General features: G+C 56.1%; 4 protein-coding genes and 1 long non-coding RNA gene across 23 annotated transcripts; 3 read left to right on the top strand and 2 right to left on the bottom strand.

Moving 5' to 3' along the window:
• The first annotated feature begins 22,038 nt into the window (after positions 1-22,038).
• Positions 22,039-32,511, top strand: GBGT1 (globoside alpha-1,3-N-acetylgalactosaminyltransferase 1 (FORS blood group)). Of its 6 annotated transcripts, none has more exons than XM_027556700.1 (8): positions 22,073-22,161; positions 22,679-23,251; positions 23,341-23,440; positions 24,024-24,089; positions 29,262-29,309; positions 29,393-29,428; positions 30,146-30,280; positions 31,222-32,511. In XM_027556700.1, exons 2-8 carry the CDS (start codon positions 23,185-23,187, stop codon positions 31,904-31,906), a joined length of 1,137 nt encoding a protein of 378 aa, XP_027412501.1. In that variant the 5' UTR covers positions 22,073-22,161; positions 22,679-23,184; the 3' UTR covers positions 31,907-32,511. The 6 variants fall into 6 exon arrangements, with proteins under 6 accessions (XP_027412504.1, XP_027412505.1, XP_027412502.1 ...); XM_027556699.1 differs by having other exon boundaries at positions 31,219-32,511; XM_027556703.1 differs by lacking the exon at positions 22,679-23,251 and having other exon boundaries at positions 22,039-22,161; positions 23,252-23,440.
• A 4,767-nt stretch (positions 32,512-37,278) lies between these two features.
• On the top strand, positions 37,279-87,110 carry RALGDS (ral guanine nucleotide dissociation stimulator). Of its 10 annotated transcripts, none has more exons than XM_027556696.1 (18): positions 37,279-37,487; positions 72,830-72,940; positions 74,182-74,375; positions 75,170-75,229; positions 75,915-76,108; positions 76,394-76,680; positions 77,675-77,890; positions 78,103-78,206; positions 78,654-78,738; positions 79,935-80,003; positions 80,412-80,498; positions 80,958-80,990; positions 81,322-81,443; positions 81,632-81,727; positions 81,993-82,194; positions 82,336-82,578; positions 84,013-84,127; positions 86,078-87,110. In XM_027556696.1, the coding sequence occupies exons 1-18, from the start codon at positions 37,470-37,472 to the stop codon at positions 86,251-86,253; spliced, it is 2,412 nt and encodes an 803-aa protein (XP_027412497.1). In that variant the 5' UTR covers positions 37,279-37,469; the 3' UTR covers positions 86,254-87,110. The 10 variants fall into 10 exon arrangements, with proteins under 10 accessions (XP_027412497.1, XP_027412496.1, XP_027412499.1 ...); XM_027556695.1 differs by having other exon boundaries at positions 37,286-37,487; positions 75,131-75,229; positions 76,382-76,680; XM_027556698.1 differs by lacking the exon at positions 37,279-37,487 and adding an exon at positions 44,381-44,559 and having other exon boundaries at positions 75,131-75,229; positions 76,382-76,680.
• Positions 54,523-57,592, top strand: LOC113901789. Its single transcript, XR_003513534.1, has 2 exons — positions 54,523-56,131; positions 57,353-57,592. It is a non-coding gene; the product is annotated as an uncharacterized LOC113901789 (long non-coding RNA).
• Positions 87,111-102,173: 15,063 nt separating the features above from the next.
• Positions 102,174-111,119, bottom strand: CEL (carboxyl ester lipase). Its single transcript, XM_027556687.1, has 11 exons — positions 110,967-111,119; positions 108,697-108,847; positions 108,497-108,619; positions 108,099-108,296; positions 107,395-107,525; positions 107,132-107,239; positions 106,914-107,031; positions 104,974-105,160; positions 104,272-104,475; positions 102,869-103,066; positions 102,174-102,574 (listed from the first exon to the last, which is right to left on the bottom strand). The coding sequence occupies exons 1-11, from the start codon at positions 111,030-111,032 to the stop codon at positions 102,259-102,261; spliced, it is 1,800 nt and encodes a 599-aa protein (XP_027412488.1). The 5' UTR covers positions 111,033-111,119; the 3' UTR covers positions 102,174-102,258.
• Positions 111,120-113,656: 2,537 nt separating this feature from the next.
• On the bottom strand, positions 113,657-132,456 carry GTF3C5 (general transcription factor IIIC subunit 5). Of its 5 annotated transcripts, none has more exons than XM_027556683.1 (12): positions 132,049-132,454; positions 125,648-125,867; positions 124,270-124,468; positions 120,165-120,360; positions 119,259-119,363; positions 117,929-118,043; positions 117,660-117,719; positions 117,407-117,487; positions 117,117-117,238; positions 116,024-116,106; positions 115,063-115,205; positions 113,657-114,259 (listed from the first exon to the last, which is right to left on the bottom strand). In XM_027556683.1, the coding sequence occupies exons 1-12, from the start codon at positions 132,199-132,201 to the stop codon at positions 114,099-114,101; spliced, it is 1,638 nt and encodes a 545-aa protein (XP_027412484.1). In that variant the 5' UTR covers positions 132,202-132,454; the 3' UTR covers positions 113,657-114,098. The 5 variants fall into 5 exon arrangements, with proteins under 5 accessions (XP_027412484.1, XP_027412485.1, XP_027412482.1 ...); XM_027556684.1 differs by having other exon boundaries at positions 117,117-117,214; XM_027556681.1 differs by having other exon boundaries at positions 117,117-117,487; positions 132,049-132,456.
• Positions 132,457-137,883: the final 5,427 nt, after the last annotated feature.

Below are 137,883 nucleotides of genomic sequence, written 5' to 3'. Positions count from 1 at the left end.
TTTGTGCAGTTGGCTCAGATCAGGGCCCCTTGGGCAGGACAGGGGGCAGGGGCTTGGCTGGTGGGAAGGGCGTGGAGGCACAGCAGGCCCAGAGGACGACGGGGCTAGCTATGGGCTGCCATCCCCTGATACCTGTCCAGCTGTCTGTCTGGTTCCCCAGGAGGCCAGCAGGGGTAGCAGTGCCCCCCAGTAGAATCGGGGGACTGTTACCGGGTGGGCAGAACCTCTGGGAGAGAGAGGAAAGCACCCTGAAATTGACTGCTTGGCCAGGTCATCAGGTGCGGGAGAGATGGGAGGGGCTTGGGGAGGAGGAGAGGGTGAGGGGCTGATGGATGAGCGGATAGTGAGAAAGAGGCGCAGCTAACTCCGGAGACACTCGGGGCTTCTGGCAGCCACCTGTGCTCCCTGTTACCAGATACACAAGGGAAGGGAAACTTGGATTTGAAAGAACCTGGCTGGGGTGACTAGGGCCAGTGGAGTAAGGAATCCAAATTTATTGAAAAGCAGACAGTGATTTTACTAACAAAGTGGGTTTCATCAGGAAAGGCAAGAGGATTGCTATCAGGACACGCATACCACAGCAAAGACTATAGGCAAGTCCGCGAAACAGGAGAACAGAGTTACTCTGCAGAGAATAGTAGGCAGCTGGGAAACTGAGCTTTGGAGGAAAATCCATTGGAGGAAAGTGCGAGTTCAGGGCTGGTGAGGGCTTCCCATTGGCTGAGCTGCTTGCTTTCCCACTGGCTAAGAAAAAGTTACCCAAAAAGGCAAAATGGTTGTCCAAGGAGGCCTTATAAATAGCTAAGAAGCAAAAGGCAAAGGAGAAAGGGACAGATACCCAACTGAATGCAGAGTTCAAGAGAATAGGAAGGAGAGATAAGCCTTCTTAAGTGAACAATGCAAAGAAATAGAGGAAAACTATAGAATGAGAAAGACTAGAGATCTCTTCAAGAAAATTAAAGATACCAAGGGAATACTTCAGGCAAAGATGGGCACGATGAAAGACAACCTGTACGGACCTAACAGAAGCAGAAGAGATTAAAAAGAGGTGACAAGAATACACAGATCAGATCAGTCGCTCAGTCGTGTCCGACTCTTTGCGACCCCATGAATCACAGCACACCAGGCCTCCCTGTCCATCACCAACTCCGGGAGTTCACTGAGACTCACGTCCATCAAGTCAGTGATGCCATCCAGCCATCTCATCCTCTGTCATCCCCTTCTCCTCTTGCCCCCAATCCCTCCCAGCATCAGAGTCTTTTCCAATGAGTCAACTCTTCGCATGAGGTGGCCAAAGTACTGGAGTTTCAGCTTTAGCATCATTCCCTCCAAAGAAATCCCAGGGCTGATCTCCTTCAGAATGGACTGGTTGGATCTCCTTGCAGTCCAAGGGACTCTCAAGAGTCTTCTCCAACACCACAGTTCAAAAGCATCAATTCTTCGGCGCTCAGCTTTCTTCACAGTCCAACTCTCACATCCATGCATGACCACTGGAAAAACCATAGCCTTGACTAGAACGAACCTTTGTTGGCAAAGTAATGTCTCTGCTTTTGAATATGCTATCTAGGTTGGTCATAACTTTCCTTCCAAGGAGTAAGCATCTTTTAATTTCATGGCTGCAGTCACCATCTGCAGTGATTTTGGAGCCCCCAGAAATAAAGTCTGACACTGTTTCCACTGTTTCCCCATCTATTTCCCATGAAGTGATGGGACCAGATGCCATGATCTTCGTTTTCTGAATGTTGAGCTTTAAGCCAACTTTTTCACTCTCCACTTTCACTTTCATCAAGAGGCTTTTGAGTTCCTCTTCACTTTCTGCCATAAGGGTGGTGTCATCTGCATATCTGAGGTTATTGATATTTCTCCCGGCAATCTTGATTCCAGCTTGTGTTTCTTCCAGTCCAGCATTTCTCATGATGTACTCTGCATATAAGTTAAATAAACAGGGTGACAATATACAGCCTTAACATACTCCTTTTCCTATTTGGAACCAGTCTGTTGTTCCATGTCCAGTTCTTAACTGTTGCTTCCTGACCTGCATATAGGTTTCTCAAGAGGCAGGTCAGGTGGTCTGGTATTCCCATCTCTTTCAGAATTTTCCACAGTTTATTGTGATCCACACAGTCAAAGGCTTTGGCATAGTCAATAAAGCAGAAATAGAGGTTTTTCTGGAACTCTCTTGCTTTTTCCATGATCCAGCGGATGTTGGCAATTTGATCTCTGGTACAAGAATACACAGAACTATACAAAAAAAGTCTTAATGACCTGGATAACCACGATGGTGTGGTCACTTATCTAGAGCCAGACATCCTGGGGTGTGAAGTCAAATGGGCCTTAGGAAGCATTGCTACAAACAAAGCTAGTGGAGGAGATGTAATTCCAGCTGAGCTATTTCAAATCCTAAAAGATGATGCTGTGAAGGTGCTACACTCAATATGCCAGCAAATTTGGAAAACTCAGCAGTGGCCACAGGACTGGAAGAGGTTCGTTTTCATTCCGATCCCAAAAAAGGGCAATTGGAGCTGTTTCCTGGGGGGTGAGGCTGGTGTGTGTTCTGGAGAGGGTCAGGCTGCTTCCTTGGAGATGATCTGAATGACCAGGGGAATCTGGTATTCACACTGTAGACTGTGGTATTCCCTGGGCTAAGACAGGAGAGTCAGGCTTTATAAAATAAACAGTAAAGGGAATTCCATGGAAGGCCAGTGCTTAGGACTCTTGTGTTTTCACTGTAGGGGGCATGGGTTTGATCCCCGGTCAGGGAACCAAGTCCCACAAGCGGCATGGTGAGGCCAAAATGTAAAATAAAAATAAAATATATAACATATATAAACTAAGTGAATAATAAAACAAAACGACAGTGAAGACCTTTGTCTCTGCCCCCAGGCTGCCCCTCTGGTCCCAGGGTCTGCTCACACACTCGGACGCTCCCATGTTCCTGGCTCTGGAGGCATCTATCTGCTGTCTGTCTCACTTGGGACTGGCAAATTTTATTCCATCGTGATCCCATTATTCCCACAGAACTCCCACTGCAGCATGGAATCTGCCAGCCTCTCCTCCTCACCAGCTGCTTCATGAGCTCTGGGGGCAGAGAAGGGCTGGGGTCCTGCTGAACAAACCCAGCTCAGTTCATTTCAGTCGCTCAGTTGTGTCCGACTCTTCGCGACCCCATGGACCGCAGCATGCCAGGCCTCCCTGTCCATCACCAACTCCCGGAGTTTACTCAAATTCATCTCCATTGAGTCGGTGATGCCATCCAACCATCTCATCCTCCATCGTCCCCTTCTCCTCCCACCTTCAGTCTTTCCCAGCATCAGGGTCTTTTCAAAGAGTCAGCTCTTTGAATCAGGTGGCCAAAGTATTGGAGTTTCAGCTTCAACGTCAGTCCTTCCAATGAACACTCAGGACTGATCTCCTTTAAGATGGACTGGTTGGGTCTCCTTGCAGTCCAAGGGACTCTCAAGATTTGTTTTCTCTAACACCACAGTTCAAATGCATCAAATCTTTAGCGCTCAGGTGTCTTTATAGTCCAACTCTCACATCCATGCATGACCACTGGAAAAACCATAGCCTTGATGAGATGGACCTTTGTTGGCAAAGTAATGTCTCTGCTTTTTAATATGCTGTCTAGGTTGGTCATAACTTTCCTTCCAAGGAGCAAGCGTCTTTCAATTTCATGGCTGCAGTCACCATCTGCAGTGATTTTGGAGCCCCCAAAAATAAAGTCAGCCACTGTTTCCCCATCTATTTGCCATGAAGTGATCGGACCAGATGCCATAATCTTAGTTTTCTGAATGTTGAGCTTTAAGCCAACTTTTTCACTCTCCTCTTTCACTTTCATCAAGAGGCTCTTTAGTTCTTCACTTTCTGCCATAAGGGAGGTATCATCTGCATATCTGAGGTTATTGATAATTCTCCCAGCAATCTTGATTCCAGCTTGTGCTTCATCCAGCCCAGCGTTTCTCATGATGTACTCTGCATATAAGTTAAATAAACAGGGTATCGATATACAGCCTTGACATACTCCTTTCCTGATTTGGAACCAGTCTGTTGTTCCAGGACCAGTTCTAACTATTTCTTCCTGACCTGCATACAGGTTTCTCAAGAGGCAGGTCAGGTGGTCTGGTATTCCCATCTCTTTCAGAATTTTCCAGTTTATTGTGATCACACGGTCTAGGCTTTGGCATAGTCAATAATGCAGAAATAGATGTTTTTCTGGAACTCTCTTGCTTTTTCCATGATCCACCAAATGGTGGCAATTTGATCTCTGGTTCCTCTGCCTTTTCTAAATCCAGCTTGAACATATGGAAGTTCACAGTTCATGTTCTGTTGAAGCCTGGCTTAGTGAATTTGGAGCATTACTTTACTAGAGTGTGAGATGAGTGCAACTGTGCGGTAGTTGAGCATTCTTTGGCACTGCCTTCCTTTGGAATCGGAATGAAAACTGACCTTTTCCAGTCCTGTGGCCACTGTTGAGTTTTCCAAATTTGCTGGCATATTGAGTGCAGCACTTTCACAGCACCATTTTTAGGATTTGAAATAGCTCAACTGGAATTCCATCACCTCCACTAGCTTGTTCATAGTGATGCTTCCTAAGGCCCACTTGACTTCACATTCTAGGATGTAAACCCAGCTGCTCCAAAAAGCCACGCCATGGAAAATGCCCCAGGCTTTAGCCCCCAGGCCAGAAGAGCAGCATGCAGGGCAACGAGGCAAAGAGAGCCCCACAACCGCATGAGAACACTGGTGTGCACACAGGGAGCACGTCCTCTGTGGCAGCAATTCAGACGGTCACCGGGGCAGAGACGGGAGCAAAGAAGGAAAAGACCAAGATTCCACAACCAGATATGTGCTACGGTATTTTATAGAGTCTGTGTTAATTGGGGAAGAAGAAACAATACATGAGGGCAAAGCACATAAATTTGAAAAGAGGAAATAATCAGCTGGAACTAACAATTGTTACCACATGTCAAAGCGGCTCACATCCTCTTATGTAAAAAGTCCCGAGGGATCTCCCTGGTGGCCCGGGGTTAGGACTCAGGCTTTAACTGCTAAGGGCACAGGTTCAACCCTTTGTCAGGGAACTAAGACCCTGCAAGTGGCGCAGCTGAACCTGCTTGCGGACTCCGTGCCTGGCCCTCGCCCCGGCCTGCGGCCCCCTCCAGAGCTCGGCTGACCCTCCCGTGCCCCGCCTCACCAGAGATGAAGACCTCGGACACCACCAATGTGTTCAGTGCCGCTGGCTCCACCGCCCACCATGACTTTGTCCTGAAGATGCTGACCTTCACCAGAGGGGTGAGGCCAGGGATGGAGCCAGCTTAACCCTCCCCCACATGAAGCTGGAGGGGCTCAAGGTTGCCAACAGCACCTTCTCATCACCCCCCGAGCTGGCCAGTCACAGGGTGCCCTGCCGGGGTCTACACTCAGCTGGGAAGCCAAGCACTTACAGACTCAAGAGACCAAGACCAACTGGGCACTTTGTTTCCAAAAAGACAGTCCAGACCACCCGAGCACACTTCACCTTGAACTTCTGCTGCCAAGATGACACTTGCTGCTCAACAGGCCGACCTGACCTCCGGTGGCCCACTCACAGCCTTCTCACCTTTGGGCCAGCTCCAGCGTCAGAGCGCGCTCTGGCTTCCCCTCCAGACCTAAGCCACGCCCATCTCCACTGGCTCAGGCATCACTTTGGGCACAGCTGCCAGAGGCAGAGCCGGCCCAGCCCTGGAGCCCGTCCACCAGGCTAGCTCCGGCTGAATTTCCGAGGGGCGCTGCCCACCAGCATGGTGCCCTGTCCCCCACCCAGGCCCTGTCCTCTGTGCACCTGCCCCACACCTTCCCGGATGCAGGTCACACGGTCCCTGGGTGTGCCCATGGACACCCCAGAGCACCACTCACCCAGTGGGTGCGACCCCTGCGGAGCTGGCCCCTCCATCAGTCACCTGGTCCCCCCTACAGACTCCAGGGCCAGGGACAGCTCCCACTCCATGGCCATGAGCAGCTCAGGCAGGGCACCGACCTCGGCCATGGGGACGCTGCCCTGCGCTGCGTGAGCACGTGCCCAGCTCCACTCTGCAGCGTGTCACGACAATGTGGGCTGTGACCCCGAGTCCCCTGATGCCCAGGAAAACAAGGTGATTATGCCACCCCCCTCCCCGAACAGCTTTTCCCAGTTCTTCCTTCCGGTGACCAGTCTCTCCCTCCACACCACAGAAGTGGCCAAGAGGCCCCCAGTGCTGGATGCTGGCATGGGGCGCCCCGCACAGTCCAGGGCCTCTGCTGCTCTCGCCATCCATGGGTTCTGGGAGTCGACACCGTCTTCATCCTCCGGGACCTCGGGCCCCCGCGGGGCCTCCAGCCTCACCTGGCTGCCCACATGTCCGTGGAGCCCCGGGCACACGAACGCTGGGTCTCGGGGATTGCAGCCCAGCCCCTCACTGTCACTCTCCATCCGGCAGGTGGACGACGCTGCATCATCCGTGTCAGCCTGGACATGAGAACACAACACGGACAAGAGCTTCACGCTGACTAGGAGGGCGACACCTCGGTCCCCTCACTCACACGTCCCTGGGTACAGACCTCTGCACGCTGACCGGGAGGGCGACGCCTCGGTCCCCTCACTCACACGTCCCTGGGCACAGACCTCTGCTGAATGGCCGCCTCGACAAGAGGCCATCTGTGGACCCTCCGGGCAGCGGGCCCCACCCTGAGATGAGGCAGACGACCACCACAGCCCCTACTGTGCGCAGGGGAAACTGAGGCGGCCTCCTCCTCCTGGTAGGTCACTGGAGACCCATGCTTGGGGGCGGGCAGTTAATGTGCCCTCCATGCTCCCTCCAAATCTAGCATGCTGCGGATCTTATAGGACAGCCCCCTCATGTCCTGTCCCCACACACAACCCGCGGTGACCTCTGACCCCCGGCCCCACACTCAGAGCCCTGTGTGGTCTGGTCCAGCCTCCCTACCCCTTGAGCACCCCCCGCCCCCACCCCAGCCTTCCTACCGCCTTCCTCCCCCCAGAACCCTTCCAAGCCCTCCCCCTCAGAGCCCCCTGCCTGCAGCACCCCCTCCCCACAGCCCCCCCCCCCAAATGACAGACTCTCCACCAACCTGGTTCAGAGCTATCTCCAAGGCTCCTGTGCTAGAACCGATATGGGGGTCAGAATGACCTGGGTTCAAACCTATAGCAAGGCCACATCCCGGCCCCGTGACAGGCCAGCTCCTGCGGCGACTCTCAGAGCCTCAGTCTCCTCCACTGAAGATGGAGTCAGCGACTCTGACCTGGGGAGAGAGGGTTGGGATTTAAAGCAAGAAGAGGAAGGCGCTCAAAGTGCTGGACTTGTGTCCAGTGTCCTGCCATCAGACAAGGGGCAGGGTGCAGAGGAGGAGGGGCAGGGGACCTCCCCCCCACCCCGCCATGCCCAGACTCAGTGTCTCCAGCTCCATTCCCTGGGACCCGGCCAGGCCCTGGGCGGGACAGTGGGGTGGAATCCGGGTACCAGGACGGGGGACACCTTCCGTGTCTCTCTGGTCCCCAGGCCTTCCCAGCAAACAGCCAGGGCCTGTGGCCCTGCCTGGCTCGGGTGGGGGTGGCCCCAGGCCTAACTGGATGAGGGGGCTCAGAGCCAGGGGCAGAGATGCGGACCCTGGGCGCACCACTTGGACGGCCGTTACTGGCGGGCGTCCCCGCGGGGAGGTGGGGTCTGCGCGTGCGCCGTCCACCGGCCTGCGTGCGTCTCGCGCGGGGTCCACCTGCTTCGAGCCGTTGGTGGGAGGCCCGCGCATGCCCAGAGTGCTTCCTCACCAAACCCACCCCGGAGCCAGGAGCTGGGCTAACAACATCTCCTCCAAATACTTCTAATGGGGCAATTGGTAAACTGAGGCCAGAGAGGCAGGAACTGGCCTGAGGCCACGACGTGGGCCGAGTCCAGAGGAGCTAGGAAGATTCCACCTCCTAGGTCAGGGATCAACCGTCCGGGGGAGGGGTTTACTTTGGGAATGAGAACCTCTAAGATCCTGGAGCTGCCAGCCCCTTCCCATCTGGGGTCGTTTCCTCTGGGTATTGCCATGCAAACGCAGATGCTGGAGCACGCACGCACGCACACACGCACACGCACACACACACTCTCTCTCACTACACTCACACACACACTCACCACACTCACACTCTCTCTCACTGCCCTGTTAGGGATCAGAGGGGAGTGAACACTAGGGAGGGGACAAGAGAAAAAGAAGACAGCAATTGTGGTTTTGAGACAGCTCTGCCACGGGGGCAGGGGCTTCCAGTCTCTTGACAACAGGCCTGGGCTTATAGCGTGATGAAGGGAGAGATGCCAGAATGATGGCAGGGGGTCCTGGAGGTGCCCAGAGGTTTTTCTTGCATCCTAGAGACTGCACCCCGCCCAGCCCACTTGTCTACAGATGCTGGAGGCAGCAACACGTTCTGCTGCGTACCAGGGTCTGAGGCTCTGGCCTCAGCAAAGCCTGTCCTGAAAGCCTTTTTCAAAGCTGTAGACCTTGGCTCCGTCTGCACCCCGGATGCCTCAGGGTGTTGGCCCGGAGGCACCCAGAGGTGACACAGGGAGGACCAGGGCAGGCCACCACTCTGATCCCTCCTGGGCAGTCCTGTGTCCCCTGCCCCCACCATGTGCATGCGTGGAAGGGAAGGGGAGAAGGGGCTTATGTCAGAGCAGGAGCAGGCTGATGAAGAGTCAGAAGGCTGGTGGGCTGGTCATATTCACTTCCCAAGTCAATGCTGGTGTGATGTCTGGGGAGACTTCCTGTTCAGAAGCCACCCAGGAATCTACCCAGGGTTCCACCAAGGGCTTTGCCTCTTGAGTGGCCATCGTCCCAACCCAAGGAGTCCGGGCACCTCCCTTCCTCCCCTCCCACCATCCGGCCCCTGGCTTGGCCAGGCGCCGAGTCAGTTTTCACGTCTTTGTAAGATTCTTCAAGCCAATTCCTTTATTGGAAATGAATTTCAGGACAGAAATGTGAGTGTTTTTGCACTGCTTGTTTTTTCGAACTGTCCCTCTATGTCTGAAGATTAGCCCCGTGTGAAAAATGGATCCACCCTGAACCTGGATGAGCCCTCAGGGAGAGGGTGGTCACAGCAGACCCCTTGGAGAAGCCGCTGAAGCGCCTGGTGCCCGCTTTCCAGGCCAGCGACCTCTCCTATGTCACCAGCTTCCTGTGCGCCTACCGAGCCTTCACCCCCGCCCAGCAGGTCCTGGAGCTGCTGTTCAAGAGGTGAGCGCCCCACCCCTCCCTGGCACAGCGGCTCCCTGCCCACCTACCTGCTGTGTGTCTCGGGAATGTCACTTTACTTCTCTGAGCCTGAGTCTGTTCACATGAAAGCTGGGCTACCAAGAGGCCCGACCTCATACGGTTGTCAGGACCATCAGATAAGTGTGGATCATGCAGCCCCGTGCCCGGCCTTGTGAAAAGGGCTGCTGAGGGATGGAATGGTTTACACTAAGATTTTCTTCCCTGCTCCCCACCCCCCATGAAGAAGCTCTCTGCTTCCAGCCCTAGGGCAGAGACATTTTCCAATTTGTAAAGGAAGCTCAAGATCCTATCTTGGGGTCCCCTCCTGGGATTAGCCAGAGCAGGGATCACTGGGGGCTGGAAGAGAGCCCCAGGCCACTCAGGTGTCTGTAAGGTGCTGGTTGGGGTTCATTCATTCAGCAAATCCGTATGCAGCACCGGCTGTGTGCAGCGCAGCCAGGCCGGAGCAATGAACAGAGCAGCCGCGGCCCTGCCTGCCCTCCTGCAGTTCCCTTTGGTTGGGGGGGAGGTCAGAGTGGGGGTGGGGGGGCCAAGAGTGGGGTGGGGGGCCCAGAGTGGGGCTGGGGGGTGGACAGGAGTGAGTCAGTCTCCCCAAGAAGGGAGAGGTGGTCACCGTGGACAGAGGGCTTGCTCCAGCTGAGACTGCCCGCCCCTCACTGCTGACCAGGCCTTGGCGTCCAGATGGGCAGGGGGAGCCCAGAAGCCTGGCCCCCAGGGGGTGCTAGGGAAGGGCCGAGAGGAAGGAAAGGCCAGGCCCTGACTCTGCTGCCCGCCCGCCCACCCCCAGTGCTGTCTCCTCCATCCTGGGCACCTGGCTGAACCAGTACTCAGAGGACTTCTGTCAGCCCCCCGACTTCCCCTGCCTCAGGCAGCTGGTGGCCTACGTACAGCTCAACATGCCCGGCTCCTGGCCCAGCTAGAGCACGCGGACCTCGACGAGGCAGAGCCGGAGGGTGAGGAGGGTGGGGTGGGCGCTGGACTCAAGCGGGTGCCCCCACGGCAGAGCCAGAGGGTGAGGAGGTCAGGGTGGGCGCTGGACTCAGGGGGGCGCCCCCACGGCAGCTGTCGGACGGGGAGCAGAGACTGGCCTCAGACCACCTGTGTGGGGACTGCCGTCGGGGACAACGTCGTGTTGTGGGTTTGGGGGCTGAGGCTTCTCCAGAAACCTCTGGGATGTGGTCCTGTCTTTAGAAAGGCAGGCGTGTGGGTGGTCTCTGCTCCTCTGCAGCTCCAGCGTCAGCTCCATCCGGAATCAGAGGTGACAGGAGCCAGGTGCAGGGGCAGAAAGGTCAAGGCAGCCCCAGAGCCTGCGTCCGCCTTCAGCTCGAGCGCTCCCCCTACTGGCGGCTCCAGAGCGGCGCCGACACCAGCACAGGTTCCATTAGCAGCTCCGGAATGAGACGAGGAGGCCGCTCAGGTCCTCCCCGGGACCCGCCCCCGGGGCCAGCTCCCAGCCCACACCTTCCACCTGCTTCCCAAACAGGACTTTTCTTCCCCGCTCCCCCGTGATGGGGCTTTTTGTCTTCAGTTCAGTTCAGTGGCTCAGTCGTGTCCGACTCTTTGCGACCCCGTGGACTGCAGCAGGCCAGGCCTCCCTGTCCATCACCAACTCCCGGAGTTTACCCAAACTCTTGTTCACTGAGTCGGTGATGCCATCCAAGCATCTCATCCTCTGTCGTCCTCTTCTCCTCCCGCCTTCAATCTTTCCCAGCATCAGGGTCTTTTCCAGTGAGTCAGCTCTTCGCATCTTTTTGTCTTGGGGCTTCTTTTTTTTCCTCTCTACACTCTTATATTAGATGATTTAGAATATTCAAATATAATAGTATTTCAGCCGTCATCATTTTGAGTCGTACAGTTCATGAGCATTAAGTACCTTCACAATGCTGTATGGCCGCCACTGCTCTCTCGGTGGAGAACATCTCACCCCCCGAAAGGGAACCCTGTGCCCAAAGCGCTCACTCTCCTTTCCTCCTTCCTCCAGCCCCTGGCCACACCTAATCTGTTTCTTTACCTATTCTAGATATTTCCTATCAATGGAATCATATAGTAAATGTCTTTTTGTGTCTTCCTGCATCTTTGAAGAAAGACTAATTTTTGGTTTATGTCGTTATTTGAAAAAAAAAAAAAGCACATTTGATTTGCAAGGGAAATCCCAGATGGATTAAAGCACTGTTAGTAAATTTGTGCATAACTTCAGGGTAGAGATCCCTGTACTGAGTGTGACACCAGAGTTAGAAGTCATAAGGAAAACGGCTGACTGTTCCTGTGGCAAAAACAAACCAAAAAAAAAAAAAAAAAAATGCAGAAAGTGGAAAGATAAATCACAAACTGGAACGGCATTCCTCATATCTGTGCTATCTGCTTAGTCGCTCAGGCATGTCCAACTCTTTGTGACCTTGTGGACTGTAGCTCACCAGGCTCCTCTGTCCACGGGATTCTCCAGGCAAGAAGAGTGGAGTGAGTTGCCATGCCCTCCTCCAGGGGCATCTTCCCAGCCCAGGGATCCAACCCAGGGCTCCCGCATTTCGGGTGGATTCTTTACCATCTGAGCCACCAGGGAAGCCCCCCACGTCCCAGGGAAATGCTTAACACCTCTGTGGTCCTGAAAACTCTGCCAAGTCAATGTTTTTAAAGGAGATAACAAACACATGGGACTCCAACAAGAGGCGACACACACGGTCAGTATGCGTCAGAGATGAGCAGCCTCCCCAGTAAGGACACGAGAGCGTAAACGTGGAGACGGCGGCGTCACCATCACACTGGGTGACAACCCGCCCTGGGGACAGTGTGAGGCCCAGCAGACCCCCTGGAGGGCGGTGTGGAAGGACACTCCTCTCTGGGAGAACCGTGTGTGGGACCCCAAAGCTCCAGAGGCGCATCCCTTTACCTGCAGAGCGACTCCTAGGACCTCACCCACAGGGACCCTCGCGTGGTGTGTGTGCCCACATGCACACGTGTGCCTGTGCACTTGGGGGTGTCAGGTGGGGAGGATCCCAAGGGCGTGTACCTGAAGAGCGACTCCTAGGACCTCACCCACAGGAACCCTTGCTTAGTTTTTCACGGATGCGTTGTCGAGAGTCTCCATCAATGCGCTGGTTGAAATAGCAGGGGACCAGAAACACTCGTGTCTGCGGAGACGGGATGGGATCCACCAGGCGTGGTCCGCATGGACCAGTGAATGCCCTGTAGCTGCTAAAGTGGGTGCTGGCAGGGACACCCCAGGGTGGTCTTACCTGAGACTCACGTGGCCCAACCCTCTGCATCCAGGATCCCGGCTATAAGACCACACGGATGTGATGTCAACAGGAGACACAAACAGAGGTGAATGAATCTGTATGTGAGAGGCAGAGCTAGCAGGAGAGAGGCAGCTGAGAGGTGTGCGTCACACCGCTCACCAGGGTCACCACTGAGCGTGATCACTGTCTTCTCCTTGACGTTTCTGTGTTTTATAATGTGTATATTTAATGATTCTAAAAAGATTAAAAACCATTCTAAAGTTATTCCTCTCTCACTCCTCTGTGGAATAACATTATTCAGTGCTTTTTCCGTTTGTTTTTGGAGAGCATAATACAGTTGGGATCACAGTGGGACCGAGATTCACGACTAAGGAATTCTAGTGTCATGGTCTTCTGTGGTGTTGGTTGCCAATTCTCTGTCATTTCTGATTTTATTGATTCGAGCCCCCTCTCTTTTTCTTGGGTGTAGCTAATGTTCATTTTGTTTAACTTTTGTTAAACGAATTTAAAGAACCAGATCTTCGTTTCGCTGATCTTTTCTGTTGGGTTTTTATTTTCATTTCGTTTATTTTTCACTCTGGTCTTTGTTTTCTTCCTTCTGCAGACTTCGGGCTTCGTTCGTTCTTCCCTTTCTCATTCCTTGACATGCAGTGTTTATTTGAGGCTTCTCCTGTCTCCTGATGCGGGCCTTTATCACAGGAGCTTCCCTCTTAGGAACTGCTTTTGCTGCAGCCCTACTTTTTATTTCTAAAGCTGTTTTATTAAGAGGACAATAAATGTTTATTACAGTGAAATAGAGAATTATAAAGAGATTAAGAATCAAGGAAACCAAGTCCTTCTGCCTTGGGTATCTGGTTCAAGCCCTTTCTGTTTGTGTGGGTGGTGGGGGTCCCCTGAGAGTGTCACCCATAGCAGGAATTCTGGGGCGTGTGCTCTTCCAGAATCTGACTCCCCCAGGGCTGGACACTGGTCCATCAATCCTCTCGCCTTTCTGTCCCCCGTGGCCCAGATCAGAATTTCTGGGGAGCCCCCTGCTTTGGGACCTGACGCCATTCCAATTTTTCACTTCCATTGTCCTGTGGAAAGGAACATCCTCACCCATAAATTTTTATTTACCCCGGATCTGCAGAAGCGGAGTCTCTTTTTCCTAATGTAAAGGGATTTCAGGTGTCGGCTGCAGTTTTCCATGTCGGCGGTGTCAACTTTGATCCCTGTCTAGGAAACCGGGGGTACAGACTCTCAGGGGTGCAGACTCTCGGGGCTGAGACCTTAGGGAGGCAGGAGGGGGAGGAGCTAGGAATGGAGACGGAGGAGGGCACCAACCACACCTGCCCCAGCCTGTTCTAGGCTCCACCCTGCCCTTCTCTCATTCTCTGCTCCCTGCCCTGACCCCCTTCCAGTCCCAGCACCTCCCCAGGCCCCCAAGCAAGCCTCGCCCCCAACACACCCCTGCCCCACCCCCAGGCTCCGGCCCCATCCGTCTGTGAACTCCTTGGATCTACACCGCCAGAAAGACTCTGACCACCCAGTGCCCTTGGAAAGGGAAATGCTGCCTACCAAGTGCACAGAGAGACGGGTGGGTGGGGCACACTCCAGGGAGCTTGGGGCAGCAGGTTTGGTGGTTTGGAAAGGAAAGGAGGAAGGGAGGCTCACCATCCCTCCCTGCCTCCCACCTCTGGCCCCCAACACAGGTAGGGTAGAATTGTGCCATAAGCTGATGGAGAAACTGAAGTTGAAAGAGACTCGCCCCCTCTGTGCCCTACGGAGTGGCAGAGCCAGGATTTGAACCCAGTGCCTGTCAGACCCCGCAGGGCCCACCTGACATTAATGCTGCATCCAGATGCTACAGGAGGGACCCCTGGGCTCTGACATTCCCTGAGCCATTGGTCCCGGTGCCAAGAGAGGAACCTCGTCCTCTGGTGGGGATAGGCTGGTCCAGGTACTGGGAGAGCCCACAGTGCCCAGGGCTGGTGGCCATTCCCCAGCCGTCATTCCCAGCCCCAGACAAAGAGATTAGCTTTGCCTCACACCCCTCTAGTTCAGAAAGGGCTGAGGCTGGGAGGGTGCGGCCCCCAGGGAAGCCAGGACTCCAGAGCTCCAAGAGGCCACAGCCTGGGACAGTGGCTAGTGAAGAGCACAGGGTCCAAAGCCAGGGAGGCAGGGATCCTAGATCCAGCTCAGCCTCGTTCTAGCTGGTGACCTCAGACAAAACTCTGAGACTCAGTTTTCCCATCTGTGAAATGGCCTGCCTGATGGGTTATTGGGAGAATTACTCGAAAAATGACATGTGGATCTCTTGCCCAAAGCCTAGAATGTGTTCAGAGACCCTGCCAGGCTCAGAGTGGTCCTGCAGGGCCCAGGGTCCATGATGTCCCTCCTCAGGGGCACCTCCTGCAGTCCTGCCCCCAGGAATAGGCAGCATTATGTGAAGAAGGTCCAGGAGGTCAGCACAGCACAGGTGAAGGAGTTTCAGTGCTGGAAGGACAGCTGGAAAGTCTCCATTCTCCTGACTCCCAGAACCAGCAAAGAATAAATCTAGAATTAACTGCATATTTGTGACACATTTTTTCTAACCAATAAGAGCATTTCAACAAACATCTTTCAGGTCCCCCTAATTTTCCAAAGGGCCCTTTGATCCTCTGATTCTGAAATCTTTCTGTTTGGGAACCTCCATTCCATCTTTGTTCCTGTCTCTTCCACTTCTCAGGGCCTACCCATCACCCAAATTCCTTCCTTGGCCTTGTGTTTCTTTGGCCGGGTTTGGTTTCCACTCTGTGGCCACCTGGCACGGTTCTCTGCCTCGGTTTGCATTTTCACGGCCTGCGTCCCCTCGGGGGCCTCGGTGATGCGGGCCTTTTGTCCCTTTCTTATAGGTGAGGAAGCCCACCTGTCCACTGCTCAAAGTGTGGAGCTGCGGCAGAGCAACTGGGACTTGGGGGCAAGTCGTTTGCTTGCAAGTGAACCCAGGAAGCCTGGGGGTGGACTGGGGTAGGGGGCCTGGAGGAGGGAGCCCTGTGGTGGGCATCAGTTCAGTCTAGTTGAGCAATCAGGTCCCAAAGGGACTGGCTCTGTCCCCCACAGATGGAGGGTTATCCCCAGGATATTAACACTCCTCACTGCAGGCTGGCACTGATTTGCAGGACGCTCCCCGAGGCTGAGAGGAAGGACACAGGTGTTCCAGGCAGACGCTGTCGGCCTCTCGGGGACCGGTTCCCCAGCTACAGGTGCGTTCAGGTGGACTGCGTGAGCACAACAGCAGCATCTCCACCCCAGGTTTCCCAAATCCAAGCCCTCTAGCCTGTGCAGCAGGTCGCCGCACCCTCCTCTGTTCTCAACCTGTTAAGTCCCGTTGTTGGGCCTGCTGCGGCCTGCCGCCTGCTCGGCTTGCTGATCTCATTCTGTCCAGCCTGGGAGCGGGCACCACCCCCGTGTGTAAACAAGGCTGCAAGGAGACCAAAGCTCAGGGAGGCAAGGGACAGCTCCAAAGTCACTCTGGGAGCGTGAGGATGGACGCCGCCCTGGTCCAGCCCCGCTCCCACCGCCCCTGCCATGCAGACACACCAGGCACTTTGACAGCTGGGAACCCCAGCACAGTGTCTGCCTCCCCTCTGTCACACGGGGTCCTCCAGACACCTCCCCGCTCCTGCCAGGCCCTGAAGATCACATACAGGAGGCCAGGGCTGAAGATCTGATCAGCCCAGTAGGACCCCAGCCTCCACAGGGGAAGAGGGCTTGCCCAAGAGCTGCTGGGGCCAGGCTGTGAAGTGATCCTAGAGCCTGCCTGGCTCCGAGAAGCTGGCTGGGTGAGATCACTGCCTGACGAGGCCCCGGGACAAAGGTTCATTGATCCTCTAGCTGCATTCACGTGGGCCCGGAGCTTGAGGGCAGACCTCCATCATCTGTACAAGAGCCTCTGAGCTGGGCACCACGGTGCCCCTTTGTTCTAAGTGGACAATGAGATGCTAAATCCCTCCCTGGCCTGTGAGTAGGAGCCCTGGGGTTAAAGCAGCCCTTGGGGCTTCCAGGGGGCACTAGTGGTAAAGAACTTACCTGTCAATGCAAGAGACATAAGAGACGCAGGTTCAGTGTGGTTCGGGACGATCCCCTGGAGAAGAGCATGGCAACCCGCTCCAGTATTCCTGCCTGGAGAATCCCAGGGACTGCCTGCCTGGCGGGCTACAGTCCATGGAGTCACCCAGAGTCACCCACAAATGAGGTGACTTGGCGTGCAGAGCAGGCGTGCATCCTCTGCTCCAAAGACACAAGCTTGCCCTCCCGTGCGTCTCCTTCCCCCTGGCCGGCTTGGCCTCCACCTGGGGGACACCCGAGCAGGGCTGTCAGAACCCCAGGACCTGGAATACCTCAGTGGCCTGCTCCCTAGCCCAGCCCCACCTGGGGCACACTTCACATCTGAAACAGTACACACACACACACACACACACGTGTGTGCATGCACACACACGGTCCACGAAACACTGGCTCTTCCTCGAAGAGCTGCCCTCTGATGCTTTCTTAAGATTTTTTTTTTAATATGGACCGGTTTTAAAGTCTTTATTGAATTTTTTACAATATTGCTTTTGTTTTATGTTTTGACTTTTTGGCCACAAAGCACAAGGAATCTTTTTTAAAATATTTTATTTATTTGGCTGCACGGGGTCTCAGTTCCAGCATGTGGGATCTCAGCCCCTTGACCAAGGCTCAAAGCCATGTGTCTGCACTGAGCGGCAAAGTCTTAACCACTGGACCACCAGGGAAGTCCCTCTAACGGTTTCTATTTTACATGAAAGTCCCAGCTCTTCCAATTCGGCCACAGCCCCCGGAGCAGCGGTGAGGACTGTGGGTGCCTCTGAATGTTCCCACTGCCGTGATACCAGACCATCCTGCCCACCCCTGCGGTTCCCCTACAGAGATGAACAGTGATGTATATGAGCAATTTATATGTCTCGAGCCATTTCCTCTGGTTTCTAGAAGTAGATAAACCCAGTTGAAGGGGGGATGGGTCAGTTCAGTTTAGTCGCTCAGTCGTGTCCGACTCTTTGTGACACCATGAACTGCAGTATGCCAGGCTTTCCTGTCCATCACCAACTCCCGGAGCTTGCTCAAACTCATGTCTGTCGAGTCAGTGATATCATCCAACCTTCTCATCCTCTGTTGCCCCCTTCTCCTCCTGCCTTCAATCTTTCCCAGCATCAGTGTCTTTTCCAGTGAGTCAGTTCTTCGCATCAGGTGGCCAAAGCATTGGAGTTTCAGCTTCAGCATCAGTCCTTCCCATGAATATTCATTCACTCACTGGAAGGGTGAATATGAACATTGGAAGTGGGGAGAGGTGTCGGAGTCCTATTGCAGAGTCACCCACCAGAAGGAGAGTCCAGGACCTTTTATCTTCCCTCACCCTTTCACCCAGCTTCTTCCAGGCCAGCCCTGAGGCTGTCTTTGGGCTGGATTTATAGCAGCAGGGGGAAGGGGGAACAGGGAAAACAAAGAATGCTGGTTTGGCTGTTGATGGAATGCTGGCCTGCGTGCCAGGGCCCCAGGGCTGCATCTGCGCATCTGGCTCACCTCAATGACCAGGCAGAGACCAATGCCTGGAAGGCACACCGGAGAACTTTGAAAACCTCTGAGTGAGACAACCCAGTCGACTGGTCCCAGATCAGGTCCCAGCGAACCAGTTGTTTGCAGCTAAAAATGGAAGCACAATCTTTAAGTCAGTAGTCACCAGCTCCCTGGCCTGTGCCAGGCCCCTGCAGACTCTGGGGAAACAAGCCTGCCCTACAGGAACCTGTGACCCTCAAGGGAAAGCCCAGGGACCCAGGCAAAGGCACCCACAAAGGATGTTGTGCCCGGTGCCACACGGATCTGCATTTGCAACCTCAAACTGCATCATCGTGACCCTGACAAACCTATAGTTGCAGGGAAGAGAGTGGGGGCGAGAGAGGATGGTCACACACCAGGTCACATCTCAGTACCTGGGAGAGCCAAGTGGCAGTTCTTGGCTTCTTGAAGGAAAGAATTCAACAGCGAGCCATGGTAAAGTGAAACAAGGTTTATTCAAGGAAGAAACACACTTCATAGACCGAATGCGCATCATCTGGAGAGGCACGAGAGGAAGCAGGATGCAGAGTCATCAGTTTTTATAGGGGTGGGTGATTACACAGGCTAATGAGTGGGACATGAGTTTGAGCAAGCTCTGGGAGCTTGTGGCGGACAGGGAGACATGGCGTGCTGCAGTCCATGGGGAAGCAGTCTGACACTCCTGAGCGACTGAACTGAACTGAATGAGTGGGAGAAGTATTATAGCTGTTTTACGGAAGTGGTGGAGATTTTCAGAAATTGGGTCACCACCCACTTTTTGACATTTATGGTCACGCCTCCTCAGTTCAGCTCAGTCCAGTCATTCTGTCGTGTCTGACTCTTTGCAACCCCATGGACTGCAGCATGCCAGGCCTCCCTGTCCATCACCAACTCCCAGAGCTTACTCAAACTCATGTCCACTGGGTTGGTGATGCCATCCAACCATCTCATCCTCTGTCATCCCCTTCTCCTCCCGCCTTCAATCTTTCCCAGGATCAGGGTCATATTCAAGCCACTTGGGATATTATAATGAGCTGTATACTGAGACTCAAGATCAAGTGCGAGTTGAGTCTACCATCATGGACCTAATTGATTCTAACCAATTTAGGTCATGTCCTCAAACTATGTCATCCTTTTAAAGGTTGTGCCCTGTTCCCTTCCTGTCTCACTATAACCTCTCTGAGCCACAGTTGTTATTTGTCTCTGATGCTATTTCTCTGCATAGATATCCCATAACTTATGTTAGTTGCTCAGTCGTGTCTGACTCTTTGCAACCCCATGGACTGCAGCACACCAGGCTTCCCTGTCCATCACCAACTCCCAAAGCTTGTTCAAATTCATCTCCATTGAGTCGGTGATGCCATCCAACCATCTCATCCTCTGTCGTCCCCTTTTCCTTCCACCTTCAATCTTTCCCAGCATCAGGGTCTTTTCCAATGAGTCAGTTCCTAGAATCAGGTAGCCAAAGTTTTGGAGCTTCAGCTTCAGCATCAGTCCTCCTAATGAATATTCAAGACTGATTTCCTTTACGATTGACTGGTTTGATCTCCTTGCTGTCCAAGGGACTCTCAAGAGTCTTCTCCAGCACCCAGTTCAAAAGCAACAACTCTTCAGTGCTCAGCCTTCTTTATGGTCCAACTCTGACATCCATACATGACCACTGGAAAAACCATAGCTTTGACTATATGGACCTTTTTGGCAAAGTGATGTCTCTGCTTTTTAATACACTGTCTAGATTTGTCATAGCTTTTCTTCCAAGGAGCGTCTTTTAATTTCATGGCTGCAGTCACCATCCGCAGTCATTTTGGAGCCCAAGAAAATAAAGTCTGTCACTGTTTCAATTTTTTCCCATCTATTTGCCATGAAGTGATAGCACTGGATGCCATGATCTTCATTTTTTGAATACTGAATTTTAAGCCAGCTTTTTCACTCTCCTCTTTCATCCTTCTCAAGAGGCTCTTTAGTTCCTCTTCACTGTTTGCCATTAGAGTAGTATCATCTGCATATCTTGAGGCTGTTATTTCCCCCCCCAAATCTTGATTCCAGCTCATGCTTCATCCAGCCCAGTATTTCTCATGATGTACTCTGCATATAAGTTAAATAAGCAGGGTGAATACACAGCCTAGACGTACTCCTTTCTCAGTTTTGAACCAGTCTGTTGTTCCATGTTCTAACTGTTGCTTCTTGACCTGCATACAGGTTTCTCAGGAGATAGATAAGGTAGTCTGGTATTCCCATCTCTTCAAGAATTTTCCACAGTCTGTTGTGATCCACACAGTCAAAGGCTTTAGCATAGTCAATGAAGCAGAAGTAGATGTTTTTCTGGAATTCCCTTGCTTTCTCTCTGATCCAGTGGATATTGGCAATTTGATCTCTGGTTCCTCTGCCTTTTCTAAATCCAGCTTGTACATCTGGAAATTCTCAGTTCACTTACTGCTAAAGCCTTCCTTGCAGGATTTTGAACATTACCTTGTTAGCTTGTGAAATGAGCGCAGTTGTATGGTAGTTTGAACATTTTTGGGGATTGGAATGAAAACTGTCCTTTTCTAGTCCCGTGGCCACTGCTGAGTTTTCCAAATTTGCTGGCATACTGAATGCAGCAGTTTAACAGCAGCATCTTTTAGGATCTGAACTAGCTCAATTGGAATTCCACATCACCTCCGCTAGCTCTGTCTGTCATAATGTTTCCAAAGGCAAACTTGACTTCACACTCCAGGATGTCTGGCTCTAAGTGAGTGACCACCATCATGGTTATCCAGGTCATTAAAACTTTTTTTGTATAGTTCTTCTGTGTATTCTTGCCACCTCTTTTTAATCCCTTCTGCTTCTGGTAGGTCCCTACAGTTTCTGTCATTCACCATGCCCATCCTTGCCTGAAATGTTCCTTTGGTATCTCCAATTTTCTTGAAGAGAGCTCTAGTCTTTCCCATTCTATTGTTTTCCTCTATTTCTTTGCACTGTTTACTTAAGAAGGCTTTCGTATCTCTCCTTGCTATTCTCTTGAACTCTACATTCAGTTGGGTGTATCTCTCCGTTTCTCCCTTGCCTTTCGCTAGAAAAGACATACCCAACTGAATATAGAGGGGTACATTTCCTCCTTTTCTTCTTCTCTAAGTTATTTGTAAAGCCGCCTCAGACAAACCCCTTTGTCTTCTTGCATTTCTTTTTCTTTGCGATGGTTTTGGTCACCACCTCCTGCACAGTGTTAGAAACCTCTGTCCACAGTTGTTCAGGCACTCTGTCTACCAGATCTAATCCCTTGACTCTGTTCGTCACTGGCCCTTGTTAGGGCTCCCTTCTTTACAAACAGGGTGCCTTCCTTTCTGTCTCTCTGAATGCTCCCTCCCTGACCACCCCTCTGCCTTTGAGGTCCACTATCTCTTCCCTTGGCCTACCCTTGTAGATATCTAAGACAGTTCTCCTGGGGCTCCTGGACTCCCTAGGATGAACCAGGGTCAGTACAACCTCTGGAGGAAAGTACGGCTAATTCCGTTCAGAGAGGAGGCAGAGGCTCCGAGGGATTCCGAGAGCTGCTCACGGTCTCCAGGCCGGCGTGCCAGGCTCAGGGCTCCTAAGCAAGAGTGATGATCCCAAGCCAGAAAGTAAGGACGACGTCCTTCTGGTTTTCCCTTCCAGTGATTGTTTCAACGCTCTCCTAAAAACAATAAAGTTTTCTCCCCAAATCGGATCCCTGACTTCTCAAGCGCGCATCGCGCCCCCATCCCGGAGCTCCCTGACCCACGCTCCTCTCACCTAAGATGGGTCTTCCGCCTTGGAGGCGTGGCCCGCGTGGCCCACGTGGCCCGCAGAGTGTAGAGCCCCAGGGGGACCTCTAGGGGGCGGGGGCTGCAGCTGGTGGGCGGGTCGAGGCCGTGTGGGATGAGCATCAGCCGGTGGGCGGGGCGAGAGGCTCCTTTCCCCGCCCCCCTCGAGCCCGCCCGGGCCCGCCCACCGGCTGCGTCCGGCCCCGCCCACCGCACTGCCTGAGGCGCCCCGGCCAGCCGCGTACCTGATTTCCGGGCCCAGCTGCGCCCCTCCGTTCGTCCCCACCTCGGTCCGGCCTCAAGAGGTGAGTCTGCAGGCGGCAGGGACAGTCGCGCTCCGTCCGCCGCGCCACGGATCTGGCTGCGGCCCGCAGTGGCAGGCGGAAGTGGAGGCGCTCGCGTGCGGGCCCCGGGCTCCGGGGTGCAGGTCACCGGCTGGGGCGGCCGGAGTGCGGGCCGGGCTCTGCGTCGGCGGCGCGCCCCACGATCTAGCGGAGCCGACGCGTCAGGTGGAGCCTTTGGAGGAACTGGCTCCCCAAGCCCGGGTGGGGAAGCCGAGGTCCGCAGAGGGAGCGAGAGCTCCAGCGGGCTTGCCAGAGGCCACGGAGTGAGCGGGACCAAAGCCCCGAAGCTCCTGCCTGGGGACCTCGCTCTGACCTCGGGCGGACGCAGGGGTGTCCCGCGCTCCCTGTGGCCCGGACTGGGCCTAGCGCTTTCACAGCCCTCCCCTCGTGTCCGGAGCGGCGCGTACTGCGTCTTGTCCCCCGCACCAACCCCTACTATAGCTGAGGAGGACCACCCCACCCCCGCCCCCACCACCAGGCTGTGATGGACCGCGGAGAAGAGTGCCTTGCCCAAGGTTGGCGCCGAGCCGGTGAGAGGTGAAACGTGCTCCCGGGAGAGCTCTGCCTCCCGGAGGAACGGAGGAACAGTCGGCTGCCACCCCTGGCCCCCACCCCCTGCCAGGGAGATCGCCGCCACCCATCTCTGCCCAGCAACCCCCTTCCCCAGGCCGCGTGTGCCCCCGCGGTGCCGGCTGCGGCTCCGGGCTGGATTTCCGGCGACCCGGCTGTTTCCCCCAGAATCCTTAAGGCTCCATGTCCTCTGGCCCTAGTCGCTAGGAAGGCCGGCTCATCATGGAAGGTTTCAGGAGGGAGACATGCGAGCCAAGGCAGTGGGGGCGGCTAGTCGCCTTTCCGGCCCAGTGCCTCTCCCAAGGCACAGCAGCAGGCTTTGGCTGAATCCTGAGCCTCTGTCCCCTGGAACTGCCAAATCTGGGCCTGGGGTCCAGCTGGACAGGACGACGCCTGGACTCCACATTCCCCTTGATGGTGGTGCCCAGGGGAGGGCAGAGCAGCGGTCAGTGTCCTGTGGATAAGGAGCATCCCTTTGCAGGTATTCCCCGACCCCGGAGACCTGGACTCTGAGCCTGACACCCCTGAGAGAGGTGGGCCGATTCACCAAGACCCACTCGGTCTCTGCAGGTGCCCAGGCTCAGAGGCTGCCCCCAGCGATGCACTGCCTGAGACTGGCCCTGGGCCTGGGATTCTGCCTGCTGCTGGGCATCACCCTCTGCTCTCTGTGGTGAGCATGCCCCTTGCAGCCCTCTGTCCCCACCCCAGACTCCTCCCTCTCTCAGCATCTCAACCCCCAAACCTGGACCCCTTCCCAGGATTTCCAGGTCCCACCCTCTTCTCTAGGCACACCTGTCCCTCCCCACCAGCCCCAGTACGACTGACCCAGCCTGGCTTACGGGTTTTCCTTTGCACTGACCTCCCGGCCTCTACACCTAACTCTTGCCTCTGCCTGGACTATTCTTTTAGCTGTGTTAATGAGGAACTCCTGTCTATGCTCCAGAATTCACCCCGTGTGTCCTTTCCGCAAAGCTCTGGGGGTTCCCCCACACCACCAGTCCCTTGTGGGACTGGTGTCAAGAATATTCCTCCCCCAGGAATGAATGGCTGCATAGCTGTATAATGACTCACTGCAGAAGGCCAGGAGGCTTTGTCCTCTGAGGTCAGCCAGACCCAAGGACTAATAGGTGGAGGGTGGGGGAGGGGGGGACCCCAGGTGCGCCACTGGGGACCTGCATTTCCACTAACATGCACCAACGTGACTTCTCAGCCTCAGCTTAAAAATCAAGTCAACACATATATTTCCTTCCTAGGATGTATGTCGAGAACTGGCTGCTGGTCTCCTACATCCCCTATTATCTCCCCTGCCCAGAGATCTTGTAAGTATGGGGCAGGCAGACTTAGGGGCCCCCAGAATACGGAAGATGGGAAGGCTTTTCAGGTCACTTTGTAGGTTCTTAGGTCCTAAACTCATGATTCTGAGCCACGAATGTGGAAGTTCCCTGTTTCCGTCTTCAGGTATCCTTGCAGTGCCCTCTCCACGGTGTGACTTTGAGCGTGTTGCATAGCTCAGAGCCTCACTTGCTGTATCTGTAAAATGGGAGGATAGGGTTTGGGGTGTGATGATGCCTGTAAATATCCTGGTGCTGCACCTGGTATATAGAAGGTGCTCAGGAAAGAATGATTTCAGGACTTGACCTTTTTGCTCAATGTTGTGCTCTCTGTGAATTCGAAGGACAAATGCACACGTGGCCAGTCTCCCTCAGATAACAGATCTGACATTTGGACAGTTCAGAGTGATAAAGATGATTTGGGACAGTCTCAATGTGGCATTTGGCCCCGTGGTCTTCTGGTTTTCATGACACCGAAAGGAAAGTTTAAAATCTGGATCATAGACGACTAATTAACAGTAAGGTGTGTTTCACTATTATAAACAGAATGTAGTAAATTAGGCAGGACAACAGAAAAGACAAAAGAAAACAAAAACCCTCTTGTGTCCAGGGGCATGAATCGCACTCTGATTCCATGGTCGGCTTGTTGATTGCTGCACTTTCTATTCAGATTGTTCTGAAAGCAGAAAGTACGCTTGCTGTTGGAAATAGCTGTGACCAGAATGTTTTTGCAGTTCTTATCGTATTTCCCCAGAATTGGCTACATTTTTCGGCATCTGGTCACCGTCATTTTACTCCACCCAGGGGCTGGGCCCTAATTCTTAAACCATCTCCTTTTTCCACCAACAGCTGTGGGGCATTTAGGTTGTTTCTGGTTTACCAGCTTCTAAGTTAGTTTGTAATGAGCAACTCTGGATATAAAGCGTTCTTCATCTTTTTTTAAAAATTAATTTATTTGCCTATGCTGGGTCTTAGTTGCAGCACGCAGGACCTCTCATCTTCCTCTCAGCATGCAGGATCTTTAGTTGTGGGTGGCACATGGGATCTAGTTCCCTGACCAGAGATTGAATCCCAGGTCTCTGCTTTGGGAGCATGGAGTATAAGCCACTGGGCCACCTGGGAAGTCCCAGCTTTTTCCATCTTAGAAATCCTTTTATTTGGTATGTTCCTGGGCCAAAGGATATGGCCAGGGTCTTCATCCATCTCATCAGGCTGCTCTCCAGGCTGCCTGCTTAGTCGCTTCAGCCGTGTCCAACTCTTCATGACCCCATGGACTGCAGCCCGCCAGGCTCCTCTGCCCATGGGATTTCCCAGGCAAGAATACTGGAGTGGGTTGCCATTTCCTCTTCCAGGGGATCTTCCTGACCCTGAGTCAGAGTGATTCAGGCCAATAGGACATGAGGGGTTTTGTTTGGACCCAGGGATCCAACCTGCATCCTTCGCGTCTCCTGCATTGGCAGGCGGGTTCTTTACCAAAACATGACCTGAAGCCCCTGGAAGCTCTCCAGGGGGACGCAGCAAACACAGATACACCTCCCCACCCTGCCCCACGGGGGACCGCGGCAAACACAGATACACCTCCCCACCCTCCCCCACCCCAGCAGCTGCACTGCGCCTGGGCTGGGGCTGCAGGTATTCAGATCAGATCAGTTGCTCAGTCGTGTCCGACTCTTTGCGACCCCATGAATCCCAGCACGCCAGGCCTCCCTGTCCATCACCAACTCCCGGAGTTCACTCAGATTCACATCCATCGAGTCAGTGATGCCATCCAGCCATCTCATCCTCTGTCGTCCCCTTCTCCTCCTGCCCCCAATCCCTCCCAGCATCAGAGTCTTTTCCAATGGGTCAACTCTTTGCATGAGGTGGCCAAACTACTGGAGTTTCAGCTTTAGCATCATTCCTTCCAAAGAAATCCCAGGGCTGATCTCCTTCAGAATGGACTGGTTGGATCTCCTTGCAGTCCAAGGGACTCTCAAGAGTCTTCAACACCACAGTTCAAAAGCATCAATTCTTTGGCACTCAGCCTTCTTCACAGTCCAACTCTCACATCCATACATGACCACAGGGAAAACCATAGCCTTGACTAGACAAACCTTTGTTGGCAAAGTAATGTCTCTGCTTTTGAATATGCTATCTAGGTTGGTCATAACTTTTCTTCCAAGGAGTAGGCGTCTTTTAATTTCATGGCTGCAGTCACCATCTGCAGTGATTTTGGAGCCCAGAAAAATAAAGTCTGACACTGTTTCCACTGTTTCCCCATCTATTTCCCATGACGTGATGGGACCAGATGCCATGATCTTCGTTTTCTGAATGTGGAGCTTTAAGCCAACTTTTTCACTCATCTCCTTCAAAGGGCTCTTTAATTCTTCTTCACTTTCTGCCGTAAGGGTGGTGTCATCTGCATATCTGAGGTTATTGATATTTCTCCCGGCAATCTTGATTCCAGCTTGTGTTTCTTCCAGTCCAGCGTTTCTCATGATGTAATCTGCATATAAGTTAAATAAACAGGGTGACAGTATACAGCCTTGACGAACTCCTTTTCCTATTTGGAACCAGTCTGTTGTTCCATGTCCAGTTCTAACTGTTGCTTCCTGACCTGCATACAAATTTCTCAAGAGGCAGGTCAGGTGGTCTGGTATTCCCATCTCTTTCAGAATTTTCCACAGTTTATTGTGATCCACACAGTCAAAGGCTTTGGCATAGTCAATAAAGCAGAAATAGATGCTTTTCTGGAACTCTCTTGCTTTTTCCATGATCCAGCGGATGTTGGCAATTTGATCTCTGGTTCCTCTGCCTTTTCTAAAACCAGCTTGAACATCAGGAAGTTCACGGATCACATATTGCTGAAGCCTGGCTTGGAGAATTTTGAGCATTACTTTACTAGCGTGTGAGATGAGTGCAATTGTGTGGTATTTTGAGCATTCTTTGGCATTGCCTTTCTTTGGGATTGGAATGAAAACTGACCTTTTCCAGTCCTGTGGCCACTGCTGAGTTTTCCAAATTTGTTGGCATATTGAGTGCAGTGCTTTCACAGCATCATCTTTCAGGATTTGGAATAGCTCAACTGGAATTCCATCACCTCCACTAGCTTTGTTCGTAGTGATGCTTTCTAAGGCCCACTTGACTTCACATTCCAGGATGTCTGGCTCTAGGTCAGTGATCACACCATCGTGATTATCTGGGTCGTGAAGATCTTTTTTGTACAGTTCTTCTGTGTATTCTTGCCATCTCTTCTTAATATCTTCTGCTTCTGTTAGGTCCATACCATTTCTGTCCTTTATCGAGCCCATCTTTGCATGAAATGTTGCTTTGGTATCTGCAAGTATTAGGTGTCATGAAAAACAAAAACTAAAACCTTGCTGATTTGAGAGACGGGAAATGCACTGTGGTTTGAATTTCACTCCTTTGACCACGGCCCTCATCGCCCCACGCCTCCCCATTTACTGAATTTCCTCTCTGGTGACCTGCCTGCTCCACCACCTCCCCGCTTGGCCTGTTGGTGGGTCCTGTATCACCACCTTTGGCTGAAAGTACTCGGTGCTTTTTTTTTTCTAATTATTTGCAGTTTTTTAAAAATTATTTGCAGTCTGAGTTTTTTAAACAGATTACAGTTGGAGGTTTTTTGTTAGTTTTAAATGGTCACACCTTCCTCTCTGTTCATTTGGATTTCTTCTTTCAATGTTATTGCCTTCAGAGGTCTGGAAACATGAAGTTCCTGTTTTTATTTTGGCTCTGGCTCATCTGTGCTTTGGTGTTCTTATGTCTGACTCTTTAATGTGGCCAGAGCAGAGCGTGTCGGGGCTGGTGAGGTGAAGGGAGACACCGATGGCCGGGAGTGTGGGACGAGGGCCCCTTTCCTCTTCTCACTTCTGACCAACTTCTCAGAGTCCCGTCACTTTCTGAGCAGGACCTGAAATGTGCTTGTTTGTATGAAACTGAGGCAGAGGGCCAAGTTGATGGATCAAGTTTAAAAAATATATCTTCCAGAGTATAGGCTAATCACTATAGGACAAATACTGTAGGGTTTCATTTATAAGAGATCTCTAGTATAGAGAAATGGGACTTCCTGGTGGTTCAATGGTTGAGACTTCATACTCCCAATGCAGGGAGAATCTCTCCATCCTGCACCCAGGCCCTAATCAACACCTGCATGCCAATGCAGGGGGCACAGGTTCGATTCCAAGTCGGGGAACTAAGATCCTGCATGCCACATGGCGTGGCCAAAATGAATAGAGATCTTATTGAAAAAAAAAAAAAAAAACAACCAGAAGATTTTTTTTACAGAGATGGAAGTAAGCATAATAGTTACCAAGGGTTGGGAGAAGGGATGGAGAGGCAGTATCTCAGGGAGAGAGTTTCAATTTGGGGACGATGAACAAGCTCTAGAGATGGGTGGAGGTGATGTTTGCACAGCACCGTGAGTGTACCTAATGCCCCGGAACTCTATGCTTTCAAATGGTTAAGGTGGTAAATCTTCGTCTTGTATATCTTACCACACACACAAAGCGTAGCCGGAGGCACCAGCACAGCTCCGGGAAGCTGAAGCCAGCCCACCGTGGGTGATAGAATGGAGAGACGCGGGTGAGCGGCAGGCACCCTCCTCAGGTGGTCCGAGCCTCACAGGCAGCCTCAGGCCTCTGCTGGAAGTGGCTCTGACTGGCTCCCTGGGTCAGAGGAGCAGGCCTTTCCCGTCTCCAGGCCTCACTTCCACCCTGCGGAGTGACTCTGTCATTGTCCCCACTTTAAGGGAGAGGGGACAAAACCCCAAAGAGTGCGATGTCCAGCCCTGGGTCTCTCCAGCCGGAGGCGCCTCACCTGCAGCCTCGTCTGTCTGAGCTCCTGGGCTAGAAAGAGGCAGAACTGGGCTCACTTTGCAGCTTCTCAAAGCTTCTCCACGGTGCCCAGGCTCTTCCAGAGCCGAAAAAGACTGTAGAGACAAATGGCACCAGGTTGAATCACCGCCCTGCCACACGGGACCCTGGATGGATGGCCTCTGTAGGAGCCCAGCCCCCAGAGAGCGGGCAGAGCCATGGAGGAGGGGCCAGGGAGCCTGGGGGAGGGGGCGCCTGGCCCATGGGGGTGTTTCGTCCCCGCTTCATCCATCCCTGCTGAGCATCTCTACTAACGACACTGATGGCCCTGTCTCGCCTCTCCCACCAGCAACATGAAGCTTCAGTACGAGGAGGAGCCATCCCAGCCCGTGGCACAGTAAGCAGCCTGTCCTTTCGCCCTCTGTGGCCCCAGGGCAGGGGGCTGCCATCCCTTTAACCATTTGCCCTTCTTGGTTGCAGGTCACAGTACCCTCAGCCCAAGCTGCTGGAGCAAAAGTAGGTGTTGATTAGGGCCTGGGTGCAGGATGGAGAGATTCGAGGGGGTGGGGGTCGGGGGCAAAGCTCTGATTTAGAAGCTGGGGTGCTGCAGGTGTCAGCTGACCTCGGGGTCCGGACACTCTGGGAGCTGGGCTCCAGTCCAGCTTGGTCACCAGCTGTGTAATCTTGGGTAGGTGACCCGACTCCTCTGAGCTGCTTCTATACAGGTGGATGGTTAGTGATACCCACTCGACAGGGCAGAGGACCAGATGAAATGAGGTTGGCAAAATGCAGAGCAGTGATTCCTGGGAGCCCCAGTGGCTAGGACTCTGTGCTTTCACTGCCAAGGACCCTGACTCGCTCCCTGGTCAGGGAACTAAGATCCTGCAAGCCAGGCGACGCAGCCAAAAACAAACAAACAAACCAAAAAAACTGCAGAGCACCGTGCCTTCAGTGCTTGATCCATTATTAATTATGAGAATGATAACCCCCATCTCCGAGGCCCTTAGCAGACCCCAGAAATGCCAGGCTCCTCTAGACACTGGACGTGCAGTAACTCCTGGTCCTCTTGCCCTCGCTGGGAAGGAGCTATTATCATCCCCACTTGAGGATACGGTGGCCCAGAGACAGGGATGAAGCTGCCCAGGGTCACACAGCGTGGGAGGCAGGACCAAGATGAGACGGAGGCTTTCCCCAGGGGAGGGTCTCAGCCCCCTCGGCCTCCTCTGCTGCCAGGCCCACAGAGCTACTGACACTCACACCCTGGCTGGCGCCCATCGTCTCCGAGGGAACCTTTAACGCCGAGCTTCTGCATCACATCTACCAGCCACTGAACCTGACCATCGGGCTTACGGCGTTTGCTGTGGGAAAGTGAGTAGGCGGCTGGGGGTGGGGGTGGGGTCTGGGGAGAGACAGGACCCTGCCCGGGCACCAGGGAGGCTGTGCCAGGTGGGAAGCGACAGAGCAGAGTGTGATGGTGGGAGAGGGCTTCCTGGAGGAAAGAGGCGGTCTGGGCCTGGCATGCAAGCGGGGAGGGGAGGCAGCCCAGTGAGGGAGCACCAGGAGCCTTTGTCAGGAGACACCTTGCCGCCTCATCCCGTCTGCTTCCCCTGAACCATCCAGGCAGGTGTAAAGGAATGGCAAGCCCCCAGAAATGGAGGGTCCATGCTCAGGCCACAGGCAGGTCAAGAGAGAGCTGGCCCTGCCCTGGGGACCCTCTCTCCTCCACCCCCGGGCCTGCCTGCTCTCTGGACGCCCCCTGTTTTCCCTCCTCCTCCCTTACCCCACCTGGCCTTTCCTTTCTGGGACTCCTGAGAGAAGGACCCCAATGAGGGGGGGGTCGATGACTAAAGGTAATGAATGGCCCACCTGGAGTCAGGGGGCTCCCTCTCCCCCAGCCCAGTCAGCACCCAGCACCACTCACTTCCCCTTGATGTGCAGCCACTTACCCAATTCTCAACTCCTTTTTTCTCTCTGAGCCTCAGTGTCCTTGTCTGTAAAGCGGGGAGTTTGTGAGGCCAGGAGGTAATCCCTTAGAACATTGCCTGGCACTTGTAAGTGCTCAGGAAAAGTCAGGGCATGCAGCCTGTGAATATCATCAAGATATCGTTCTTAGGACGGTCCCTAGAGGTTGGTACTGTGATCAGGGGAACTTGACAGACGAGGGGCAGACCAGAGTGACTTCTTGAGACAGGAAGCTGGGAGGGGGACCCCAGCCTAGCCCTGGGCCCCGCGGGGTGTGCCCACCCGGAGCGGGGACCAGGCAGTGGCCCTGCAGAGGCCGTGGTGCATGACGGGCTCCTCTCCAGCAGGTATACCCGGTTCGTCCAGCACTTCCTGGAGTCGGCCGAGCGGTTCTTCATGCAGGGGTACCGCGTGCACTACTACATCTTCACTCATGACCCCCAGGCCATTCCTCAGGTCCCACTGGGCCCTGGCCGCCGCCTCAGTGTCATCCCAGTCCCCGGGCCCTCCCAGTGGGAGGAGGCCTCCATGCGCCGGATGGAGGCCATCAGTGTGCACATCGCCAAGAGGGCGCACCGGGAGGTGGACTACCTCTTCTGCCTGGACGTGGACATGGCATTCCGGAACCCATGGGGCCCCGAGACCTTGGGGGACCTCGTGGCTGCCATCCACCCGGACTACTTCACCGTCCCCCGCCACCAGTTCCCCTATGAGCGCCGGCCTGTCTCCACCGCCTTCGTGGCGGATGGCGAGGGGGACTTCTACTATGGCAGGGCGGTCTTCGGGGGGCGGGTGGCCAGGGTGTATGAGTTCACCAGGGGCTGCCACATGGGCATCCTGGCAGACAAGGCCAACGGCATCATGGCAGCCTGCCAGGAGGAGAGCCACCTGAACCGCCGCTTCCTCTCGCACAAGCCCTCCAAGGTGCTGTCCCCCGAGTACCTCTGGGACGACAGGAAGCCCCAGCCCCCCAGCCTGAAGCTGATCCGCTTCTCTACCCTGAACAAGGACACTGCCCGGCTGCGGAGCTGACGGCAGAGGTGGGGCCGCCGTGGACGGGGGAACCCCAGCGAGCTCCCGGCTCACCAGAGCCTCTGGGCTCCAGGGCCTCACTCCTCAAGCCTTAGGTGGGACCAGCCCTGTGCCATCTAACCTCCGCCTCTGCTGGTGGAATCCAGTGGGAAGACGGGCCTGGAAGGCCTCTGTCCACTGTGAAGAGCAGTGTCTGTGTGGAGGAGAACGCAAAGATCACACTCTCCGAGGCCCAAGGAGGGGAGGCCAGAGGTGGAAGAAGACGGGGCCTCCACCAGCTCACGAGCCTTCGGGGCAGCCCCACCCAGCGCCCCAAATCTCCTTTCTGCCACCCGCCCATTCGTTGCCTGCTGCCCTTGAAGTTGCACTCTCTAACACTCGTAGGAAAGGCATCCCCACCCCCCTTTTCTCTGGCTGCAGGGGTCCCCACTGTGTCCCCGCCAGCCTCCGGAGCCAGTTTTTCACTCAGGACCCAGAGGAGCCTTCTAGGCCCTCTGGTTTCAAGTCCCTGCCTCACTTGAGGTGGATGGTCCCCAGCACCAAGCACCTCTTCTGTAAGAGGGTTTGGGCAGCGTTTAATAAAAGTAGCGTGTGCTAGGCCCTAACCAGGCTTTCTTCACCTGCATTTCTGAGCATCCGGGCTGCCAGGCCCCTAGGGATACAGGCAGCCTGGATTGTAAGTACAGTCAGCTTGGGTGGGAGGGGGGGGTACAGTTTTCTAGAAAGCCTGGGCTGCTGCTGGCCGCTGCAACAGGCAGGATTTCATCGCAGTTCTCCTGGGAGATGGGTGAAGTGAAAACATCACGGGCTATGCAGCCCTCCTGAGTCAGGGGAAGCAGAGCCCCTGTCCCCCAGCTGGACGTCCTGTGGGCTCTTGGTCCCTAAGTGCGGAGCACGTGTGTCTGATGCATCTGCTATCAACCTCAGCCTGGGGGACTCCTGGCAGGCGCGGGGCACCAAGGCCAAGGCAGGCCTAGGATTAGAGGGGCTCAGAGCCCTGCAGCGGTCGCACCTGCCTGGTGGGACAGAAGCAGTGGGCGGGGGGTGGGGGGCCCAGTATGCACTCCCCTGGGGGCAGCAGCATCCTTGCCACATAAGGTAGAGGGCAGGGGGTATGGTCTTTGGCCAAGTCAGGAGGAGCAGGAACCTACCCACCTGGGCACCTTGGGCAAAGCTGGGGCCAGCCTGAAGCCTACTCTTCCTGCAGCCTGTGCTTGGATGGCAAGCCAGCTCAGTCTGCAAGAGCATGTGGGGAGATAGCCTGAGCCGGAGAGGATGAGTCAGAGAGGCCCTGGGGTGCTCCCCAGGCCGAGGGACAAGAGTGGATCCATGGCCCATGTGTCCCCACCTTCCCAGGGTGCCCAGCCCTGCCCTGGGGAGTGTATGAAGCTGGCGGTGTTGAACGGGCAGGCCCTGCCTTCACCGAGCTTCCGTGCTAGAGCAGGGAGAAGGCCCTTGACGTGGAGACCAGAGGAGGAGGAGTGGCCCTGTGCCTGGGCAGCGTCATAGGAGAGAAAGGAAACCTTGCTCACTCCAGCCCAGCTCTGGGTCCAGCTGATGGGCCTGTCTCAGCCTCAGCTCAAGCCCCCAGGCACTGTGGCTATCCCAGACCACATCCCAGGCATGGCCCTCAGACACAGTTGAGTGAATGACTACCCAACTCCTAGACCTAAAACAGGGTCCAGGCTACTTTCCCAGAGAGCTGAGGGCTTGGGGCCAGAGCTGCTCTGTGGGTGGGAAGAAGTATGGGGCCTGGCAGGAGTGGGAGGGGTGGCAAGAGACAGGCCTGACCCAGCAGAGAGAGGGGGAGTACCAGAAATAGAAATCAATAGAATCACAAATGCAAAATGTCTGCAGTGTCCCCTGCAATGGAGACCCCTGAAACGTAAGCTTCCTGTCCTCTCATGACCAACTAGCTCCTCCCCACGCCTTACAGTCCAACATCACTGCTCTGCCACAGGGCCAGCACCAGCATACCTTTGCTCACGCTGCCTACTGGTCAGGCCTCCCTGTCCAATCACCTGGCCCAATTCCAGGAACATAGTCATGACACCTCCTCTAGGAAGCCTGCCTTGATTTGTTCCCCCTTCCTTCCAGAGTGGGTGCCTTTTGGTGTTCCCATAAATACTCATCCCTATGTCTTCAGTTACAATGTTCTGCCCATCTCCACCCCTTTCCCAGTTCATAAACCCCAAGAGGATACAGGTGCTGGTCAACCAGGTTTACCCCGGTACCTGAAACCCAGGAGGCATTCTTTGAATGTTGAATGGCTGCATGAATGTGAGGCAGCTGAGAGAACACGGGTTTTAGTCTGTCCTAGCACACATGGGGTGCTGGGCAGGCCACTCCACCACCCTGAGGCCCTGGAGTGACGATCAAATGGGACTATGGCTGGGAGCCCTCTGGGCACTGCCTTCTGGGCAGGCACTTGGAGAAGCTGGGCAATATGCCCAGCCCTGAGAAGAGGCAGACACCCACCACAGTCCCCTCTGTGCACAGGAGGAGCAGGCCCCATCCCTGGTGGCATCGCAGGGGTGCACGCTTGAGTGGTGGGGTGAATAACACTCTCGCTAAGCTCCTCCTGGCTGAGGTGCTGCGGCTCTGACAAAATCACCTGGAGACCGTGCCTTGCAGCCCCGGCCTGCGATGACCCCCGCCAACCTGCGGTGACTGACCCCCGACTTCTTACCCTGCACTCAGAGCCCTGTGCGGGCTGGTCCAGACACCCTCCCCACGGAGCACCCCTCACCTCCCGCACCCAGCCTCCCTACAGCCTTGCTCCCTCAGGGACCACCCCCGTGCTCTCCCCCTCAGAGCCCCCTGCCTGAAGCGCCCCTCCCCACAGCCCCACATCCAGCATGGACTCGCCTCCAAGGCCAGGCTGAGAGGCCACCTCTGCAGGCTCCTGTGAAAGCACAGCCATTGGGTCAGAACGACCTGGGCTCGAACCCACAGTGGGGCCACTCACGGCCCTGTGACAGGCCAGCTCGAGAGGTGACTCTCAGGCCTCAGTCTCCTCCACTAAAAATGGGCTCAGTAACTCTGCCCTCGGGAGGGAGGGCTGGGGATTAAAGCAGGGAGAGGAAGACACCCAGAGGATTTGGGCCCAGGACACGGCCTGGCTGGGAGAGCCAAACCCAGGACAAGGCCTCTGATGGTCAGCGCCGTGGGCTGGGCAAAGGTGAGCGGCAATGATTCTGAGTCCTCTGTTCACAGCTGGCCTTGCTCACTTACATCTGAGCGACCTTGAGAACTGAGGTCACTGTACATAAATTAAAAGGGGCAAAATCCCTGAGCACCCAGGGGTATCCTTAGTCACACTAACGCCCCCTGACAGGCATTCAGCCCAGGTGGGCCACCCCCTCCTCCCTGGGCTCCTCCAGCCCCTCATTCACCAACCAGGGCTACAGCTGGAGAAAGGCTGGACCTCGTATCTGGAAGTCAAGAAAGACAAGGGAGTGGGGGTGGGGGAGGGCGTGATCTCCTTTTCCTACTCTGCCTCCAGGACTGCTGTCCCAGCCGTGCATCGAGCTGGCCCGGACACGAGGTGCAGGACAGAAGGATGCGGGTGCACAATCCGTGACTCCCACATCTCCAGGCCTACACGACCACGCGGCCCAGCACCCCCGCCCGGTGGGGTTTGGGGTGGCCCGAGGCGCTAGGGAATGCCAAAGAATGCTCAAACTACCGCACAATTGCATTCATCTCACATGCTAGTAAAGTAATGCTCAAAATTCTCCAAGCCAGGCCTCAGCAATATGTGAACCGTGAACTTCCTGATGTTCAAGCTGGTTTTAGAAAAGGCAGAGGAACCAGAGATCAAATTGCCAACATCTGCTGGATCATGGAAAAAGCAAGAGAGTTCCAGAAAAACATCTATTTCTGCTTTATTGACTATGCCAAAGCCTTTGACTGTGTGGATCACAATAAACTGTGGAAAATTCTGAAAGAGATGGGAATACCAGACCACCTGACCTGCCTCTTGAGAAATTTGTATGCACGTCAGGAAGCAACAGTTAGAACTGGACATGGAACAACAGACTGGTTCCAAATAGGAAAAGGAGTTCATCAAAGCTGTATATTGTCACCCTGTTTATTTAACGTCTATGCAGAGTACATCATGAGAAACGCTGGACTGGAAGAAACACAAGCTGGAATCAAGATTGCCGGGAGAAATATCAATAACCTCAGATATGCAGATGACACCACCCTTATGGCAGAAAGTGGAGAAGAATTAAAGAGCCCCTTGAAGAAGATGAGTGAAAAAGTTGGCTTAAAGCTCAACATTCAGAAAACGAAGATCATGGCATCTGGTCCCATCACGTCATGGGAAATAGATGGGGAAACAGTGGAAACAGTGTCAGACTTTATTTTTCTGGGCTCCAAAATCACTGCAGATGGTGACTGCAGCCATGAAATTAAAAGACGCCTACTCCTTGGAAGAAAAGTTATGACCAACCTAGATAGCATATTCAAAAGCAGAGACATTACTTTGCCAACAAAGGTTTGTCTAGTCAAGGCTGTGGTTTTTCCTGTGGTCATGTATGAATGTGAGAGTTGGACTGTGAAGAAGGCTGAGGGCCGAAGAATTGATGCCTTTGAACTGCGGTGTTGGAGAAGACTCTTGAGAGTCCCTTGGACTGCAAGGAGATCCAACCAGTCCATTCTGAAGGAGATCAGCCCTGGGATTTCTTTGGAAGGAATGATGCTAAAGCTGAAACTCCAGTACTTTGGCCACCTCATGCGAAGAGTTGACTCATTGGAAAAGACTCTGATGCTGGGAGGGATTGGGGGCAGGAGGAGAAGGGGATGACACAGGATGAGATGGCTGGATGGCATCACTGACTCGATGGACTTGAGTCTGGGTGAACTCCGGGAGTTGGTGATGGACAGGGAGGCCTGGCGTGCTGCGATTCATGGGGTCGCAAAGAGTCGGACACGACTGAGCGACTGATCTGATCTGATCTGATCTGAGGCGCTAGGGGGCACAGGAGGAATGCAGCAAGCGGTGGTGGGTGGGGGACGCGCTGGGTCCACAGCGCGCGGTCAGCCCTCGGGGCGCGGCGCGCGAGCCCGCGGCAAGGCGGGGCTCCGGTGCACGCGCCGCCCGCGGGCCCGCGCAGGCCCTGGATATGCGCGCGCGCGCGCGCGGCCGCAGGCTCGCGACCCGCCTGCCCCCGCCGGCGTCCGCCCCCGCCGGCGTCCACCCCCACGGTCCTCCCGGGAGGCCGCTGCGCGCGGCGGGGCCCGCCCCTCACACCTGCGGCGGGCGGGGGGCGGGACGAGCGGAGGCGGGGCCGCGGCGGGGCCCGCCCACCCGGCCGGAGCCCGGGAGCCCGGGCGCAACCGAGCGGCGCGGCCCGAGCGGCCGGTGGCGCGGCGCGGGCGCAGACAATGGAAGCGGCGCGGGCGCCGGCGGAGCCCTGGGCCCGGCGGGGACGGGAGGCCGCGCCATGAGCCCCGCAGCCGGGCGCCCCCCTGCGCCGCGCGCGGGCCGAGGCGAGCGGCCTCTGCTAGCCCGGAGCCCCGCCCTGGGGCCGGCGATGTGCTGCCGGGGCTGAGAATGATGGTAGATTGCCAGGTGAGTGCCCCGCCCGGCCGCGATCGCCCTCCCCGTCGTCGCGGGTGGAGGGAGGACCGAATGCCCCCCTACCCCGACTACCCCGCCCACACCGGACTCAGCCGGGAGGGAGAGTCCACGCAGAGCGCGCGCTTACGCAGTTCCGTGTCCAGCCCTTCCTGGTACGATTGGGAAACTGAGGCCAGGAGAGGTACAGGGGCTGGCCCGGCGCCCACGGCGTGGCGGGGGCGCGGGGGGGAGGAGGGCAAACTCCAGAAGAGAAGGAAAGGTTCCAGCCTCCTAGTTCAGGGCTCAGCCACTCCCATGGAGTTTCCTTGGGGAAGGAGAGCCCCTGACGTCCTGGGGGAACCCTTGTCCATCCCCTCCCCCTCCCACGAGGGGCCCTGTCCTCTCGGCCTCCCGACGTGCCCACAGACACACACAGTGACCTCACAGGTGGAGACCATGGCATACATTCAGGGGAGCGGTGGACACGGAGATGGCAAGGGGCAAAGAAGAAAGCTGTAGGAAGCAGCTCCACCATGGGTCAGGACCATCCCGTCTCTTGGCAACAGGCTCAGGGCCCTAGGCTGAGGGACAGAGATGCCAGGGGCAGGTGGGCAGGTTCCCGGGAGTCGACCTGGGCAGGGAGCATCCCCAGAGCAGCCTGGAGAGGACACTTTCTGGGGTCCTGCATCTGGGCACCTGGAGCCACAGTGAGGCTTGCCCCTAGTGGAGAGGGAGCTACAGGAGAGAAGTCCTCGGTTTACTCCGCTGTAATATAGGGTGCATGGCTGGGGTGATCTCGAGGGTTCTACAGCTTGTAGAAGAGTCTGTTGGCCTTGGTTCTCCATCCCTGACCCACTGTGCTCCGAGTCCTTGGAAAATACTATCTGTTCCCTCCAGGTCCTTCTGAACATGTGGCAGCCTGGAGGGCTGAGGACCTGGGTGGTGCAGAAGGAGGCAAAGCCCTGGACCACTTGTCCAGGGGCAAAGTGCCATCTCTGTTGGCACCTGGGTTTCCTCATTTGGAAGGGGGTGGAGTTAGTTACCCCCCGGTTGGGATGAGGAGGCCTCCGGAGGGACCTGGGGACCGGGACAGTGGAGGGAAACAGGGAGACGAGGACAGCTTCTGAGGTCCTGCACAACGCCCCTGGAGCCAGCCGGTCGGGCTCCTTTGCCCCTGTGAGGGAGAGAGAGCCGCTGCCGTGACTACACCCAAACAAAGGTGTGGGTTTTGTTTTCTGGTTTTTCCCTGTCTGGGGCTGCAGTGCTCGGGCTGATCATGAGGGGGCGGGCTGTGCCCACAGTGCTCAGTGGTGGCGACTGGCGCAGGGAAGGGACCCCAGGGAGTCCGGCTGCCTCTCACCCAACAGGCAGCTTTTATTACTAGCCTCCACATCCGCAATATGAGCGGCCCAGAGGCAGGAGAGGGCTCTGAGATCCTCTGTCGATTCAGCGACTGTGCCCCGGGCATTCACCCAGGAGCTTACGGCTCAGAGGGCAGATGGACAGAAAGCAGGAAAGTGAGTCCATGAGTGAGAGAATAGCACGTGCTCCTGGGAAATGAGTCAGGGTCCCAGAAGGAGGGTCAAGAACCCCTGGGATGGGGTGTCTAAAAGGCCTCCATGGTGACACTGATGCTGTGACCAGAAGGACAAGAGGCGCCAGCCTTGCACGCTGTGAGGAGTCTGGAAGAAGGTCAAAGATGCAGAGACTTGGAGACAGAAGAGATGCTGGCGGGAGAGGAAGTGAGACAGGAGCGAGGGTGGCCGTGAAAGCTGTGGGCAGAGGGCAGAGAGGAGGGCAGGGCGAGACCTGGAAGGGTGTGCTGGGGTCTGCGCCATGTGACAGAATCCCCCTCCCTGGGCGCTTACAGGGCACACATCGACCGTCTCACAGTGTCTGGGACCAGGAGCTGGGCTGGGGTCTCAGCCAGGGTGGGTCTGTCTGTGAAACCATTCATGGGTTATTGGTGGGATTCACCGAGGCAGTGGATGTGCAGAGAGGTATTCATCCTGAAAGGAGATGCCCTGTGTTCGGGGATGATTTGAGGCGGGGAATGTAATGCTGAATGTGAGGGTGGCGCCTGGGCCTGACATCTGTTGAGTGCCCTTGGCTGCACTTGGCCGGGGTAGCGGAGAGATGGCTTGGCCCCAGGAGCCCGGTGTGTTAGTTTCTTGTGGCTGCGGTAACGGTACCATAAACCGTGGGGCTCAAAACAACAGAGATTTACAGTCTCTTGGTCCGGAAGCCAGAAGTCCAAAATCAAGGTGTCGGAAGCCCCAGGCCCTCTGAAGCCTCTAGAAGGGGGATCCGCCTCGCCTCTGCCAGCCTCTGGTGGTTGTCGGCAATCCTTAGTGTTCCTCACCTTGTAAGCTCGCCCCTCCACAGTCTGCTTCTGTCCTCACTTGGCCTCCTCGGTGTGTCTGTGTCCAGTCTTCCGTCTTGTCTTCTTATAAGGACACTGGTCATTTGATTAGGACTAGGCAATGGCAACTTGCTCCAGTACTCTTGCCTGAGAAATCCCATGGACAGAGGGGCCTGGTAGGCTACAGTCCATGGGGTCTGTGAAGAGTCGGACATGACTGAGCGACTTCACTTTCACTTTTCACTTTCCTGCACTGGAGAAGGAAATGGCAACCCACTCCAGTATGCTTGCCTGGAGAATCCCAGGGACGGGAGCCTGGCGGGCCGCTGTCTACAGGGTCACACAGAGTCGGACACGACTGACGTGACTTAGCAGCAGTAGCAGCAGCAGCCTACTCCTGAATGACCTCATTTTGATCACATCTGCAAAGGCCCTATTTCCAGAGAAAGACAAATATCATATATCACTTATATGTGAAATCTTAAAAAAAATGGTACAAATGAACTTATTTACAAAACAGAATCACCGATGTAGAAAACAAACTTACGGTTACCGAGGGTGGAGGCGGGGGGAGGGATACATTGGGAGACCAGGACTGACACATACACACAACTATATGTAAGATAGGTAATTAATAAGGACCCACTGCATAGCACAGGGACCTCTACTCAGTACTCTGGAGTGGCCTACACAGGAAACGAATCTAAAAAAGAGTGAATATATGTATATGTATGCTGAGTCCCTTCAGTCATGTCTGATGCTTTGTGACCCCATGGACTATATAGCCCGCCAGGCTCCTCTGTCCATGGGGCTCTCCAGGCAAGAAAACTGGAGTGGGTTGCCATGCCCTCCCCCAGGGCATCTTCCTGACCCAGGGACCAAACCGCAGTCTCCTGCATTGCGGGTGGATTCTGTACCACTGAGCCACTGGGGAAGCCTGAATATGTGTATATGTATCAATATAAACAGTCACTTTGCCGTACAGTAAGTAGAAACTAACACAACATTGTAAATCAACCATCAGTTCAGTTCAGTTCAGTTCAGTCGCTCAGTCGTGTCCGACTCTTTGCGACCCCATGAATCGCAGCACGCCAGGCCTCCCTGTCCATCACCATCTCCCGGAGTTCACTGAGACTCACGTCCATCGAGTCAGTGACGCCATCCAGCCATATCATCCTCTGTCGTCCCCTTCTCCTCCTGCCCCCAATCCCTCCCAAATCAACTATACTCCAACAAATTTTTTTTTTAAGTGCTGCTAAAAAATCCTATTTCCACATCAGATTTTATTCACAGGTGCATGAGGTTAGGACACCAACTTATATGTTGTGGGAACACAGTTCAGTCCAGGACAAGGGCACTGGAGTGATCCTACCCCCAAAGGCCAGGTTCCCACGTGTCCACAGGGATGGGGGAGTGTTTGGGTCTGATCAGATGTCTAGGATGTGGCCCCCGGCACAGGGCTGTGGGGTGTGAGTGGAGCCTGGGGGTGCCCCCCAGCTTAGGGGCGTCCTGGCACAGCACCAGCAGGTGGCGCTGTGCCCTGCTTGTGGCCACCCTCAGCGGCCACACCACAGAGACAAAGGTCTCACCTTCCAGTTGCGAGGAGACCACACGCTCCAAATTGTAAACAGACCAGGCCCATAGTCATTTCAGGGATGACGCACGGTCGAGAAGCCAAACAGGGCGGGGCCGCAGGGGAGCGACTGGGTGGCGACCTGGATGGGCAGCCCGTCAGCCCGGCCCGGGTCAGACCCACGTGGGCTGTCAGTTCTGCGTTTTTCCTGCTTCACCTGCAAGCCGAGCCGGCTGTTCTCAGCTGCTTGCAGGGGCCCCTGCGGCTATGATTACCCTGGCGGTTTCCAGACAGTTCTCCCGTTACTGCAGGGCCGGGGACCATGTGTCCCAGATGTGGGGGGTCGGGGGGAGAGGGACCCTGAAGGCAGCCACGGAGATGGATGGGCATGCAGGTGGTGGCTGGAGAAGCCCCTTCCCCAGAGGCCCTGCCCAAAGAAAAGGCGATGCTGCGTTGATTTTCCCACTGCTCACCTGGGGGAGGTTCTGCCCTGTTGTACAAAGCTGGGCGTGCCCTCTGGAGCTGAGAAGCAGGGGCCCTGGGCTCCCTGAGGGACAGTGGGAGTCGCCAGGCATCAGTGAGATGCAGCAAAGTGCCCCGCCTGGCCCTGGCCTGGGAAACGGAAGCCATCTCTTACCGCGGCTCTGGGGCACTTCTGAATCTCATGAGGCCGAGGCCAACAGCCCTTGGCGGTGGGTCACTGACGGGTTCACACAGCAGACGCTCATCCACGGAGACTCAGAGCTGAGCACCTGGCCTGCATGGAGCACCTTGGCTCCCATCCAAGGGGATAAGACCCCGTAGAGGAAGAATGCAGGGACAGGGTACAGAGCAAGTGATAAATCCATGGGGAAGGCGCTGGGCCGGGAGCCTGGGGACCTGGCTCTGCTGGCCACTCTGCCATCAGGGGCACACTAGCCATGGGGCCACCCTCTGTGGAGTGACCCCACACCTCCATCTATCGCAGGGCAGGTGCCTGCTAACAACAGCCAGCCCGTGGCACTTTCCCTGTGCCCACGCTTTGGCCACAGTGTCTCGTTCTATCTGCAGGATGGCTCCTCTGCCATAGCCACTGATGGTTGGGGAAACTGAGGCCCTGGAAGTCCAAGGGGGCTCCCACAGCCAGGTGGTGGCAGGGCTGGTAGGGGCACGTCTCTGTGTGCAGACAAGCCTGGGAGGGGCTGGGCGTGGGTGCTGGGGCCAAATTCCTTCCAATTACAGTGGGCTCCCAACGGTCAGGGCAGGGCCAGCCCCAAGGTGGTGGTTAACAGCCGGAGCAGAGACGTAAACAGAGCTAATGAACCCCTTTCGCCCTCTCCCCACTATAATGAAGGCCTTGGACTCTGTTCTCTGCATTTTCTCAGGGTTCTGGGTTTTTGAACCTCAAAGAGTCTTCTCTTAGGGTCACGGCTAGGAGGTCTCCCTGGGGGGTGAGGGAATGAGGTTTGGGGACCTTGATGAATTCTCCCGGGGCAGCCAAGCCAGGGAGAGGGAGGTGGAGATAAGAGGGCTTCCCCCTAAAAATGATAAGCCCTGGGAGAAAGAGTTCCCATGGCAACCTGGAGCAGTCGCTTGGCAACTGAAGGTCCCCAAAATACTTGCCTGCAGGAAGGCTCAGGGCCGGGGCTTTCCCATGGCTTGTGTGTATGCCTTAACTACCCTTGGTGGCTGACCCACAGCACCCTCTACTTCCACCCAGCAGCTCCACCCTCTGAGCCTTCCTGAGGGAAACCCTAGCCTGCTCCCCCGCTCCCCATCACCCCAGCCTGCCAGCCAGCCACCTGGCATCAGGCCTGGCCCCTAGCAACGTCCCTTTCCTGGAGACCTGAGTGATAGCTGATGGTAGCAGAATGTCATAAAATGCAGGGTCAGAGTGCACAGTGGGCAGAGCCAGGCACCAGCCAGAGTTGGGGAGAGCACCTTGTGCTTTGTACCCCCTACAACCTGAAGCCATGAGCAACCTAGCCTGGAGCAGGATGGCCAGGCAGGGTGTGGATGGAGGGGGGCAGTAGGTGGAGCCCCTGAAATAGGGGATTTTGGTTCTGGGCCAGTTTTGAGACTGGCTGTGTGACCCTGGCATGCCCCTTCTTGCTAGCCTCAGTTTCCCCATCTATAGCCCCATCTACCCTTGTATCTCTGTGTTAACCATTCAGTGCGTCAATTATGCCACTTATGGGGCCCTGGGGTGGGAGGGTGAGGGGCCAGGACCAAGCCAGCCACCGTTTCTTCTTCCTCTGCCCACCTGCATCCATCTCTATGCTCAAGGGGAGGCAGGCGGCCTCGTGGGGTAGGCCACTGGCTTTGGAGACGGGCACCTGTGTCTGTACCCCAGCTCAGGGCTTAGCCTCGAGTGTCCTGGAACTGGCACCAGCCCTGGGAGCCTCGCTGCTCCCTGGTGTGAGGACATGGGGGTGCCGTGGGGAGGGAAGACAGTCCGGCCCTGTGGGCCTCTCATGGGACACTTTTACTTTGAGGGAGCTGATCCTGTGTCCAGCAGAGCCAAGCCCATGGATGAGGGCCGTGTCTGGCCAGGATGGAGCCCCTGACCCCAGGACAGAAGGGTGTGTTGGAATGGAGGGAGCCTGGTTGGGGCCAGGCCACCCAGGGGTTGGATTTGGGAGCTGGGCAGGGTGTGAGCCCCTCAGACGTTCTCTGGGGAGGGCAGTGAGGGATGGACTGTTGGTGACCGCCCCCCCCCACCCCCATACACACAGGGGTTTCTGGGTGCCCTCAGGGAGCCAGCATCCTAGTCTGACCGGGTCCATGCACTCTCTAAGTGACCTCAAGCCATCACCCTCTGTGCCTCCCTGGCCGCATCCGTCAAAGGCGGAGGGGGTGTGCCCACCTCCGGAGTTGGGGGAGGCTCCGGTGGTACCCGGTAATGTGCTGGGCGTGCGGGCTGTGCGCGGGGTGGGGGGTCCTGACTATCCTGGCCTTGACTGCCCAGCCCCACCCCCGGCCCCCGTGGAGCGCCGCGGGAGGAGGGGGCGGGGCGAGGGCGGCGCAGACAATGGCCCGGGTCCGGGTCGCTGGCGGCTGTGCCCGGAACGGGCGCGGGGGCGCGGCCGGGCCTGGTGGCGAGAGCGGGCGGCGCGCCTCTGCCCGCGTTCATGCTGGTGGTCCCGCCGCCGGGCGCGCGGGCGGACGAGGTGAGCCACGGCCCAGCGGGCGGCCCGGGAGGAGGGGCAGGAGGGAACCACAGGGCGGGGGCGCTGCCCACCTCCTGGGTTTTGCCCCCGGGCGGGAGCGCAGTTTACCGAATTGAAGCCGCTGGGCTCTTCTCACCCCGCCTCACTACCCGCGCAGGGTAAGAGGCGGAGGGTCCCACCCCGGGGCCTGGGGGCACCCCAGATCCTCCCCCACTTTCTGGCTTGGGGATCCAGAACCGGTTGGCTTGGGGAAGGCACAGGGCCTCTTCTGGTACCACCGGACCGTCCAGATGTGCCCACCTGACTGGAGCTGGGGTGGGGAGGGGCTGACCTTGGACAGTGGAGACAAAGTCCTCTGGCCAGTGAGTAGCCCTGAGCCCAAGAACTCCCCCTCCCCCACCCCCACCACCCACCTCCTCCCCTCTTGGGAGCCTCCCCTGATCACCGGTCTTGTCCCAGGAGGCCATTTCCCAGTCCTGTCCAGCTCAGAACTGGGAGAGTGAGAATGTGGTGGGGGGGAGGGGCAGAGGACGCCCTTTAAGCCCTGGGGCTGCCAGCGCCTGACTCCATTCCAGGGAGATTCTTGCCCGGGTCCACTCCCATCTGTCTGGGCTGTGGCAAAGGGTGGGGGAGCCCAGCCCCAACCATCCCCATCGCCATCTATCAGGGAGGCCCTGGCTCCCCCGGGCATTGGGAGGTAAGGCTGTCTAGAGGTCAGAAGGGAGAGAGAAGTCTGGGTTGGGGAGACTCAGGCCCTGGAAGGCTGCCTTTCCCGAGCGACGTCCCCAGGTAGGCGGGCTTCTGGGAACCTCGAGGCCCCTATTTCCCGGAAAACCTGGCTGACCCGCTGCTCCAACTCCCCTGACCGGCCCTGCCTCCCGTCTCCGCTCCCAGCTGCGTTCTCTGGAAAGCATTTTAGGGACAGGTTGGCAGACGGGGCCTTGCCCTTCTGCTTTTACCATCCCTCATGCGCCTCTCCTGCCTTGCTGCGTCCTCCAGGAGGAGGCAAGAACCAGGGAGCCTGGCTAGGGTTTGCAGCATCCAGACAGGTGGGTCCCTCCACTCTTAGGTGTCTTGGCAGCCTCACCTGTGGACTCCTGGAGGTCAGGGTGTGTGAAGCCCCTGGCCCGGGCACAGGCAAGCCCTCTACAGGTGCCGTGCATGCGCGTGTTCAGTCGCTTCCGTCGTGTTCGACTCTTTGCGAACTTGGGGACTGTAGCCCGCCAACTCCTCTGTCCATGGGATTCCCCAGGCAAGAATACTGGAGTGGGTTGCCATTTCCTCGTCCAGGAGATCTTCCCCACCCAGGGATTGAACCTGCATCTCTTATGTCTCCTGCGTTGGCAGGTGGGTTCTTTACCACTAGCGCCACCTGGGAAGCCTGCCCGTGGCAGGAGATGTCTTTTCCCCTCCAGGAAGGCAGGTGGCCAGGTGGCCCATCGGCTGTGTGAACAAGCCGTGACTGCCCCCGAGGAGCTAGAGGCAGGGCCCCCGACTTGAATCCACTCATATTTCCAGGTGGGGAAACAGGGGCCCCGAGAAGTTGAGACAGTTGCCCAGACCATACGGTGAGATGGCCTTCCTCCCTGAGGCTGGTGCTCCAGGCCCCTGACCTCCAGCACTCCACCATCCCACCCTATCACAAGGTGTGCTGACCAGGAGGTTGCCCTTTGACCTTCTGGTTACTGGGAGTTGAAGTTCAAGGGCGAGGCAGTCCACCTGGCCTGAGGCCCTGTCTGGCTCCGGATCTGGCAGGTGGGCACTGCCAGGTGTGGAAGGGCTGGACTGGCAGCAGATGATGGCAGTTCTCCAGGATTTCAAGAGCAGTTTCCTCCACAGCCCCTTGGGTCCAGGAAATCCCTGCACAGGGTCAGGCCTCCTTCCCCTCTCACTCACCCTGCCAGGAGCGGGCTTGGAGCGTCCCCGAGGAAGTGTGCTTTCCAGGCCTGGGGACACGGGGTGGTGGCGTCCGCCAGTAGGGCACCCAGCAGGGCGAGGGTCCTGGGCCTAGGTGTGCCGTCCTGCACACGTGTATCTTGGGAGCCTCCCCAGCCTCTGAGTGAATATGTGACCATGTGTCAACCTGGTGGTGGCTGAGCGAGCACGTGTGTGAAAGGACGTGTGCAGACACACGACAGGTGCCTGGGGAAGGGAGAGCGTGCATTGTGAAAGCGCGTGCACACGTGTGCAGGCATCTTGTTTGTTCAAAGCTCCAGGCCCGAGCCTTGACCGTGAGGAGGCCTGAGTGTTCATGCCCGGACCCCCCAGCCTCTCATCTTTAAACGGGTAGGCGAGCTTACCAGCTCACGGGGCTCTAAGGTGCTTGGTGCACACCCGGCTCACACTGGTGTGCTCTCGCCTGACAGTTGCACGGAGACCTGTCCAGCTTGTGGAGAGTCCCCCGGCAGGGGAGGCTACCTGGTGCCTTGGCGCCCTCTCGCCAGTCCCAGGTATGAGCAGGCGGAGGCCGAGAGGGGAGGCCCTGGCGTCTTGCCTTCTGTGGGAGACACCAAGGAAGGAGCAAAGTCCAGGGCTGGGCAGAGGGACTGTGGGTGGCAGGAGGGTGGGACAGAGGATGTGCAGCTCAGCCCCAGAACCTGGAAACCCAAGGCATCTTCACCCCGCCACCCCCACGGCCGGCAGGAACTCCGTTGCTGGAGAAGAAGTGTGGGAAGGAGGACAGCAGGCACCCCCCACCACCTCCTGGCAGCCATCTGGAGCTCCAGGTCCTTTCCAGAGGCCAGGACAGCTCAGGAGATCCCCTCTGAAAGGGCAGCCCTGGCCCCCCGCAGGCGGGTGGCGGGGTGGGTGGTGGCACCGGGCACGCAGTGTCCCTGGCACGGCAGGCAGCCTTCTCACCACAAGAGCCCATTTGTCCTGCCTCCCCTGGCCCTGAAGCTCCCAAGTGACCAGGCTGCACTGGGCACAGGGGCCTGACTGTGGGCTCAGCTCCCTGCCCCGCAGGCCTGGCTTCCCTTCGGGAAGGGGCTTCTTAGTGGTCAGACCACTGCAAAGCAAACTCTGTGTAGCGGGTGAGCAGAGTTCCATTCCCCAAGAATCATTACTGAGCAGGGAATTCAGGAAGGAGGAAAAAATCCCCGGATTGAACCAGAGCCGAACTGACTGCCCACCTCCCCCGACCGACATCCCCAGGCAGGCGGGCTTCTGGGAACCTCTAGGCCCCTGTTTCCTGGAAAACCTGGCTAACCTGCTGTTCTGACTCCCCTGACCGGCCCTGCCTCTCATCTCTGCCCCCAGCTGCGTTCTCTGGAAAGCATTTTAGTGATAGGTTGGCAGACAGGGACTTGCCCTTTTGCTTTACCGTCCATCATGTGCCTCTCCTGCCTTGCTGCCTCTTCCAGGAAGCTTTCCTGGTCATCTTCCCAGAACAAAGTAGGTGGCCCCGAGCTATTGAATATTTGTAAGTCCTGGAACTTGGAAGCTGGAGGAGGAGCCACCTGGACCAGGGAGTGTTTCTTGAGAGCCCACAGTGTGCCAGGGGACCGTTCTAGGCGTCGATACGTCAGGGGATCAGAGTCCCTGCTCTCAAGGAGCTCACCCCTGTTCCAATTTTTTAAAAAAGAGAAGAACTAAAAAATGCTCATAACACCAGTATCTTTTGTGCTCCTGTGATGGTGTGTGCGTGCGTGTGTGAGTGACATAGTCATCCATCTACCGATCGACTGGGGCGGGCATCATTCCAGCCACTTGGGCATGAGGGGCGAACAGGGCAGATTGAGCTAGAGCCCCACTGAGTTGGGGGACACAAACCAATCCCACAGTGGATGGTTCTTTTGTTGACATTTTATTAATGTTACTTTCTTAGCTCATCCTTATTCAGAGTTGCAGCTCTACAGTCCCATTGTTGTTCGGTCACTAGGTCGTGTCCGACTCTGCAACCCCATGGACGTTAACCTTCAGGCTCCTCTGCCATGGGATTCTCCAGGCAAAAATACTGGAGTGCATTGCCATTCCCGTCTCCAGGGGATCTTCCCAAGCCCGGGATCAAACCCCAGTCTCCTGCATTGTCAGGCGGGTTCTTTACTGTCTGAGCCACTAGGGAAGAGCCCCGGCTAGATCCTGCTGGGCACAAAGCCAGTGGGAGCGGCTGGGGCAAGGCCCGGATTCTCAGATTCTTGGCTTCTTGGCAACTTGTGTGACTCAGTGGGCTGGTTAAAGGAGCCAGCAGATGGGCAGCCGGAGCAGGGGAGCCCTGCGGTGGGTGAATCAGTAATCAGAGTAGCTGACCTTGGGGTTACTGTCTTGCCTGGGGCGGGGCCAAGCCTCAGCTGCCAAAATAAGCACCGCCCCCTCTGCGGTCCTGGTGGCTCAGCTGGTAAAGAATTTGCCTGCAATAAGGGAGGCCCCGGTTCAGTTCCTGGGTCAGGAAGGTCCGCTGAAGGGATAGGCTTCTCACACCAGTCTTCTGGCCTGGAGAATCCCATGGACTGTGTAGCTCACGGGGTCCCAGGGTCGGACTGGACGACTTTGACTTTCCCCTGCCTTTCTTGCTAGGGCTCTGCCGCTCTGACCGGCCCCTACTTCTCCCCAGCCTGGGAGAGGGGGCGGAGCTTCCCCATTAAGGCATGTGACCTTTCGTACAAGTCACTCTGAGGCTCTGGCCCCTGATGGTCGTCCTCTAAAGAGGAACCCCTGCCCGTGGAAATAAGAGCAGAATCGTCCTCAGCTCTTAGAAGAAGCTGGGAGCAGTTTGGGAACACCAGCCTCAAAAGCCAGCCTGCTGTGTGGCTTTGGGTGAGTCTGGTGCTGTCTCTGAGCTTCTGGCCCCAAGCTGCTCACCTGCAAACCTGCCTCCTACATTGTTACTGTTAAACGATGCCCACACTGGCACATCAGTGAACAGCAGAGATAAGGGGGAGGGGGGTGGACCCCTGACTCCGGCTTAGGCTCTGAGTTGGGTGTTGGGGAGGCAGACAGGGACATGAAGCTGGACATCATACAAGGGACCAACCACCTTCATACATCATACAAGGACTATCATACAAGGTCCCTGCTGACAGGGACCCAGCAGCGCCAAGCTGGACTTGTGCTGCCAGGAACAAATCCACTTTAACCCAGAACTGAGCAGAGGAAAGCAGGCTGCCCTGGGACCTGACAGGCCCAGGCATAGCCCTGGGCATGGCACTGACCCGCTGTGTAGCCGCAGGCAACTTGTTTGCCCTCTCTGGGCCTCAACTGTCTCAGTTTTACAACAGAGTATAATTACAGCGGCTTCATCTGTTTCACAAATGCTGAGTGCAGAGGTGCTTTGTCCCACCGAGGAGCACCAGGGACAGGGCAAAGCTGGGTTCTGGGGTTGCGGCTGGGACTGGGGGGACGTCAGTAGCTGCTTCTGCCTGCAAGGCTTCTCAATGTGGGCGTTTGCCTGGAGGGAACCCCCGCCCCAGACTACAGCCCCTTTCCCGGTTTGGGGGGCTGGGTCAGTGGCGTGCATGGCCACAGCGTCACCCCTACCTTGCAGAGCCAGGCCGGTGGTGACCGTGTGTTGAGTGACTTGATGATGGGCCTCGGGTTCCCTGAAACGAGAGGGAGGAGAACTGGGGCTGTCTCCCACCCCCAGCAGGACCCTGAGTCAGGTCAGGAGCCTGCAGGAAAGAGGAGTGAAAACCTGGCCCCGGGCCTCTTCTGTCTGCTTCCTGGACAGGATGTTGTGCTGAGCAAACAGCCTGAAGAGGAGTCACCACTCTGGCTCTGAGTCACAGCGCCTAGCGACAGCCCAGCAGTGTTTATAAACAGTGCGCTTCACACCGAGGCCTGCACCCTGCCCCCACCCCCGCCCTGAGCCTGGAGGGGATGCCCAGATGCTGGAGGCAGCAGGACCCCCGCCCCAGAACCCTGGAATCCCTGCCCCCGCCAAGAGCGGAATTCAGGGCGCATGTCTGTGCGTACACGTGTGTCCACCAGTGGGGTTTTGTCGGTCTGAGCTCCGTGTGTGGCTGGCCAGGTGCCTTATTCTGGGGCCACCTGCATCGTGGGCAGAGCGCTAACGGCAGGTCACGTGCCCACGGTATCCTGGGACAAGTGTGGGAGGCAGGTTAGCATCTCAGGGCTGCTGTAAATGTCCCCCCGAAGCCGCACCCACCCGGAGCTCCATGCACGGTAGGAGCACGGGGATGGAGGTGGAGAAAAGTGTTGGGCGGGCCGCCGGTGTTGCAAGTGGAGCGTCCCTAACCGTCCCAGCCCCAGAGCCCTGGCCATCCATGTCCCGTCTCCGTTCCAGGCCGTGACAGTGATGGGGTGGGCCATGTGGTGACACAAGGCCGGCAGGGAACAAAGGCGCTTCTGCCGTCCCCCGACGCGGGTGGGAGGTGGGGTGGGCGGGTCTGGGAGGTGGGGTGGGCGGGGTCCGCCCCAGGCCCCGCCCCGCCCAGGCCCCGCCTCCTCGGGGCTCTGGCCTTTCTTGCCTGCAGCTGGTCCTGTCCTGCCCCCAGCCTGTGACTCAGGCCCTCGGCCTTCCCAGCGGCTCGGGGCCCACTGCTCTGCAGCAGCCCTGCCTGGGCCTGGTCTAGCTAGCAGAGGAATGGCCTAAATGGCTCCGAAGCCAGGTTGACCTGTGCAGAAGGTTGGGGTCGTTGGAGAAGAGCGCTCAGGAGCCATGGGTGGTAGACGTGCCAGTTGGCACGGAGCTTGGTACCAGGGAAAACGCTCAATAAATGCCTGTCGAATCTAAGGCATGAACACACAGGCACACCTCACTGGGCAGCCTGGTTCCCTGTTGGTTCCTGTAACCCCACCCCCACTTCCTCAAGGGCCTCTGGAAGCTCTCCCCCTCACCCCCAAATGTGTCCACACAATTGGAAAGGCTTGTTGGTCCCCACACTGCCCACTGATCCCTGCCACAGGCACTGAGCCCGGGTCTCCTTTTTCATCCACTGTCCCAAAGGCTGGGGAGAGCTCACTGGTCCACGTCCAGGGCAGTCAAACCACAAGGGATGCCCGAGATCATACAACCAGTCAACTGGCAACATGGCAAAGAGAGGCCAAGGGTGGGGTCCTCCTAGGGCCCCCCCCCAAGCCCAGGGCTGTCCCCCACCTCACCCAGGTCCTGCTGGGGCCTGCCCAGGGCTTCTCCCCAACAAGATTGAGCACTCAGGGGAGCCCTGCTATGCCAGCCTGTCCTCAGGAAGGTAGATCAGACCATATCTGCCAGCCCTCTTGGCCTCACCTTTGCGGGACCAGGGCTGCCTTGCGGTGGCCAGTGCATGCTTGCTGCTTTTAGATGACAAACATTTCCAAGTTATCCCCTGGGACCCGGTTGTAGGGCTGCATGCCGAGCACCCAACAGGCCTCAGAGTGTCCTTTGGAGCTTGCTCTTGGAGGAAGAGCCAGGCCACGCCATCCCCAGTGCAGGGCTAATCTCCGCCAACATCCACTGAGTGTGTGTCAAGTGCCAGGCCCTGGGGCAGGCACATGACCATGGGAGACGATCAGAGTGCCGCCCAGAAACCAGGCCTGTGCTGAGTTCTTGTCGAATCCGGCAGTGTCCTTGTGCTCATTTGACAGATGAGGAATCCAAGGCCACTAAGTCGCTGGCGCAGAGTTCCAGAGCTGCTAACAGAGAGCCCAGTCACCTCTGCTGTTTCTCAAAGGTCCAGATTAAGTGTCTCTGTGTGCAGTAGGGCCAAGGCAGCTGGGGAGAAGGAGCAGGGGGCCGGAGGGGAGGTGAGCTTGGGGCGGTGGTCAGGGCTGACTCAGAGGAGCCTGGAGGCAGGGACAGCAAGGACTCTGAATTCTTTTGTGGGTTGGACAGAAGCCTTTGGAGGAGTTTTAGTGCGGGAGACACATACTGGGTGCAGGCATGAGGGAGGGTGTGTGGGGGGCAGGAAGGCTGCTGCCTCAGGGTCCACCTGGAACCCCCTGCCCCTCAGCCCACCCACCTCCAGATGCCCACCCACATTCCCTAGAGCAGAGGTCCCCAGCCTCCGGGCTGTGGACCAGTACCTCCCATCAGATCAGCGGCGGCATCGGGTTAGAAATAAAGTGCACAGTAAATGTACCACCGTTGAATCATCCCCAAACCATCCCCCTCACCCCCAGTCCATGGACAAACTGTCTTCCACGAAATCAGTCCCTCATACCAAAAAGTTGGGGGCCTCTGCCCTAGAGAAGCCCCGCTGCAGAGGCTGCCCCATCCAGGGCATCCTTCCTGCCATGAAAGAAATTCTCCTGCCCCAGCAGTGTGGGGGCAGTGGTTGGGTTATGTGAAACTATAATTTGAAAACCTCTGTATACCACACCCCCTCCCATAACGGATCAGAAACAGTGAGGCTCAGAGAGAAGAGGAACGTGCCTGTCCCAGAGGAAGGCAGTGTCAGGCGGGGGCAGGAACTAGGTCTCGGTTCCCCGGCTCTGAGCGGCCTCCTCTGCTGGGTCCCCTGCGCCCCCAAAGCCACCGGAAGAGGATGTGAAATGCTAGCTAGCTTGGAGAAGCAGGGCTTTGCGCCAGGCCGTCAGGCTCGGCCCCTGCCTCTCCTCCAGGAACCGGGGGCCTGATGTGCCTGCGGGCTGGCTCCGGAGCCCCGGTCCACCCTCCTCTCCTCTCGGTCCCCACGATCCTGTGTGCCCAGCCGGCCGCCTGCCAGGGCCCAAGAAGGGTAAGGAGGCAGCCCAGCCTTTGGGTCACCCTGGCATCTTTAGGTGTGGGGATCTGAGCTCTGAACGCTGAGGCAGGGAGGCTACGTATGTGGGCTCTGCAGAGGTGCGCACAGACACAGGACCCGGACTCTCCCTGTGACATCTTGGGCAAGTCCCTGCTCCCTGCGGCCTCAGTTTTTCCATTTGTCAAATGGGTATGTTGGACTCAACTCGGGTTTCAGTGTCTGGTCTGCGGTGAAATGAGAGAAATGGAGACAAGGTCATGCGTTTGCCTTAAAGTCAAATATATTCATTTAGTGACCGTCAGTTTTTTTTGATCGTATGCCCTCTTAGTTACTTTTGGGGGATCTTTTCTGAAATGATGATAATGATGATGGTGACAGTTTTTTTTTTTTTTAAACTGCCCTACTTGGCAAAATAAACAGTTGCTAACCCTAGGTTGGTCCCGGCCGTTTAAAATTAAATCCCATGTCTAGGTGGCAGACGTGGAGGAGTTCTGAGGGCTGAGTGATGGGGAAGGCTTCCAAAATGAGACAGTGGCTTAAGAGGAAACGGAGGGGGTCAGGCGGGTCTCCTGTGCCCCACAGCACCTGGCTGGACTCACTCCTGGCTGGTGGCTCCACTGGCTGAGCTGTTTTGATCTCTGTGACTTGTCCCTGGGTGGTGATTTTTTCTCCCAGGCAGGGGAGTGAGGACAGGGCCTCAGGGTGTTGGGGACACAGCTGGGCCCTCCCCCCAAGACAGCAGATCTGAGCTGGAACTACTGGCCGGGCTTGGGACAGTCCACCCACCCTTGGCTGGACCTCAGCCTGGTAGGAGCAGGAATTCCTGGCCCTGCTTGTCACAGGAGCAGGTATGACAGCCACGCGGGTGACATCAGGCCTAGGCACTCGGGAGCCTGACTCCACTGGGGCCAGCGGACAGGCAGGCAGACTGGCAGAGGGCCTCCCCGGGAGCCCATCCCAGGCCCACCTGCCTCCCCGTGATGGCCCGGCAAACCAGGCCCGCCGAGCCCAGGGGCAGGAAGGGCTGGGTGTTCCTCGCCTGTGTCTCTGTGGTGACTGCCAGGAGGTGGGCCGTCGCCCGCCACGCTGCCCTCCAGAGCCCCACATCTTGGCCGAAGACGCCTCTGCCGGCACCCGCCACTGAGGTGAGTTTCCAGGGCAACAGGTGCTTCTAGGCCATGGCCGGGCCCTCGACTTCCTCCCCTCCCATCAGAACTGGTTGAAGGAGTTTGGCTGGAAATTGCCTGGAGAGGCTCCATCTCCCATTGTGGATGTGAGCGAGGCGGCTGGGTGGGGGGCGGGGTGGGGGCGAGGCTTGGTCGCCACTGGTACCCGTGTGTACCCACCAGGCTGGCTGCCTGTCTACCTGCTCCCGCCTGGGCGGGGTGGCGTGGCTGGGGATTGTCTTAGCGGCTCCTGTTCGAGTGATTCTTCTCCGATCACAAAGCCTCTGTGCACTGTTTTATCATCTGCTCCCCTGAGAGCCAAGTGGTGGTGGTATTACTATTCTTACTATTATTATTATCTCCATCCTCCTGACGCAGAAACTGAGGCTCTGGGAGAGGGAACTGAAGCTAGGAAGGCGCAGAGCAGGGACCCGAATACAAACCTGGGCTCTGCATTTTAAGAGAGTTTCCCAAACCTGCAGGCCCCCTCCTCCGCCCTGGGTGTGGAGTCTGCGTCAGTATGGGCTTTTCAGGGGACGAGACCCTGCCTCTCCGATTGCTCTCTGTTGTTCTCACTTTTCCGGCTCAGTTGCAAGTCTCAGCGCGCGTTTCCTCCTGTTTATGTCCTCTCCCCTTTTCCTTGCCACACCATGCGGCATGCAGGATCTTAGTTCGCCGACCAGGGGTCAAACCCGTGCCCCCTGCATTGGGATCAAGGAGTCTTAACCGATGGAGCCCCAGGGGAGTCCCTCCCCCATCTGTTTCTCTTCCTCTCTCCTCTCCTGCACCTCCACCTTGGGCCCGGCACCTGTTGGGCAGGTGGCCTTTGGGGGTGTCGGGCCCTGAGCGCTCTGGGAGAGGAGGACAGTTATCAGAGTGGTCCTTGGTCTCACTCTGTAAGACCCTGGACATCATGTGTGCTCGTCTCGAGTGCCCCCCACCCCCAGCATCCTGAAAGTCAGAGTCGGGGGGCCGTGCCCACCCCTCTCCAGGGGAGGACGGGGAGCCAACTCATGGCTGGTCCAGAATGCCAGAATCCAAGTCCTGTTGCCACAGATCTGGGCATTGATTCATCTTGTCCTGCTCACGCTGGGACAGCAACGCCCAGTGAGGTCAGAGATTTGGGGTAATGATGTCAAACCCCTCCACCCCGGATGGTCTCCTGGTTGTTTGGAAGCTTCGTGTCCCGCCTCCTGACCGTCTCCGAGCTTGGCCTCTAGCCCCTGGGGACTCCCCGTTGCCCTGAGGAGGAGGCCGTCCCTGGAAGTTCCCAGGAACCAGGGGCGGAGGAGGTGGCCCGCTGTGCCAACAGCTCCCACACTCAGCCCAGGTGCGTCACCTCCTGCCCACAGAGGGCCACCCCAGGACCCATGCAGCCAGGAAGGGTGACATCAGGTCAGGGAAACGATCGAGGAGCCTGGCCAGGCCACACCCCATCTATGACCTCCCCAGACTCTAAATATAGATCAGAAAAGACAGACCAGGTGACCTCCACCCGCTCAGTGAGAGATGAAAGGTTTTCCACAGCCTGACCTGAGTCTGGGTCAGTTCAGTTCAGTCAGTCATGTCTGACTCTTTGTGACCCCATGGACTGCGGTACGCCAAGCCTCCCTGTCCATCACCAACTCCTGGATCTTGCTCAAACTGAGTCTGGGTACCTGACTGCTGTTCCTCACTGGGTCACCAGCTCCCTCCGGCACCTTGACCGAAGTTGGAGGAGGTGATGGCCAAGAACCTTGTCACCTGGATGTGGCCTTTAGCCAGTTCTTGCTCTGAGCCATCAAGGTACCTGGAGTGGCACCCTGGGCCCAAACCCCATTCCCTGGGACCTTGTGCCAAGCAAAGGGGTGGGTAAAAAGTGGGAAGCATGGCCCAGGCAGAGAGAGGATGGCTTGAGGCTCTGGGGACTGCAGCCTTTCTGTGTGAGCCTCCCTGGGCATCGTGAGAGAGGACCCCAGAGATACCAGCTGAGCTCACACCGAGCAGTTGGTCTTTTGTCTGAAGGTGGAGGTTGGGGGTGGCGAGCTTTGAAGGGTCAAGACCCCTCTGGCTGCTGTATGTCTGGGCTCCAGTGATTGGATGATAGCGGGAAGGGAAAGGGGCCCCAGAGGTTTGGCCTGAGCACACCTTTCTCTTAAACCGAAGGCGGCTACTGAGGGGCCTGTGAACCAGGGAGTGATGGGAGGCCCAGTGGGGTCTGGGGCAAACCCATGAGCACAGGCCTGGCTGCAAAGGACAAGTGCCCGTCAGCTCCCACCCAGCCTCCTGTCACGTGGGGACACAGACCCGGTGTGTCTGGATTGTCCCGAGTTACGGGAGCAGCCAGAAATGGGGACTTTTATATGAAGTCACCTGACCTTTTACTGTTGGCTCAAAAATTGAAAAACACTTTGTACGCCAACCAAAACACATGTGGGCTAGGTTTGGCCCGGTTCTCTTCCTGGCTGTCAGCTCAAAACCTGTCTTTTAGGCTTCCTGTGCGGGGAGCATCCTGATTACAGAAGCGGTCTGTACAGCGATGTTATCCAGGGCTCCTTGTGATCTCCAGGGAGGGACGGGTGCACCCCCTGCTCCCCAGGGAAAGGTTGGGACCCTGGGATGGCTAGGATGGGGTGCGCTGTGAGCCAGAGCAGGAAAGCAGGGAGCGACCCCCATTCATAAAACCCTGCACTTTGTACATAGCTTGGTGTCTCCCTCCCGGCAGACCCTCCAAGGGCCTGGGTCAACAGAGCTTCGATTTCAGACTAGCCCGAGGTCACGAGCCCCATCTGAGCCTCGTGATTCCGATTCTGCCCACTGCCTTGGGCCATCATGTTGTCTGGACGCTCTGAGAGCCTCAGGAGCATGGGAAGTGGTGAAGCGAGTTGGGGTCACTGCGGAGGGCTCCAGGTCTGGGGATTGCTGCTCTCCCTTCAGGGCTGATGGAGCCTCAGCAGCATTAGAGGATGAATCGAAACAAACTGTGTCCTTTTTCTTTCTTAACGTCTATTATGAAAAATTCCCCAGAACACAAAAGTGGAGAAAATGGCATAAAGACACGCAGCTCTCCTCATCCCACCGCGGGGCCGCTCTCCTGCTTCTCTATGGGCCCTCCTTCCCCACCGCGGACGACGTTGACACAGACCTCAGACACACAGCTCCGTCCATCAGTATTTCAATAGGTTACTCTAATAGTAGCCGAAATCCCATGATCACATCCAAAAAATGATGTCAGCTATCATCAGAGAGCCAGCTGTTGTTCCGTCACTCAGTCGTGTCCGATTCTTTGCGACCCCGTGGACAGCAGCGTGCCAGGCTTCCCTGTCCTTCACTGTCTCCCAGAGTTTGCTCAAACAGATACCCCGTAGTGTTCAAATCATCCCAGTTGTTCCTTAGGTTGTCTTGTGTGTGTGGTTGTGTGTTTGTTTTTTTAAACAGTTGCCCTGTTCAAATCCCAGTCCAGAATCCACATGTTGCCTTTGGTTGCATGTCCCACCTTTATTTTAATCTACGTTTTCCCTCTTGCGTTTTCCCCTGAAACGTATTTGTTGAAGGAACTGGGTGGTCTGTCCTGCGAAGATTCCCCGAGTCTGGAGTTTGTGGGGTGCGTCCCTGTGTGTGTTTAACGTGTTCCTCTGGCCCTGTCTTTCCGCCAGTGGTCCTTGTGTGCAGAGGCCTGGCTGGATTCAGGTTAGGTTTTCAGCAAGAGCACTTTCCTGGGCGGCTCTTCCATGCGGTCCCTGCAGTGCTGGTTCCCTCTCTTTAGGGCTGCTCTGCCCTTGGGAAGACATCTCCCTGGCAGCTTTGAGGGAACATCATGAGACGAGGTGCTTGGGGGCTGGGGAGAGGTGCCCGGGGATTCTCAGTCCCTGGTTTGGTTTTATTAATATTTATTTATTTGGCCACATTGGTCTTAGTTGCGGCAGGTCCGCGATCAGGGATCAAACCCATGCCCCCTGCATCGGGAGCACAGAGTTTTAGAGTTTCAGCCACTGGACCACCAGGGGAGTCCCTTCTCGGCCCCCGTTGAGGTGCTTTACCTGTGCTGTCCCTTTGCTAAGCAGGAGAAAGCTGTGCCTTGGAAATACAGGCACATATGACTTGCGGGGGCAGGGTGGGTGGGGGTGGGCATTGGCTAGAAGGGAGGGCCACACAAAGAAAGGAGTGGAGTTGGGCTTCAAACCCAGGCGTTTCGGTGCTGGGTTCTGTACTACACTGCACCCCTGGGAACTAGGACCGTGTGTGTGTGTATGTGTGTGTGTGTGTGTGTGTAGCCAGCTGGAGCAGTGAGCAAGCTTCTCAGGACCCAGGAGGAGACCCCCAAAGCAGGGAGGGGGACAGACACTAATCAGACAGACACCAACCAGAGGAAACCAACCCCCCAACCTCCTCCAAGCAGATGCTGTCTGGGTAGCGGGATGGGAGGCAGCCCCGCCGGCTGTGTTGCTGTGTGGTGTGGTGATGGAGCGCCCTGTTCTCACCTCTCCAGTCGGCTTGGGCCCCCTCACCCCAGTCCCCTTGACCTTCAGAGTCAGAGAGGTGGTGAGCCTGGTGCACTCAGAAGTCACTTGGCCTCTGTGGGCCTCTTCCCCAGTTGGAAAGTGGGCAGAAGCTTGCTTGCCAGGCCCCTCCCTGGGAGAAAAGAGATAAAAGGAACCCAGAAGAGAGAAAGTGAGTGCAGTCAGGTGCTTAGTTCCCCAGGCTCTGAGAGACTGACTCAGAAGTTTCTAGCCTGAGGCAGTGTCCAGCCTGGAGGTCACCCCTCACTTCTCTTAGAGAGCCTCATTCCTCTCTGAACATACATGCCCTACCCATCTCACTCTCCCCTGGGGCTTCCTAGACAGCCTTCTTGGGATCTCTGCCCCAAGCCAAATCTTGCTTTAAAAACAAAAACAGCAAACAAACAAAACCCAGTGTTTATTATTATGTATGTGTGATTACTAAAATATTTTAGAAAAATTAGCAAATTCTGAGACTTAAGAAATGTGTAGCACTACCCAGAGATAACCACCATTACTTTGGCAAAGTAGGTCCCTGTAGTCATATGCACACGTGTAACATCAGCTTCTGAAAGCATGTGCTGTATCCTGGGTTTCTGACTTGTGGGCTTCCCTGGTGGCTCAGACGGTAGAGTCTGCCTGCAGTGTGGGAGACCCCGGTTCAATCCCTAGGTCGGGAAGGTCCCCTGGAGAAGGAAATGGAAACCTACTGCAGTAATCCTTGCCTGGAAAATCCCATGGACGGAGGAGCCTGGCAGGGGGTCACAAAGTGTTGGACACCACGAAGCGACTTCACTTGCACTTTCACAGCTGAGCATCTCCCTCTGGGAGATGGTGAAGGACATGGAAGCCTGGCGTGCTGCAGTCCATGAGGTTGCAAAGAGTTGGACACAGCTGAGCGACTGGACAACGACTTCCTGTGTGATGGTCCTCCTGTGGTGGGTCACGGCATGTGGGGTCTGAGCCTGTGCAGAGTGTTTGAGTGAATTCCCTTGAAAGTGAAAGTGTTAGTTTCTCAGTCATGTCCGACTCTTTGTGACCTCATGGACTGTAGCCCGCTGGGCTCCTCTGTCCATGGAATTCTCCAGGTAAGAATACTGGAGTGGGTTGCTGTTCCCTTCTCCAGGGGATCCTCCCGACCCAGGGATCAAACCCGTGTCTCCTACGGCTCCTGCATTGCAGGAGGATTCTTTACTGTCTGAGGCCCTGTAGCCTGTAATTCCTTTGGCAGAGTAGTATACATCCAGAGCAGTACGTGGAAATCCACGTCCCCACTCTGAACGCTTTCTCAAGGTTACTTCCTAAGAGTGAGGTTGTCAAATCTAAGGGCATGAGTGTTTTCTAAAATTTTATTTTATTGAAGCAGAGTTGATTTACAATGTTATCTTAACTTCTGAAGTGTACAGCAAAGGGATTCGGTCATGCATATATGCATGCTTTTTCATGGCATGAAGGTTTTTAATAGAAGTCCTCAAGCTGTCTTCCGTGGGTCTTTGTCAAAGCCTTCCTTGTGCTTGAGGGAGGACCATGCACCTGCTGCAGATGTGGGCTGCACATCTGGTGGGCACACAGGTCAGAGGGAGCGGCTGGGTCCCCGCTGTCCATGGATACCTGCGGTGGGGCTCAGGGTGGGTGAGCCAGATATGCTTATGGAGTGAGGAGTCCAGACCCACCCCCTCGTTTTGCAGATGGGAAACTGAGGCCCAGCGATACGGAACCAGTTCTGGAGAGGTGGGTGGCATTGCCAGGGCTGCTGACAGCGACCACCAACCACTGAGAGGGCTGAGAACTGAGGCCAGGCAGGGCAGGCCTGGGCAGTGTGTTGGTGTGAGGAAGGTGTTAGGTAGGTAGAATAGGGAAAAGGAGTCCAAAATGGCGGTGGCTAAAAGACAAGGAAGGTCAAAGGAAGGTCCGAGGACCAGAATGAAGACTTCAGGCAGAACAAACAGCACTTCTGGCTAAGCCCAATTTGCATAGGGCAGGCCCAGGTGGAGGAAAAACAAGTAAAAGGAGGAGCCAAAGCGCTTTCTCAAGGACTCTCCCCCGCGTGCGTGTGCGCTCTCTCTCTTTCTCTCTCTCTCTCTCCCTCCCCACGCACTGCTCCATTCTCTTCTCTTCAAGTCTTGGCTTCTCCTGCTATCTTCTAAATAAAATGGAGCTGTAACACTGATTTGCCTAAGAGCTGTAGCAGGGTTTGTCCAAGACCCGAGAGCTGTGACACGCCAAGGGCTTTAATGTCCGTTGCTCCAAATCTTTGTTGTGACGAGACAAAGAACCGAGGAACATACACTCGCGTGACATCTAAGAAAAGAGCGCGTGCACGTGGGAGAGAGAGTCCGAGAGAAAGCGCTTTGGCTCCTCCTTTTATGTTTTTTCCTCCACCTGGGCCTGCCCTATGCAAATTGGGCTTAGCCAGGAGTGCTGTTTGTTCTGCCTGAAGTCTTCACCTACCTAACAGAGGGACGTTCTCACTGGTTTCTAGAAAGAGCAGCTGAGGCTCCCCAGCCAGCCCTCAGCATCCTCAAGGGCAGGCTACCTGGACACCCCGAGTACTCAAGCTTCCAGGGGTCCTAGCCAGCCAGGCTAGTGGCAGGTGCGTGGCTGGCCTGAGTCCCTCGTGACCCCTCACTCTTGAATGTGGACACCCAAGCTGGTCATGCTGAGTGTGGACTCTTCCCCCTTACTCCCCTGACTGCCCCTCCTCCATCTCCTTTCTGCCGGTACCTCCTCCGGGTAGCCTTAGGGCTGACATAGCCCTGGCAGAGGCCCTTCCCCCAGCACCACACCCTGACCCTCAGTTCAATTCAGTCACTCAGTCGTGTCCGACTCTTTGCGACCCCATGGACTGCTGCATGCCAGGCCTCCCTGTCCATCACCAACTCCTGGAGTTTACTCAAACTCATGTCCATTGCCTCGGTTATGTCATCCAACCATCTCATCCTCTGTCGTCCCCTTCTTCTGCCTTCAACTTTTCCCAGCATGAGGGTCTTTTCAGGTGGCCAAAGTATTGCAGTTTCAGCCTCAACATCAGTCCTTCCAATGAATATTCAGGACTGATTTCCTTTAGGATGGACTGGTTTGATCTCCTTGTCCAAGGGACTCTCAAGAGTCTTCTGCAACACCATAGTTCAAAATAATTCTTTGGTGCTCAGCTTTCTTTATAGTCCAACTCTCACATCCATACATGACTACTGGAAAAACCATAATTTTGACTAGACGGACCTTTGTTTGCAAAGTAATGTCTCTGCTTTTTAACATGCTGTCTAGGTTGGTCATAATCCTTACCCTCAGGACGGCCAAATACAGGGGTGCAGGGAGGACCCGGTCCTGACTCCAGGACTCAGGAGCACATAGCCAGGTAGAGGCACCTGGCTGAGAGCGTGCCATACAGCGATTACCAGCTGTGACTTTCCTGGATGAAGAACCTGAAGCTCAGAGAAGTTAAGCAATTTGTCTTAGGTCACAGAGCTAGTGAGGGGCTTAACTGGAGTCTGTCGCAGATGGACACCCACTGCTTGGCCACATGTCAACGCGTACCCCACACACCTACGCAACCCGTGCACGGCACCCGCGCCCGCACAAAGGGCCGAACTGTGGTGTGTATCTGGAGCCGCAACACACACACACGCACACACACACACACACACACACACACGCACACACATGTTCTTCCCTAAGACGCAAACAGGAGCCGCAACACACACACACACACACACACACACACACACACACACACACACACACACACACACACACACACACACACACACACACACACACACACACACACACGACACGTGCTCTTCCCTAAGACGCAAACAGCCGGCAACACGCGCGGGAACGCTCGCGCGCGCGCGTGCACACGCCCCTCCAGCGTCTCCAGCCCCGCCCCTCCGGCGACTCCAGCCCCTACCCTCGAAGCAGCAGGCCCCGCCCCCGGAGGCCAGCCCCGCCCCCGGCCTGACCTCCGCGGGGCCGGCTGGCGCGCGCAGAGCGCAGGCAGCGCCGAGCCGCGCGGCCCGCTGCCGCCGCCCCCGCTGCGCGCCGGGCCGGCCCCGCGCCCGCGCCGCCCCGGGTCCCTCGGCCCGGCCGGCCGCCCGCGCCGCTTCGAGCCGCCCATGGTGCAGCGCATGTGGGCCGAGGCGGCCGGGCCTGCGGGCGGCGCCGAGTCGCTGTTTCCGGGCTCCAGGCGGAGCCGCAGCGTGTGGGACGCCGTGCGCCTGGAGGTGGGCGGCCCCGACAGCTGCCCGGTGGTGCTGAACAGCTTCACGCAGCTCGACCCTGACCTGCCGCGCCTGGAGGTGGGTGAGCCTCGCCGGCCCGGCGCTCGGCCGAGCGAGGTGTGGGTGGGGACGCAGCGCGCTTAGCGGATCGCCCTCCGCGAGTGGTGGTGGCGGCGGTGGTGGTGGTTACCACCCCCCAGCCCAGGAGTTGCGCGGCGGGAGAGTCCTTCCGCAGAAACGCCCTCCTTGCGCCCACCCCCTGGGCAGCCAGGTGGACGTAGGGGCGGCCGCCCGGCGGGCAAAACAGTTTCGGGACCAGATCCGGCTCTGGGACCCTTCTCCGTCCCAGTGCCTGCCCGCCCCGCTGCCCCTGCAACCCGGGCAGACGTGTTCCCGCGGGCGGTCTCCGTCTGCTCGGAGTCTGCCTTTCCCGGCCGCAGGGCTGGGCCGTACTTCATCCCCGTGGCCAGCCAGGGGGCCTGCTTAGGCGGTTTGGCTTGGAAACGCAGGTGGTGCACTAGTGATTAGGGCGGTGGCCTCCGGGAATCCTCAGGGGTGGCTAGGACCACAGTGGCCTTCCAGGCAGCCCCTTTGGAGGGCAGAAGTGGATTCTGATGTTCAGGGCTGATCAAAAGGGTGGGCGGGAGGAAGGAGACAGGCCCCCAACCTGTGGGCCAGGTGTCCAGGCCGGGAGGTTGGGGCAAGGGCCTCTCAGATGGAGGGGTGACTCCCTTCTACTTGATTAGAAAATGGGCTTCCACCCTGAATTTGTGAAGGTCGGGTAGGATTCAGCAGGGGGGTGTGCCTCTCATGAACTCGATGAGGGCTGGACTCCTGTTTCTAGTGCGCTGTTGGGAGGAGGGGGCCAGTGGGTCATGGGGAGCAGTGCCCTCTCCCTCCTCCCGCCTGACCGTGACTCTGACCCCCTACCTGGGACTAAGGTAGCAGAATCCAGGGGCTGGGGCCTGAACGGAGGGAGGCCGTTCCTGGGTCAGAGGGCTCAGTGGAGGTCCTGATCCCTCATGCTGGTATCCCCACGTTGTTACTTTAGGCCCCGGTGAGCTGTGATTGCCAGCCTGGGTCTTGGGCCTCTCTCTGTGTGACCCCAGTGTCTAGACAGGGTCTGGGTGCGTAGTTACGGGAGGATAAAGCACATCTTGTCCAGTGTGGGAGTGGGGAGAGGGGGGAGGGAACTCTTGGGAGGACGCAGGCCTGGGAGACCCTTTATTGGTGAGCTTGGCGGGTGGCGGGGCCAGGCCTCTTCCCCGACCCTCATCCACCCACAGCTCTGGTCTTCATTGGTGGCTGGAACGAGACCCCTGGGAGGGTGGGGGCGGGAGGCCTGACACCAGCCCAGCGCTCATCTGACTTTCATTATGTCTGGCAGCTCCTCGGGCTTTGTGTGCTGGAGGGTCCAGCCGGCGCACTCACAGGGGCAGGCCGCCAGGCTGCTTTTCCTCCCTCCTTCCCTCCCCCTATCCATCTGTATCCCCAAGGAACCGAGGGAGAGTGCAGATCTGAGGCCTGCCCCTGCCCGGGGGTCTGCCTGCCTTTGCCCCCTTTCGCCTCTCCCTTCTGGCCCCAGCACTGGCCTCCAGGCCGCGGCCGCTGTTTAGATATCAAAGTGGAAGCTTCTGGCTAGTGTAGGAAAGCCAGGGTCCTGGCAGGACAGAAGGCCACTGCCGGAAACCAAACACAATGACCATTTACCGTGAGCTGGGGGAGGGCGTGGGGAGTCCCTGTCCCTCCTGCCAACACCGCCCCCCTCCACCCCCCACAGCCAATTTCCTGGTTGCGGTCGCCTGCCAGAGCTGAGGCGGCCGCCTGTGGTCCCTGTCCTGTCTGGAAACCACGAGGCAGTTTCTATTTCCTCCCCAGGCCCCCTTTTCCTACCAAGCCTCTGCCCCATCCTTCCCTCTCGGGGCTGCCAGATGTCCTCGAACATCTGGGCATCTGCTCGTCTTCATGATTCGGAGCCAAGCCACTGCTGACCCAGCTCGGCCGGCACGGTTCCGTGCTTCGTGAAAGTCCCTGGGCTCGCGCCCCCGTCTCCACGCAGGCCACCAACTCAGCCAGGCGGGGATGGGTCCCAGAGTCTGGAGCACATACTGGCTGCAGCCATGACTCCCTCGTTCAAGCTCACTTTGACCAACCCTCTTGACTATGTGCCAAGCTCAGAGGGCTTCCCTCGTGGCTCAGGTGGTAAAGAATCTGCCCGAAGTGCGGGAGACCTGGTTCGATCCTTAGGTTGGATAGATCCCCTGGAGAAGGGAATGGCAACACACTCCAGTATTTTTGCCTGGAGAATCCCATGGACAGAGGAGCCTGGCGGGCTATAGTCATGGGATCAGAAAGAGTTGTACTGAGTGATTAACGCTGGAGCTCAGAGAAGTAGTCCTTGACCATACGTGCAGCCAGCGAGAGTGCAGCCCAGATTTGAACCTGGGCTGTGTTCTCTGCTGGGCGCCTGTTGTGTACAAGAGCCCACGGGGATCGGAGAAGGACAGGGTTCACGGTGAGATCATTACAAGTGTCCCTGGAGGACGGGGGAGCTGTGGAGGGGCCAGAACCAGGCCCAGGCAGCTCAGAAGCCCCATGGTCAGTGAAGGGTAGGGGTGCTTAGAGACCAGAGGTAGGTGAAAGTGCTTTGGGCCAAAAGACACGGGGAAGAGCTTCAGGGAAGAAATAAGCCCACAGCTGGACCCTGAGAGTTTAAATAATGTCTCGTATGAGGCTGCGCTTGGTGGGAGGCTCTGCGCTGAGTAGTGTGCATGCATGGGGTCTGTTCGGGGTCACAATTGCCTGCCGTCCTTTTAACAGATGGAACAACCAAGGCACTAAGTTGCACAAACTTGCCAAGTGGCAGGGGCGGGATTCTGACCCCAGGCCGTAAGCCTAGAAGCCCTGAGCTCAGCGTGGGCGTGGAATGAAAGGAGGAGGGCTTCAGAGATGTGAGGGGGAAACCTGTCTCCCTCCAGCCTCCCTGCCTCCTTCCCCATTGTCTGTTCTCTGGATTTCAGGGTGTGCAGGGTTCTAGTCTAACCCCCAGAACTCATTAGCCTCAGGCCAAGAGGCATGATCTGAAAGGGGTGTGTGTGTGTATGTTTGTGTGTGTGTGCAAAAGCCTGTGTACCATCCTCTTCCAAGCAGGCTTCCTGGCAGACTCCAAGGGGACAGCCTTGGATAGCTGCAGAGCCTGTCAAGTTCAAGAGGAGGACTGACCGGCTGCCACCTGCTGGGCCCCCCACTTCCCATCTTGCTTTCCTCCTTAGGAGAAGAGGCAGGTGGGGGCCAGTCTGGCTGGTACTGCGTCTTTGTCTTTGTTCCTTATCTGGGGGAGGGACTTCTCCAGCACTGGTCTGGTCTTTTCCTCAGAGGCTCCAGGATGGCCCTGGAGCAGGAGTGAGTGGTGGGGATCAGCACTGGGAGGAGTCAGCCTGGAAGTTAGCTGTTTGCAGCAGTTAGCTGTTTGCAGGCCCCGTCTTCACTGCTGGTGAGGAGCTTTTGGAAGGGGACTTAGCACGGCCACCCACAGCCCTCGAGCGGCCAGTGGGGTGGTTTCAGGAGGCTGCACCCAGGCAGTCGAGGACCAGCTGCCCGGATGGTCCCCATGCGTGGCACCGTGCTGCCCAGCCTCCCAAACCCAGAAGCGCTGCGTTATTGGACCTGTGGCTCCAGCGAAGTCACTGTCCTCAACCCAGTGCTGCGGAGGTGGGAGTTGAAACCTGCAGCCTGGTGTAGGAGGGGGTCTCTGAGTGGCCGCAGTCTCCATCTGTTGGCCAGCCTGTGGCGGGGGAGGGGTATGGTGCTTGGGGAGCCGGGCAGGGGTGCCCAGCAGGGGGGCGGGGTTTGAGGAGCTCTTGGGAGCAGGTGTGACCCGACATTTTCTTTGCCACCCCCGCTCCCCTGGGAAGCCTCGGATGCTGGCACAGCCAGCTCTGTGGTCTCGCCTGGAGGCATGTTGGCTTTTTGACCCCGGGGGGCAGCTCCACGTAGGCTGGTCCAGACTTGGGCTCTGAAGGGAGGAGAGCTGGGCTGGAAGCCTGGCTCAGCCCCTCATAGCCCTCGACCTGCTCTCGTTCCCTGAACCTTGGTTTTCTCATCTGTAAAATGGGCTTAATGCCACTTTCTCCACTTAGGGTTCTGGCGAGGCCTGAACAAGACAGGCAGCCTGACAAAGCGGTCCCCACCAGTGCCTGGCACCGTGTCAGGGCCGGCTAGGCATGCCGGCCACCATTATGTCGTCTGACAAGGTGCCAGGGGAGTGCCTGTGCCCAGGGCTCCGAGAGGACACTGGCCAGCCCGGTCAGCGCGGTGCTCCCAGGCCAGGTTCTTACAGCTGAGCTTGGGTCTTGGCTGCCTTGGCCACCCCGCGACAGGAGCCCTCACCAGACCCGTCTCAGTGGAGAGGTGGGGGTCTGAGGGTGCTGGGCCCTGGTGCACGCCCCTCCCCCCCACCTGCTGTGTGATCTGAAGAGGCCTGGCCCGTCTCTGGTCTCCCTCCAGCATCTGTCTGAGCAGGGGCTGGACTCCATGTGGACGCTGTGACTGGCTGTGGCATCTACGGTCCAGGTGGAGCACAGAGGCCTGGGTGTGTCTTCATGGACACCAGGGGCCCAGGCCGGGGTTCAGTCCTGCCCTGGCTGCCTCTTCCTGGCTCCTGACGGAGATCAGCTCCCACCCATAAGTGAGGTGTCAGGAGGATTACATGTGACGGGTGTGCGAGGGGCGTGGCATCCAGGAGATGCCCACACGTGCTGGATGCTGTGGCCCGTGGTGGTGTTGTCAGCCAGCTCTGCCTGGCACTCCCCCCGCCCGAGACAGGTGCCCCTCCCCTCCGCTGCCACCAGTCAGGCCCCCTTGCAGGCCTGGTCCCTGGAGGCCTGACAGTCTGGAGCTGGTCCTGAGTGGGCAAGGCCAGCCTGGAGTCTGGTCCCTCCTCCCCCGGAAGCACATTTCTCTTCTAAATGCTGATGAGCAGCGAAGCTCAAGCTGGCCGGGAAGGTTCTTGGGAAGATGGGTCAGCCTCTGTGGGGCTCAGGCCAGGCCAGTCCCCAAATGCCAGTTTCTGGGGTCACTAAGCTCTCTGGTTGTCCTGCCACCCAGGCACCTCGTGTGGTTCCCCCTATCAAGGCCGCCTCTGGGGTGTGGTACCTGGGTACCAGGAGTGTGGCCCACCTCTATCCAGCACTGACTGTCCGCCCTCAGCTGGGCTCTATTCCGGCCCAGGGCCCAGGCCACCCACCTGAGGTGGGGCAGGCTGGAGGGCGAGGCCCTGTTGCACACCAGGAGGGTCACGCACACTTGGCACTTTCACTCTCCCTGCCTTGTTGGGCACACATGCTGAGAGATGAACCAGGTCCCTTGACCGTCTCCCCTGGGCCTCAGTCTCCACCTGTGTAAAATGGGCGTGCAACTTGGTCTTCAAACCCAGGAGCCTGTGTTCCGGAAGGCAGAGCAGCTGCCTCTGATGCTGATCGCGCTCGTGTTTTTCAACAAAAGGCATTCCAGCAAAAGGCTGAGAGGTCAGAAAGCCGCAGGCCTGGTTCCCTCCTCCTGGCACTTTTAGAATGACCCGCCGTCCCTTTCACCTGGCCCTCCCCCAGGTTCCCAGGGCGTCTGGCAGGTCTCCCAAGAGGTTTTCCCCGCCCCGTGCCCCGTGTCGCCTCGCCAGTGACAGTGTCCTCACGCCGCGTTCCTGGGGCTGGTCCTTCCCCACGCTTGTCCCTTCTCGTGACCCCCCGCCTCATCCTGTTGACTGCTGCTGCCCTTGGCCCCTTCTCTCAGACAGGCTCACTGAGGCCGGGGGCTGCGGGACTCAGCCACGCTGGGAGCAGAGCCCTGCAGGAGAAACAGCACCCTGGGGCCCGGTGGGCACTGGAGAGGGGCCTCGTGTGCCCAGGGCTGCAGGTGCTGGTGAGTGGCCGGCTGAGGCCTCGGGGGACCTCTGTGACTCAGTGGCCCTCAGCAGCAGCTCAGCAGGGTGCCATGAGGTCCCTGAGCAGTGAGCTTGTGCATGTGGGGCCCACCACCACCCGCCTCACCCAGCCGGACCTGAGCGAGACCAGGTTTCTCCATGTGCAGCCCCTGCCCCCCAGGGGTCGGGGGGACAGGGAGACCATGGTGTGGGTTCAAGCCTTCCTTCTCCACCTGCCTTCCCCCTCAGCCAGGTCCCCTGGGGCAGGGAGCATCCTGCAGCCGGAGGCATCCATGGATCTGGAGGCCCTGCGTGGCTCTGGTGTAGTTTCCACCAGAAATGAACAGGCGAACGGGAGTGCAGGGGTCCCCAGGGTGGGAGAAGGGCCACCTCCACGTGTGCAGGCACGAGCACCTTCCTGCAGGAGACGGCGGGGCTGGGAAAGGTCCAGTGGGTCCCAGCGGGTCTAGCCTGAAATACGGGTGGAATCAGCTCCTGGCTGATCTGTTTTTTTCTGCCTTACGGGGCTTGGGGCTCGGCCTGCAGTCAGCTGGGGACGCAGCACCTTGCTGCCCATCACCCTGAGAAGGCTGATCAGGTGGTGCCCTAACATACGCCACCACCCCAGCCCTTTCCTTGTCCCTGAGCCTCTGGGCTGTGCTCTGAGGGACGGGGTGGTGGGGGTGCTGTGGGGCGCCCTGGTGCCCATCCTGCTGGCCTCTGCTCACCAGGGCCCGGCAGTATCTCACCACCGTCCCTCCAGACCCAGGTGGTAGAAGCCTGGGCAGCTGCCAGCTGGGTCCCGCGGGGCCCCGGGGACACATCTATGGGTGCCTGCTTGGGGCGGGATGGGAGGCGCTATCCTCTGAGGACACGGCCGCCCTCATAGAGTTGTTTTCCGCTGCTTCCCAGGTGGCTCAGCGGTAAAGAATCTGCCTGCCATGCAGGAGAGGCAGGTTCAATCCCTGGGTTGGGAAAATCCCCTGGAAAGGGAAGTGGCAACCCACTCCAGTATTCTTGCCTGGGAAAGTCCACGGACAGAGGAACCTGGCGGGCTACAGTCTACAGGGTCACAAAGGGTTAGACACAACTGAGCCACGAACACTTTCAATTTTTTTTCAAGAGCTCGGGGCAACTCTATGGACACCTCCCCTCGGGGCATCTGCTGTTTGCTTGCCCACTCCCTCCCCCTGTGGCCCCCAGCCGCAGCCAGAGCATGACGGGGGCTTGGTACCGCCCACGTGGGCTCCCAGTCCCCAGGCCTGTGCGCTGTCTGCTCTGCTAACAGGATGGGTCACCTGCTGGGGCCAGGGCCCTGCCCTTCCTGCCCCAGAGGGTCCCGGGGACAAATGCTATTGGCCACTCTCCTTCTCTGGCCCTGGAAGAGCAGTGGGAGCGGGCAGCTGATGCCCCGCTCGACCGCTTTGTGCCCAGGCCGCCCCCCCGCCCCGCAGCTCGCTTGGGAGCCCTCCCCGCTGTTGTCTCTCCGTAGTTGGTTTAAATGGCGCCTGCTTTCTGCGCTGCTTGGATGATCTGGTGTTTTGTTTTTTTTTTTCCTGTTGCTGCTGCTGTGAAGGGACCCGGGGTGGGGGGACAGGGTGGGTGGGCTCCGCGGGGCTGGTGCAGCTCCCCATCTGTGTGATGGGGCGGTGAGCCCGCCCCCCCTTCCTGGCGTAGCCTGTGCGGCTCTCAGCGTCCTGCCCCGCCCCCCACCCGGCTGGCGGGAGGGGCCCCTCGGGTGGGGGCAGGGCTGGAGGATTACATGAATCCCGGGCAGGGCTGGCCAGCTGCTCCGCTGCCCGCGAAGACCGGCTCACTCACTGCGGAGCCGCTATTTAGACCCGCCTGGGGAACGGCCTGGCCGGGGGTGCTTCCGTCCAGCAGGCTCTGTTGGAGCTCCCTGGGAACCAGGTGGGCACCCTCAGGGTTCAAGTCCAGTGCCCTCTGGCAGGCGCGTCTGGTGGCTGCCAGTGATCTGTGTGCTTAGGACATTGTCGTGCTCCCGGCTGGACCAGAAGTGGTTGGAATCCCCAGGGGAGGGACAGGCCTTTCCAGGGTGGGTGGCCGCCTTTGTAGGAGGCAGCCTCGGACACCCCCCCTCCCCACCCCCCGAGAGCCCCAGAGGAGACGCAGAGGTGGGTGGACAGGGCCCTGGCCTGGCAGGTGGATGGCAGGCCCCTGACGTCACCCAGCACCGTGGCCTCCTCTAGGTGGGGGAGGGATGTGTGAGGCGGGGAGGACGCTAAGCGTCTGTCTGGGGTTTTCTGCTTCAGGACGGGGGATTTCTCCTCCGGATGGCAGGGCTTGACCTGCCTGAGTGTGGGCTGTAGGGGTGTGTGGAGTGGGAGGGTGTGCTCAGGCTGGGGGAACCTCCGCCTGTGGGTTCCCTGCTGACTTCCCAGAAACGCCTGGCTCTCTCTCCGGAGGAGGCAAAGGGCCAGGAGCCCCGGCATGTTGCCCTGGCTTTCCCGTTGGTGCGATGCCCGGAGTGGGAGGGCGGCCTCAGGTCAGAGGAAGTGGATTTCCGGAGGATGGCTTTCCAGGCCTCCCGGAACCCTCCCAGAGCCCTGGAGGTAGGAGGTAAGAGGCCCAGCCACCCGCCCACCTCAGCCCTGAGCCCAGGGGGCACTGATGTCCGGGGGTACAGGACCCTGGGCACCTGGTTCCTACCCAGGGCCCCAGCTGAGGCAGCGGGCTTTAGGGAAGGGCTGTTGGCGGGGCCCAGGCTGAGTCAGCGCTTTCACTGGGCTTTCTCTGAGGGGGGGCAGTGACCCGTGATCCCAGCTACCGGCACTGACCTTGTGACTGATGGCCCCCTGTCAGCAAGCACCTCCCCGCTCCTCCCTAAACTTGCAGAGTTCTGTCTCTTTACTCCTAGCCCCCACCCCCCTCTCCACCCTCCCCAACTTCCAGCTCACCTCATCCCTGGTCAGGAGCAGTGGGAGAGGAGACCGTGTGGACCCCAGGGCAGCAGTGACCAAGGCCTTGATCAGGCCTTGGTGAAGCCCCCCCCAACAAAGCCTGTCTGCCCCGCGGGAGGGGTAGCTACCTTTTAAAACAGGGGCCTCTCTGCCCGGGGTCCAGGAGCTGCCAGATGACCCCACCCCCCACTCCTGGCCCAGGGCAAGTCCTGTGGTTTGTGGTTCTGTGGAAGTCCGGGCGCCAGCCTTCTCATGCTGTGCCCGTGCACATGATGACAGGCAGGGAACTGGGAACTCCGTGGTTGCCCAAGAGGCGCGAGGCCATGAACGAGCAGAAGGGGAAGGAGGCGCCTCGGCTTGTGGCCGTTGAAGATGCCCATACCTGCCGCAGAGCCAGGGTGCTGACTCCAGGGCGGGGGTCAGCTGTGGAGGGGGGCCCCCGGGGAGGGACCAGGGCCCCCAGGGGCAGTTGGCCAAGTCAGGGCCTTGGTTCCCAGGTCTGCCGTTCAGTTGACCACATTGGTGTGCCCATGGACAGGTGGTCCCTCCCAGCTCCCTCCACTGTGGTGTACTCACCTGTGAAATGACCAGGAACCATTCTCGTCTTGGCACGGGGGAGTCGGGGTGGGTGGGGGCGGGGGGCGCGGCGCTCAGGACCAGAGCAGGCTGTGGTTGAAACTTTGGTGGTTGTATCTTGTCCAGTCGCTGTGGCTGGTGGAGTGAGGACGCAGGGACTGGGGGCAGTGCCAGCAGCCCCGAGGACAGTCCCCAGCCCTCCCTCTGTGAGCCCGTTCCATTCTGGACTGGAGGTCCCTGTGGCCACCCCCCTTTGCCTCATCCAGGGACAGAAGGTGGCACGGGGGTGTCCCCCCTACCCCCACCATCGCCGCACAGCTGGGCAGGCCCTGACACCCCCGCCCGGCGGCCGGGCACTGTCTTTGCAGAGCTCCACGCAGGAGATCGGCGAGGAGCTGGTCAACGGGGTCATCTACTCCATTTCCCTGCGCAAGATCCAGGTGCACCACGGCGCCAGCAAGGGCCAGCGCTGGCTCGGGGTGAGTGCGGGAGGGCCCGGGGTCCAGGGGCCTCCCACAGGGATCTGGGCACCAACCCTGCCCCCCACAGCCCAGTCCACAGTTCACTGCTCTCTTATTTGTGTGAAACATCAAAAAGACACTTTCATGCTCTTTCCCTTCACGTTAGGCTGGGATTGTAAGATAAGGAAGTTAGAGAAGGCAAGGTTCGGAAAAAGAACAAGACCGGCAATTTATAGGAACGGATCGCCTTTAATGAGGCGAGAAGGGGCAGCAGTCAGATTAGTGAGCTGCTGCACTAACCCAAGAAGAGAGTAAGTAAATATAGGCATATATGTGGACATCTACTGTGTTAAGGGGGCCTGTTCTCCAAGGTTGTTACCCTGCAGGGCTTATTTATGCATTTTTCCCCAGTTTTTTTTTTTTTTTTTTCTTTTTCTCTTTGTCCATTGTGGATAATCGGTAGGTGTCCTCCTTTATCTGTTTTATTGTTTGGCCACACTATGCGGCAGGCATGCGGAATCTTAGGTCCCCAGTCGCGTGGGTTGGTTCTGCGCCCCCTGCGTTGGAAGCGTGGAGTCTTAACCACTGGACCGCTGGGGAAGGCCCTGCCTCTCACTGTCACGGGTGGCCATCAGCCTGACTGCCCTTCCACACGTCTCCAACCTTACATCATTTGACTTACTAGGACTTTTTAAAAAAAAAAAAACCGAAGGGCTCAGGCTACTATATATGGTTCTCCACAATCACTGTGATGGAGCCCAGCCCCACAACCCCTCCAGGTCGGAGCAGGGGCCTGACGGATGCACAACCTTTCAGAAAGGAGGCCGATTGCCACCGTGACTCAGGCTTTCACTGCCCGGGACCTGGGCCGAATTCCTTTCTGTGGCCATTTCCCCAGTGCTGCCCCGACAGCCTCTCTGTCCAGACATACTGTTCCCGGTACCCGGGGCATGAGCCTCTGTTTTCTCACCTCTAGAATGGGTCTGTTTTGCCAGAGCTCATGGGGATGATACTCCTCATATTGACGAGCTACGACCACTACTCAGCTAATAAAATGACCTCAAAGAGTTGTTTTTCATCATCCCCACCTCCAGTCCGAGCTGAGACCCTCATTCCATTCAGGACACTCACGTTCCCATCTCCGGCCAGAGGTCACCGAGCACTTGGGACTTCCTCTGAGCTCCAGCACCCCATCCACCGCCCACCCCTCGGGCCACAGTGCTGCAGCTGACCATCCATTCCCCTTTGTCTCTCCGCAGTATGAAAACGAGTCGGCCCTGAACCTGTACGAGACCTGCAAGGTGCGGACTGTGAAGGCGGGCACGCTGGAGAAGCTGGTGGAGCACCTGGTGCCCGCCTTCCAGGGCAGCGACCTCTCCTACGTCACCATCTTCCTGTGCACCTACCGAGCCTTCACCACCACCCAGCAGGTCCTGGACCTGCTGTTCAAGAGGTGAGCGCCCCGCCCCTCCCTGCCCACCCGCTGGCTGTGTGTCTTGGGAATGTCGCTTTGCCTCTCTGAGCCTCAGTCTGCTCCTGTGAAAACAGGCTGCAGGAGGCCGGACCTCACAGCGTTGGCAGGACAGCAGCCTCACACCGGGTCCCGTGGAAAGGGCTGCTGAGGGTTGGCGTGGTTTTAATTAAGGTGTTCCTCCACCGTGAAGGGGCTTCCCTGGTGGCTCAGACAGTAGAGAATCTGCCTGCAATGTGGGAGATCCAGTTCAATCCCTGGGTCAGGAAGATCCCCTGGAAAAGGCAATGGCTACCTACTCCAGTATTCTTGCCTGGAGAACCCCCTGGACAGAGGAGCCTGGCGAGCTATAGTCCATGGGGTTTCAGAGAGTCAGACACGACTGAGTGACTAACGCTTTCACTCTTTCCCCCCATGAAGAAGCTCTCTGCCTCCAGCCTTTGGGCAGAGTCATCTTCCCATCTGTAAAGGAAGTTCAGGAGCCTATTTTGGGGTCCCCTCCTGGGATTAGCCAGAGCAGGGATCACTGGGGGCTGGCAGAAGGCCCCAGGCCACTCAGGTGTCTGTAAGGTGCTGCTTGGGGTTCATTCATTCAGCAAATCTGTATCCAGCACCTACTGTGTGCAGGCACTTTTCTGGGCTTTTGGCTTAATTCAGGGAAGGGAGCAGATAGGAATCCTGCCCTCCCGGGCTTCCGTGCGAGTCGGGGGGTCAGCCGGTAACGCTGGACGTCATAGCAGGTACGGTAGATGTGACGTCCTCACGGCCTCCTCTAGATATGGGTGCATCCTTCCCTACTCCAGCGAGGACGGTGGACCCCAGGACCAACTCAAAAAGTGAGTGTACCTCGGGTCTGGTGGGAGGGTCTCCCGTCTACAGGGTGGGGTCTGGCGGGGGCTGAGGCTGGGGAGGCCTGGGCAGAACCCTGGCTCCTCTACATCTTGTGATTCCTGCTGGAGGGCCGAGGTCTGGGCGCTTCTGCAGGACGAAAGGGATCAGAGGGCAGTGGCTGGGGTCCCAGGTCCAGGGAGCAGAGGGGAGGCAGGGGGCTCAGAGCTGGGTCCTGAGACCAAGTTCAGGTGGAGGAGGCTCATGATGGCCGGGCAGGGGGCTCTGCTTGTCCCCTCCTCCCTCCCATGTTTATGCAGCGCCTACTGTGTGCAGCGCAGCCAGACCAAACCAATGAACAGAGCAGGCGCAGCCCTGCCTGCCCTCCTGCAGTTCCCTTTGGTTGGGGGGGAGGTCAGAGTGGGGGTGGGGGGTCCAAGAGTGGGGTGCGGGGCCCAGAGTGGGGCTGGGGGGTGGACAGGAGTGAGTCAGGCTCCCCAGGAAGGGAGAGGTGGTCACTGTGGACCGAGGGCTCCCTCCAGCTGAGACTGCCCGCCCCCCCCTGCTGACCAGGCCTTGGCATCCAGATGGGCGGGGCGAGCCCAGAAGCCCGGCCCCCAGGGGGTGCCAGGGGAGGGCCGAGAGGAAGGAAAGGCCAGGCCCTGACTCTGCTGCCCGCCCGCCCACCCCCAGTGCCATCTCCTCCATCCTGGGCACCTGGCTGGACCAGTACTCGGAGGACTTCTGTCAGCCCCCTGACTTCCCCTGCCTCAGGCAGCTGGTGGCCTACGTGCAGCTCAACATGCCCGGCTCCGACCTGGAGCGCCGGGCCCACCTCCTCCTGGCCCAGCTGGAGCACGCGGACCTCAGCGAGGCAGAGCCGGAGGGTGAGGAGGGCGGGGTGGGCGCTGGACTCAGAGGGGGCGCCCCCATGGCAGAGCCAGAGGGTGAGGAGAGTGGGGTAGGCGCTGGACTCGGGGGAGCCCCCATGGCAGCTGCTGGGCTGGGAGCAGAGACTGGCCTCAGAGTGCCTGCCTGGGCACCTCCATCAGGGATGATGTTCTGTTGTGGGGTTTGGGGCCAAGGCTTCTCTGGAAGGCAGAGGCGTGCTTTCTGTCTTGGAAGGGCAGGCGTGTCGCTGACCTTTTCTCCTTTCGCAGCTCTGTCCCCAGCTCCAGTTCCAGCTCTGAAACCAGCTGCCGAGCCAGAGCCCACACTAGGCCCAGACCTCGAGCCCGCCCCGGCACTGGCCCCAGAGCCAGCCCTGATGCCAGCTCCGACGCTGCCTCCAGAGCTCGAGCCGGCTCTCTCGCAAACCCTAGAGCTCGAGCCGCCTGCAGCCCCAGACCCCCCCTGGCCTTTGCCCGTGGCTACAGAGAATGGGCTGGGGGAGGAGAAGCCCCACCTCCTGGCATTCCCTCCTGACCTTGTGGCAGAGCAGTTCACGCTCATGGATGCGGTAGGCAACCCATCTCAGCAAGGGTGGGCATGGGCACCCTTTCCCTCTGGCCTCTGCCACCCAGACCCTCTGGGCCCTGTCCAGAGCAGCTGGTGGTGGTTTAGTCGCTAACTCGTGCCCGACTCTTGTGACCCCATGGACTGTAGCCCACCAGGCTCTTCTGTCCATGGGATTTTTCCAGGCAAGAATACTAGAGTGGGTTGCCATTTTCTCCTCCAGGGGATCTTCCCCACCCAGGAATCGAACCCAGGTCTCCTGCATTACAGGCAGATTCTTTACCGACTGAGCTATGAGAGAAGCCCAGAGCAGATGTCCAGCCCCAAGTTCCAGTGCCACTGTTATAAGTGTCACCTGGGCCAGGTTCCTCGCCCCAAGGCCTTGGCGGCCCTCCAGGCTGTGGACCTGGGACCCTGCCCTCCACATGCATTGACTGTGGATGACATCGGGTGGAACAGTCGGAAGTTGGGTGGGGTCTGGCCCCCTTGGGAGGGGAGAGGAGGGCTTGCTGAGGTGCCACCAACTCCACGGACCACCCCCTGCCCCGGGTCTGCTGAGCAGGCCTCAGGAACTTCTGCATTTATTAGGCACCTGATGTGTGTTAGACACCAGGACAGGCAGCAGACAAAGGCTGTGGTTGCAGCGCCCCGGTGAAGGTGCGTCTGCACACGGACAGGCCTGAACCTTGGCCTGGGGCTAAGATGCCGCTGGTCTGGGCAGGCATGAGCCTCTTCTGGCGCCGCAAGTCAGGATGGGCTGGTGACAAGGCCCAGCTAGTTCTCTCCTGCCAGTTTCATCCTGGGTCGTTGACGTGCTGGGCGCCCACAGTGAGCAGGGAAGAAAACCCTGAGACTTCACCCCGCAAGCCAGCTCCCCCACCCCCTGCACCACCTCCCCAGCTTCCTGAGCTCCAGCTCTGACCAGGGACTTTGGGGAGGTTGGGGCGGGGGGTACCTGGGCTGCGGCAGAGCCAGGTGACCCCCCCCGCCCCCTCCAGGAGCTGTTCAAGAAAGTGGTCCCCTACCACTGCCTGGGCTCCATCTGGTCCCAGCGGGACAAGAAGGGCAAGGAGCACCTGGCCCCCACCGTGCGTGCCACCGTCGCCCAGTTCAATAGCGTGGCCAACTGCGTCATCACTACCTGCCTCGGGGACCGGAGCGTGTCAGCCCGCCACAGGGCCAGGGTGGTGGAGCACTGGATCGAGGTGGCCAGGGTATGCGCACCCTCCAGGGCCCGGGGACCCACCCCTTTTCACCCCGGGATTGAGTTCAGACCTTCCCCCTGGAGGGGGTGCGTTACTCACGGGGCCCCAGGAGCGCCTCCCAGGGCGTCAGTCTCTTCCGGGAGGGAGCTCCCCGCCGAGAGAGACCAAAGCTGGAGCAGACAAGCTGGGTCCCCCTCATGGCCTGTCCCCTTGCCCCCCAGGAGTGCCGGGTCCTCAAGAACTTCTCCTCCCTCTACGCCATCCTCTCTGCCCTGCAGAGCAACTCCATCCACCGGCTGAAGAAGACGTGGGAAGAGGTCTCCAGGTGGGCAGCCCTCTCCCCACAGGGGCTCCGAGGGCCCTCAGGCGGGTTTGGGGGCTGGCCCCCAGTGAGCCTGGGACTTGCCAGAACGTGCGGCCTCTGTGGGCGGGGTCCCCCAGGGCCCACTGGCCTTAGGCCTGCGGTTCTGCCTCGGGACTCGGTTTCCTTCTCTGCCGGGTACTGGATTGAGCCTCACTGGAGGTTTCTCTGTGTTTACCTCACAGCCACACAATTCTGTCCACTTAATATCAACATAGCACCCCGTGGTCTAACGGCCGTGGGGGGCCCGGGTGAGCCACAAGAGCCCGTCCCCAGGCGCGAGGAGCCCTTAGCGCCCAGTGGAACCCTGTTTGAAAACCATTGCAGGCAGAGGGGGTCTCTGGGTCCTTAAATATTTTGCCCCCGCGCCACCCCCAACACACACACCATTCCCCACTTTCTCTCCTCCAGGGACAGCCTCCGCGTCTTTCAGAAGCTGTCAGAGATTTTCTCGGACGAGAACAACTACTCCCTAAGCAGAGAGCTGCTCATCAAGGTAGAGGAGGGGGCATGGGCTGGGGTCAGGGGGCTGACATTCCCATTGGAAATTTCTGGGGAAACTCCTCCTGGGATCTGTTTGGTCCACGGGCCGGTGGCGGGACGGGGGCACTTTGGGGACAGGAGGCCCTGGTACAGGGAGGGGGTGGGGCAGGGCTGCTGCAGAGCTCTGGGGGGGTGAGGGGCGAGATCAGAGTCCCCTGGGTCAGTGCTGGATCCCCCCACCCCCAGGCACTCAGCTGCCCCCTCCAGGCGTAGCTGGGATCCAGGCTGCGGGTTTCTTCCCTACCCAGCCCAGCCTGTCCCCAGGAAGCCAGGCTCTGCCGCTCCTCTGTCTACCCTGTCCCTGGAGGGCCGAGCCCTCTGCCCACCCAGGGACCCTACTGCAGGGGCTCCCAGCCCAGGGTCCCAGTGAGCTGGCCCGGGAGGTGGGCCTAGGGGCTGGGAGCGTGCAGCTGCCTGGGGCCTCAACGCTGCCCAGGGCAGACCCTGCCAGTGCATCCCAGGGACACTTCTTGGATTCTCATCGTGGGGCCTCTCTCGGCCATGACAAATACCCCAGATGGCTGGGGACAAGTGCAGGGGGTCTCCGCGTTCACCAGGGCCCCTCCACAGAAGCTTCCACAGCAAAGGGGAAGCAGAGCGGCAGCCCCAGCTCCCCCTGTCAGAGGTGGCACCCAGGAGACCCCTCTGGAGTGGGCGAGGGCAGAGTTCTGTGCAGCAGATGTCCAGAGGGGCTCCAGATGGCTGTGGAGCCTTTGGCACGGTGGACACCCCGCCTGAGCCAGGTGCCCCGAGTCCCTGTCCCTCTCGCCAAGGCCTGCCTGAGCTCTGAGCCAGGACCTGGTCCCTGGAGGGCGGCAGCGGGGGGTGGGTGTGTGGCAGAATTCCTGCTCTCCTCTTTGAGTCCTTCCGAGATGAGGGAGATGGGGGTGGGCAGCACAGGTGATGGAGGTGTGACCCAAGTCCTGGGAGACCCCGCAGGGGGCTGTAGTCCTCTTTCCAGGTGAGGAGACAGGCTCAGGGAGGTTCCCACCCCCATGAGGGCTGGGTCAGGGTGCAGTTCTAGAAGTCGGGTGTGCTGGGGTGGCTGGAGCATTTGCACCAGTGGCCAAGGCCGAGGTCGGTCTGCTGGTGACGTGAGAAGGGGGGATGGGGCAGGAGGCCTCACTGACGCTGTCCTTGGCCCTGCAGGAGGGGACCTCCAAGTTTGCCACCCTGGAGATGAACCCCAAGCGAGCCCAGAGGCGCCCGAAAGAGGCGGTGAGTTTGCTTGAGGCTGGGAGCGGCGGGGGAAGCCCCTTGAGCCCCGCTCCTGGACTGCGTTGCTGGACATGCCCGTTAGCTAGACCCGCTCCGGGCCCTGGTGGTGTCCTGACCAGCTGGTGTCCCAGGGACTGTGGCCGCCAGAACAGGGACCTGGAAGAGCTGGGCTCGGTGGGGTTTGGTGGTGGGGTTGGGGGTCAGGGGCCAGGGACCGTGTGATCCAGGGGATTTGCCAAATACCAGCCTTGAGGAGGACTAGAGGCACTTTGGGGTCCATGGACCCTGGTAGGGGCTTGGGGGGAGATGGCTAAGGGTGCCTAGTGCTCCAGGCGGGGGGCCTGGGTGGGGCTGGGGGAGCGGGGCCTTGGGGCTCACTCATCAGGCCCCCCGCCCCCCGTGTCACAGGGTGTCATCCAGGGCACCGTTCCCTACCTGGGCACATTCCTCACGGACCTGGTGATGCTGGACACTGCCATGAAGGACTATCTGTATGTGAGTGCGCCCAGGGGCTGGGCTGGGCTGGGCTGGGGGTCCCTGGCCCTGCACTCTCAGCAGAGGGCGTGCCTCGTCTCACGAGAGCCGCCGCCCCTGTGTCTAGGAGACACCTGCCTGTATTAGCAATGGGTGACCAGAGCTTGGTGCCAGCGGGTGGGGCTCAGGGCTGCAAGGGGAGCAGGCTACAGCCCCTCCCTCAGGCAGTGGCTGTGGGTGGAGAGAGGCTGGGCCCTCAAGTGGGGCACAGGGTAGCCGAGCCCTCCTGCCCGGGGCCTCATTCTCTCCAGCTGTCCCCAGACCCAGAGCCTCGGGCCACCGCCCTGATCCCTCCCAGGTCCAGCTGTGTGCTACGCTGCCCCCTAGTGTTTGTTCTGGGTAGCGCAGCCTGAGCGGGAGCGAGGGGGTGATCTGGGCAAGGGGACCCTTTCTGATGGAAGCTGGCTGTCTGCTTTGCAGGGGAGACTGATCAACTTCGAGAAGAGGAGGAAGGTGAGCGGCCGCAACATCACGGGAAAGGGGCAGGTGTTGAGGGGGAAGGGAGGTCAGAGTGCCATCTGATTAGAAACCTGGCTCCACCGTCTGCCTTCCTGTTACATTTGGGAGGAGAGTTGGATACAGAAACGGTGGGGGAGCTTCTCCCACCGGAGGGTGGGACAGGAAGTCGAGTCAAGAACAGCTTCGGGGAGGGGGGTTGCTGTTTAACCCCGGCTCTGAGGACAAGGTGGGAAGAGGGGACCCAGAGGCTGTCCCAGGCCCGGCCCCCCACCCCACCCCACCCCGCCCCAGCCGTCAGCATCCTATCCTCCCCTCTGGCCCTCAGGAATTCGAAGTGATCGCCCAGATCAAGCTGCTCCAGTCAGCCTGCAACAATTACAGCATCACGCCCGAAGAGCACTTCGGGGCCTGGTTCCGGGCCATGGAGAGGCTCAGCGAGGCTGAGAGGTGAGTGCGGGCAGGGGCTCGCGGGGGTGTGGGGGCACACCTGAGAAGCAGTGGGCTGGGGTCCTGGTCAGCCTCGGGCTCTGCCACTGGTGATGGCCGGGGCGCTGGACTCCGTCTGGCGGACAGGCTCAGGGTCAGAGCCCCGAGTGTGGCTTCTGGTAGGCTCATGGCCCTGCTCTGTCCTGAAGCTACACATTGTCATGCGAGCTGGAGCCCCCCTCCGAGTCGGCCAGCAACACCCTCAAGGTGAAGAAGAACACGGCCATCGTCAAGCGCTGGAGCGAGTGAGTGCCCAGGTGGTGGGGGAAGGCTCCCTCGGGGTGAGGGAGGCTTCGAGGGGAGATCCAGACAGCTGGCACTGGGGTCCCAGCTCCTTCACTTGCAGCCCTGGGATGGGCATCTGCCTCACTTCTCTCGGCCTCAGTTTTTGCCTCTGTGAAGTGGGTTGATGCTAAATGATCTGTTGGAGGCTGGAGCCCATGGGGTGATTGCCTGAGCACCCGGCACAGAAGCTAGGGGACAGGGCAGTAAGCTAGCTGTTCTGTGCAGCCGCCAGGCCCCCAGCACAGAGCTCAGTACCAGCGGCAGCTGCCACTCCAAGTCCTGTGACCAACTCAGGTACGGCCCCTACCTCAGCAGCGGAGACATTGCTGACGCACTCAGCGTCCACTCGGCCGGCTCCTCTAGCTCCGACGTGGAGGAGATCAACATGAGCTTCGTCCCAGAGTCCCCCGACGGCCAGGAGAAGAAGGTGACCACCGCCCCCTCCACTTCCCCAACAGCCCTTCCCAGCCCTTGGTTCCCTGGGCCAAGGTCCCCCGCTCCATGCTAGAAGCCCCTCCCGCGCTGGACGCTGGCCCGGGGCACCTGCTGACCATGCCGTTGCCCACAGTTCTGGGAGTCAGCCTCCCAGTCGTCCCCGGAGACCTCCGGCATCAGCTCAGCCTCCAGCAGCACGTCCTCCTCCTCGGCCTCCACCACGCCCGTGGCCAGCACGCGCACCCACAAGCGCTCCGTGTCCGGGGTCTGCAGCTACGGCTCCTCGCTGCCCCTCTACAACCAGCAGGTGGGCGACTCCTGCATCATCCGGGTGAGCCTGGACGTGGACAACGGCAATATGTACAAGAGCATCCTGGTAAGCCAGGGGGCCGCCCCGGGCGCACAGACCCGTACTGACCGCCGTGGCCATCCCTGCCCCCTCCTGGAGCTGGCCTCCCAGTGGGCTGGTGAGCCGGGGGCCGCCCCGGGCACGCAGACCCGTACTGACCGCCGTGGCCATCCCTGCCCCCTCCTGGAGCCGGCCTCCCAGTGGGCTGGTGAGCCGGGGGCCGCCCCGGGCACGCAGACCCGTACTGACCGCCGTGGCCATCCCTGTCCCCCTCCTGGAGCCGGCCTCCCAGTGGGCTGGTCAGCCGGGGGCCGCCCCGGGCGCGCACACCCGTACTGACCGCCGTGGTCATCCCTGCCCCCTCCTGGAGCTGACCTCCCAGTAGGGTGGGGAGGACGGAGGGCCAACCAGATACAGGACTAAAGAGGCCAGTGCTGATGACCGATGCTGAGTGGTGCTGGGGGCGGTGGACCAGGGGTTTCAGCAGCCGCGGGGCAGGGCCTCCCTGATAAAGGGTCTGAGTTGGGGAGGGGCTTGTGCCTGGGGCTTGGGGGGAGCAGCAGGAGGCCCTGGGTGAAGGAACTGGCGTCGGGGGACAAGTCCGGGGGTCAGGGGAGTGTCAGGGGCCTGGACCTGGGGGGAGGGAGGTGGGAGCCCCTGTAAGCTGGAGCAGAGGAGGACCACCAGGGACCCCCCCATCTCCCTGGGGGATGGGCAGGGAGGCCGGTTAGGAGGCTGCTGGGGCTGCACCAGGCTGGTGGCTGGCAGTCTCAGACACCGGATATAATTTGAAGTTCTGACATCTAGCCAGCGGGAGTCGCCCACAAACGCTGTGTGTGCTGGGGGGCAATCACTGGGGGGACTCTTCTCATTCTCCAGAACTCAGGCTGCTGATGAGCCATTTGCACACCGCCCCCCCCCCCCACCACAACCCTCCTATCCACCCCCACTGGGTCAGGTGCCCCTTTATAACACCGTCACCTGTGACCTGTGTCCAAGGCCTGCCTATGATCTGGCCCTCGGGATCAAAGCAGCAGGGGTCCACGCTGTGCTCCATTACAGCCTGTAGGCCACGCAGGCCTGGCATGGAGGCGGCCACCGGGCATCCAGCCAGCTCCTCCTCTCCCCTCCAGGGCGGGACCAGATGCTGTCTGTACCCAGACCACATGGATACCATTGACCTGGGTGGGCGGGGTTGAGGGGAGCAGCCCCCCAGGGGCAGGCAGTTTCTAGGTGGTGTGGCAGGAGGGGGCAGGCTTGCAGGAAACGGGGGGCAAGAGCGATTAGGAAAGACCCCTCGTCATTGCACGGAAGCCTTCCCAGGGGAGCAGGAGAGGCTGGTGTGACCCTCACGGACCCAGCACCCGGCCAGAGGCTGTGAGCCGTGCGCACTGCGCTGAGACAGCTCTGAGGGCCCAGCCCAGACCCCTGCCCTGACGGCCCGGCCCCTGCTCTGTCCAGGTGACCAGCCAAGACAAGGCTCCAGCTGTAATCCGCAAGGCCATGGACAAACACAACCTGGATGAGGACGAGCCCGAAGACTACGAGCTGGTGCAGGTTATTTCGGATGATCGAAGTAAGTCAGGGCTGGCTGGGTGGGCGTTGGAGCGGGGGGGAAGTAGGGGGGTCACCATGCCCCAGGCCTGCCACCCCAGAAGGTCCCACCAGGGTCAAAGCAGGTTTTGTCCAGACACTGACCTGCCCAAGGTCTCCCTATGGCCCCCACTGGCCACTGGGCCCTGTCTCATGCCCTTCCCTGGTCACTTACAGTCAGTGGGAGACCCCGATCAGCGCTGGCATTGTTGAGGAAGGGAGAGAAAAGGCTTTTCTCCTGGGGCAGGCAGCCAGATGGCTGAGCCCACAGGCCGTCTGAAGAGGCACTTTCTGGCTGAGATGGAAAGTGTGTCCTTCAGGGAGAACCATGCTGGCCAGGACCAGAGCCTCGACTCTGAAAGTCCACGCACACGTGACCTTGTGTGAGCCTGTCCTGGCTGCTGTAACTATACCACTGCGGTGGCTTCTGAGGCCCCGGTCAGGGTGCCAGCGTGGTCAGGTTCTGGTGAAGGCCCTCTTCTGGGTTCCTGGTGTCCCCACACAGTGGAAGCGGGTAGGGAGCTCTCTGGGATCCCTTTTATAAGAGCAAACATCCCCTTCATGGGGCTCCACCCTCATGACCTCATGGCCTCCCAAAGGCCCCACCTTCCAATCCCATCACCTTGGAAGTTGGAATTTTGGGGAATTTAGAGAGAACACAAGTTAGAATTCGTAGCAGATACTGAACACGGAGACTACGGGGAAACAGCTCGGTATTCTAGAAAGGGGAAACAGGGAAAGATCGGGAACAAGCACAGACTTGGAGCCAGGCAGCGTCGGCTTGGAGACCTCAGGCAACTGACTAAAGTCCTTTGTGGCTGTTTTCCCATCCCGAGATAAGATAGGAGACATGATAGGCGGTAAGCTAATCCACGTGTATGTGGATTGTATGCTCACGCATGCACGTGTACAATCAACACACCAGAGCTGCAAATGTCGTCACTCTTCCCATCTTTCCCATGAGCTGATCGCCCACGCACAGCCATTACCCAGTTAGCAGTGACCCCTACAGTCCCTAGAAAGCATTAGTAGTCGTTCAGTCATGTCTGACCCTTTGCGACCCCGTGGACCATAGCCCGCCAGGCTCCTCTGTCCGTGGAATTCTCCAGGCAAGAATGCTGGAGTGGGTAGCCTTTCCCTTCTCCAGGGGATCTTCCTGACCGAGGGATCTGGGTCTCCTGCGTTGCAGGTGGATTCTTTACCATCTCAGCCACAGTCCCTGGAAGTTATTTTCTAAATCCTCTCTCACCTTCTTGCACCATTTTAGGTGAGGTGAACAGGGTGGGTGGGACTCGCCCATCTTACAGAAAAGGAAGACTGAGGCCTAGCCAGGTTAAGGACCAGAGTAAGAGCCACACCATGGAGCCCGGAACACACATTCCAGCCCAGCTGTGGGGAATAGCCGGCTCAAGGCAGAGGAGAGGGTGGGAAGCAGAGCCAAGAGCAGCTGCCTGCTGAGATCCTGGCACCCAGGGGGCGTGGAGGCCTCCCTGAAACGCTGCGCTGGGCCAGAGGCAAACCCTGCCCTTCACAGAAACCCAGAGCCCTTGTCCTAAGTTGGGTGGGTTTCAGGGGAGGTGGTCTGGGTTCTGGAAAACTTACTCCACCTGGAGAATCCTGTTCATTGGAGGCAGCAGGGGACAGGACAGGGCAACCCTTTGCCAACTGCAGGCCGAGGTGGGGCTTTCTAGAGTCAGAGCCTGTTTTTAAACAAGAGTCGTTGGTTTCCATTGGTGCCTCAGTAAAGCGTCCCAGGCAGGTGTCACTACGAGGGGTCCTGGGTGGCCCTGGAGTTGCACTGGGCGCCTCGTGTCTTGGATCAGGCCTGCCCTCGGGCAGGGGTAATCAGAGCCCCTGACTGGGGCTCTCAAGTGGTGCGGTGTGCTGTGGGGTTCCCGTAAGCCCAGCTGACCCTCTGCCCCTTCCTGACCAGAGCTGAAGATCCCTGACAACGCCAACGTGTTCTACGCCATGAACTCTACCGCCAACTATGACTTTGTCCTAAAGAAACGGACCTTCACCAAGGGGACAAAGGTCAGACATGGAGCCAGCTCGACCCTCCCCCGCATGAAGCAGAAGGGACTCAAGATTGCCAAGGGCATCTTCTAACCGGTCCTTAGCTGCCAGCCACAGAGCCGCCCTTTCCAGGGTCTGTCTAGCCAGGCGACTCAGCACTTACAGACTTTGGTGAGCCAGGCCAGGCGGACACCTCTGCCCGACCCGCCCAGCCCAGGCCACCCCCAGACCCCAGTCTCACCGCAGACCTCCCCCGCGGCCGGGATTGACGCCTCTGCCGACAGGCTGACCTGGCCTCCCGTGGACCACCTGCTGCCTTAGGTGCCTTCTGCTGTCTGGAACCGGAAGACTAGCTGAACCATTGCCAAGGAGCGCGGCCAGTGGGCACAGAGCCCTGCCTGCCGCCGGGCCCGGCCCCCCGCACACCGCCCGCACACCCTCCCAGGTGTGGACCACTGCCACCCGTGCCCGTGGGCACCCCCAGGGCACCCACTGCTCCACCGGGTCTCACCACTGCAGTTCTCTCCTCCCACCACTCTGGCCTTGTCTCAGGCTGCACCAAAGATTCCATCATCAGGGCAACCAAAGGCGAGGGGAGTCTCACCCACTGCCCACTCCAGCCCTCCGCCGGGAGAGAGGAGAAAGAGAGAGAGACCGCCTTCACGGCCCAGACTCTAACTGGTGGGTGAGGATGGTCTCGGCTGAGTCCCACCGATGTCGGATCTCCTGACCCTGCAAGCGCTGTTCACTGCCGCATCCTGGGCTTAGCGAGACCACGCGAGACGGGGGTTAGTGGGAAAAGGAGGGGTTGGGGGGGAGGGGAGGGGGACTGAATATTTGTATAAACGGTGAAAAAAAAATGTTTACCAGTTGGGGAGGGGCAATATTTATTTGTTGTAAATAGCAGATGCTAGACTTGAATCTTATATTAAAATCCTGTTTCTACTATAGCCTGAGAGTTGTGGTAAATTTGTTCTTTTCAGGGCCCGTGCTCATTTAAACGAGACACAGACTCTCACGTTCTGTGTTCAGGTAGAAAATCTGCCAGGGTTATTGGTTTATTTTGGGCAGGAAAAGCAAGAAGGGCCGGCCAGCCTTCTCAGGCTCTCTTTAGGAAATGGAGACATTCACCTTTCACAGACCGTATATTCACTTCAATATCATTAAACTGGGCCACACGCTGAGACAGCTCCTCAGAACCCCTGGTATTTGAATTTGGAAAGGCTTTCACATGGCATAGTGACAACCTATGAACTTCCAGTGTTTTAAAAAATAATATTTTGACGGCTCGGAAGGTGAAGAATCTGCCTGCAGTGCAGGAACCACAGGAGATCAGGTTCGATCCCTGGGTTGGGAAGATCCCCGGGCGTAGGAAATGACAACCCACTCCAGTATTCTTCCCTGAAAAAATCCTATGGACAGAGGAACCCGGAGGGCCACAGTCCACAGGGTTGCAAAGAGTCAGACGCACGACAGAAAGTGATGGAGTGAGGGGCAGTCTCTCCATGGAAGCAACGATTAAGCTGGGGGAAAAGCTATCAGAATCAATTGTTTTGCGGCTCAGGAATGTTATCAGACACGACACCTAGGAGAGTGCTTGAAGGAAGGTGATGCTGCTGAACCTCAGCTGCTACGGAACTCTGCGCCAGGTCACACACTGACCCCCTGAGACGGTGGGGGGGGGGGGGGCAGAAGATGCAGTGGCTGCACACAAGGAACACAGGTCTTGCAAAACCAGTTGGGGAAAGTGACCGCAGAAATGGAAAACAGCAGCCCTCAGGCAACACATGCAGATCCTGAGGAGGGCGAGGGTCTGATTTCCAGAGCTGCCGTGTTACAGTGCTCAACATCCGGTTCTCAACAGATCACAGACCATATCAAGACACTGAAAATAGGGCTTGTTCACAGGAAAAACGGCATTTGACAGAAACTATACCTGAGGAGGCTCAGATATGAAAATAATCACAGACATTAAGTGAACTGTGTTAAATACGCTCAGCTGAAAGAAACCGTGACAGGAGACTGAAGGAAATCAGGAGGACAATGTAAGAACATGTAGGGATTTAGTGAAAGGTAGAAATGACAGGGACGTCCCTGGTGGTCCTGTGGATCAGAGTCCACCTGCCAGTGCAGGGGACATGGGTTTGGTCCCTGACCCGGGGAGATCCCACGTGCTGGGAGCAACCTGGTTCATGTGCCGCAACTACTGAGGCCACGCTCTGGAGCCCACGAGTCGCAACCACAGGGCCTGTGTGCCGAAACCACCGTGCCCCTGTGCTGCAGCTGCTGCTACCCACGCGCCTAGAGTCTGTGCTCAGCGACAGGCGCAGCCAAAGAGCCCCGCAGCGGACAGGAGCCCCTGCTCGCCGTGGGTAGCCCGAGCCCCGCAGCGGACAGGAGCCCCCGCTCGCCACAACTAGAGAAAAGCCCGAGCAAGCGATGAAGGCCCAGCCCAGCCAAAAATTAAATACATAAAATTTTAAGAAAAGGTAGAAATTCCAAAAAGAAATCAGATGAAGATTCTGGAGCTGAAAAGTACACTAACTGAAGTGAAAAGCTCACTGGAGGGGTTCACTGGCAGATTTGAGCCCGCAGAAGAAAGAATCCATGAACTTGAAGTTAACAACTCGTTGACCAGAGAAGTACTAAATTATTTTTTGTTACTTGAACATTATTGACCGGAGACATTTCAGTATGCACTTATATGACAAATCACTGGCCACAGGTGTTCATTTCAGCAAAAATCCCCTGGTCAGTAAAGTGTTACAGCAATTGAAGTTATTCTGTCTGAGGAGCAGAAAGGAGAAAGAAGGAAGAAAATTGAACAGACTCAAGGGACTTTGGCAACACCATCGATTGTAACAACATATGCATATGAGAGTCCCAGAATAAAAGATTATTTGAAGAAATAATGGCTGAAAACATCTCAGATTTAATGAAAGATGTAAATCTACGTATTAAGAAGCTCAGTGAACTCCAAGCAAGATAAACTCAGCCACACAAAACATGTCACAACAGTTGTTGAAAGACAAAGAGGAGATCTTGAAAGCAGCGAGAAAGAAAACAGTCCTGTGGAAGGGCTGTCCCCAGTAAGATTAACAGCTGATTTTTTTTTCATCAGAAACCATGGCAACCAGGTGGCAGTGAAATTGTTGGGGTCCTTTAATGAACCTGGCGGTCTGGAGTCAACAATAAGAAAGTGGAAGAGAGAGAGAAAGACACGGGGACCCAAGCTCTGATGGAGCAAAGGTATTTTATTAGCAGAAATGCAGGCTTATATATCTTCAGTAAGATGATTACTCAGCTATTACACAGGATGAAATTTTATCAATAGCCACAATATGGATAATCTAATACATACAAGGTCACTGACGCTGAAAAGAGTCATTGAAGGGAGTTACTGAAAGGAATCCAAGTAGATACTGTTTCTCATGATCTCAGTCCTGGGAGCTGCGTGCAGCTCTACTCATTCTTGGAATAGGAACTGATAAGGAACCGAGAATTTATGAGAAACAGCACATAGGAATCCTCCTGTTAAACATTCCCTGACAATTCCCCCTTATTTATGTATAATATTTGTAAAAAGGGTTCTGACCATTTGAGTTTGTTTTGTTTTAACAATTTTTGCATGAAGGCAACGGTAAACGACAAATATAATTGTCAAGACAATCACCAAAATTACAGTTCCAGACCTGATGCTGGTGAGTAATGTTTTGAAACCATCCGTGTGGGTCTAGCCCAGATAATTGATCAGCTAGTTGTTCAGCTAAAGTTTCCAAATTAGTGGAAGAGGGCAGATGTTTAGAAAAGGTTTCAAAGATTTCCTTTTGTAATAATTGTACATTCAGAGAGTCATTATCATGTATATTTTGTCAATGAACTTTGATTTGTTCCCAGTTGTAGGCACTATTATTGAACAGGAGTAACACAAAATTGAGTAGAATTCCAATCCCATTTTAGCATCACCTGTTTTTGTACATCTATTAATTGATCTCCAACCCATCTGATGGCTGTTTTTAGTCCCTGTATTTCATCTTGAATGTCCTCCTCTATCTGAGCCTGAGTGGCCCACATAGTATGAGCATCTTGAGTCGAATTTTGGATCAAATTTTGTGTCTGAATTGAGGTTTGTAAAGCGACGCCAGTGACGGCAGCAGTGGGGCAAATAGCTATTAATCCCCAAATGCCAAGAATCAGCCATCCGATGAATCGTTTAGATCGCTGGAGCAGTTTAGTAAGTAACCGGCAAGCAAGTCCAGCCATGGGGCGTTCCTCCCAGGGCTGCTGGAGATTTATTGGTAACCAAAGACTACGTCAAGATCAAAGAATCAAAAGGGATTCATTTCTTAAGGAAACAGAATAGTTTAGTATATAATTTGCAATTTATACAAGTTACAGAACGTAAAGTCTTATTGAATTGTAAACTTCCTATAGCTAGAACAAAAGGAAGTGGAACATAGGCTTGTATAAAATATGATAGATTATAGCGAAAGAAATAATTACTATGACTACGATTGGTCCCTGTGAAACGTCTGGTCCAAGTCCCAAGTTCTTCGGTGCTTGCAGCAAGTTTCTAGATGTCCCATTGTTCAGGCCCAATCTGTTTATCGAGGACGATTGGAAGATGAGAGGGGGCCATTGCACCGTCAAGCCACCCAAGAAGTCCTCTGTCATGGTAATGCTCCACTGTAGTGGTAGTAACCCTCTATGCTATCTGAGGAGCATAATCATACACAGTGCCGTTAATATCATCTGAGCAGTTAGATAACCACATACCATGGGGTCCCCAGTCGACAATTGTATGATTAGCCACAAACATTAATTTTCCTGATTTGGCCTGACATTTGTCCCAACAAACAGGAGTATATTTAAAGTTCTCATTAGTAAAGCCTTTGCATAGTGTTCTTTGTTCTTTCCCTAATTCTTTCCCTAAAGTTTCAGTAATATAAACACAGTTCACAGACAAAGAAAGGGCAGTAAATAATCCAAGCAATGTGTGGAAGTTCCTTTTTAGAGGCAGGACAAAAGCCCATGTTTGTCGACTAACATTAATACATAATTTTGTTGGGCCCATGCGTAAAGGAAGGATTTCATAGCCTAGAGAAATGTTAATGGGTCTTTCTTCTTCCTCAGGATGGGAGGGCCCCTCCAAGCTCCAAGGAGGGGGCATACGTGTTGAGTCATTAGTGGATACGATTGGGCCTATATCTGTCCATTCTATAACCTACAATAAAAGGGTGGGGTAGGTATATAAGCCCAGTAAGTGTGATCAATCAAGTCAGCCTGCGCGGGGGAAGCCAAAGCAAGCAAAGCAAGCATAGCGACAAAAATATTTCCAGGATTCCGAGGCATTGCCTGTCGAGAAATCAGATTTTCAGCTCGATTAGTAAGGGTTTTTATCTGTCCCCAAGTAGGGAGATCATGAGGTCGATGATGTCGAGTGTGGCGTTTTTTTGGAAATTTTTAAAGCTGCCATGGCTTGTATTGGAATTTCTTCCTCTTGGGGTTTTTGTTGTTTCGTCTCTAGTTTGAATGCTGGGGGCTCCCTTAGGTCGAATCTTCGGAAGAGGAAGCCACGTGAGTTCGTTGGATCCATCTGGAGAAATGCAAGCATACCCCTTTCCCTGTAAGAATAGTCTCCTAGATTTCCATTGATCAGTTAACCCGCCTTGATACCAAATGGGCAGAGGAAGGGAGGTGTCCTTCAGTGTCTTGAAATGCTTTTCTGCTTTTGTCAAAATATCTCCTTGCGGTAAGTTAAAAAATTTTAAAACAAATAAAGCTATATGAACAATAGTTATAGGCTTAAAAAATATATTGCGTTGGAATCTAGTAACGTCTGCTCTGGATAAGGAAGGTAAATGTGTTTCTGTGTATTCCCCCTTATTTAATTTTTTATTTGTAGTTTCAATGTGTAATGTGTTTGTTTAATTATGTCTTGTGTTTGTGGATTATAAGGAATGTCTGTAATCTGTTTAATAGAGAATGAATGTAAAAATTGTTTGAACTGCTCAGAAATATAGGCAGGGCCATTGTCTGTTTTTATAGAATTAGGTGTTCTCATTATGGCAAAGTCAGCTAACAGGTGGGTTATAACATGTCGTGTAGTTTCACCTCGGAGAGGTGTGGCCCCTATAAAAGAAGAATTTGTATCGATCGAGACATGTAAGAAGGAAGAGGAAGGAAGTTCAGGACAATGAGTTATATCCACTTGCCATAAAATTCTCTTTCATTTGTTATAAACCTTTCTTATATTTTTGTATTTATCATTTAATTTGTTATACTTTATACCTTTTTATTAAAAATATACATCTTATTTTTCTTTAGCAACCATGAAGTGTCTTGTATATTAGCATTTTATAGATTGGTGAATATATTTATTATATATATTTATTTTAATAAATACATATTTATATATAAGTATATATTATATATTTATTAATAGTCTAAAATCTCTGTAAGAAAAACTTTCTATAAAAGGAAGTTAATGTTCAGTAATTAATGTTTTAAAATCTTATTTTATTTGGAAATGACCTAGCTATTTAATAAACCTTTATTATTTAGTTTAGTACAATTCTAGAGATTTAAGTTACCCCAATCCTAAGAGATTATTTTAGATTATAATAATAGATTATTTTATTTAAAATGTAATTATTTTTAATAGAGTTTATCTAAAAGTTTTCATATCATTTATATATTTATATATATATATAAAAATTTACCGTTTTGTTGACAAATTTAGTTTACCTTAAACCTAGGCATAATAAAAGTATTACATAATGTTGTTGACTTAAGACATGTCTTAATTAGATTAGTAAACAGTTACATTTAAATTATATTTAAATAAACATTTAATATTGAATTTTTTTCAGTTCATGTGAACCTGAATTTAAATAGAGCTCATTAATTTCATATTATTCAAAAACAAAGACAGACATTTAGACATAGATAAATCTAGATAGACAGGCATCATTTTCCGTTTGAAATTTAAAATATCTTTTTGCCTTTTTTTTTTTTTTTGAGTTCCACCAATTTGTTTATGGCTGAAGTCCCAGACAGAGTGGGCTGTGTACCCCAAGGACATGATAAGAGTTAACTTTAGGTTTTTTTCTTAGACCTGTTTTTGTTTCCCAGGCAGAATTGGCACTCCAAAAAAGTATTTTAACAAGTTAACCTTTTCCTAACTGCACGTGTAAGAAGAACCATTTTTCAATTTCAAAAAAGATTTTATTTTAATCAGTTTTCTCTGGAGTCTGAAGAATATCATGTGGAGAAGGCAATGGCAACCCACTCCAGTACTCTTGCCTGGAAAATCCCATGGATGGAGGAGCCTGGTAGGCTGCAGTCCAAGGGGTCACAAAGAGTTGGACACTTACTGAGCGACTTCACTAATAAGAAATAATAATAATAAAGAATATCATGGCCATTCAGTGTTAAAAATATCATTTCTCCTATTTGTAGTTACAGTATATTATTGATGATATATGCATGAGGAAATTGCTATCACATTGGATGTAAAGCCTTGGCTACAAAATTTTGACAAATAGTAGGACTGTTAAGCATACCTTGAGGTAATATAGTCTATTGAAATCTTTTATAAGGCCTGATATGATTAGGAAAAGGAAGAGAGAAAGTGAATCTCTCCCGGTCTAAAGGGTGTTCAGTTCAGTTCAGTCGCTCAGTCATGTCTGACTCTTTGCAACCCCATGAATCGCAGCACGCCAGGCCTCCCTGTCCATCACCAACTCCTGGAGTTTACTCAGACTAACGTCCATCGAGTCTGTGATGCCATCCAGCCATCTCATCCTCTGTCGTCCCCTTCTCCTCCTGCCCCCAATCCCTCCCAGCATCAGGGTCTTTTCCAATGAGTCAACTCATCGCATGAGGTGGCCAAAGTATTGGAGTTTCAGCTTTAGCATCAGTCCTTCCAATGAACACGCAGGACTGATCTTTAGAATGGACTGGTTGGATCTCCTTGCAGTCCAAGGGACTCTCAAGAGTCTTCTCCAACATCACAGTTCAAAAGCATCAATTCTTCGGCATTCAGCTTTCTTCACAGTCCAACTCTCACATCCATACATGACCACTGGAAAAACCATAGCCTTGACTAGACGGACCTTTGTTGGCAAAGTAATGTCTCTGCTTTTGAATATGCTATCTAGGTTGGTCATAACTTTCCTTCCAAGGAGTAAGCATTTTTTAATTTCACAGCTAAAGGGTGTAAAGGTATATTTAAAAAGCAACGTTGTAAATCAGTAATAATAATGCGCCGATTTTGAGGAACAGCAGTAGGCGATGGGATCCCTGGTTGTAACCACCCATAGGTTTCATAGATGCATTAACTTTTCTAAGGTCTGTTAAGAGATGCCATTTGTTAGATTTCTTTTTTATAACAAAAATAGGAGAGTTCCAAGGAGAGAAAGATTCCTCAGTATGTTTTAATTCTAATTGTGTGTCTGTAAGTTCTTTAGTAGCCTGTTATTTTTCTTTCATAAGGGGCCATTGCTCTGTCTAAATAGGCTGGTCATTCTTTCAAGTTATTTTAATAATTGCTTTGTGGTGAGCAGTGGCCCCTAGGAAAAATGTGGAATGTATATCTGAGTTTGCCATTGCATAAGTAAGTCCTTTCCTATTAAATTAAGGGGTGCATCTGTCACTTATAATGTTGTAGGCTGGCCTTTTGGTCCTTCATATGGGTAGATTTGAACATTTTGATAAATTTCTTGTACTTTGGTTTGAGAAATTTCTGCAATTTGGCAAGAGATTTTTTGTATAGGCCAGGATTGGGGCCATAAGTGTTTGGAAATAATAGTAATATTAGATCCAGTGTCGAGGAAACCAGAAAATCTTTTACCATTAATTTTGATATTTATATTTGGTCAGGCATATTCAGATACCAATGATGTCCATAAGGATTGTTTTTGATCTGTACTGCTGAATCTGCCTGTCTGTACATCATTAGAGGAGTTAATAGAAATGTAAGGCAAAAGAAGTAATTGAGCAATTTTGTCCCCCTTTCTGAATTGCCATAGAATCTGAGATGACATCATGATTTGAATTTTTCCTTTATAATCTGAATTAATTACTTCAGGGTGAACAGCAGTTTCTTCAGAAGTCAAATTAGATTGCATGAGTAAAAGACCAATGGTTTGTGGGGGCAGGGCCCCAAAAGTCTGGTAGGTATTCTAGAAGGGACTGCTTGAAGGTAAAGGGAAAGATCATTTAGGGCTGGTATATACTAGCGGCACTGCCACTGCCGGATGCTGAGGGTTTGAGGGAAGAGAGAGAATTTGCCCCTGGTTTTTGTTGAAGGGGACCTGGGGGCTCCCCTGCTTGGAGTTTTCTGGAATAGGTTTTCCTTCAATATCAAATTTAGGTTTACAATCTTTGGCCCAATGCATTCCTCTACGGCAGCGAGGGCAGATTCTTGGAGGTTTTTTATTAGCCTTCTTAAATGGTTTTTATCTGCACATGTAAAGCATCCTTCGTTTTTCCCTTTCTAAAGGCAGTAGCCATCGTCTCAGCTAGCAGTTGCATCTTTTGAGTTTCTGACCCTAGATTGCGACAAGCCTTCAAATAATCAATAATAGTCCCAGTCTCATGAATTGGAGCTCTTTGACATTCCTGATTTGCATTCTCATAAGCAAGTACTTTCTCTAGCTGTTTTTTGGCTTCTTCTCCGACTACAGTACGGGAAATAGCAGTTTCCAATCTAGCTAAAAAATCAGCATAACTTTCATTAGGTCCTTGTAATATTTCAGTGTAGCTACCTGTGGGCTCTCCTTGAGGAGTCATTCGATCCTAAGCTTCAAGGGCCACCGTTTTAATTGTTGGTATAATAAGGGAGGGCACTGTATTTGAGCTTCTATGGTATCGAATTGTCTGGAGCCAGTTAACATTTCAAAAGTAATTTGGTTTGGGGAGTGCCAGCTCGAGCATTCCTATTAGCATGATCCCTGGCTATATCATGAAACCACATTGTTCATTGAAGATACTCTCCTGGTTTAAGGACAGCTTTTATTAAAGTTCACCAATCATTGGGAATAAAGTTTCCAATAGAAGATGCCACAACATTTAGAAGCTCTTTAGTAAAAGGCGGATGTGGGCTATACATAATTATAGCCCTTTTCATTTGTTGCATGTAAAAAAGATTAATACCGTCATATTGAGGTATTATGGGTCCTTGAGCATCAGGATTTCTTAAAACTGGAAAGGCAGAGAAACCATCGGCTTCAGAGATTTGTGATTGCAAAGCCAGTGATTCAGAGAGCCTCTGTCGTGGAGGAGAGTGAGTAAGTGCTGATTTTTTTGCAAATGTGAGTCTGTGTTAAGGACTTATTATTATCTAAAAAAGTATTGCTGGTTTTGGTGTCAAAAGGTGTCTCAGGAGAGTCGTTATCAGAACTGTTAGGTTCTAGCAAAGGAGAGCTCTTTGGAGTTGCGCCTGTTGGCAGAGGAGGAGCATTTGGAGTAGCCGGGGTAGGATTAGTGAGAAAATTTCGAAATATTTTATGTTGTTTTAATTGGGCCTTTTGTAAAGTTTTATCATTTAAATTATATTCATGTAAAATGTGTTCTATCTGTTGTTGAATATTGGGAGGGTTAGAATTTACCTTGAAATGGCAGAATTACAGCTTTAATGAGAGCCCATAGGTGCCAGAAATCAAATGGAATATTTTTTCCCTGTTTGGTGGCTCGTTCAACATTTTCTTTGACCTGGTGCCAAATTTCTAAATCAAAACTGACCACTGTTTGAAAACAAGCCTCTATTCATTGGCACGAAACCAGAAGTCCCTGAGCTTTAAACAAATGGTGAGGTGAAGTAGAGAAATGACGGGGCTTTGCAGCTGTTTGACCCGTGTCTTAGTACTTACCGACCTCAGTAGGTCCCTGAGTCACTCCGTCCGAAATGCCACGTATGCCAGAGTCCCTGTTTCTGGGTGCCACTTGTTGGGGTCCTTTAATGGACCGGAACCTGGCGATCCGGAGTTGACAATAAGAACGTGAAAGAGAGAGAGAGAGAAAGAAAGACACGGGGACCCTAGCTCTGATGGAGCAAAGGTATCTTATTAGCAGAAATGCAGACTTATATATCTTTAGTAGGATGATTACTCAGCTATTACACAGGATGAAATTTTATCAATAGCCACAGTATGGATAGTCTAATACATGCTGAAAAGAGTCATTGAAGGGGGTTACTGAAAGGAATCCAAGTAGATACCGTTTCTCATGATCTCAGTCCTGGGAGCTGCGTGCAGCTCTACTCATTCTTGGAATAGGAACTGATAAGGAACAGAGAATTTGTGAGAAACAGCACATAGGAATCCACCTGTTCAACATTCCCTGACATAACATATTTCAAATGCTGAAAGAAGAAGAATTCTATATCCAGTAAACTATTCTTTAAGGATGAAAGGAAATAAAAATGTTGCCAGATAAACAAAGTTAAGGGAGTCTGTTATGAATAGTCGTGCCTACAAGAAATTCTGAAGGGAGCCCTTTAGGCCAAATGAAAAAGCCCTAGATGGTAACTCAAAGCCATGTGAAAAAGTAAAGAACGCTAGGAGAAGTAACGAATTGGTGATTCTAAAGGCCTTTATTGTTGCAGTTCTGTTTGTACCTTTTCTCCCTGTGTGACTTAAAATGCAAATTCAGGGACTTTCCTGGCGGTCCAGTGGTTAAGACTCCACGCTCCCAGTGTAGGGGGTCCAGGTTCGATCCCTGGTCAGGGAGTTAGCTCCCACACGTCTCAAGGGAAGATCAAAGATTCTGAGGGCTGCAGCCAAGACCTGGCACAGCCAAAGAAACAAATATTTTTTTAAAAAAGAAAGAAAATGCCTTGAGATGAAAACAAGAGCAAAGCATCACAAAATTTACAGGATACAGAAAAAGTAGTGCAAAGAGGGAATTTTACAGCTTTCCACACCTCCATTAAAAAATAAGTCTTCAAATCAGTAACCTGACTATACATGTAAAGAATTAGGAAAAGAGCAAACTAAACTCCAAGCCAGGAAGGAAGAAAATGATGAAATGACAGTGGAGAGAAACAACGCAGCGCTTAGGAAAATAGAGAAAAGTCAACAAAACCAAACCTCGATTCTTTGGGGAAAAAATTGACAACATCGGCATTCAAATTACTAAAATCTGAAATGGAAGTGGGAACATCGTCACTGACCTTACAGAGATAAGGATTATAAGAGAACACTGGGGCTTGCCCGGCAGTCCACTGGCTAAGAATCTGCCTGCCCATGCAGGGGACATAGGTTTGATCCTCGGTCCAGGACGATCCCACGTGCCGCGGGGCACCTTAAGTTTTTGTGGTCCACAACTGCTGAGCCTGCGCTCAGAGCCCACGTGCTGTGACTGCTGAAGCCAGGTGTGCCTAGAGCCTGTGTTCTGCAACGAGAGGACACCACAGTGAACCCACGCACCACAGCTGGAGAGTAGCCCCTGCCGTCTGCAACTAGAGAGAGCCCACGTGCAGCAACAGAAGACCCAGCCCAGCCAAAAATAATAAATAAATTTTTAAAGAAGAAAGACTTGAAAAAAGAATACCACGCACAATTGTATGCCAACAATATGCATGGTAATAGTATTCAGCGTAAAAAGGAGTGGAGTTCTGATTCATGCTACAACACGGATGGGCCTTGAAAACACAGGTTCCACTTGTAAGAAACATCTGGAATAAGCAAATTGATTGGAACAGAAATGAGAACAGATTACCAAGGGTGGGGGCGGAGGGAAGATGGGGAGTTAATGCTTAATGAGTATAAAGTTTCTGTTTGGGGTGATGGTTGCTCAACAGTGTGAGTGGAATTAATGGCACTGAATCATCCTTTAAAAAATAAAATATTGATTTAATATCTAATTAATATTTCAGTACATGTTTATAAAAGTAACATTTTATGTTATATATATCCCAATTAAAAATTTAGAAAACTTCCTTGAAAGCTGCTTTTCTACAGCTTTTGAGGAAGACGGAACATTTTCTGCTTATCTCATTGGAGTTTCTTTTGACCACCAGTCTACCACTTGTAGATGGTTATAGATGGTTGGATGGCATCACGGACTGGACATGAGTTTGGGCAAGCTCTGGGAGATGGTGAAGGACAGGGAAGCTTGGCATGATGCAGTCCATAGGCTGCAAAGAGTCGGACGAGACTTAGTGACGGAACCACCACAAGGGAAACCACTTGTAGGTTTCAAGGTCAAAGTCTGGAATTCCATCAGCACTAATGGGGAGAAATTGTAAACAGATTAAAAAGTGAGAGGAAGCAGGCCATGGGGTCGATTATCAGCCAGGGACTATGGACAGGGGGAGATCTGCATTCACCCAACTCTGGGGCCCCATGATTGACCCTTGACCTCCTGGAATCCCTGTCTCTCACCTCAGAATTCCTTTTCCTGCTCATTTCATATCTGTGGCAAGTATTTGTGACGCAGCTGTTAAAGCCACAGCTGGGCCTCATTCCTTAAGCGTTTCGGCTCCTTGTGAGCTGGGATTTCCAGCAACTCTAGGGTTTCTGCAACTTTTAAAAAAATTTTATTTTTAATTGAAGGACAGTTGCTTTACAATATTGCTTTGATTTCTGCCATGCATCACCATGAATTAGCCGTAGGTGTGCGTATGTCCTCTGCAACTCTTTACACGATTGTTTTCACCTAGGATCTCGCTAGGAGGTCACGTGCCTCTCTATGTCAGGCACTTGGGGCCACTCATCCAGGCTGTCATCTGACAAATCCCGGGTGAGCGCTGGTTCTCCAGGATAAGGGGGCTCATTCCTGCCAGTGAAGGACCCCTACGCTGCCCTTCTCTGGCTGAGACAGAGTCAGAGATCGTGTAGTTCAGAGGTCCACCGTCTCGCACAGTCACCAGTTTACAAATGCAGTCGTGTTGGTACCAACTTTATCCTGAAGGGCAGCTGGACTGGAGCCCTTCGAGCTGCACCCCTCGGATGGCTGCATTCTTTGTCCAGGTCTATGTTGTGGGTATGTCATGGGGAGATGGGAGGCTTGACCCTTTTCTGTGGGAAAGGCTGAAAGATGAGGTGTAGGGGGCAAGGGATGCTCCCAAGACTGCCAGCCCACAGGCACGCTCGGGAATAGCCTTGCCCATGAATATCGAAACACCACGTCTCATCAGGGTGGTGAACAGACTCTGACCAGAGCTCCCCTGCGTGTCCCCTCCAGGCTTCACCCTAATAGGAGCTAAAGGGTCATCTCTTGGCCCAGCAGGGAGACTCCAGGACCCTGGACTGGCCTCTAGCCTGCACCTCGGTAGGTATTTTCTGCTTCATGGCCTGGAGAAAGCCTGGAAAGGCAAGAGCCGGACGAATCACAAGGTGTCCCCACGGCTGCAGGGGTGTCACCCAGACACACGGCCAGGCTCGCTTCTGCCTCGCTGTGTCTGTGCAGCGTGGGGACTGGGCACACATTCTGATGCAGCCCAGCCCTCCCGGGATGTGATTTCCTGCATGACAGGCACAGCTGAGCTGTCCCCCAGCGCGGGAGGGAAGTGCCATGTCGCAGGATAGTCCAGGCCCCGAGGAGGCTCCTGAGAACAGACCCCGCAGGTACAAACACTTCGTTTGTGGCAGAGGGCAGGTAGATGGCATCCTTGGCTCCATCGGCCGAGAGCAGGGACGGGCCCCAGGAGAGCCCGCGCTGGGGACATCTCAGTCTTTCATACTTGAGAGCCCTGGACCGACCAGGAAGCCCAGCGCAGACAAGGTGGTCACGGGCCAGGCTGGTGTGCCTCCTGCTCCCCGGGGGGCTGCGTTTGCCCCTTGTTCAGCTCTGCTGCCTGGGGCCACAGGACTCACAGCCCAGGCTCAGCCCATCGTCTGTGGCTGGTGAGTGTTGAGGCTGGCTGAGCATGGGTTGAACATTTTCCAAACATGGAGCATTTCAGAAGGGAGTGGATTTATTAAGAACGAGGAGTAGAGATCAAGTGGGCACAGTGAGCGCAGTGACCTCCTGACATATCAGGGAAGAGTCGACAGTTTTCCTGAGTTAATAGCAATTCTTAGAGCCTCGAGACAAAATTCCTGCCGGAAGGTTGGCATTAGGTTATTGGTTAGGGCGCTAAAGGGTGCTCAGTGGAGTGGGCATCTTTGCCTAAGGGGGATCCAGGAAGAAGCTTGTTAGTGATCATCAGGGCCTTTGGCAACAGTTACACAGGGGCTCAGTCGGCTTCAGAGGTGATCTTGGTCCTGGGCTCCGCACCTGCGGCCTCGGGGGCAGAACTCACCAGGGAGGGAGCCTGGGGCTGGCAGCTGGCTCTGCTGCCCCACGCACCCACCCAGTACCCTGGACCCGCTGGTCCCTCACCCCCACACCACAGTGACCACAGAACAGTCGAGAGGAGGGGAGAGAGGCAGCCCCCTGGCCTTGTTGCGAGCACTGGCTTTGGAGTCTCTGGGTTTGACTCTTGCTCTGCTGTCCTCGGGCACATACCCAGGCCGGATTCCCAGCGGCGGAGACGACCCTGACTCTGCCCTCTGCCCCTCACCCCCTCACGGGGCACAGCCCCACGTGCGTTCCTCTTGCGACCTTTGCTCCTGTCCTTCCAATGCAATGCTCTGTCCTCCTGGACGTGGAGCCACCTGGAGGCAGAATCCAATTCTCTCCTCCAGACTCGAGTTAGAACAGTGGTCTTTCCCCACGCCCCAGAGGACCTGGGCGTGGCTGGGCTTCGGGGGTCCAGAGGCAGCCCCCCCTGCAGAACCCAGTTTTTCTCTTGGCTGTGGCCCCGCCCACCCTCGGGAGCAGAGCCCAGCGCCCGGGAGCCGACGGCCTTTCATGGGGGGTCCACACCTTAGTCCCAGTCCTAGCCTAATGCTTCACTTCTATGGACCTGTTTCCTCCTCTTTAAAGAGGATGGTCCTGCTGGCTTCCTGGGCTTGAGGGCTGACGGATGGGGGGAAACACCTTGGACCAGGTGCCTGGGTCTCGTGATAACTGAAGACCCCGTTTTCCTCCAGCTGGGTCTGGAGCAAAAAGAGACGCCAGAGAGAGATGGTTGAGGCTTTATTCAGGAGGCACTTGGGAGGGAAGGTGGGCCCTGGGGTCTCCTGTGGCCCCTGGAGGCCAAGGACATTAGAAGCCAATGACGACAGGCATCTGAGCCACCTCAGAGTCACCCGCAGAGGGTTCGGTGGGAGCCCCGGAGTTGTCTGCTGGGGGCACGGGGCTGGCCTCAGAGTTGTCCTCGGGGGGCAGCAGGCTGGCCCCCGCGCTGGTCACCGTGGGCAGGGCCTGGTAGGTCTGGGTCCAGAACTGCAGGTAGTTGGTCCTCAGATGCAGCTTCATAGAGTTGCTGTCCATCTGCTTGTTGATTTCCAGGTAGTTGTCATCTTCCAGGGTGTAGGGATCCCAGTTTGCGGGCACTGTCGAGTGGCCCGTGTTAGGGTCCCTGCAGAGCAAGAAAAAAGGCTGGGTGGCTGGGTCGGGCCAGGGGGCTCACAGGAAGCTGGAGACCCCCATCCCCTGCTCACCTGGGCAGTCTTCCACCCTCTGCCCCATGGGCACTTCCATGTCTCCCAGGCACTGGTTGGGCACGTGAACATCCTGGGGCCCAGTCGGGAGCCCTTGGCCTCACATGGACGGGGTGCCCGGGCTCAGGGAGGGTAAGTGTTTAAGGAAACAGGGACTGAACCCCCAGCCTGCAGGGTGATGTGGACAGAGGCCGTCCCCACCCCTGCCTTACCCAGTTCTGGCAAAGTTGGTCCAGTAGGCAATCATGGCCTTGGAGACAGTCCTGTCTTGGGCCCGGTAGCCCAGGGGGGTGGCAAAGGGCTTCCCGAAGACATACTGGAGGTCATCGGCGTGGTCAGCCCCCATCCACTTGGGGTAGATGGGCATCCGAGACGGTTGGGAGAACAGGTAGGTATAGGTGTTGGCGCTCCTGAGGAGGGAGGGGAGATCACCCAGGTTGGCAGGGTGCCCACCTGGGGCCGCCCACCCCAGAGATGGGCCCCAGGGGAAGGCCGTGGGGGAGTAGGGAAGGGTCTGGGCAATTCCCATAAGACTCAGGAAGGGGAATTCCCTGGCAGCCCCGTGGTTAAGAATCAGTGCTTTCAGTACCAAGGGCACAGGTTCAATGCCTGGCTGGGGAACTGAATCCCACAGACTATGCAGCAAGTTCAAAATAAATACATAAAAAAAGACTCAGGAAGGATCTGGATCTTTTCACCCAGGAGAAGGAAAACCGTGGCCCAATTTTTGACTTCATGGATTCTACAATTTCAAGTGCGTTTACACCTGGCCTCCGCCAATGGTATAGAGGCATCTTCCTTCATAATTCGGTATCGAGAAAGGTTGTTTTTCTCTGCACATGAATCTATAGTCTTGATTTGATGGGACAAGGTAGGTTGCGTCCTCGGTTATTTCCTTTTGGCCCTGACTGACAGGAAGCTCCAACCAAATTTATTGCTGAGTTTTCATGCTAGATTTCTGTGTGTGTGTGTGCTCAGCCATGTCTGACTCTGCGACCCCATGGACTCCTCTGTTCATGGGGAATCTCCAGGCAAGCATGCTGGAGAGGGTTGCCATTCTCTCCTCCCGGGGATCTTCCCGACCCAGGGATCGAACCTGTGTCTCCTGTGTTGGCAGGTAGATTCTTTACCACTGTGCCACCTGGGTTCTAGGTGAAATTTTATCTTCCTACTTTTTAAGCATCCCTAGCTTATTTTTCATTTTCGTTGGCTATTATCACATAGAGGGTTTAAAAGTGGCCACAGGCTTGTTCTGAAAGTTGTCAAATTTGAAACCCACCGCAGAGAATATCACCCAGCGGCACTACCCTCCAGACAGCTTGTGGATGGAAGGCCGACTCAAGGACTTTCTGACGGGGAGGGCCGAGGGGTGTGGGAGAGCGTACAGGCCTGGCCTGGGCCGGGAGTCACAGGAGGGTTCGGTAAAGCCCCCGAGCTGAGGCTGGGAGGATGGGCCCTCTCAAGGCCCGTCAGGCCTGGCAGACAGCGCAGGCACAGGTGGGGACCGACCCTGGCTTTGCCAGGCCTCCTGGACTCCTGGGAGCTGCCCGCCTTGAGGCCTCGCCGGGAAGGTGTTTGGGATGCCCGGTGGGCCACCCGCGCCTGCCCTCCTCACCTGGCGTGGCTCTTGTGCTGGGCCACGGCAATCTTTGTGGGGATCAGGAAGAGGATGTCAGTCTCCAGGTCCACCATGGTCTTCTTCCTGGTCTCCTGGGATGAGTCCTGGGCCCAGGGCTCGGTGTACACCTCGTACGTGGCATTGGCACCTCTGAGCCCCTTGGTGACGGTGAGCCCGCTGACCAGCTTATAGAAGTCCTCCCTGCAGACAGCAAACGAGCACTGGACCCTCCACCCCCTGCCCACAGGAGGGCATCTGACGCCCTGAGATTGCAAGATTGAACCAGTCAGTCCTCAAGGAAATCAACCCTGAATATTCACTGGAAGGACGGATGCTGAAGCTGAAGCTCCTGTACTTTGGCCACCTGAAGTGAAGAGCCGACTCATTGGAAAAGACCCTGATGCTGGGAAAGATCGAGGGCGGGAGGAGAAGGCGGTGACAGAGGATGAGATGGTTGGATGGCATCACCAACTCGATGGACATGAGTTTGAGCAAGCTCTGGGAGATGGTGAATGGACAGGGAAGCCTAGCGTGCAGCAGTCCATGGGGTTGCAAAGAGTCAGACACGACCGAGCAACTGAGCACCAGTAACACCAAGGCAGCAGAGGGCCACAGACGGCCCCTCCCCACCCTCACGGTGCCGACTTCCTCATTCGGCTGCTGCCACCCCCGCCGCACCCCTCCACTTCCCCGGCTTACTCCGTGACGTCCTGTTTGTTGCTGTTGATGGCTGGCACGTCCATCCCGACAAAGAGGTGGCCGTCCATGTCATTGGTGCCCGCTATGTAGTCGACGTCCGCGGCGTTGGCGTACAGGTTGACGGGGTCATCAGGGATGAAGTCTCCATCGATGACGGGGACGAAGGACAGATAGTGCAGCTTGGGGTCTGGGGGCGGACAGCAGCAGGTTCCAAACCTTCTGCTACCCACCTGCGCCTGCCCCAGACCTCCAGGGCAGGAACTGACCCCATCCTGAGGCCACCAAGGAGCTGCACCTCCTTTGATGGAGACAGGGGCTCCTCGGCTTCAGCATTATTGACCTTCCGGCCTCTTCATTCTATGTCATGGGGGCGCCGTCCTGCGCAGTGTAGAGTGTTAGCAGCCTCCCTGACCTCGACCCACTAGACGCCAGTGGTGCTCCCTCCCCGGCTGCAACCACCAGAACCGCCTGCAGGCTCTGCCATGCGTTCCCTGGGCGCAAAATCCCCCAGGACGAGAAGCGCTGGTCCAGGCGCCGGGCCTGCTCTCTCACTGCAACCTGATGCCCTTCTCCTCTCCCTGTTCTCTCTCTCTCTCTCTCTCTTTTTTTTTTTTGGTCCCTGTTCTCTTGCTCTCTTGAATCAAGAAGGAGGAAAGTCTAGAAATCTTGGAGGGGACCGTTGGAGAAAGAGGTGCCCCCTCTCTGTGGCAGGTTCCAGCATGTCAGCCAGAAATGGTGTGAGACCCCTGAACTGGCCCCAAAGGACCGTATGCCCTGTCCCCATTAGGCCCATCCCGTTTCCCCTCCAATTCAGCTCAAAAGAAAATACAGTCACATTTCTGCAAATCCATGACTACTGCTACCAGGACACCAACATCCAAGTGCTCAAGTCTCTTATATAAAATGGTGCACTATTTGCATACAACCTACCGACATCTCCCCATATACATATGTGTGTGTGGCTCCTCTGTCCATGGGATTCTCCAGGCCAGAATACTGGAGTGGGTAGCCGTTCCCTTCTCCAGGGGATCTTCCCAACCCAGGGATCGAACCCAGGTCTCCCGCATCGCGGGCAGATTCTTTACCAGCTGAGCCACCAGGGAAGCCCAAGAATACTGGAGTGGGTAGTCTATCCCTTCTCCGTCAGATCTTTCCAACTCAGGAATCGAACCAGGGTCTCCTGCATTGCAGGCAGATTCCTTACTGAGCTATCAGGGAAGCCCTGCGATGGGGCGCAGGGGGGACCGTGGGGAGGGCGGGAAGCCAATTCAAGTTTTGCTTTTTGGAACTTCCTGGAATTTTTTTAATGTTTTCAGTCTGCAGTTGCTCGACTCCCCGGACGCGGACCCCTCAGATATGCAGCTGGTCTGCATCTTGGGCCGAGATGTTCACGTAACACTTGGGGTTCACTTCACATCAGGTCCAGACGCAAACGATGGCGTCTGCATTGCACTTGACCTTGGAAGGGGTGAGAGAGAACGATCGCTTTCTGGGTTGATGAGACTGACACTTGTAGGATTTTGCCGCTGGGCCCCTGGCCTTCCTGGGGTACAGAGTAGCAGAGCTGGAAGGGGAATGCTGCAGCAGGTGTTCAGGAGATGTTTGCTGAATTCATGAGTGGAGGAAAGAATGAATGCTTATCTATGTGCAGAGGCTGTCTTGATCTGGGGTCCATAAATCTGCTGAAAATCATGCACGAATGACCGCCTATGTGTGCATGGTTGGGGATGGGGCCAAACTGTTCTCCAAGGGGTCATGACCCACCGAAGACAAGAGGAAAGACACCTCCCCCACTTCCAGCCATGGCCACAGAGGCCTGCCAGGGCAGGGGTGGCAACGAGCTGCCTGGGGACGCCAGTGAGCTGGTAACAGAGCCAGGATGAGATCCGGCATCCAGTGGGAAGCCCCCGGGTCCCCAGCCCCCAGCAGCCCCTACTCACATTCCGTGCTTCCCAGGGGCAGCTTATAGGCCAGCGTCAGGGCACGGGGGTCAGTGATCTTCAGACACCCAGCCATCTTGCTTGTGTCGTCCACGGGGCAGCCCACCTTCTCTGCAATCTGGGGGTTGGGGACAGAGAGGCAGTGCTCAGGTTGCTGGACACAGGGTCCAGAAGAGAGTGAAAAGGAGGGAGGCCCCGCCCCCAGAGCGCCCCCTTACCCTTTTAGCCCAGAAGAGGGGGTCCTGCTGGATGGCCCAAGGGCACAAACCCACTCCACTCTGGCTGATGGCTCGCTTGATGAGGCCCTTGTTGTAGGGAGAGAGGGTCTGCAATACAGAGAGGTCCAGTCACCCCCTGTGCCCGCCTGTCTGCAGGGCTCGGCCAGGGACACCCCGACGGAGGCGCCCGTCAGCCTTGCTTCTCCCCATCACCGTCGACTGCCTCCCACTCCTTTGAGTGACCCCTTTAGGGGCCTCCAGACCTGCAGAGAGACGCTGGCGCCTCCGGCCGACTCCCCAAAAAGGGTGATATTGTCGGGGTCTCCTCCGAAGGCCTCAATGTTCCTCTTCACCCAAGCAATGGCCATGTGCTGATCCCAAAGGCCATAGTTACCTGTGGGTGGGGCAGGAGGGCTTCCTCAGGGGGCTTGGCCCACATTAGGCGCACAGTCCATGTGGGTGGGATGACATCATCCCTGATGGCGTGGAGACCCTGTCCAGCCCCAGGGCGGTGCGTGCTGTGTCCCCAGGAGGCTGGATGGGTGGGTGCTGGGGGAGGGGAGTCTCAGGCCGGGGGAAGGGGAGCTGGAGGCCGGGGGCTCAGCTCTCTCGGTCCAGCCAGAGTCCCTCCAGTCTGTCCGGGGAATTCTGTGTTGTTCCCCGCCCCGCCCCGAGGTGCCCCCTGGGTGTGCCACCTCCTGTGTCTCTCAGTGGCTCCCACCCCCACGTCTCTTGGGGTCTGGCCAGCTGGCCGGCAGCCTCTTCTCTTTCGCTTCAGCTGCCAAGCGGCTCCTGTGTCTCACGGTCCAGCTCCAGCCCCCCTCATTTAGCAGATGGGAGGCTGGGCCCTTTCTGGGGGACTGTGGGGAACTATCTGGGGATGAGGGATGCTGAGGGGCGTGGCCTCTGGGCTCAGAGCTCAGAGGCCGGGCACACTGGCTCCCCCCGCCTGGTGCCCCCGGCAGACCTGGCAGGTTGGAGTCCCCGGTGCTGAGAAAGCCCAGGGGCCCAACGCGGTAGTTGAACGTGACCACGATGACGTTGCCCCGTGTGGCAATCTCCTCCCCGTCGTAGAGGTAGTTGCTGAGAAAGTTGGCCCCTTGGCTGGCCCCCATGAGGAAGGCGCCTCCATAGATCCAGATCATGACGGGCAGGTCGTGGGAGACTGAGGGGGAGGGGAGCAGGCTGCGTGATGCCAGATACACCCCTCCGACACCCCCACACCCCGCCCACGTCCTGCCCATCCCCCCACCCCATCCGATCTGTGCTGAAGTTCAGCTCTGGAGCCCCGAGACACAACCCAGGGGCCGGAGCCAGGCCTCTGGCTGCTTGGGGAGCTGGAGGGCGTGGTGGGGGGGGACGGACCTTCCTTCCTGCCCTGGGGGACCCAGATGTTGAGGTAGAGGCAGTCTTCATTTCCGTAGGTGCTGTCCTGCGTGAGCGTGGCCTGCAGGCACCGTTTCTTGAAGCTCTTGGCCTTCAGGGTCCCTGCGGGCGGCCGGAGGGGCTGGCGTGAGGGTCGGCCCCCCAGCCTCGGGACCCGGCCCGCCCTCACCTGCTCCCACCTTGCCAGCCGGGGTGTCGCTCGGGCTTCTCCAGGGCCTTGGGGGCGGCAGCGAAGGGGATGCCCTTGAAGATGTCAACAGAGTCGCCAAAGAGGCTCAGCTTCTTGTTGACGCCCTCCACGAAGCCGCCTTCGGTGTATACGGAGCCCAACTGGCCAGGGAGGGGAGAGTTCAGGGGGGCTTTGGCTGGTGGGCCCCCGGAGGAGGATAGCCCCCCTGCAGGCTCTGGGTTCCCAGAAGTTCCCCCGAGACAGCTTCCGGGAAGGGCCCACCTGCATCTGGGACCGAGACCCCTGCCACCTGCTCACATTGCTGGAGGAGCCGGTTCACTCCCCATCCCACCCCACCCCACTCCTACCCCTGGGGTGTCCCGCTCCCTGAATCTCAGAGGAGGCTGGTTCAAGCCATGAGTCCGCACTCAGGGAAGCATTCCAAGGAGGCTGGGACAGGTGGGGTGGAGGTTTGGATTCTCACCATGGCTGCCTGTGACCTTGAGCCTCAGTTTACCCGCCTGTAAGATGGGTGACAGCACTACCCCCCTCGTGGCCTGTCGGCTTGTCCAGCTGCCGGCAGTGGTTGGCCGCCTCGGGACGCCAAATGGTTCACGCCCAGCAGTAAGCTCCCTGATCAGCAGGCCCGTCTTCCTCCGCCCCTCATCTCCCCCTTGACTGAGTCCCCTCAAATCCTCACAACCCCTGTGCTTCAAGCTGGGACAGACCCCTGCCCACCCAAGGTCGCCAGAACTCCCATTGAGCTGGCGCCAGATGGGTCAAGTGTCCAGCCCTCACCAGCGGCCTGGGGGCTGGCGTCCATCAACCCACTTTTCCTGAAGGGAGCTGAGGCTTTCCCGTTTGGAGTTGCTGCTGGGCAGCTCCTGTCTGGCCTCAGAGCTGGGCCCTTCTCTCCCAGAGCTTCGCTGCCTGATCTGGGGGGAAAGCAGGTCCGGGCTTTCTGGATCTCTCCTGAGCTAGGTTCCAGGGGGGCGAGAGTGGGCCAGCCCCACATCCCAGGCCTGACCAGATCCCAGCCGCTCTCTGATCTAAGTCTGGGCTGGGAGGGGCCCCCTGCCTCGCTGGGGCAGGGGGAACAAAGTTCCAGGCCGGGCTGGAACTACAGAGAAAGAAGCCAGAAGAAATCCCTGCCAGATGCCCTGGGAGTTGGGCCCCTGTCTCTCCCATCCCTCCATGCTCCAGGAGTTTTTTCCTGAACAGCCTCCCGGCTGTTGGGAGAGGGCACTGGGGGGCTAGGGATTGACAACTCTGTGTGACTGAGACCGGCCTGAAGGCCCCCCATGGTGGACAGGGCATGGGGACCCTGGCCATGTCGGCAGCGTGGGTAGGGGTGTCGCTGGCTGCTGGAACAGCACAGAGGAAACCAGGACCTCCTCAGCCCCCAGGAAAGAACCCCCCAGAAGAAGGAGAGCGGCAAAAGGAACCCAGGACCAGGGCCTGAAGCTCTAGGCAGCAGGGGTCTGAAGAGCAGGCTGAGGGGTGGAGGGACCAGCCTGCGGGGTGCATGGGCCCCTAACCGGAGCCCTGCCAGAGCACCCACACCATCTGCGTGTGGCTGTTGGCTCCGTCCTGGAAATGTCTCCCTGCCCGGGTGCTCACACCCACAGGAGGTCAGTGAGGGTGGGCAGGGTTGGCTGCCCCAGGAGGGTTGGCTGGGCCTCCTGACTTGTGTCTGGGCAGAGACGCTGTAGCAAGCAGGTGCTGGAGGAGCAGGAGATGGAGGTTACACCAGGAGCCAGACTCCAGGTTTGGACTAACGTGGGTTCCAGATTCCTGCTCGGCTACAGTGGCTGTGTGATATTGGGCAAATAGCTTGTCTGCTCTGGGCCCCCGTCACCCCTTCTGGGAAAGGGGGACCACACTGACGTCTCTAGACAGACGATGGAGCCAGAGGGGGGTTGTGGGTCAGGTGGCTGACTCAGCAAGTTTGACCAGTTACACTTGAATTTCAAATAAACAACAATATATATATTTTTAAGTGTATGTCCTAATCATTGGGTGAAACATACACCAAAATTGACTCATGGTTTATGTGAAATTCCAGTTGAACTGGATATTCTGTATTTGGCAGCCTGAGTCATCCTGCTAGAAATGCAGAGTAAGTGCCCGGGAGATGCTGTTAACAATGGTGGTCGGGTTCTGCCAATGACTCTCTGTCTTCCCCCTGCTGGGCCCTGTCCCCAGGTTCCAGGTCTGGCTTAGTGGAGGTGAGAGGGGGCTCCCTCCCCTGGCCGACCTCTCAGCTGGGCTCTTGCTTACCTTCGCTGCACTCGCTACTGCCAAGCAGCAGGCGAGGCCCAAGACGGCTAGCTCCCAGCGCCCCATGGTGTGCGGCTGCCTCTGCGACACCTGCCCTCGGGGCCTGCGGGTATTTATGGGGCTGGAGGCAGCCCAGAGCTTCCCCTCCTCCTGTCACTGGCCCTTCCTCCAGGCTGGCCACACTCCAGGTGGCGTACCTGGGGCCAGGGGACAGCTGCTGTTTCCAGCGGGGCTCGGGCTGGGCCAAGGTCACACGCAGACAAACACGTCACATGCACACACGTGCGGGGATGGTCTGTCTTTCCCAGGGTCCTCTGCGCCCACGTGACCTGGTCCCCACAGGGCACCTGTGCAGGTGACTGCCTACTGGGAGCCCAGGCAGATGGCAGGGCGGTGGGGAGGGCAGGGGCTCAAGGACTGGAGCTTGGCTGGGTGCACAGTGCCGACAAAGGACTTGCTTTTGCCCTCAGGGAAATGGGCTCGCTGTGTCCCTGTGCCCTGACTGCAGTTCAGCAGAGGCCGTTTACAGGGTCTGGGCCTGTGACTTCTGGGACAGAGCTGGCCATGGGCTACCGGGCGGCTGGTATGGCCCCCCGCTGGTACCCAGGGTGCGCTGGGTGTCTGTACAGTGTGAGATGGGGTGAGGGCTGAAGCAGCGCCAGGTCGTCACCAGGCAGCACAATGCTCGGAGGCGGGGACGAGACTCCGGTCCTGCCTGGAGGCTTTCCCCAAGGAGAAGGAAGGGCCAGGCTTTTCAGCCACACAGACGGCCCAAGCAAAGACCCCGGGGCCACCAGCCTGTGGCCAAGACCCATAGAGACCTGCAGAAACACAGTTGGTCCATCTGCCTGTCCGCCTATCATTTCCAGCGCCCAGATCTTTTGTGATGCCGAGTGAGTGGAGAGAAGCTGGAGAAATGTGGGGGGTGGGTGGCAGCAGGTGGGAGCCAGGAGTTAGGATGCTGGGAAGAAGGACTGGTGCCGTTTGAGGGATGCCGGCAGTGACAGGAAGATGCGCATGTTGGCTCACACCTTTGCCTAGCCCCTCCAGTTCTAAGAATCTGCTCTAGAGGAAGTGACTGTGAATATGGGGGAGGGGAAGCCTCCTGTGCTCGAGGAAGTTCAGTGGCAGTAAAAACCAAGGGGGGCACCCCAGAGCAAACGGTGGGCTGGGTCTAAGACCGGAAGTGAGGTGGAGGAGCCTGGGCCACCGCAGTGCCCAGAAGCAAGAAGGCTGGGAAGACCAGATGGTATGTCAAAGGACACAGCAGCCAGCCTGGGACTGTTCTCAGGCCAGAGATGAGACGAGCTGGGCAGCAAAAAGCAAGACTGCGATTGATGGAAACAAATCATCGCAAAGCGAAACAGGTCCCCCTGGTCATCACTACGTCCAGAAATGAGGTCAGGGGACAAGGGTGACCACACCCCAACCTGCCGGTCAATCAGTGCTCGTGTCTCTAGAGGGGCCCAGCAGACACTGGGGCCTCCCAACTGCAGGGGCACATCTGAAGGAGAATTGCTGTTAATTTGTTAGGGGTGATGACACCATCACTGTGTTTTTAAAACAAAAGCCTAGAAACATACACTGAAGTACCAATTTCCTTAAAACAGTTCCAGCAAAGCACAAATACTAAATAGAACAGAAACACGGAGCGGGACTGCCCTGGTGGCCCAGTGGCTGATTCCATGCTCCCGATGCAGGGGGCCCAGGGTCAGGAAACCAGACCCTGCACGCCACCACTGAAGATCCTGCATGCTGCATGAAAGCAGCCACGTGCCAGCACAAGGACACGAAGCAGCTAAACTGGCAAACGTGGTTTCTGAAGCCAGGAGTAGATGCAACAGATCTGGTAGAGGGCAACTGGGGCTTTTTATACAATATGCAGTATTTTCATGTACATTTGCTCTTTTCCATAGATAAAACGCTATTTAAAGGGGGTGGTGGTGTAGGCATGCAGGTTTCTAAGCTGAGAATGACTGAGCAGTTGTCGAGAACCTGGCAAGGCCATGCAGTCCGGCACACGGCAGGCGGGCTCTGGGAACCGTGGGGCTGAGCTGCAGAGGCAGGGTGCTTGCCTGCCCCAAGCGTGCCTTTCTCAGCTCTGCACAGGAACTGAGGTGGCTTCCTGGCGGGGGGCCAGAACCCAGACCCTCTCCCCTGAGGTCTGAGCTTGGCAGCATGGCTCAGGAGAGGTGGGACAAGTCCCAGCTGAGATCCACCGGCCAGGACTGGGGCCTGCGGGAAAACCTTGCAGACATGAGGGGCGGGGGGCAGCCCGGCCTGCCCTTGGGAACAGCTGCTTCTGGCTGAGGCGGGGCGATGGGCTCCCCTCTGGCTGGGGCAGCGTGCGGGGTGTGCCCCCCAAGGTTCGGCCCCACCCAGGGACCTCCTTGCCCTCTGGTTTCCCACCAGGCAGTACTGAGACAACAGCATCATCCCCGGGAACCCCTCCGTAACACGTCCTTGTGGAACAGGAAGGGGTGAGCGTGCGGCTGGAGCGCCCTCTGAGGCTGCTCTTGCCTGGCCCACCTGCCGAGGGGCACCCGGCCTGTTCTCAGCCATCCCAGCATTGCCAACATCAGGGCACCAACGAGCAACTGAAGGGACAAATGACGTCCAGCTGGAGCCCAAGCCCCGAGGCCAGAGAAAACCCCTCTCGGGTTCTGACACCCACACGAAGACACCAAGACTCCTTGGGGAAACGTCTTTAATGAAGACAGTTCCAGCTGGGCCTGCCCTTTGCCAGGTCACCCCAACGGATGGGGTCTAACACTAAGGACAGTCTTTGCCACCGTGACCTGGACCAGGGTCCCCGCGCCGCCCTCACCTCCAGTCTGACCCCAGCCAGGCCGGCCCCTCCCGGGCCGCACCATCCCCACCGCCAGCTCACGCTGGTCTCAGCCAGGGGCGGGGCAGGGCGCTGGGCTGGCGAGGCCGGGCACAGGCACCCGGAGCCAGGGGGCAGCCTGGGCGGGACCAGGGGCAGTGCACCCAGCTGCTCTCCTCAGACAGGCCGCCTAGGGCTGTGCTGGCTGCTGCAGATGGCGCTGGGGTCCCTGGCGTGTCCTGGACCCCTCATCGGGCCTGGGCAGGGGCCTGGGCTGGGGGCCTGGCTGAGGGCCCAGGGCTGCATTACACGTAGTCCAGGATCTCCGTCTCCATCTCGTTCTCGCTCCCATCAGACGGCTTGAACTCCTCCTCCTCCTCGTCGTCCTCCTCCTCCTCATCTTCCCCGGACTCGCCGGTCAGCTGCTCTTTCCCACTGTCCGCTTTGGTCGGGCTGGAGAAGAGAGCTGGGCCCAGAGACCAGGCCGGGTGTGTCCTGATGCTGGCCTGGGCAGCCCCTGCACCGGCCGTCCCTGGGCTCAGCCCCAGGGGCCCTGTCTACAAATTCAGGGGCTGGGGCTCCAGTCTGAAGCTGCTCCAGGAAGTAGGATGGCTGGTGGACCCGGACTCATTTAACCAGCACCTCAGAGCAACACTGATGCCCAGGGCCTTGGGAACCTCCCCAGAGCAGCCCCAGGCAGCTCCTGAGTCCAGGGGACCCCGCAGGAGTGGGCCTACGCTGCCTTTCCCCGACTGGGCGCTCAGAGGGGCCCGCGTCCTGGGGGAGGCTGAGAGCCCCGGCTCTCGGCAGCTCTGTGGGGGTCGGTGATCTGGGACGCCCCCACCCCAAGCCTGGAAGGAACCCCAGAGAGGGGTCCTTTCCCTTACTCTCCCCCAGCTCCATCAGAGCTGCACGGCAGCACAGGGGTCACTCCCCGCCCCACGCCCGGGGGAGGGGCAGGCAGGGCATGGCAACAGGGCCCCCGCCCCCAGGAGCGACAGGAGCAACCTGCCCACAGTGGTCGCAGGATGCAGGGTGAGGTTGGGGCGTGAAGTGGCAGCCCCGAGGGCAGCCCCAGCCCCACTCTTCTGGGCCCGGCTCCTGCCTGGACCCCCAGGGCTGAGCGCCTTGGGACCGCCGGGGGCGGGGATTGGGGGGGATGCTGGCTCCTGGCTCCCACTGGGTGAGGTTTCCTGCAGAGCAGGTCCTTGAGGGATGCCTGCTCTGGCCCTGGGGGGGCCCACAGCACGTGGGGTGAGCCGCTCTCACCAGGCCTCTTGGAGCGGATGGTCTGCCGGATCATGAGGGACATGGTGTCCCTCAGCTCGTCTGTGGTCTTGGGGAGGCACCAGCCATCGCGCTCGGTGCAGGAGCTCTCCGCTCCGTCGTTGCGGTGAATGACTCTCTGCAGCCTGGGTGTCGGAGACAAAGGTTGGGGGTGGGTCTCAGCTCAAAGGTGGTGGGGAAGTCTCTGCTCAAAGGTCCAGGCTGTGGGTCTCTGCTCAAAGTTCTGGGGGGTCTCTGCTCAAAGTTCTGGGGTGGGGGTCTACTCAAACATCCAAGGTGGGGGTCCGCTCAAAGTTCTGGGGTTGGGGGGGTCTCTGCTCAAAGATCTGAGGTGGAGTTTTGCTCAAAGTTCTGGGGTGGGGGCGTCTCCGCTCAAAGGTCTGGGGTGGGCGGGGGGGGATCTCTGCTCACAGGTGCCAGTAAGCAGTTTCGGCAGAGCTGGTGTGCTCAGAAAAACAGCACTCAGAGCGCTGTCCTGTGGATGAGCGCGGTCGCAAAGGGCCTCCTCGAAAGCCGCTCGCTGGACTCCAACCTGGAGTAAGCTGCCCCTCCAGGCCAGCATCCCTCCCCCAGCTTTCTAAACATCACTGGGAACAGCTGGGTTAAAAATGTCTGGGATTCTGTCAGCTCTGGGGACTGGGAACATGTCAGGAAACCTCATGCGGGCCACGGCGGAGGAAGACAAAGACCCCAGCCCAGCGCCATGCTCTGCACCCAGCACGGTTGGCTGCTTGGGGGCAGGGTGGCCCACGGGGGACCCAGGAAGCCGCTGCTGGGTGCCGCGCGGCACCCAGGCGAGGAGGGCCGGCAGCACTCGCTCCCAGGGGCCAGCCGTCCCCTGAGGGGGACGTGAAAGGGAAGAGAGGCAGGACAGTTCCTGGCAGTTTCTCTGCTCTGCACCCGAGTGCCCCGGTCCCCGCCTCGGTACCCCTCAGGTACGTACTCCTCCACGTTCAGGTCACAGAACTGGTAGAACATCTGTCGGTATGGCGGCAGGGCCCCCTCCTGGAAGATGTACACCGAGTCCTGGAAATGAGGGCCGAGACGAGCCGGGAAGGTCAGGGGAGCATCCCAGAGGTGGAGGGCGCTGGAGACCCTGCAGGGGGCAGCTCCCCGGGGCCTCTTCCAGGGCAGCGGCCTGTGCCAGCCCTGAGACCTGGCAGGCTTGGCTCTCCTCTCTGGATTCAGGTGGGTGGACGGGTCAGAGGCCGGGGCAGGTCAGTAGGACATAAGCTGTGATTCCCCCAGTGCTGATGGGGGTGGAAGCAGCCAGGCCTCTCGGGACCCTAGAGCCGCCCACAAGACCAGCCAGGCGCGTCTAGTGGGGAGGCCCCACTGGGGTCGGGCTCTGCCTCAGTGCCTCCTTGCCTCCTCACTTCTAATTGGTCATCTTAGGGAAAGCTGCAGACCAGTTCCAGAGGTGGGGACTACGGCCTAAAATGAGGTTCCCGAAGGCGGATGGCCACTCAGGTGAGGATGCAGGCTCCCACCCTGAGGAGAGAGGAGACGGACCCTGCGGGCATATAGCTGGCCCCAGCCCTCTGTGGCCCGGGACACCCCCCCAGGCCTGGAGCAGCTCACGTCAGGCCTTGGGACGTTGCTGCCTCTGCTGGGTGGCTGTGCTAAGGAGGCCCGGGCCTGGGAGGGCAGCCCTCATCCAGCCCACGGCTGGGTGCAGGTGGTCTGCTGTGGCTCTGGGCTCACAGCCCTCAGTCTCACCCTGCCCGAGGGGCCTCAGGGCCCGACTCAGAGGGCAGTACACGTGGCTGCTGGTGTCTAAGACCCTCCCTGAGACAGATGTGCCCTGGTGGTCAATACCTCCGCCCCGGGTGCTCGCATCCTGAGTTGTGTTTGGAGGCAGTGCTGGGAGAGGGGAGTCAGGTGAAGGGACTGGAAGGGCAGGGCCGCCTCCGTCAGAGCCTCCCCACGTCACAGGCGAGGCCCAGCATGGGCAGTGGGGCCCAGCCTTCAGGGGAGGGCCCGCCGCTCCACCCACCCCTCCCTCTCGCCCGGGCAGGCAGCCCGCGGACGCCCACCTTGAGCTTGTACTTGTTGGGACTCGACTTCTGTGCGGAGGCCGACCCCGAGGGGCCCAGGCCTTGCTTCAGGTCACGCATGGTGACGAGCTGGCTGGCTGCGAGGGGACCACGGCAGGGGTCTGGAATACAGGGGGGTATTTCTCCCGCCCCGCAACCTCCCCCTCCCACCCTGGGGCGCGCTGGCCAGCAGGGCCCTGGAGTGACCCTTCGGGAGGCCCCTGCCCTCCCGCAGTCTGGATGCCCCTCTTTCCCGGTGCCTGCTCTGCAAGGGAGCCCGAGGCCCTTACTGGTCTTTTTGACGGTGATGGGGAGGCTGTAGTTGTAGGTGCTGCGCTTGGCCTTGACGGGCATGTCGCTGGGGGCGTAACCTGCCGGAGAGGGCGGGCGCGTCAGGCTAGGGGGTGCAGAGCCCCTGACAGCGCGGCCTGCACCACAGGTGCACCAGGGCTCCCAGGGGCGGCTCCTGAGAGAGGGGCACAGGCCCCGAGCTGGAGAGACAGGAGCCGCCGTGTCTCGCTGCTTGGTGTGCGGGGGACTCACCGCAGGCGGGGGACGGACACTGACCGGACGCCTGGCCTGCACGGCAGGAGCCACAAGTAACTGTGGAAGAACAGAAGGACCGCTAGAGCGGCACCACGGGGCCAGGACGAGCTCGGTCCTCGGGTCTGCGCCAGCCCGCCTCCGACAAGCCCGCCGAGGGCAGGAGGCGTTTATCCTCTCCGTGCGGATCTATTCTCATTACCCAAGAGAATGCTGCAAATGCAACGCTAGGAAGGGAAAGGAAAGCAAAGGCTTCAGTAATTGTTTACCGTATTTCATTCCACATCGGATTCGGAAGTCAAGCACTTGATAAATCTTGGCCTCTGGGCGTTTTCGGGGGTCATATCCAAATCGAATCCACAGGCTTCTCCAGGGGCCTGTTATCTGGAGACAGACAGGGTGGAGGTGTGAAGTGAGGTTCAGGCTGATCCTCGGCTCCCCTGAGAGGCAGGCCCCACCCCGCAAACTTGCACATGTGGCTCTGTCTCCTGGGATGTGTCACCTGACCCTTCCAAACCTTGGTCTTCCTGTCAGAGGGCATTTTGGGGAGGATTAAAGGAGTATTAAAGCTGAAGCTCCAATACTTTGTCCACCTGATGCGAAAAGCCAACTCATTGGAAAAGACCCTGATGCTGGGAAAGACTGAAGGCAGGAGAAGGGGAAGACAGGATGAGATGGTTGGATGGCATCACTGACTCAATGGACATGAGTTTGAGCAAATTCTGAGAGATGGTAAAGTACAGGGAAGCCTGGCGTGCTGCAGTCCATGGGGCTGCAAACAGTTGGACGCGAATGAGTGACTGAACAGCAACGACAAAAGGAGACGGTGACCCTGGCACCCTTGGCACAGCGCCTGGCACAGAGGAAGAGCCTGCGAACCGTCACAACTATCCTGATGGACAGGAGGCTCTGAGGCCCCGTGTCCAGAGAGCCCAGGCTGAAAGGCAGCTCCGTGAGGATGAGTCTAGGCCCAGGAGGGACGAGCCGTCTGTGCTGCCCGCCCCCACACCCCCACCCTCCCTGCCATCACAGTCACATCGTCTGCCTGCCCTCGCAGGGCCCCACGTTCAACCCCTGGCTGGCAGGAGTGCCTCCTGGTGGGCCCTTGGGGAATCTTGACAATGACACCCCCATCTCCGTGCCCTCTTGGACTCAGTCCGAGGTACATCTGCTGCACACTGAAGCCCACTCGACCCGGGAGAATGAGTGAACGCAGGCGGCACTGTGGGCAGGCCCCCAGGAGCTCTGCCACATGCTGGCTGCAGGACGCTGGCATGTCGAGCTCCCAGGCCAAGCCTAGCATCCTCACCAGAACAATGCCCCTGCTGCCGCGCTAGCAGAGAAGAAAGAGGCTGTGCACACAGCACTTACCACAGCCCCTGGTCCTGGAAAGCTCTCAGCTCAAGGCCATTAAAAACGTACAATCCCTTTATTTCCAAGTTACGTAATCAGTCTTGAATCCCACAGTTACCCCAGTGTGGCTGACATGTGACCGTGGAGGCTGGGGAGGGCCTCTGCAGGGGCGGTAACAAGCTGTCCAGCGGGTGCTGGGATCAGGATGACCCTGGCAGGAACCCAGGGTGGTAGGCAGACCCTTACCATGTAATAGGCCACAAAGGGCAGCAAGATCTTGAGCTTGTCGGGGTGGACGCTGATGTTGGCCTTGAGGGCGTTGCGTGACCAGATGGGACGGATGTCAAACAGCTAGAGGGGCAAAGCAGAGGCTGAGAGGAGGGCAGGCAGCTTGCCCGCCAGCCCCAGGGGCCCCTGCAGGGTCCGGCCCCAGAGGAGGGGCAGCCGGTGGGGAGCCGCCTGCAAGAGCCACCGCGCGCTTGCTCGTCCCCCCCTCGGAAGTGGCCTGTGCACCCAGCACGTGTCCAGTGCAGCTGGGCCCGAGTGTCCTGGGAGGACCACGAGGGGCGCCGTCAAAGGGTAACGGGGGAGGCAGAGGACCAAAGGCCAGAGCGGGCCTGGCCAGAGCTCCAGGACCCTGAGCAGCCCCAGAGGCAGAGGCCTGAGCTGGGGTGTGAGGAGGCCCTGGGGATGGCCCAGCCCAGGGGAGGGCTGTGGAAGGCTGGCGGGTGGAGGAGGGTCAGGGCAGGAGTGGCCCCAAGCCACAAGCAGGCTGGGCTGCGCGCAGAAGAGTGGCCCCACGTCCCCTGACCCAGTGACTCGGGCCAGGCGGAAGGCTTCTTCCTCCCAGGGCCACCTGGCCTGGCACGCAGCAGGTGTCCCGGCTGATGTGTGTCCTGGCCAACAACTGGAGGAAGGAAGTTTCTGGGACCCCGGAGCTCCAGGCTGCAGTCATGCCTGGACTGCGCTGACCCCCAGGGGACCTTGGAGGAGGCTGAAGAACACTTTCAGCCTTGGGAAGGCAGGGCGTGCACTGGCAGAGCCTTAGACACGGCATCTGGAGGTGAATGGTTCCCGCGAGTTAATAAACGAGTCTGAGACGAGCACGGGGCCCAGCGGGTGAACAGCGGGCGGCCGAGGGGCGGGGCGCACCTTCCTCAGCTCCTCCTCCACTTTGTGGTCCACGGGGTTGGTGCAGACCTTCTTCCACGTTTGGACCGCGGCCTCCATCGGCCGCTCAGGCACCTCATCTCCCTCAAAGTTGACAAAGATGGCGTTGTGGGGGCGCCGGGCCCTGCTCAGGCCGATCAGGTTCTCGCCCGAGAGGGCAGGATTGTTGTAGCCTTCCCTAAGGGCAGAGAGAGAGCTGAAGGCAGGGCACCAGGCGTGGGCCTGGCTGGACACTGGCAGCCCACGTCTGGGTGCTTCCCCTGGAAGCTGGGCAAGGGGAGGGCCTTGGTGCTGGCCGGGGGCAAAGGGGCAGCAAGTCGGAGAGCTCAGGGAGGCTCTGAAGCTGGGCCCAACGTCCCAGAGGCTGGTGACCTCACAGCCGTGTCCAGTTGTCACGGCACCATCCAGCCAGTGAGAAGCTGGGAACAGCCCAGCGTCTGTCAGGCGGGGGTGGGGATCAGTGGAGGTGCGGCCACACAGGAACCATGGATCCTCTGCCGGCTGTGCCTACTGATGTCACAGCTCACTCATCTAACCCTTGAAACGGTCCTTCCATCTTCCCATAACGAAGGACCCAACTTCCACAAGTCCCTGCAGCCATGGGGGTTGGAGACCTGCTTGAGCCAGAGCTCGAGGCGACAGAGCTGGGATGCCAGCCCAGGGAGGCTGGGCGGGTGGTGGTGGCACCGACCACTGTCTGGCCGCCTGCGATGGAGCCTGAGTCCCTGACTTGGAAGCCTCTCAACGATACCGCAGTGAAGGGAGGACGGATACTACCAAATGGTCTCATCACAGAGCAAGAGGCTAACAGGACTCTGCTTCCACTGCAGGGGACACAGGTTCCATCTCTGGTTGGGGAACTAAGATCCCACAAACCACGTGGCGCGGCCAAGAATAAAAATAGGTTTTTAAAAAAGGGCTGTTTTTATAGCAGAAACCAATACAATATTGTAAAGCAATTATCCTTCAACTAGAAACAAGTTAAAAAAGAAAAAGCGCTCTGCTGCCAGCAGCCGTGCTGGGCCTGCCTTTATGAGCACGGAACCCAGGGGCCAACACTGCCCGGGAGGCTCCGAGTGCCTCCCTCTGTGGCGGGAGTCGGAGCGTCCGGCCTCGCTGAAGCAGGGGAGCAGCCCCAGGGACCCCCAGACGCCCCCCATCAGCTCCCACCACTGCCATCACATGGCCACTTCCACACCATCCGGGCCCCACCCCACCCACTCCATTATTTTGAAGTACTTTTCAAAGTACATCCTGGATGTCACACAGGGGATTATTCCCTTTTAAATCTGTTTCCATTTCACTTTCGTTTTCCATGAGTACACACCATCTGCATATTTACAAAGAACAACAAAGTGATTTTTCACTTTGGGAAACAGAATTATAAAGACGGGATCGAACCTGTGCCTTTTTTCAAAAGCATGACTCCATCTGAAACCCCCTGAATTTGTCCAGTTTTCAAAGACAGCTCCCTGAAGCCCCAGACACCCGAGCAGGAAAGCCCCTGGCGGCCCCTCCAGGCCCGACGGCAGTTGCAGGGAGAGGGCCCTGCCTGGCTGTCTCTGCTGGCTCCCCCCACCTCAACTGCCTCAAGGAGGAGGGACCCCGTCAGGGGTCCACGGGTCATCTAGGAAGGTGAACCTCCCCGGACCAGGGCAGGCCAGTGAGGCGGATGCCAGGCCTCCTCGGCCAGTCCTCGGTACCCAGGAGGGTCAGCAGAGCAGAAAAATCGATAGCGGCCCTGGGAGAAAAGGCAGGTTCTTTCAATGTGCTGGAAAATCGATAAACCACATAGGAGAAAAACAGGGCCTGTGGGTCCCAGGGCAGCTGGCTTTCTCCCCCAGTCCCCCTGCCAGAGGCGGGGGGACAGAGGAGTGGCTCCAATGCCGCCAGCCAGCGCCAGGGCCAGCAGTGTGGGGGGAGGGCGTGCTCTAGTTTCTTCTTGGACATATTTGTGTTTGTTTCTGACTTAGGAGTAAAATGTTTGTGGGAGGAAAATAATTAAAACATTTTAGAAATATGCAAATTTTAAAAATTAAAACTCTTGTACCGAGTATAACATACACACAGAAAACTCTGTCACTGCACAGGCTAGAGTTTTCAGCGGGAGGGGATGGACTTGATTCTTTTTAGTTAAACATGTCTATAAACATGGTCTTTTCTAACAAGCACAGTTTATTCCTGCGATCAGAAAAAAGGGTGACGGGGTGGGATGACGTGCTCAACAGGCCTGAGAGACGGCGACGCTCGCCTGGCTCTCAAGTTGCCTTGGAGACAACAGGGCAGACATCCGGGGCCAGGATGACGTTATGGACACTGCTGCATTCGCTCGCTCTGTGGCCGGGGCTGTGGCTGCCTTAGTCCTTCCCGGCAGAGGTGCATGCCGACTTGTTTCTGGAGGACACACTGTGACGCCGGGGTGGCAGAGGGGGAGAGGAAGCCAGCAGCGGAAGGCTGTGAATGGCTGAAGCTGGTGACGTGGGTGGGGGGTCCAGACAGCCCCCTCTCCTTTTGGAACACCTCAGAATGCATTTTTTGAAGGAAGAGAACAATTCCCCTTTCTCTTCAGGGCAGAATCTAAGCTCCTCCGCGGGGTCTGCAGGAGCCTCACCCACCAGTCTCTCGGCTTCGGGGACAACGCCCCTAGACGAGCCCTCTGCACGGGCCGGCAGCAGCCCCCGGGTCTGCTACACCGTCCCTCCCCGGACCTTCACCTGCCTGGCTCTGTTTCAAAGGTCACACCCCCCAGGAGTCCTTGCTATGCCCCACTCATGGTCCACAACAGCCCACTCCCCACTTGGCTCCTCCAAGACACACGCCTGCCCACTGGCCCCCGCCGCCCACTTAGTCACCCCACGTCTCCACCGGCTCCCGAGCTGGGCCCATACAGAGCCACCTGTCATGCTCCCTCCAACCCCGGCTCCAAGGGGAGGCCTGGGCCCTGCCAGGCAGGCAGTGCTCATTGATGGAAATATTTGATGAGGGAAAAGAAGGTTCTCGTCCTTCCGCCCCTCCAGAGATGACTGTCTGGGCCCAATCTTCCCGGTTTTCCCAGGCTTCTGTTATCACTCAGTTTATTTTTATAGCATGCAGTCTGCTCTAGTGAGGTTCTCTGGACATAAGCCACGTCGGCCCATGGAGCCGGTCTGGTACAGGCCGTGTGGTCCTCCCTGGCACAGACAGGCCATCATTTAAGTAACTGCATGGTGCCTATTCACGGACTGGTCACCACCCGCTTATCCACTGTATCACACTCTGCCGGCACTCACTGTGCTGAGTATTCCCAGGGGCTTCATCATGCAGCTCTCTAATGATGCAGAGACATGGGGACTGTTACTATTGCTATCAGGTGGAGAGGCTGGAGCAGGAGGTCGGGGCTCTTGTGGGATCACAGGCCCAGAACCCGAACACAGGCCCCCGCCAGCCTGGGCTCTCCCACTACACCAGGTCCTCCCAGCTTCCTGCCCACAACCAGCCAGGAAACGCTCTCGTCAGTGTATCTTTGAGCACCGAGATGGGAATCACTATGGGACAAATTCCTACAAGAACCACTTGGTCGACTGGAAAGAACATTTAACACCATAGTAGGGGAATTCCCTGGTGGTCCAGTGGTTAGGACTCCATACTTCCACTACAGGGAACATGGGTTCGATCCCGGTCAGGGAACTGAGATCCCCTAAGCCGCGTGGTATGGCCAAACATAAACCTGTAATAAACTCTGCCAGATCGCTTTCTAAAAAAGTCAACCATCCTCGTTCTCTGCCCCCAGGTACAAGGGGTCTGTCTCTCCACACTTTCAGGAACACACTTTTGGCGATCGGCCCTCAAGTCCTGAGGCGACATCTTGATCGACATTCCATGGTGTGGGGACAGCCCTAAGCAAGGCCTCTGGGTGGGATGCAGGGACCAGGGCAGGCTCCTGACTCCCCTGGTCACCAGCTGCTCTGCTTTTGGAGGCACTGGGGCCATGGGCCTGAGCAGAGCCGGCTGCCCTGGCCCCCTGACCGTGGGTGGCAGAGTCCAGCCCTCTGAGCACAGGGCCCTGCCCCGATCCCGAGCTGCGGGCGGCAGCCGAGGGGGCGCTCACCGGTGCTGTGTCTCTGGGCGGTAGTAGTAGTCCACCGGCGTGTCCAGCCTGGAGAAGATGGGCGGGGGGATGTAGAGCGGCAAGTCCTGGTGGAAGAAGCTCTCCTTCTGCGGCTTGAGCATGAGCACCTTGTCGTACATGGACACCTGCTTGCCGTCCGCCTCTGTGTGCACCGCCAGGTACTGGAAGTCAGACATCCCTGGGGAGAGAGGTGGACAGACGGCGGACGCCCTTTAACACCACCCAGGCGCTGGCAGCTGCCACGCAAGGCCCACATCTGCTTGGGGGCGCTGACGGGGTCTTGCGGCAGAGGCTGCTGGGCAAGAGTGGCAGGAGCTGAAACCACCCCCCTTGAGTTGCTTCTGGGAGCTCGGCCCCGGGTGCTCCGAGTCACCTGGAGAGACATTATGGGGGAGAGGGGCGGGTTACATGACACTGAGGACGGAGTCCGGGTCAGGAATGTGCGAGCTGCACCGTGCGTGACCTGAGACATGCTCCAGGTGAGGCTGATGCTGCCGGTCTAGGACACACACTGAGCAGGGAACTGCCGGCTCGGTTAGAGAGAGGAAAGCACATGACAGGGAGAGCCCCGTTCTGGGAAAGACAGCCCTCTCTGGTGAAGACACATCCACCAGCGATGGATGTTCAAAACACCCGCCGTGTGGGGGTCCCAAGGCCTGTTTTAGTTTTCGCACACTTTCTATTATTCATTTCCAGAATTTTTTCAGTTTCTGCCTTAGACTTGCAACAGCCACCACAGATACGCTCCAGACTTAGTTATTCGCCAAGTGCTTCCCGTGCGCCTGGATTGGCTCTCTGAGAGCACCATCTCCCGAATCCCCATGGGCGGCTATAGGGGTCAGGGCCTCCACTGTCAGACAAGCACACCCAGGGAGGCTCAGGCAGGCATGACTCCCCTCCCCACACCACGCCTCACCCCTGTGAAGACCCTGCAGGACACATCTAGTTGGCTGAGAGGTCAAAGGACATGAGGTCCCAAGGGGTTGAAGTGATCTGGGAAGGATTCAGAAGGGAGACAAGACCAGCACCGGTCAAGACTCACAGGTCCCCAAATACGAGGGAGGGGGTGGGGTTGAAAATTGGAGGCCTGTGGACCTTTTCCTTTGGCCCCACAAAATGGCTTTAAACATGAGATGTCTCAGAGAACTCCAGCGGCCAAGAGCCCAGGGTCCACAGGGAGCTGCTGGCTGGAGTGAGGGCACCTTGCCTCCTGGACAGGGCCCACGCTCTGCCCTCCCCTCACGCCTGGGCACAGCCCGGCCCCCTTCACGGGCAGATGATCCACACAGCCCCCACAGGCAGGAGGGACACAGGTCCGGAAATAAGCCAGCACAGGAAGAAAGCATTTCGCAGTTACCTTGAAATTTGAAGACGGTGGAGATGACTCCAAGGCTCTCTATGTCGTACGTGACCTGGGGGCGAGCCTCAGGCCCCAGCACCCCACTCTGTCGCCTGGTCTTCCGCTTGATCCGGAGCAGCAAGCTGTTGGTACTGAAGCGGTTGGCACACACGGGGTGGCAGTAGGGGTCCTTGGGCCGGAAGTAAAGCTCCAGCCTCTTGGTGGCATCTGCGTAGATCTGCGGTGAGGCCAAAGGAGACAGTGACGCGGAGGCTGGCTGAGGAGCGGGCAGCTCCTCCCTCAGTGAAGGCCCGATGGGGACCCAGGAGGCTTTTTCTGTTTTGTGTTCTAGGCTTTTAATTCCCAAAAGACTTATTTTCCAAACCCAAGGATCTCAGCTTTTATCTGGTAGAGAACATAGGACAGCCTCTTCCTTTCTAAAGCCTCCCTGGTGGCTCAGATGGTAAAGAGTCTGCCTGCAATGTGGGAGACCAGGATTCATTCCTGACTCAGGAAGATCCCCTAGAGAAGGGAATGGCTACCCACTCCAGTATTCTTGCCTGGAACATCTCATGGACTGAGAAGTGTGGTGGGCTACTGTCCATGGGGTTGCAAAGATTTGGACACGACTGTGCGACTAACTCTTTCTTTCTTCTAAAAGGTTGTAAAGCAGCAAAGTTAGAGACAACAACTGCCAGTTAAGCAAAGCCTGGTCAGTGCAGGGAACCGCCATTCTTCCGGGAGCACTTCGTGGCGGTGTCAGCCCCGCGTCTACCATGGAGAGTCTGGGTGGGAGCCTCATGACTTGTCTAGGGTCAGGAACTACCCACCCAAAAAGGTCCTAGTATTCAGCCTCATTTACAAATGTTCCAAGGTCCGAAGGAGGTGAAATCAGTACCAAACACTTGGCCCTGACTTGTGTGACTCCTCCTTTCCAGGCTTGACTCCTTCTCCTTAAAATGGTAATAGGAGGACCCACTGATCAGATTCTTACGATGACTAAGAGAACATATATATAAGGCGCTTAGCCTGGCACCTAAGTCATGGCAAACACGCTACCTGTGTCATCCATACAGGAATGCCTGTCCCACACGGGCTAAGAGGGACCAGTCAGTGTCTGCTGTGTGCATGTGAAAGCACCAACAAGGTCCCCTAGGCCAAGGTCATCTACCTGCTGGCGCCCCAACACCCAGGACACAGCCTGGCCCTTAGCAGGTGTTCAGGAAGCGTCTAGGGAAAGAAGGTTAAAAAGAGCCCCTATCATCAGGGAACAGGTCTATTAGACTGCTGTGCCGGGAATGACCCTAGATGCGGGCCTGGCACAGAGTAGGTGCACAAGAAACAGGAAGGTAATGAATGAATGACCTGTCTTTTCCCCAAAGGGCTCACCCTGTACCTGGGTACAAACATCCCTGGGGTTAGCAGCAGTACAGACCCTGTCAAGGCCACAGGAAGTCAGTAAGTCAGGGTGAGAGAGCAAGACGTGAATGACTGGGCTGCTACGAGCCTCCTGTGCTCAATGACAGGTTCAAGGCTTTTCAATATTCATAAAGGATGAGGAAGCAGAATTAAGAGTTCAGACTTCAGAGGGAGGCATGTATGTGTTTAAATTCCTACTGTACTATGTAGGGGCTTGTTTGACCCAACTTTTCTTCCTGTGTCTTTACCTAAAAAATGGGCATAATAATGGTACCTAACTCACAAAACTGTGTTTCAGTGTCTCCTGAGGAGATCCGGGTCAGCAGTGGCCTGCCACAGGGGCAGGGGCTCTGGGTGCAGCAGACCTGGGTATGGCATAAGCCCTCTTGGATGAGGTTGTCATTAACCCCAACATAGAGCTGCCATAACTTACCCAGCACTGGGAAACACTCTGGGAGGGCACAAACAGAACCTTGTGCACCAGTACCCAGGAGAAAGGAGCCGTAACCCCACAAGAGAGTGCCCCAGACTTGCCCGGGAGTGTCCGGGGGAGGCGTGGTCGGCGGTGGCCTGCTGCAGGGTCGGGGGCACTGAGTGCAGCAGTGCATGCACGGGACCTTCTGAAGGAGGTGCCATTATCTTCACCTCCACCATAGTTTGGCCTCAGGTCAAACAACAGGGAGGGAACACAGCCCTGCCCATCAACAGAAAATTGGACTAAAGATTTACTGAGCATGGCCCTGCCCATCAGGACAAGACCCAGTCTCCCCCACAGTGAGTCTCTCCCATCAGGAAGCTTCCGTAAACCTCTTATCCTTCTCCAATAGAGGGCAGACAGAATGAAAACCACAATCACAGAAAACTAACTAATCTGATCACATGGACCACAGCCTTGTCTAACTCAATAAAACTATGACCCATGCTGTATAGGCCACCCAAGACGGACGGATCACGGTGGAGAGTTCTGACAAAATGTGGTCCACTGCAGAACGGAATGGCAAACCTCGAGAACCTCATGAACAGTTCAGTTCAGTTCAGTCGCTCAGTCGTGTCTGACTCTCTGTGACCCCATGGACCACAGCACGCCAGGCCTCCCTGTCCAACACCAATTCCCAGAGTTTACCCAAACTCATGTCCATTGAGTCGGTGATGCCATCCAACCATCTTATCCTCTGTTGCTCCCTTTTCCTCCCGCCTTCAATCCTTCCCAGCATCAGGGTCTTTTCAAATGAAAAGACTTCTTCGTATCAGGTGGCCAAAATATTGGAGTTTCAGCTTCAACATCAGTCCTTTCAATGAATGCTCAGGACCGATCTCCTTTAGGATGGATTGGTTTGACCTCCTCGCAGTCCAAGGGACTCTCAAGAGTCTTCTCCAGCACCACAGTATGAGCAGTATGAAAAGGCAAAAAAATAGGACACTGAAAGATAAATTCCACAGGTCAGTAGGTGCCCAATATGCTACTGGAGATGAGTGGAGAAATAACTCCAGAAAGAATGAAGGGATGAAGCCAAAGCAAAAACAGCACCCAATTGTGGATGTGACTGGTGATAGAAGCAAGGTCAGAAGCTGTAAAGAGTAATATTGTATAGGAACCTGGAATGTCAGGTCCATGAATCAAGGCAAATTGGAAGTGCTCAAACAGGAGAGGGCAAGAGTGAACATCGACATTTTAGGAATTAGCGAACTAAAATGGACTGGAATGTGTGAATTTAACTCAGATGACCATTATATCTACTACTGTGGGCAGGAATCCCTCAGAAGAAATGGAGTAGCCATCATGGTCAACAAAAGAGTCCAAAATGCAGCATTTGGATGCAATCTCAAAAACGACAGAATGATCTCTGTTTGTTTCCAAGGCAAACCATTCAATATCACAGTAATCCAAGTCTATGCCCCAACCAGTAATGCTGAAGAAGCTGAAGTTGAACGGTTCTATGAAGACCTACAAGACCTTCTAGAACTAACACCCCAAAAAGATGTCCTTTTCATGATAGGGGACTGGAATGCAAAAGTAGGAAGTCAAGAGATACCTGGAGTAACACGCAAATTTGGCCTTGGAGTACAGAATGAAGCAGGGCAAAGGCTAATAGAGTTTTACCAAGAGAATGCACTGGTCATAGCAAACACCCTCTTCCAACAACACAAGAGAAGATTCTACACATGGACATCACCAGATGGTCAATACCAAAATCGACTGATTATATTCTTTGCAGCCAAAGATGGAGAAGCTCTGTACAGTCAGCAAAAACAAGACTGGGAGCTGACTGTGGCTCAGATCATGAACTCCTTATTGCCAAATTCAGACTTAAATTGAAGAAAGTAGGGAAAACCACTAGACCATTCAGGTATGACCTAAATCAAATCCCTTACAATTATACAGTGGAAGTGAGAAATAGATTCAAAGGATTAGATCTGACAGAGTGCCTGAAGAATTATGGACAGATGTTCATGACAGTGTACAGGAGACAGGGATCAAGACCATCCCCAAGAAAAAGAAATGCAAAAAAGCAAAGTGGCTGTCTGAGAAGGCCTTCAAATAGTTGTGAAAAGGAGAGAAGCGAAAAGCAGAGGAGAAAAGGAAAGATATACCCATTTGAATGCAGAGTTCCAAAGAAGAGATAAGAAAGCCTTCCTCAGCGATCAATGCAAAGAAATGGAGGAAAACAATAGAATGGGAAAGACTAGAGATCTCTTCAAGAAAATTAAAGATACCAAGGGAACATTTCATGCAAAGACGGGCACAATAAAGGACAGAAATGGTATGGACCTAACAGAAGCAGAAGATATTAAGAAGAGGAAGGCGATGGCACCCCACTCCAGTACTCTCGCCTGGAAAATCCCATGGACGGAGGAGCCTCGTAGGCTGCAGTCCATGGGGTCGCTAAGAGTTGGACATGACTGATCGACTTCACTTTCACTTTTCACTTTCATGCTCTGGAGAAGGAAATGGCAACCCACTCCAGTGTTCTTGCCTGGAGAATCCCAGGGACGAGGGAGCCTGGTGGGCTGCCGTCTATGGGATCACACAGAGTCGGACACGACTGAAGCAACTTAGCAGCGGTAGCAGCAGCAAGGATACACAGAAGAACTATACAAAAAAAGATCTTCACAACCCAGATAATCACAATGGTATGATCACTCACCTAGAGCCAGACATCCTGGAATGTAAAGTCAAGTGGGCCTTAGGAAGCATCACTATGAACAAAGCTAGAGGTGATGGAATTCCAGTTGAGCTATTTCAAATCCTAAAAATGATGCTGTGAAAGTGCTGCACTCAATATGCCAGCTAATTTGGAAAACTGAGCAGTGGCTACAGGACTGGAAAAGGTCAGTTTTCATTCCAATCTCTAAGAAAGGCAATGCCAAAGAATGCTCAAACTACCGCACAATTGCACTCATCTCACACGCTAGTAAAGTAATGCTCAAAATTCTCCAAGCAAGGCTTCAACAGTACATGAACAGTGAACTTCCAGATGTTCAAGCTGGATTTAGAAAAGCAGAGGAACCAAAGATCAAATTGCCACCATTTGGTGGATCATCAAAAAAGCAAGAGAGTTCCACAAAAACATCTATTTCTGCTTTATTGACTATGCGAAAGCCTTTGACTATGTGGTTCACAAAGAGTCGGACATGACTGAGTGACTGAACTGAACTCACTAGATGGTTGTGAAGATTCAATCATGCATTCAAACAATATTTTGGAAGCAGGCACAATTAGGGACGTTCGGATGACAAGAGTGATCAAGAGAGACCAGGACCCACAAGAGCTGATCATCTCAGAACCAAGGGTCCAAGACAGACAATGCTGCTGCTGCTGCTAAGTCGCTTCAGTCGTGTCCGACTCTGTGCGACCCCATAGACGGCAGCCCAGGAGGCCCCCCTGTCCCTGGGATTCTCCAGGCAAGAACACTGGAGTGGGTTGCCATTTCCTTCTCCAATGCAGGAAAGTGAAAAGTGAGAGTGAAGTCGCTCAGTCGTGTCCGACTCCCAGCGACCCCATGGACTGCAGCCCACCAGGCTCCTCGGTCCATGGGATTCTCCAGGCAAGAGTACTGGAGTGGGGTGCCATTGCCTTCTCCGAGACAGACAATAAAGACTCTAACACACAACTTGAGACTGGAATTAGCAGGTGAACTGCTAGCAGCCACTTTAGTAAGGGCAGTCAGGGAAGGACTCTCTAAAACAGAGACACTTCAAGACCTGGTGCATTTAAGTCACTGACATACAGCTTTGCACCAGGTAAAGAATTCATCCCAGCTCCACTGTTTGCTGGGTGTACTTGAACAAGCAGTTTTTCAGTTTTCCTGTAAAATCTGGACAACCACAGTCCCTACCTGGCAGGGTTCTGATGCGATGCGAATGTAGGTAAAGAACCTAGAAATATAGCTGGTGCAGAACAAATCTGCAGGAGACCAGAGTCCGATCCCTGGGTTGGGAAGTTCTCCGGAGAAGGGAATGACAATGCACTCCAGTATTTTTGCCTGGAGAATTCCATGGACAGAAGAGAAGCCAGGCGGGCTACAGTCCGTGGGGTCGCAAAGAGTCGGTGTGCCTAACACACATACATTACTACACTTCAACTCTAATAACATAATCCCTCCTCCCCTTCTCATGTAGGTCTGTTGTTGTGTCGCTCGGTCGGTCCGACTCTTTGAGACCCCCATGGACTGCAGCCCGCTGGCCTCCTCTGTCCATGGGACTTTTTAGGCAAGAACACTGGAGTGGGTTGCCACTTCCTTCTCCAGAGATCTTCGAAAGGCGCGTCTCCTGCTCTGCAGGCGGATTCTTTGCCACTGGGCCACCAAGGAAGTCCCTCTTCCCTCAGATCCTAGGGGGAATCAGTCTACGCCCGGCAGCCCCCATATCAGACCCCCGCCCCCTGGCCGCTCCAGAACCTCCTGGAGCTCCGTTGCCAAGGCAACCTCAGATCCCTCCCGGGGTGGTCTCTCCCCTCAGCCGCAGTCCCGCGACTCAGTGCTCCCCTGGGGACTCCTCACCCGGGAGACGCCTTCCTCGCCGCCCAAGGTCCGCAGCATCTTGGACACGTCGCGCACCACGCCCGGGTACTCCACACACACCATGCGCCTCTCGCGCCGCAGCTCCACCGGGATGGCGGCGCCCGGCCGAGCGTCTGCCGCCGCCGCCGCCATCCCTGCCAGTCCAGTCAGGCCCACCGCGGGGGTGGGGGGAGAAAGTCCCCTCCACACGCTCCTGGAAGCCTCGTCTCAATGGTTCCGCGAAGGAATCGTTCCGGGGACCCCTCCCCGCTCGCCTGTAGTCTATATCCCTGAGTTCCGTGAGGCTCGAAGCCTTCGAGTAGGACGGCGATAAGAATACCGGAGGCTGGGCGGCAAACGACCGCGCGGACGCCCAACCTCTGTGTAAAATAATAAGCTGAGGCGCCCGAGGGGCGGGGTAGAGGCCAATCTCATCAACCAACCCGCGAGGGACCCGGAGGACGTGTAAGATACGCCCAGTGAGACTTTAACCAATGAGAACCAGAGGGCCACGCCCAGTCTTTTAGCCAATGAGGAGCCGAGAGGAAGCCGGGTTCCGGCCCCCTCCTTCCGGTTTCCTTTCTGCCAATAATAAACCAGTCATAGGCGGGTCCCCGCCCCTTCCTCCAATTCCTCCCACTGACAGCTCGAGGGCGGGTTCGAAGCGGACTTCCGGTGTGTCTTCTTAGGCGGGCAGGTCCCAGTAATGAATTGGTTTCCGGACGCTCACCTCAAGAGGTTTCTTGAGGGGCTGGGACCCACCCCCCCCCCCCCGCCACCCCCGCCCAACCCGACCCCACTCCTGCTGGCCCTCCGAAGACAGAGGCCACGAGGAGTTCAGTCTGGAAATAGCGAGAGCGAGAGAATTGTGCTTTGAGGGTTGTTTTTTTTTTTTTTTTGCCATTCTGCACGCCTTTCAGGATCTCAGTGTTCAGCTGAAAGCCCAGAAGAAGCCTAAGATCGCCACTAGGTCTCCAGGAAACTCCCGGGAATTGCGCCTTGAGTGCTCGTCCACCTCCACACAGGGAAAACCTGGAAGTGCCCCCCACTCACCCCTCAGCTAGGGCAGAATGCAGGCCTCTGTCCTTTGTTTCCTAAGAGTTATTTAGCGCCTGTTGTGAAGCGTTAAGTGAGCAGCTGTGTGGAAGAAGCGGAACCAAGGGGCCAGGGGCCATTCTAGAGAATTACGAGGACAAAAACTATAGGGAGAAAAGTGTGTGTGGTGGGGAGATGAAGGGTCAGAGGTAGACATAGGCCAGACAGATCCTGTAAAGGATGTGCGTAACAGATTGGCTTTTTCTGAGTGCGATGGAGACCCCTTGAGGGGTTTTATGCAGGAAGTACCAGAACCTGACTTATGCGTATAAAAGACCATGGCTGTTGTGTAGAGAATAGACCAGAAAAGGCAAAAGTGGATTCAGATAAACTAACGAAGTGAAAGTCGCTCAGTCGTGTCCGACTCTTTGTGATCAGTCCATGGAATTCTCCAGGCCAGAATACTGGCGTGGGTAGCCTTTCCCTTCTCCAGAGGATCTTCCTGACCCAGGGATCAAACTCAGGTCTCCTGCATTGCAGGCAAATTCTTTACCAGCAGAGCTGCCAGGGAAACCCAAGAATACTGAAGTGGGTAGCCTATCCCTTCTCCAGTGGATTTCCTCAACCCAGGAATGGAACAGGGGTCTCCTGCATTGCAAGTGGATTCTTTACCAACTGAGCTATCAGGGAAACCAAACTAACAGAGAGGCTGTATAACCCAGGCAAGGGATGCTTCTTGGGACCAAGAAAGTGGCAGTGAGGATGGAAAGAAGGGACTGGATTTGAGGATGTTAAGGGAGATATGTATACCCCAAGTTTCTGAAGTGACTTCTCAGTCAAAAGACTACCTTTTTACTCTAGATGGATTTAAGAAGGCCAAATAAATACCACGGAAATATGTTTTTAAAAGAAAAATGTGTAATCCAAGAGTGAGATATATGTCATTGGCTGGGAGCTCTGAGACTTTGAAAGGAAGGCCCCTCTGAGAGCACAGGAATCAACCAAAAGAACGTGGCAGATGAGCCAGAGGAGGGCGGACGTGAGGACTTGCAGGCCCTGACCTACCTTGTTCCTTGGGAACTTGCATATTCTGTCACCAGAGAAGGTTCGATGCTGTGAGGCCAGGATAATACTCCAGACTTACCCATGCCTTTGATAGGGACAGAATTCCCCATTAGGGAACTGTAGATAGAGAGGGAACTTCGGGAGGATTTGGGAGACCACAGTAAGACTAATGATCACTCAAGGAAGTAATGGGAAAATTCTGAAGCAGTGTGGGCTTGTTTCACTCGTGAAGCAAAACGAGTCACTTAGCCTCAAAGTCAGATTGGCCTGCTTAACGACAAAATCAAGCTAACTTGCTTAGCAACAGAACCATGCAACAGAAGCAGAAGACATGCCCCAAACAAACAAAACAACGGTGGCGTGAGACCTGCATCCTCCCCGGTGAGCTCAGTGAGTCAGTAGCCCCCCAAAACATGTTCTTTGACCCATAAGACATGTTCTTTGCACCATGCCCCCAAGACAATAAAAAAATGTTGAAAATAAGGCCTACAACATGCCCAGGGGGGTCATCAAGTTAATGACCCCAAATCAGGCTCTGTGCACACAAAAAACAATCATTTATGGGAAGGTGACTCTTCAAAATGAAAGACCCTCATTGTGCTGAGACCTGAAACTATTTTCCCAAGGTGCTATGACAGTCCAATGCCAAATAGTCCTATGCCAGACAGACTGTGCCAAAGCCTTGGTGTGGATCACCACAAACTGTGGAAAATTCTGAAAGAGATGGGAATACTGAACCACCTGATCTGCCTCTTGAGAAACCAGTATGCAGGTCAGGAAGCAACAGAACTGGACATGGAACAACAGACTGGTTCCAAATAGGAAAAGGAGTATGTCAAGGCTGTATGTTGTCACCCTGCTTACTTAACTTATATGCAGAGTACATCATGAGAAACGCTGGGCTGGAAGAAACACAAGCTGGAATCAAGATTGCCGGGAGAAATATCAATCACCTCAGATATGCAGATGACACCACCCTTATGGCAGAAAGGGAGGAAGAACTAAAGAGCCTCTTGATGAAAGTGAAAGAGGAAAGTGAAAAAGTTGGCTTAAAGCTCAACATTCAGGAAACTAAGATCATGGCATCTGGTCCCATCACTTAATGGCCAATAGATGGGGGAACAGTGGAAACAGTGACAGACTATTTTGGGGGCTCCAAAATCACTGCAGATGGTGACTGCAGCCATGAAATTAAAAAACCCTTGCTCCTTGGAAGAAAAGTTATGACCAACCTAGATAGCGTATTAAAAAGCAGAGACATTACTTTGCCAACAAAAATCCGTCTAGTCAAGACTGTGGTTTTTCCAGTAGTCATGGATGGATGTGAGAGTTGGACTATAAAGAAAGCTGAGCACCAAACAATTGATGCTTTTGAACTGTGGTGTTGGAGAAGACTCTTGAGAGTCCCTTGGACTGCAAGGAGGTCCAACCAGTCCATCCTAAAGGAGATCAGTCCTGAATATTCATTGGAAGGACTGATGTTGAAGCTGAAACTCCAATACTTTGGCCACCTGATGTGAAGTGCTGACTTGTTTGAAAAGACCCTGATGCTGGGAAAGATTGAAGGCAGGAGCAGAAGCGGGTGACAGAAGATGGGATAGTTGGATGGCATCACCGACTCAGTGGACATGAGTTTGAGTAAACTCCGGGAGTTGGTGATGGACAGGGAGGCCTGGCGTGCTGCAGTCCGTGAGGTTGCAAAAAGCTGGACGCAACTGAACTGAACTGAAGTGAACTGATGACAGTCCTGGCCTGACCGTATTGGGAGGGACGAGTAAACATCCCTGCCCTACCTAGGGGAGGAACTGATGACAGAGACACGACGTGTACTCAAGAAAGACAAAAAAGGTCTTCTCCTCCTCCCCTCTCTTCCTCTGATTATAAAAGTGTAACCCACTGAGTATCAGAGACAGTGCAGTACTTGCCTGCCACTTGTGAATCTTACAAGTGTCCTAATAAATCGCTTCTTATCTAGCTCTCGGCCTCTCGCTGAATTCCTTTCTGGGCTGAAACATAAAGGCCTGTGGTGCCACAGCTCTTGGGAACCCTGGAAACGACACCCAGTGGTTTCACCTTGAGATGAAATGTCCTTTCAGACTTCTCATGGCCTTTGTCTTCATTCCATGCTCACCAAGCAGCGAGCATTGGTTAGTTTAATTTGCCAGAAAGAAGAGTCTGAATAAGAGACGTATCTTTTTAGCCCTTTCCACCATTGTAAATCAACAAACAGGTGTGTTTCTATCAGTCCCCTGTGAGTTTGATACATATGAATCAGTCCTGAAGTCTGTCATTGACAGTGGAGTTGACAGATAAAATATTGGATACACAGTTAAATTAGAATTTCACATAATATTGAGGACATACTTATGGTTATAAGTATACTTATACATACTTATGGTTATATATACTTACATAACCATTTTTTCATAATTTATCGGAAATTTCAGTTAGGTAGGTATATTTTTATTTGCTAAATATGGCACACTTATCTTGGGATATTGAAGGGATTGAGTTTCTGAACCTGCAAAGCTGATTCTAAACTATCCATAGCCAGGGCTTCCCTGGAGCCTCAGTGGTGAAGGATCCGCCTGCCAACGCAGGGGACAGGGGTTTGATCCCTCATCCGAGAAGATCCCACAGGCCGCTGAGCAGCGAAGCCCATGGGCCACAACTCCTGAGCCCTCATTCCAGAGCCTTCGAGCTGCAACTACTGAGCCTGTGTGCCGTGACTACTGAAGACTGTGCGCCCTAGAACCCATGACCACAACAAGAGAAGCCCACACACGGCAACTAGAGAAAAGCCCTTGCAGTGACGAAGGCCCCAGCACAGCCAAAAATAAGTAAAACATAAAAAAATAAACTACCCACCACCTTAGGGAGTCTCCCGAGGCCCTGACCACCCCCTAGTCCCCATCCAGTGACCCCCTGGCTTTGTCTCTGCTCACCTGCTCTTTCACGGAAGCGAAGGTGATTGCTCTAGAATGAAACCTCACCCTGCCTCCAGTGACTACCCTACGGGTTCTCCGTCTGCCGCCTGGCTGACTTCTCAGCATCCTTAGGGCTCAGCTCAGAGTTCACCTTGCCTGGAGAGTTTGGGGTCATGCTCTGAGCCTGTTCCACACACACTCATCCTGTCACAGAGCCTGCGGTGGTTTCATTCCTTTTCTTTTTTAATGTAATTTTATTTATTTACTTTTGGCTGTACTGCATCTTCCTTGCAGAGCGGGCTTTTCTCCAGATGCGGTCAGCGGAGGCTGCTCCCTAGTTTCGGCATGTGGGCTTCTCACTGCGGCAGCTTCTTCTGTTGCAGCTGCCGGGCTCGCAGGGCTCTAGAACGCAGGCTCAGTATGGCGCATGGGCTTGTGGGATCTTCCCAGACCAAGGATCAACCTCACGTCTCTTGAATTGGCAAGTGGAGTCTTTACCACTGAGTCACCAAGGCAGCTCTCTTTTTTATTGCTCCTCCCCCAAAGCAGCAGCTTCCTAAGGGCAAGGCCGTGGTCCTACCTGGGATCCAAGGTGGAGAGGTCAGAGGCAGAGGAGGGGTAGGGAGGCAGGGCTGGGAGACGAGAGAGAGGCCAGCAAGGTTCGGGAACCCTGTTAAAGAAACAGCTGGGGCTTTCCGTGAAGCCTCATAGCATTGGGAGCAGGTAACAATGACACTTCCAATAGTCGTGTATGGATGTGAGAGTTGGACTATAAAGAAAGCTGAGCACTGAAGAATTGATGCTTTTA

Source organism: Bos indicus x Bos taurus, chromosome 11 (genome assembly GCF_003369695.1).
Source record: "Bos indicus x Bos taurus breed Angus x Brahman F1 hybrid chromosome 11, Bos_hybrid_MaternalHap_v2.0, whole genome shotgun sequence".
Taxonomy (NCBI): Eukaryota; Metazoa; Chordata; class Mammalia; order Artiodactyla; family Bovidae; genus Bos; species Bos indicus x Bos taurus.
Note: the sequence above shows the minus strand (reverse complement) of the source record. Positions and strands in the feature narration are given on the sequence as shown.

Coding starts and splice junctions, on each gene's coding strand:
- GBGT1 (XM_027556699.1), top strand. CDS start 23,185: ATGGTGGTGCCCAGGGGAGGGCAGAGCAGCGGTCAGTGTCCTGTGGAT. Junction 23,252..23,340: donor TAAGGAGCATCCCTTTGCAG/GTATTCCCCGAC, acceptor CGGTCTCTGCAG/GTGCCCAGGCTCAGAGGCTG. Junction 30,281..31,218: donor ACGGCGTTTGCTGTGGGAAA/GTGAGTAGGCGG, acceptor GCTCCTCTCCAG/CAGGTATACCCGGTTCGTCC.
- RALGDS (XM_027556688.1), top strand. CDS start 62,943: ATGGTGCAGCGCATGTGGGCCGAGGCGGCCGGGCCTGCGGGCGGCGCC. Junction 72,941..74,181: donor AGGGCCAGCGCTGGCTCGGG/GTGAGTGCGGGA, acceptor GTCTCTCCGCAG/TATGAAAACGAGTCGGCCCT. Junction 84,128..86,077: donor GGTTATTTCGGATGATCGAA/GTAAGTCAGGGC, acceptor CTTCCTGACCAG/AGCTGAAGATCCCTGACAAC.
- CEL (XM_027556687.1), bottom strand. CDS start 111,032: ATGGGGCGCTGGGAGCTAGCCGTCTTGGGCCTCGCCTGCTGCTTGGCA. Junction 107,032..107,131: donor CCCTCTTCTGGGCTAAAAGG/GTAAGGGGGCGC, acceptor CCCAACCCCCAG/ATTGCAGAGAAGGTGGGCTG. Junction 104,476..104,973: donor AACAAACAGGACGTCACGGA/GTAAGCCGGGGA, acceptor TGCTGTCTGCAG/GGAGGACTTCTATAAGCTGG.
- GTF3C5 (XM_027556681.1), bottom strand. CDS start 132,201: ATGGCGGCGGCGGCGGCAGACGCTCGGCCGGGCGCCGCCATCCCGGTG. Junction 125,868..132,048: donor GCGAGGAAGGCGTCTCCCGG/GTGAGGAGTCCC, acceptor GCCTCACCGCAG/ATCTACGCAGATGCCACCAA. Junction 124,469..125,647: donor CACCGTCTTCAAATTTCAAG/GTAACTGCGAAA, acceptor CTCTCTCCCCAG/GGATGTCTGACTTCCAGTAC.